Source organism: Zingiber officinale, chromosome 3A (genome assembly GCF_018446385.1).
Source record: "Zingiber officinale cultivar Zhangliang chromosome 3A, Zo_v1.1, whole genome shotgun sequence".
Lineage (NCBI taxonomy): Eukaryota > Viridiplantae > Streptophyta > Magnoliopsida > Zingiberales > Zingiberaceae > Zingiber > Zingiber officinale.
This window is the reverse complement of record NC_055990.1, coordinates 97,221,726-97,365,904: the sequence shown is the minus strand read 5'-3', so window position 1 is coordinate 97,365,904 and position 144,179 is coordinate 97,221,726. Positions and strand designations below refer to the sequence as shown.

Below are 144,179 nucleotides of genomic sequence, written 5' to 3'. Positions count from 1 at the left end.
TGACTATTTGCCAGATAGAGAAACTATGGATTATAAGAGAAGAATGCCACTAATTGCTGGGGCGAGTCGGGTAAACTTGCGTTTACGGGACTTTGAGCTGGCCAATTTTATTTCTTCCAATACTTTTGATTCACCTAGGTCCCTGCACTCGAAAGCAACTGGAAAGGTCAAATTTCAAGAGTTGTTAAAACCATAGAAACCATGGTTGAAATTGCACTTGGGAGCAAGGGAAATAGTTCTGGGTTACAAAGTTGACAGTGATGTAGAGAGAAACACTTGTTGAAGACGTCTCTTTATCTGGGATTAGTGTCAACTAACTTATGCTAGCTCCCCAACTAATGAGGTCCCTCTCAATTTCATGCAAGGTTGTCAAGGTAAAATGGGCAAAGATAACAACACTAATTAATATAATTGTGTCTCTTCTATTTTTATATGCACTTTTATGCTTTATTTGTAAACATATAATAGTTTTGACCAGTATTCAGGGGTATATGCCATTTAAAATGTCTGTAGCTTTTAAATAGGATAAAGATTAGCCAAGATCTATCCCCAAAGATTTGGTTGCAATATCATTTGGGTATTTATGAATTTTAGATAATTGTCATTTGATTTATGTCCTGAGTTGTGTTATTTGAATTGGTTCGAGGTTTAGGCTAAAGCCCCATTTGCCCAAATTTTAACAAAAAGAAAAAGCCCTGGCCTAGAAACCAAAAAAGTTGGAACATAGGGCTTGCAATTTGTTAATAGTGGTGGTGTGGCAATCATGTCGGGTTGCTTGAGAAATAATTTGAGTCATGCCTCGCTTGACCCACTAGAGGATGAGTTGTGCCATGCCGACATGGCCTTGTCCATGAGTTGGACTAAGCACGGGTCCGCAGAAACAGTCGCAAGGCAATCGAATGCGTAGTTGGAAGCTCAAAGGCAGACAGACATTCTAGAGTAATAGCAGGAAGCAAAAGCAATCGAAAGCTCAATCGAATGCGTAGTAGCTTATATGTGTGTTTTATGTTGAAGCTTTGAGTGAGCAGGCTTATAAAGAGCATGGAAGGTGCCTTCCATAGTCATTGAAGGCACCTCCAACCTGAAAAACTTGATCTTGAATAGCCCGACACTTATCCACGACAAAGTCCAAATTTCATCCTGCGGAAGGCACCTTCCATAGCCATGGAAGGTGCCTTCTATGACAGTACGAAGGCGCTTTCCATCATGGTTGAATGCGCCTTTGGACACTGTTCACCCGAAGTTAATTTTGCTCCTTTGTCCTACAAAACCACATTAGTCCAATAAACAAATAATAAACTGCAAGACAAATGTTAGCACAATAATAATGAGCAGTATGAATTTGTTCCTATCCTCCCAAGACCAAAAACTAGTCAAGGTCTCAGATTAGAGATCCAAAATGGACTTAACCTAGACCGACGCCTACTGTCTCTCAATCGGGATGCGTCCTCACAAAGTAATTCTCCTCCAGTAACTTACCTTAACTTACCAACTTGTTAGTTGTCAATCCACAAACCCAACTAGACTTCCTTGCCAGATATCAGGTCAGTCCGTCGACCTATTTGGATTTCGTACCAGCTATCCGGTCGGCCCGTCGACCTAGCTAAACTTTGCACCAGCTATCCGATCGGTCCGTTGGATTTCAGATTTATTGTCAGAGATCTTATGGTTAGGAATGTCTTTAGTACGGACATTGTGAGTTCTTGATTTTTCCATTAGAGCTTGCGAAGCTTTAGATGTTTTCAAGGACCCATATGTATCGAGATTTGAGGCGTTCCTACTGGTGGAACGGTATGAAGAAAAACATTGTGGAATTTGTAGCTAAATGTCTTGTCTGTCAACAGGTGAAGGCTGAGCACCAAAGACCTGCCGGATTACTCTAGCGGATTCCTATTCCCGAGTGGAAATGGGAACATATTACTATGGACTTTGTGGTGGGATTGCCGAGGACACAATGAGGCCATGACACGATTTGGATAATCGTTGATCGATTAACCAAATTCGCGCACTTCTTAGCGATCCGGAGGACTGATCCCCTGGATCGATTGGCAGATCTATATTGCCGGGAGATCATCATATTACATGGTGTTCCTTTGACTATCATGTCAGATAGAGACCCCCGGTTCACGTCTCATTTCTAGCAGAGTCTGCAGCAGGCCTTGGGCGCGCAACTCTGATTTAGTACAGCTTTCCATCCGCAGACAGATTGACAGTCAGAACGGACCATTCAGATTTTAGAGGACCTGCTGAGGTCGTGTGTTATGGATTTCGGAGGCAGTTGGTAGGACCACTTGCCATTGGTAGAGTTCGCCTACAACAACAACTTTCATTCGGCTATCCAGATAGCATCGTTTGAGGCGTTGTATGGTAGGCCTTGTCGGACACCCACCCTCTGGGATGAGGTTGGAGAGGCCCAGATGTTGGGACCTCATAGAGCTCAGCAGGATGCAGAGTTGGTCCGTACTATCAGACGGAAGATGTCAGAGGCGCAGGACCGTCAGAAGAGTTATGCTGATCAGAGACGTAGACCACTAGAGTTCTCTGTTGGCGACCATGTATTTCTGCGAGTTTCACCCACGAAAGGGGTGAAGAGATTTGTCCTCAGAGGTAAGCTAGCTCCGCGGTACATTGGCCCTTTCCAGATCTTGGAGAGGATCAGAGCGGTAGTTTACCGACTGGCACTACCGCCGTCCCTGTCAGACGTTCACGATGTATTCCACGTATCTATGCTGAGGAGATACATACCTAACCCGACGCATGTGCTGACAGATGTCTCAGTTCCAGTTCAGCCTGACGTCACTTATGAGGAGATTCCGGTACGGATTCTGGACCGGAAAGAGCGTCAGTTGCAGAACAAGACTATCCAGCTGGTTAAAGTCGGATGACAGCATCATTCGGATGAGGAGACTACTTGGGAGCTCGAGGATACTATTCGAGCTCGATATTTCCATCTTTTTACTTGAGGTATGTGATTTAATTTACCGTTCAGCATTTATACTTTATATCTGTTGTTAGTACTTGCTGATGGTAGATAATGAAATTTGGGGACCAAATTTTTATTAGTGGGGGAGAATGTAAAATACCGAAAATAGGCTAATATTAATAAGGAAATTTTCCGAAATTTTTGGAAATTTTTCGGAGCTCGTACGGACGAGTTAACAGTGATAAAAACGGGGCCCAGGAAAAGCCTGTTTAGGCTACCCATTTAAGCGAGGAAATGTTTATTTTTTATATTTCCTTTTTCTTTTTCCTTTTTCTTTATTTTCTCTCTTCCTCGCCGTTTCTTCTCTCCCTCGCGCACCCAAGCCGTAGCCTCTTCTCTTGCGCCCGACGGCTTGCCCTAATCGCTGGCCCCGACGGTTTTCTTCTCCTTCCCCTTTATTCCTCTTATCATTTTCTTCCTCACCGACTCTGTGCCCTAGCCAGCTCCGACGCCACTGCCGGCACTGATTCCTCTCCCCTCCTCTGGTCAGACGAGACACCGCCGACCTCACCTTCACCTCCTTCCCTCTGTGCTGCCAGAGCCAACCATCACAGCCGACCTTCGTGCCCTAGCACCGTCACCGGCTACCCCTCCGAGGAGTGCCCTAGCGCCGACCTTCCCTCCTCTGCCTCCTGATCCCTCTCCCCTCCTGCGACGCCGAAGCCACTGACGCTGTCGACAGATCGCCACAAGAGCTCGCTGGAAGAAAGGATCAGTACCACCACTTCGTCTCTGCTCGGGTTTGGTTTCGGACAGGAGCCATCAGTGCCGAGTCCTACTCGTGTTTCTGCTCGACAGTGCCGAAGAAGACACAGAGCTGTGCCCTAGCAGGATCTTGGAGGTAAGTATGGTCGGTGTTAGGTTAATAGGGATTTGATTATATGCTATGGTTGAATCCCTAAACTGATCTATGATCTCCACTCCTCTTGATTCGAACAGTGTATTGGAATCCAGGGAGATTGTGCTATGTGGGAAATTTTTGGTCTGAACCATCTTGGTATGAGGTAATCAATTGGTACTGGTGTATTTCTAATTTAAGATCCATACGTTATGTTAACTTGAGGTATTTGGGTTTGGAACGACAGCAGGTGTTCCCGGCAGCCGTTGTGATTTTCGGCCATAATTTCCAGCAACATCCTTGCTGTGAGAAGTGAGGTAAGGAATAGGGTTTGGTTATCGATGATTGATAGATAGGTTAATAACTAACGTTAACCTAGGTACATGTGTTAATTAGGGTTTTGCCCTAATTTAGGATTTGAGATTTTATTTAGCTATTTAGAAGAATGGTAGCTAAATAAGATGTATTTCTATTCGTGACACAGGACTTTGACACGAGACGAGTATCTCGACGTCGTATTTGGACCAGATTGGACTTTACGATTTAAGGTGGGTACTTTGATTTATGTCTTTTGATATGCATAATAATATGTTTAACATATAGCAATGATTGTGTTTTCCATTTGTTTAGGTTGGTCACTACATGATCTGTTACATGTTGCTTGTTTACTTATTATGCACTGCATGTTATTATTTACCTGATCATACATGCTTTAGAGGTAGTGACACAACCATATTATACATTATGTTCAGGACCTAGGGTTTATTTGATACCCTATCTGATCGGTGTACCTTCCATTTGATACATTGTCCTGTGGTACACACTTTGTATTTATTTATATGGTTATTGTTATGTTGTTCATGATATTGCCATGTTTAGTGTCATGCATCATCATGCATGATTGCATGCTGTGCGATTGTCTGCTCCATTATTGTCGAGCACATCGCCAGTTACATGTATCTGTACACACCACCACTCATGTGTTAGTGGTATATCAGACAGGTGTGTGGCAGTTCTGCTGTTTGGCTCCGTTGGTCTGGTGACTCAGCGTGGTAGCCGGCAGACAGTTCCGCTCTGTTTGGCTCCGTTGGTTTAGTGTAGCGGCGTGGTAGCCGGCAGGCAGTTGGACTCTGTTTGGCTCCGTTGGTCCGCTCATGGGTAGTGTGATGCAGTGTGGTAGCCGGCAGAGATTCCTCCCCGTCATCGTGTACCGGGAGATAAGAGCATTTCGCTCCCCCATTTATGATTTGGGGTAAGAGTATGTGTGTACTCCGACAGCATCTCGTCCACTCGGTCACTCATCAGGGGCAGTGATGTCAGAGTGCACGGTTGTCACAGCCCTACCCACTTGGACTCACCATTGTGTGTGAGATGGCTGACTGGCGTCAGGGGTGACCATGTCATTGGCATCATATGCATGATGCATTTATTGCTTGTGTTTGCTGCATTTACTTGCTGCATTTATATGAATGCATATGATTGACATACATACAGGATTATGACACCCTCGGTCTGACGACCCTGTTGCCCTTATACCTTGGTCCGGGTTAGTACAACTTTTCTTCTGCATTCCTCAGTTGCATTTTATCTTTCTTGTATCAGGAGACTGTACGCATGATTAGTGCTAGATGTTATATTCCTTATTTTGCATATCAGTTGTACCTGCTGAGTGTTGGACTCACACCCTCCTCCGTTGCTATTTCAGGTTGATGCTGTTAGGAGAGAGTTCCTGTCGCTAGTCCCCTACAGACCACGAGGATATTGTTGGTCTTTTGGTTTTCTTATTTAGATTATGCTAAACTTGTTCTGTTTGATGGTATGGACATTGTATGGATTTTGTGATGTCGATGGATTTGGTTTTGGATTTGCTTTTACTACATGCCTGCCTAGATGGAAGAAGAGGTAAGTTGGTTTTATCGTCGGATTTGAGCTTTACGAGTGTAGTGGAGTAGGAATATGGTTTGAGCTTTATGGGTGTAGTTGAGTAGGGTTGTTTTCGAGTCATCGTACTATTGTTCAGTTTGATTATTATTAAACTGCGTGGATGTGTCAGCCAGAGGCTGAAATTTATATAAACTGCATGGTTGTCTGTGTTGTTGTCTATTTATTATTGTTATTATTCCAGCCGCTTGTGGCTGAGGTATATGGTGATGTAGTAAAGTTTCAGATTGTCCGCCGTATAGGGGAGATGCTGCCGAAATTTCTTCGGACGGGGACTCCTCTGGGGCGTGACAAGCGTGATCTCGATCCAACAATTGGTATCAGAGCGGGGTGGATCTGAATTGGTACAACTACCGTTCGAGCATTTTTTTCGTCGCTTTCTCATTCGTTTAGGGTAAAAATAAAACCTTACGCCTTTCATTTTTTCCCTCCAAAACTATTTTTAAAAAATTCATTTTCATCACTTCACCGCTTATTAGTATTGATAAAATATCACATTTAGTAAAATTTAAAATAATATTTTTGTAATATTTTTAATAATATTTTATTTTATTATTTTTTCTCAAAATTCGTGAATTTCCATTTCTATATTTTTTCCGCACTACTAGTCCAGGATTAAGTCCTGGGACATTCCCTTCCATTGTTTTTCTTTATGTGCAAGATTCTGCTTTCATGGCTCTCCAAGAATGCTACAGTACAGTCCGACCCCCGCTTTTCACCAGAGACGATTTTGGCTATTGGAAGAACCGGATGGAATACCACCTCAAGACACAAGTCGAGATGTGGATCATTATCCAGACCGGTCTCGAGCTTCCACGTGACGGCACCGGAGAACTAGTTTCATGCATCAACTGGGACACCAGCATAAAGAAGAAGGTTGAAGCCAATGTCAAAGCAACCTGCATGCTACAATGTGGCTGACAAAGGAGGAACTCAACAGAGTAGGACCCTTCTCAAGTGCCAAAGAGCAATAGGAAAAGCTGATCGAGCTGCACGAGGGCACTCCCGATGCTAAGGTAAGCAAACACGACTTAATTTTAAATAAATTATTTAACATCAAAATACAGGAAAGTGAGACGGCGAGCCAGCTCCATGCACGCATCTAGGACCTTCTTAACTGCCTCCACGCAATTAGCCAAAGAATAGAAAATCGCGACGTCATAAGGTATGCGCTTAACGCTTTTCCGAGGAACACTTTGTGGGCATCCATGGTTGATGCTTACAAAGTATCCAAGGACTTATCTTCAATTAAATTAGATGAACTGTTCTCTGAATTTGAATTACATGAACAGTCTAATGCAAGCTCAATCGAGAAGGGTATTGCCTTAATTGCAGGTACAAGCAGAACCCGGGAAACTAAACCAAAGCGTAAAACCAAACTCAAGTGCAAAGACGAATCAGACACAGAAGACGACGACAAGGCTATTTCCGAACTGGTAAAGCTCGTACGAAAGATATGCAAATTGAAAAAGGTGACTCAAACAAACACGAAGGACAAGACTGGAGTCACCTGCTACGGTAGTAACCAGAAGGGGCACTATAAGCCGGACTGTCCAAATAAGAAGCAACAAAGAAAGAAAGCATTAAATGCAACTTGGTCCGAGTCGTCAAATGAATCCAAGTCAGACAAAGAAGAACTGGCAAGCTTCCTCGCGTTACCAGTGCAAGCAAACATCATCGAAACCGAGTCCGAGTTTGAGTCTGAAAGCGAGAGCGAGTCAGAAACTGAGTCCGAGCGAAGCCACGGATCCGTTTCCGAAGGACCGAACCCCACTGTAAGTTCTCTACTCGCCGAAACTCAATTAGATGATTTAAAAAATTTAGTTCCTTATTTATTAAAAAAAAGTTGGTTAAATCCAATGTCTGGGTCAAGTCACTCCAAAAGGAGGTAACATCCCTTAAAGAAGCGACTGACTCGAGTTCTTTAACTGAGCCAGTTCAAATTGGAAGTTCAACTCAAGTCCAACAACTTGAGGAAGAAAATTCTAATTTGAAAACTCAAATTAAAGAACTCAAGGAAACGTTGAAACGGTTCACCCTGGATTCCAAGAATCTTGATCTGATTCTTGGAAAACAGCGAGCTGTTTTCAACAAATCCGGACTTGGATTTAAAACCAAAAGAAAATACAAAGCATATCTATCCTTAGTTAATAGAAAAAATAGTAACATAGTCCAAGCATGGGTCCCCAAGTCGAACTTGGTTAATCAAGTTGGACTTGGACTATATTGGGTCCCTAAGGATCAGATCTACTACCTTGATAGACCATATCGAGGCTATAATCCAGGGGGAGCCAGTAGAAAGGCCATTTTTATAAATAGATAGAATTGTCTGATTTTTTTTTATACATGTTTAGTTTTAGGATAGTTTAAGGACTTAGGCATAATTTACACTTGTTCAGTTAAACCTAGGGGGTTCAAAAAGAAAACTAAATATATAATCTCCTTGAGCGGTTCTGTCTAGGAAGTGGTGGATGATCTCATACTCAAGAAGGCCAAGTGTCTCGCCATGACCTAGGAACCAATTTTTGAAATACATATTTAATTGACTAATTGGAAAACCTAAGTTTAACTCAAATGTAAATTAATCCCTAGAAATAATCTTAATTAAAGATAATCATCTCACAAAATTATTTAAGATTACTTGATTGATAACTTATAATAGGGTGAGATGGATCAATAATATTAATCAAGTAAATTCAATTTAAAACAAATTAATTCAAATTTAATCAAATTGAAATTAACTAAAATTATTTAAAAAATCCTTTAAAAATTATTTAAAAAATTCTTTAAAATTATTTAAAAAATCCTTTAAAAATTATTTGAAAAATTATTAAAAAAACTTTTAAAAATTATTTTAAAAATCCTTTAAAAATTTATTTGAAAAATTTATTTAAAAATCCTTTAAATATTATTTAAAAATCCTTTAAAAAATATTTGAAAAATCATTTTAAAACATTTGAAAAATGTTTGAAAATTTTGAAAAATTATTTTCTTAAAATATATATATATATATTGCTAAAAAGAATTATTAAAAAAAAAACTTCGCTAAGTCTTTTTCAAACTTTGCTAAAACGTTTTCAAATTTAGCTAAATATTTTTCAAAGCAATTATTTAAAGAAGCTAAGTTTTTGTTGAAAGAACTAAGTCTTTTCAAAGCACTTTCAAAATTAGCTAAGTGTTTTTTTTCAAAACATTTGTTGTTAAAATTTTAAACATTTTTTGTTCAAATTTTAGCTACCCTTCAGGGGGAGCTTAAAACTAAACGAAGTTAATATTTTTTTAACAAACCTCTCTCTACTTGGGTTCTTTTTGATTTATGTCAAAGGAGGAGAGAAAAGTCAAAGTTAATTTAAATATATTTAAATATATAACCTTTGATGTAGGGGGAGCTTTGGAGTAAGTGTTTGTAATTTAAAATTTTTTTGCTTACTTATGCTCCTATTTCTTGTTAGAAATTTTCATAATTACTGTTATATTTTACTTAACTTTGAACTGTGTTGAAAAGAAAAGTCAAAGTTAATTTAAACATATTTAAATATATAACCTTTGATCTAGGGGGAGCTTTGGAGTAAGTGTTTGTAATTTAATTTTTTTTTTTTTGCTTACTAATGCTCCTATTTCTTGTTAGAAATTTTCATAATTACTGTCATGTTTTACTTAACTTTTAACTGTGTTACCATAATCAAAAAGGGGGAGATTGTTGGTGCGGGAAGCATCCGACGATCAAACCTATGTGTTGATTATGTCAAAAGGTTCAAAGTTAAGGTGTTTTGTTTACTAATATGTTGAATAAGCGTTGCAGGAAAAGTCATAAGTGTACTTAGACAAAAGTCATACTTGCGGTTAGGTAAGTGGGAAACCCTAGGGGGCGGTAACCCTAGATCATAGGGGGTGGTAATCCTATGCGGAAAGCCTTGGCGGGTCGAGGTCTTTGGGCAAAAATCCTAGGGGGCAGTAACCCTAGTTTGAAATCCTGGTGTCGCGAACCGGGTGGAAAACTGGACGGGTCGTGGACCGGACGTCCAGCATGAAGACCAGAAGACTCAAGCGCCGAGCAAAATTCTAGTCGATCTAGAGGACCAAAATGGCAAAAGGTAAACTCTCCTGAGTGTAGTAGGTGAGGATGCCTTCCCCGGAAGAGAGAACAGTAGGCGTCGTTTCGACCTAGGGTTTCCGGTTGAAAATCCGAAGTCAAAACTGGACAGTCTGGAGATTGTCGAACAATTCATTTAATAAATTTATATGTGCTAACTTTGTTTTGCAGGATATGTTTGTGTTTTGGGGCTAACATGTCTTGCAGGTACAAAAGAACAAGATTTTCCCTCGGATGAACAGTATCCGAGGCGCCTCCATAGAGCTTGGAGGCGCCTCGGGTGCAAAGGGGTAAGCAGGCTGCGAAGTGGAGATGGAGGCGCCTCAAGGGAGTCTGAGGCGCCTTGGACACTGCCTTTGAGGCGACTCAGATGGTTGATTGAGGCGCCTCCAGGCTGGATAAGCAGCAGGTAGTGAAGGCTTATCGCAGCGCAGGAAGAGGGATAAACTTTTGTGTTTGAGGCGCCTCCATAGGGCATTGGAGGCGCCTCCAACAACCTATTTAAGACTTCTTTGACCAGCAGCTAGAGACAACAATTCTCAAGTGATCCTACTACAACGTGCTGCTAACGAGACGCTCCGACTAAGTTACGACAAGTCTCCAACAACCCGGAGCTTCATTTCTCTAAATTCTGTTGTCGGTATAGCTTTATTATTTCAGTTTTGTAATACTTAATCTGTACTTTGCGATTTGATAGTGAATTGCCCAAAGTAAATGTTCACTGAGCGTGGACCTTGGAGTAGGAGTCGCCCAAGGCTCTGAACCAAGTTAAAATTTGGGTCGTTTTGTGTGTTTGTCTCTAATTTATTCCGCTGCTTCACTCTCATCAAGTTTTCCGATTACGAAACGCGTGAAAGCCATGAGCGTTATTCACCCCCTCCCTTCTAACGCGATCTCGATCCAACACTATCTGGTTAATCTCCTGCACACTTGGTAAGATGGTTAGATCACAACAATACCTAACTTAACTTACTTGTCATTCATCAAAACCTGAGTTAGACCGTTAGTGCAAACAGCACCAACAGTAGCAATCGATTACCTCTCAGTTCACCAAGGGCAATTAGAGCTTGGATATGTACGTGGTTCTGCTATTGTATCCTAGGAAAAAAAACATCCATCATAACCTCAAAGTACAGCTAGAGGATGAAGAATCTATTTTAAGGAAATGTTAGCATGCATGTCTCAATGACTTGGGAGTCGACACTCGGTGACTCAGCGCTCCGCAGTCAATGACTCAGCACTCAACAGTCGACACTCGACAGTAGGTGACTCAGCACTTGACAGTCAGTGACTCAGCACTCAATCACTCTGCAGTCGACACTCGACAGTCAATCACATAGGGCAACCCAATTTTTCAATCAACTCAGTTATCTCAAGTAGTTCTTTCTTCTCTACTTGGCAGTTTGAGATTATCAGCTCATGTCACTCAACAGATAAGTCTAAATTTTGTATTGTAAATTCAGAATATTTCCTTTTTTCTCCGACAAGATTATCCAACACATTTTTCTACTTCCAAAACATGATTAACTTGAAAGGGTAGAAGAATATTGAAATATACTACTTGGAAGATAAGAAGAGTTTCTACCTTATATAAAATTTATAAATTAGAAGAATTAAACTTTTTTAAAAAAAAAATCCTCCATTGATCTAATTTTAAATCATTTTGATGATTTAATCTTAAAAGACTTCACTAATGACCTCATTATTGAAGATCCTTTAGTGATGATTTTTAAAGGGCCTTCTTATAAATTAATTAAGAGCAATCGATTCAACCTCAATGCCATAATTTTTGTAGCATTTAGTGACCTCTTTCCCAAGATGGATGAACTTTTAATTGTATCCTATAAGGAATCCCTTGATGATCTTTCACTAGGGGCGGAGAATAATATGGGCAAAGCTGGGCACAAGCCCAGCAGAAATTTTAAAATTTTAAGCCTAGGTATATATATTTAAAGCACATTTCATTTAGAGGTAATTATTAAATCAAACCCAATTCATTTTTAAAGCCCAATTCAAGGCCTAGGTTATTAATAGCTGATTATTAAATATTTGATAAAGCATTAAAGCCACCGACTAAAGTCACTAAACCCTAAATCATTCACAAAGAAGTTAGAAGTGGCGGCTTGGCACACAGACAAAAAAGTGGCGGCTTGGAAAAGTTTAAAGAAACTAAAATTCTCTTAGGTTTGTGTTTCGATTTTATTTATACATAATAGTATAATCAATTGCATAGTATATAGATTACGTTTTTTTTTAATATTATGTGAATATATTAAGATTTTTATTTTCTAGGGTTGAAATTGAACATTGGGGATTTTATGATTTCTAATATTTAGGATTGAAAATGTAAACATTGAACTTAGTATCTAGTTTATATTTGTTCAAAGAAGATAAATTTGTGAAAATTTTTAGGGTTGAAATTTGAAAATGTTGTGTACGGTTGAAATTTTTATCTTCATATTTGAAAATGTAGACAAATTTGTTTCATTTGTTAGCTTCCCACATATTCGAAGTGTATTTTTTAAAAAATTATTTTTGAAAAATGATTTTACTTGTTATTTTATATTTATAATTATGCTGATTCTTTTTAATTGAACTTATATTATAGGTTAAAAAAAGTAAAGAATTTGCAATTTGAATTGAATTAGCTTAAATAATTTAGACTTACAAAATTTATTTTGATTATAGGTGAAATATTACAATGAAGAATCAAAAAATCTTTGATTTCTTTAGAAAGAAGAATGATGAATCAACAAGTGATTTAAATGGGCCAAATAACATATCTCCTTGTATTTCAGAACCAACATCTGCTAAAAGACCAAGACTTGAAAATGAGACTTTTGATGAACCACTTCCGAATTCAAGTAACAATTTGCAATATGTTTCTGATCATGGAATTCGCATCCCAATTTTACAACATCCCATTGAACTTCAAGATGAGGTAAGAAGAGCATATATTGATAAAGGGCCAATTCAACCTATATATGATTATCCTTTTACTGAGAATGTAAAGGTCAAAAGCGTAGATTCCAATCTTCTTGGTTTCAAAAATATCCTTGGCTTGAATTTTCTATTGAGAAACAAAGTGCATTTTGTTTCCCTTGCTATGTTTTTGACACTAACTCAGCACAATTTGACACATTCACTGTCACGGGATTTAAAAATTGGGAACGAGTTAATTGTAAAAATTGTCCATTCAAGAGACATGAAGGAGATGGGAATTCAAGACATAGCTTTGCCATGCGAAAATGGGGAGATTTGAAAAATTTTGATCAGCATATTGATAGAAGATTAGAAAAACAATCTTCTAAGCAAATTGAGCAAAATCGGTTACTCTTAAAGGTGTCCATAGAAAGTGTGAAGTTTCTTGCAATGCAAGGTTGTTCTTTTAGGGGTCATGATGAATCAGTTGCCTCTAAAAACCGTGGAAATTATTTGGAATTGGTAGCTTTGTTGGGAAGAATGAATCCTGAAATTGGTAGTACTTTGGAAAAAGCATCTAAAAATGCAAAGTACGCATCACCAGAAATTCAAAGAGAGATTTTGAAAATTATTGCTGATATTGTGAGGGATAAAATTCGTGCAGAAATTGGAGAAGCCAAGTTTTGTATCCTCGTTGATGAAGCAATTGATGAATCAAGTAAAGAACAAATGGCTATCATTTTAAGATATGTTGATCGGGATGGGTTCATTAGAGAACGATTTTTTGAAGTTGTTCACGTTGAAAATACAAGTGCATTAACTTTGAAAAAAAAGATATGCAATGTATTCAACCAATACAATCTGTTAACTGAAAATCTAAGGGGGCAAGGCTATGATGGCGCAAGTAATATGCGTGGGGAATGGAATGGACTCCAGGCTTTATTTCTTAAAGATTCTCCACATGCTTATTATATTCATTATTTTGCTCATAGACTACAACTTGCTTTAGTTGCAGTTTCTAAAGAGGTGCATGATGTGTGGCGTTTCTTTTCAACATTAACTTCGGCTATTAATTTTGTTGGTTCATCTGCTAAATGTCAGTTTCAATTAAAATCTATCCGAAAAGATGAAATTAATGATTTGATAAAATTGGGAGAAATTGACACTGGTACTGGATCTAATCAAGATTGTTCTTTGGTACGAGCTGGAGCTACTCGTTGGAGTTCACATTTCAACTCTGTTAGGAGATTCATTGGTTTGTTTGGTTCAGTGAGTACACTTCTTCAAGATCTTGTCGACAAAGGTCCCAATAGTAACATTCGAGGAGAGGCTAAAGGTTTGTACTTGGATATAAAATCATTTGACTTCGTATTTGTATTATTTTTGATGCATGAAGTTTTGGGAATATCAGATAAGTTGTGTCAGACATTACAGAAGAATGACAGATATTTTGAATGCTATAAATTTGGTTTCTACTACTAGACTAAATCTTCAACAAATCCGAGATGATAGATGGGAAGGATTTCTTTGGAGTGTGTTGAAGTTTTGTGAAAGCAATGATATTGAGGTGCCAGACTTTGATGATTGCTACACACGAGGTACAAAACGTTCTTGCCAGCAGAAAAACAATATAACAGTTCATGATCACTATCATTTTGAAATATTTAATGCAGTAATAGATTTTCAGTTGATGGAATTGAATGAAAGATTTCCATAGGGCACAATAGAACTTCTTACTCTCAGTAATGCTTTGAGTCCCGTTGATGGATTCAAATCATTTTCTCTGCCTCACATTTGTTCTCTTGTTGATAAATTTTACTACTATGATTTCAATCTAGAAGAAAGAGGAGATTTGAAGAGAGAATTAGATCATTATAAATTTGATATACCACGTCATGTGCAGTTTCAGAATCTTAATTCTTTGCATCATTTGTGCCAAACATTGGCCAGAACGACAAAGTCAATTATCTATCCTTTGATTGATAGGTTGGTTCGATTGGTTTTGACTCTTCCAGTTTCTACAGCAACTACAGAACAAGCCTTTTCAGGGATGAAACTCATTAAGACACCACTTCGTAATAAAATGGAAAATGACCTTCTGGCCAATACCATGGTTGTTTATATAGAGAGGAATATTGCTTCAAGTATTGATACAGAATTTATCATAAACAAGTTTGATGTATTGAAAAATCGTAAAATACGGCTTAAATAAGAATTCGGTATGTTTATTTAGTTTCTTTTATTTTTATTATGTGAAGTTCAAATTAATATATAAAAACATTTTGTCCAGTGCCCACCAGACAAAATATTGCTGGCTACGACCCTGTCTTTCACTCGAGTCATCCACTAGACGTCTTGACGATCCTTTACTTGAGCCTCTTAAAAAGCTGATAGTGACCCTAATTACTCAAAGCTCTTAAAGAACCTCGATCTTATAAACTTAAAAGAATTAATTTGCTAATTTGTCCCCTTCATTAATGTCATCTCGCTTTCTACTAATTAAAACTTAGCATTAGAAATTAAAAAATGTGTTATCGTATTTTAAAGAACCAAAATACGAAACAAGACAAATAAAAAATAATAAGACAAGAATGAATGATGCCAATTCTAAAATTGATAAATCAATGAGGGCTTCATTCAATTAGTAATTATCTTTTTATAATTATTCATGACTCTAAAGAATTAATTTCTTTTCCAATTGTATCCCCTAGACTTAGAGCATTTGAGTGCACATGGCATGCCCATACTAACATAGAAATTATATATATAATACAAAGTAGTTAATTAGAGATAAGATTGATTATTCTCTTGCATGTATGCATAAACCTAAGTAGGTCTCGTGCGGCCGATAAGAGGGGAATGAATTATTCTGAAAAAAAAAACAAAAATAACTTTTCTCGAAACTTCTAACTTAAGTAAGATAAACACTTTAAAAAGATGAAACTAAATTGCATAAAAAAGAGTACGAGACACGAAGGGTTTATTTGGTTTGTAACCATGGAAGTTGTTAATCCAAGGCAAATGAAGCTCAACTAATCAATTCCTTCTTCAACATAAGTCGGAGGTGGAGAAGCCTCGTACAGAACGTTGAACACATAGACAAATGAAGAACAGAGTGAAATAATTCGAATACAGAAAGTGTTGTTCGAAATGAAGAAGACCAAGGCTCTATTTATAACCCACTGGTTGAATCTGACTGTTTGCTGACATGGCACGATCCGGGCGCCCGGATCCTCTCCGGGTGCCCCCAATGTAGCAAACTTTATCACCACGCAATAGTCTTCACAATGACTTTGTGATTGATTTTTCATCTTCGGGCGCTTGGACCATATTCGGGCGCCGAACCGGTGCTGAAGTGGACCCAAAAGTTGATCCACAGCGACGAGGCATCCTTCTGGCACCTTGGTGGTTCGGGCACTTGAACCATCTTGTCCAAGAACTTGGACCATCTTGTCCAGGAGCCCATACAGTTCGAGCGCCCATACCATTTGGTCCAAGAGCCCAGACTGGTCTACTTCGTGTTGACCGTCCGGCGCCTTCTCCAATCACTGGCTTTGTCTCCGATCGCTTAGGTGATGCTCCGACCCTCCACAGTTGAGCTCACCCAAACCTACCTTCGGCATTCTCCTCGAGCAGGCTTCCTCTCCGGCTTCTCGTCCCTCGGAAGCGCCGCGCGTGTCCTTCTTGCTCCATCGGTGCACTCTTATACAGCTTCCCGTCCTTCGAATGCACCGAGCCCGTCGACTCTATTCCCGTGCCATCGTTCTCGTCCGTCGTGTCTTCCACTCGACTTCATGCGTTCATAAGTCTTTCCACACTCAAACGCAAGGCATCAAATAACGCAAAGCCTAACTTGACTTGGTTGATTGCTTTAAAACTGACACGAGGTACTTAAAATCTCCCCCTTTTTGATATGATCAACCCAAGTTAAGTTGGGGTTAAAAAGAATAGTATAATAATTGCAATTAATAAACATTTAATGCAATTAAAACAATTAATATGCAAAAAAAAATAAATGTACCTCTCCCTAGACTTAATGTAATATTCTCCTCTTTTGATTACATCAAACATAGGGGTACTTATATAAAAAATCTGTGAAAAATTCTAAGGGCTACTAAAACAATGATCAATACTTAGAAAAATTTTGAGATTTTTTTTAAAAAAAACTGAATTTTTGTGATTTAAAAGTTTGATTTAGAAAAACATATTTTAAAATTATTTCAATCATTGAAAAATTCTATATTTTATTAACAGCTAAATATATTTATCCAAAATAGTGATAAAATTGTCATGAATTAACAAAATTAAATTAAGTAGATAATTTAATTATTCTATTCATAGAGATTTGTTATTGAAAAAATATTTAAAAATAGATTTTGAGCTTGAAAATTTTTAAAAAATTTGCTGAGAATGTAAAAATCAAAAGTATTTCTGAAAAAAATAAAGTTTTGAAAACTAAATGTTTGAGAATATATAATATTAAAAATTAGTATTTTGGCAAAAAATTATAAGAAAATTAAGTAAGTAGAAATTTTAACAAAATTTTATTTTATAGAAAACATGATGTTTTTCACAAAAAAAAATCAAATTTTTAAAAATTATTTTGTGAAATAATTTTAATTTTAAAATTATAATTTTTGTTGAAAAACTCATAAAAAATAATACAATAGTAAAAAAAAAATTATAAATTTTCCTAAATATAAGTAATAAAATCCTTTATCTCAGAAAAATTACGATCTAATTAATTTCAAAGAGAAATGATGTGAAAGAATTTATATGAATAGTTAGACAATAAAAAATATTAAATCAAATTAAAATTAACACATGCATGAAAATTTAATATAAACATGATTTTGAAACTCAATATAGATTCCGACCTACTGGATTAATTAATTATTTTCTAGGAATAAATTTTTTTATAATTTTTTTAATTTGACTCTTGTGATATTTGAAATATCAATTTAGCCCTGAATAATTCCTAGAACTATGAACCTGATTCTTTTCAGGTTGTTCTATTTAATCCCTTAATTTTTCATTTTTAATTTTTAACTTATCAAAATCTTCTAATCGACAGGATATTGCTAAAGTTATTTTTAATTCTTCATTTTCCTTTTTAAATTGTTCATTTTCCATTTCTAATTTACAAGAATTTTTAGGTAGCATTTTTATAAATTTGTATAATTTGCTAGGAGGTAGAAATCGTACATGACTTACCTTGTCGATCTCGTTATCTGATGCTCCCTCTATATTGCTATTTTGTTCCGAAGTGGCTCCTCCTTCGTCGATGATCTCCAAACTCATTTCGAATGAACTCACTTTGTCATCATCTTGGTGACTTGCCATCAGCACAAGTCCGGCATAGGCTTCAATCTCTGACTCTGATGACGACGTTTTGTCCCATGTTACCTTTAGATTCTTGTACTTTTTCTGGGTCGATTTTTTATTCTTGTCTTTGTCCTTCAGTTTTGGATAGTTATCCTTGATGTGCCCTTCTTCTTGTCAATTATAGTATCGCACTTGTCGTTTGTTTCCTGACATTTTCTTGGCCTACGACTTGTTAGACTTAAAATTTACTAAATTTTCTTACCATAAAAGTAGCTTCGTTTTCGTCAAGCGATCTGTCTGAATCTAGTTCGCCTTTCTAGTTAGCCTTCAGTGCTAGGTTTTGAGCCTTCTTTTCTTTATTCTTTATGTCTACACATCTTGATTCGTGAAGTTCAAAAGTAGAAAATAAATTTTCTAAGATACTCATCTCGAGGTCCTTAGAGATGTAGAACGAGTCGACTATCGAAGTCCACTCGGGTGTTCTCGGAAATGCATTTAAAGCATACCTTAATGAATCTTAGTTTGTTACTATTTCTCTGATATTCGTGAGTCTGGTGATTAACTCCTTGATCCTCGAGTGTAGATGTGTGACTGTTTCGCCTTCTTCCATCTGGAGGTTGATGATTTGGTTCCGAAGTAGGTCTCATCTTGCGAGTTTCGCCTCCGAGGTACCTTCGTGCAGTTCCAGGAATTTCTCTCAAAGCTCTTTGGCTGACTCGTAAGCTCCAATCTGCTTGACTTCTTGTTGTGGTAAAATACTTAGCAGATGGAATTCTGCCTTTCCATTTACCACGAAGTCAGCTTGCACCTGCTTCGTCCACAAAATATTCTTTTTTACCAGTTCCTTGCTAATCCTTAGGTGTTACAAAATTATATTTCATAATTAAAAGTAAATCAAAATCAATTTTGAAGAATACCTCCATTTTCTTTTTCAAGTGACGAACTCTCCCTCGAACTTAGGCGGGTAGATGCTTGGTCCGATCATTCTTGTGTGCTTCGGTTGGCGATTAGTCCTTCTGAAGTGTCCTCGCTCTAATACTAATTGTAGGTCTCGTGCGGTTGATAAGAGGGAGGTGAATTGCCCTAAAAAAACAAAAATAACCTTTCTCGGAGCTTCTAACTTAAGTAAGATAAACAGTAAAAAGATGAAACTAAATTGCATAAAAAACAAAGGGTTTACTTGGTTTGCAACAGGGGAGGTTGCTAATCCAAGGCAAATGAAGCTCAACTAATCTACTCCTTTGACACAAATCGGAGGCGGAGAAGCCTCGTACACAACATTAATGCATAGACAAATGAATAATCGAGTGAAATAATTTGAATACAGAAAGTGTTGTTTGAAATGAAGAATATCAGTGCTCTATTTATAGCCCACTGGTCAAATATGATCGTTTACTAACGTGGCACGATCCGAACGTCCGGACCCTCAGCAGGCACCCCAGCGTGGCAAACTTTATCGTCATGCAACGGTCTTTGCAATGGCTTTAAGATTGATTTTTCATCTTCGGGCGCCTGGACTATGTCTGGCCACCCGAATCGGTGCTAACATGGGCCCAAAAGTTGATCCGTAGGGACAAGGAGCCCTTCGAGCACCCTGGTGGTCCGAGCGGCTAGACCATCTTGTCCAGGCACCCAGACGGTCTGAGCACTCAGACCATTTGGTCCAGGCACCCGGAGAGGTCAACTTCGTGCTAGCCATCCAACGCCTTCTCTGATCGCTGGCTTCATCTCCGGTCTCTTGGATGATACTCTGACCTTCTTCTCGAGCAGACTTCCACTCCTGTTTCTTGTCCCTAGAAAGCCCCACTCGTGTCCTTCTGGCTCCACCGGTGTACTCTTCCGCTGCTTCCTATTCCTCGGATGCACCGAGCCTATCGACTCTATTCTCGTGTCATCCTTCTCGTCAGCCGCATCTTCCGCTTGACTTCTTGCATTCCAAAGTCTTTGCACACTCAGACGCAAGGCATCAAATAACGTAGAGTCTAAATTGACTTGGTTGATTACATCAAAATCGACACGGGGTACTTACAGAATATATATAGCAGTTGAATCTTTAACAATGTGTGGTCAAGGGATATTCTAGGACATATGGCCAACAGAGATGATAAGAAGGCTTATTATACATCCAAGGATTTGATGACATACTAATCAAATCCCTCCGAGCTGCTAATTTATGTACAAATATTAAGGAGACGTGCCAGACCCTGAGGAAATACGAAGTCAAGCTCAACCCCAACAAATGCTTATTGGGGGCTAAGAGGGGACACTTCTTGGTTACATTGTGACTGATCGGAGAATCGAAGACAACCCAAGCAATGTGAAGGCCCTCCAAGATATGCCCCACCACACAATCTAAAGGAATTAAGCTCAACGTCCTTCTCTGATCGTTGGCTTCATCTCCGGTCGCTTGGATGATACTCTGACCTTCTCCTCGAGCAGGCTTCCACTCCTGTTTCTCGTCCCTAGAAAGCGCCACCCGTGTCCTTCTGGCTCCACCGGTGTACTCTTCCGCTGCTTCCTATTCCTCGAATGCACCGAGCCTGTCGACTCTATTCCCGTGTCATCCTTCTCGTCCACCGCATCTTCCGCTCGACTTCTTGCATTCCAAAGTCTTTGCACACTCAGACACAAGACATCAAATAACGTAGAGTCTAACTTGACTTGGTTGATTACATCAAAATCGACACGAGGTACTTACAGAATATATATAGCAGTTGAATCTTTAACAATGTGTGGTCAAGGGATATTCTAGGACATATGGCCAACAGAGATGATAAGAAGGCTTATTATACATCCAAGGATTTGATGACATACTAATCAAATCCCTCCGAGCTGCTAATTTATGTACAAATATTAAGGAGACATGCCAGACTCTAAGGAAATACGAAGTCAAGCTCAACCCCAACAAATGTTTATTGGGGGCTAAGAGGGGACACTTCTCGGTTACATTGTGACTGATCGGAGAATTGAAGCCAACCCAAGCAATGTGAAGGCCCTCCATGATATGCCCTACCACACAATCTAAAGGAAGCTCAACGTCTAACTGGATGCATTACGGCTCTCTCCCGGTTCATCTCAAAGTCATTCGATCAGTGTTTAGAAAGTACTTCATCGAGCCATAAAATTACAATGGGACATTGAATGTGATAAAGCGCTGGCGGAGCTTAATAATTACTTATCTTCTTTACCTGTACTCAAGAAGCTCTTCGCTGGTGAGTCACTGTGGATATACTTGTCTTCCACCAAAATGGCTATCAGGTCAGCATTGGTCAACGAATAGTAGCTGGTGTATTTTTTAAGTCATTTATTGACCATGTTGAAAATTGCTACACTGCTCTCAAGAAATTGACATACGGGCTGATTTTAGCCACTCGAAGGTTACACCCTTACTTTCTCTCTCACCCCATAATTTTTTTAACTAATAACACACTAGGCCGAGTACTCATCAATTCAGAGGCATTCGAAAGATTAATCAAGTGGACTACAGAGTTAAGTGAATACGACATATAATACCAACCCTAAGTGACCATCAAAACTGAGGTCGTAGCTAATGTTGTGACGGAGATGCAAAATCCTGAGCCAGAGAAAATTTGGAAAATTTATATGGATGGATTGTCCACTCTACATGGTAGTGGAGTTCGAATCCTTTTGATACCATAGCATGAAGATAGAATGCAACTGTTTGTTTGATTAGACTATTGATCCACTAATAATGAAGTAGAGCATGAGGCAGTGATAGCTAGTCTGTAGGCAGTGAGACATGTAGGAGCTGCCCAGGTCCTAATTTACTTGGATTCTCAATTAGCAACTCAACAACTCTCGGGTAATTTAGAGATAAATAATGAACGGTTAAAGTCGTATGCTTCTACATTTGAAAAATTGAAGTTGGGGTTTCAAGAGGTGGTGTTACAGAAAATTCCTCGAGTAGAGAATATGCAGATGAGCTACCTAAGTTGGCTAGTTCCTTGAGCCCTTGGTCGATGGATAAACCAATCGAGCAAACACTATTGGTAGCTCATATCGAATGACCAGTTGTAGCAGAAATCTAAAGTGATTAGCGAGCACCATTGATTACCTTCCTCCGACAGGGAAGTTTACCAGCCGACCAAGAGCAAGCATGTATGATAAAAAAGTGAGTCAGTTAGTTCACATTTATTGGAGATCATTTATATAAGAGAGCATTTTCATGCCCGCTGCTTAAGTGTATCAAATCGGACGATGTCCAGTACATTTTGCAAGAAGTACATCAGGGTTCATGTGGAAGCCATCCGAGCAGCCAGTCACTCGCACGGAAGATTTTGTTAGCTAGATATTTTGGTCCACTTTGCAAGCGGGCTCGACTCAACTTGTATCACTTGTTTATCATGTCAAAAACATCAAAACATATCGCATTGACCCACAGAATTATTGAAGACATCAATATCGCTTGCCCATGTTGGATCTCGTAGTTATTTTGATGTGATCAACCATGTTAGATTAAGTTCTGTTTGGCTTTGATCCCTGTGTCTAAGTGTGCAGGAGCTTAGGAGCACAGGAAGTCGAGCAGAAGACGCAGCTAGCGAGAAGGATGGCACGGGAAGGGAGCTAACGGGCTCGGTGCATCCGAGGGATGAAAGGGCTGCGGAAGAGCATACTGGTCACTACAACAAAAATCCTCATAGACATCGGTTTTCCACCGGTGTCTATTTCATTTTCGACCGATGTCTATGAAGCCGATGTAAGAGGTCTGCCATTTTAGACATCGGTTTAAAACCGGTGTAGTATCACTTAACGACACCGGTCTTCGAATCGGTTATTAACCGGTGTAGAATCATTTAACGACACCGTTTCATCAATGGTGTAAAACCGATGTAATATTGTATGTTAATAACACCAGTTTTGGCAGCGGTAAATGACCGATGTAATATTAATTAATAACACCGGTTTTGCAACGGTGGAAAACCGATTTAATATGGATATTTTTTAACAATTTGATTTCCGAAACAATGAAAAACCGACAATAATAAAAAAAAATACACAAATATTCACAAATTATACAAATATTCTTCATTCAACAATATCCATAAAATACACAAATATTCACAAATTATATAAATAATCTTCTTACAACAGTATCCATAAAATACCCAAACATTCTTTTTACATCAAAAGCTAGCTAATAGATATCAAAATCAAGGTAGAACATTCTTTTAACAACACATCAAGGTAGAACCACACTTCAAATGTAATCTAACATGCATTCAGCCCACTCGAACCGCACTTCATCAATTTTAACTCTGGAGTACTTGAGATTAGTAAACTGTAAAAACACATAAATAATATATTAGTAAACCAAGATAAAAAATCATAGTTGAAAAAGCAGTAAGGGCACCCGGTAACAAGATGACTAACTGAAATACTTAAAAAAAGAAACATTCATCAATTATCACATAAATATAAGGGATTAATTTGTAACAACAACTCAACAAAATTAGCTACCTCCCTAAACTAAGGGATTGGTGTGCATTGAGATCAAGAAAGGTGAAACAAACAACTGTATATATCCACTAAAGAACTTGAGCTTTTCTGACTTGTAATTCTCTCCCCTAAACAATCCAAAACTCTTGTACGTATAAAAAGTGACAAAGAATAAATTTCCTTTAGAACCAACAGAACTATGAGATCAACTTGCTAATCAAATTACTAATATTGTGGTCAATATATAACTGTATATAATTTCCAAGGCCTATAATATATGGATGAGGATGCTCAATAATACATCAAGTAAAACAAGAAATAAGTAAAGAAGTAAAACAGTTGCTAATCAAAAGGACATACCTTGACAACTACCCATGTTGGTTGTTTTTTCCCTTTCCTTCCCGCCTCCATATTATACATTTTCAAGGCCCTTCATGCATATAATCAGTGGGAATTGTATTGCCACATCAAAATACATCCATGTTTCAACAAAGGTAAGAAAAGAAGCAAAAAAATTTACATGTTGACAACATATTTCCAATACTATCACCTATTTCCTGGCATCTATTAATTTTTGCCCCCTTGATTTTCCTCAAAGGACTGTGTAGGAATCCCATGACCAACATGAGGAGACAAAGACATGTTCTGCATATGATCCTTAAACAGTCTACACTCAATCCTGATTGGAGAATAAAAGAAGGAAAACATATAAAACACAGTTTACGTTTTAAAGAATTCATAAGATGGTGATGTCTTAAAGTTTGATTGGTGCATCAGCAAGTTGGATAAAATGTTTTAAAGTCTACAAACAGATAAGCTAGAAACCTGGTCTAATCACTGTAGGATCAATAAATTAGAAGCAGCTTGACATCTACATTTGGCAAAGTCAAGAAGGCAATAACCACTGAAAAAAGAGATTAAATTAATTGAGAATCTTAACTTGTAAAAAACCACATAGGACCACACTATATTGTAGGAGAGTGTCACGCCCCAGAGGAGTCCCTGTCCGAGAAAATTTCAGCAGCATCTCCCCTGTACGGTGGACAATCTGAAACTTTTCTACATCCTCATATACCTCAGCCACAGGCGGCTGGAATAATAACAATAAATAAAAACAATCACCACGCAGTTTATATAGATATTCAGCCTCTGGCTGTCACAACCACGCAGTTAATAATAGTAATCACGAACAATAGTACTTTGACTCGAAATCCACCCTACTCAACTACACTCGTAAATCTCAAATCCGACGAACTCACCTCTTCTGCCGTCCAGGCAGGCATGTAGTAGAATAAATCCAAATCCAAATCCATCGACATAATAAAATCCATACAATGTCCATAAGTAAAATAATCCAAAACTTAACAAGTTCAAAACAATCTAGAACAGAAAAGAAACCAAAAGAAAACCAATCATATCCTCGAGGTCTGCAGGACCAGCAACTGGAACTCTCTCCTGACAGCATCAACCTGAAAATATCAACAATGGAGGCGGGGTGAGTCCAACACTCAGCAGGTATAATTGATATGCAAAGTAAAGAAATATCACCTAACACTAATCATGCGTACAGTCTCCTGATATAAGAAAGATATAAATATGCATCTGAAGTAAACAGGAGAGAATCTGTACTAACCAGGACCTGAGTATAAGGACAAACAGTCCGAGTGGTGTAGGAATCCTGTATGCATGTCAAACATAGGTATCCAAACAATATGCACCATATAAATGCAGCAAGCACAAACACAAGCAATAAATGCATCATGCATATGATGCCAATGATGCGTCCTGGTCACCCCTGACGCCAGTCGATCATCTCACACACAATAGTGAGGCCGAGTGGATAGGGCTGTGACAACTGTGCACTCTGTCGTCACTACTCCTGATGAGTGACCGAGTGGACGGGATGCTCTCGGAGTACACCTATCCTCCTACCCCAAATCATAAATGGGGGAGCGCAATGCTCTCATCTCCCGGTACACGATAACGGGGAGGAATCCCTGCCGGATAACACGTTGTGTCACACTACCCATGAGCGGACCAAGGGTGCCTAACAGAGTGCCTGCTGCAACACACTCAACCTGAATCGACCACTAACCCATGAGTGGTGGTGTGTGCAGATCCATGTAACTGGCGATGTGCTCAACAATAATGGAGCCGACTATCGCACAGCATGCAATCATGCAAATGGTGCATAACACTAACCACAAAATATCCTGACCTAATCCACATGTATATAAAAATGCATCATAGGTCAACGAACCAAAACAATCCAAAGGTACACAGAAGGTATAAAACCTAGGTCCTGAACATGGTAAAGCATGGTATATCACTACCCCTATAAGCATGTATAAACAGGTAAAATATACATGAGATGCAAACCAATCAATCAATCAAGCATGTACCAAGATTTGGATAGTGATTAACCGAAACAGGTAAGAAACACAATTAATGCAACATGTTAATTTCATTACTAAGCATATCAAAGACAAAAAGTCAAAAGTACCCGCCTCCAATAAGAAATGTCCAATCCGACTCCGAGATACTCGTCTCGTGTCAAAATCCTGTGTCACAATATTTAATTTAGTTAATTCTATCATGCCTCCATTAACTAAACCAAATCATAATTTCATTAATCAATTAGAGTTAAACTCATTAACCCTAACCCTATCCACCCTTCTATTGATCAAGGTCTATATATATTTATATATATCCGACCTAACATAATAATTTCAAATCCAATTTCATTTTCCTAACCTTCCTTCAATTCGGTGCATACTATAGCAAAAGAAACAACTGCACTACACCTTACCTCAATTCACAGTCGTTACAAGAACCAATAGCCACCAAATGGAGTGACTACCCAACCACAGAACAACCCCACAGCAAGTTCCTGCTGCGGAATTCACCACATTGCTGCCCAACTTAGAGTTGTTGCTGCCAACAATTAATTAATTACTACCGAAATCCAGATACACTATCCTGATCAAAAACAGAAATCCAAAACCAAGAATCCAATCTTACCTCAACCGTGACCTAATTCCACCACAAAGGAAGATTGATCAGGAACAGAGGAAAGGCGGCACAGTGAGGTCCTTCAGTGATGATCGGCCGTAGCAGCACAGAGAACAGAAGGGAGAGCGTCGGCTGTGACAAATCTTCGTCCCCGAGACACTGGTCTCGAACAGCACCAGCAAAGATCGCAGCAAGACGCTCACTGGCGTTGGCAAGGTGGCTAGGGCACAAGCACAAATGAGGCAGCACAGGGAGGAGCGGCACTGACTCCGGGCGACCTAAGGTACAACGCAGTGGTGGCAGCCGGCCTTAGGGCTCGGCTGGATCAGCGTCGGTGAAGGGGAGAAGGCGTCGGCTAGGGCAACGAGGGATGCGGCGCTGCTCCGTGCATCGCCGGCGGCTAGGGCAAAGTGAAAGAGGGTCGGCGTCGGCAGTGGTGGCGGCGCGAGGTGGCTAGGCGCTAGGGCAGCGACAAGGGACCGGCGGTGTCGCACCTAGGGCTCGGCGCTGCTCGGCGTCGGGAGAAGGAGAAGATGTAAGAGGAGAGGAGGAAACCGAGAAGAGGAAGTGGAGGAAACCGCCGTGAGCGCCGGTTAGGGCTCGGCGTCGGGAATGGCTCGGGCGTGCAGGGGTTTTCGGCAAGGAGGAGAGGAAGTAAAGAAAATAAAGAAAAAGCAAAATAAATAAAGAAAAGGAATTTAGAAATTCAACTTTTCCTCATTTAAATGGGGTAGCCTAAACAGGCTTTCCCGGAACCCAAATTTTATCCCCCGTTAACTCGCCCATACAAGCTCCGAAAAATTCCCGAAAAATTTCCTAAAATTCCGTAAAATTCCCTTATTAATATTTGCCTATTTTCAGTATTTTACAGAGAGAGACTCACCTGCTGCCATAATATTTTTCCTTAATGGAGTCCATGTTGTAGTACGTTCAGAGGGGAAGCCCTTCATAGCAAGAAAAATACATGAAGGATTAATAGGTTGCCTTGTTTTTAGTATAGCTTTCTTCAAACAAAATGAAAGCATAATAGCACACTAGCTCTAAATTGGAAAAGAAAAAGAAATATTTGTTTCCACGGAGCCCATGAGAGCACTGGGCTCTATTGGGATCTAATGGAGTTGAGCAAATAGAACAGAACCAAAAAATATGCAGTGAAATGATAGAATTTTCTGAGTGAAGCTAGCCTAATTTAGGAACTGACAGCGACCAAATAAATGATTTTGATGCAGAAAAGAAAGACAATATACCAAAACATGTATTAGTGAAAGATTAATGTTGCCGACCAGAAAAAAGAAGTCTTTAGATGAAGTTTCGGAAGGATTCATATAAATGATTGTTGCTGAAAGGAGGAATCTTCTGGTAACCACAAGAGAGATTCTAGCACAAGATTTGTTTCACATTAACACTAATTTATTGAAAGGTTCATTAAACATGAGATTGAAAAGGAACATGAATTCTTCTAGAAAAAACAATGCTCCAGCTCAAAGGAGGTGCAAAATGTGGGCTAGAGAGCACCTAGAACCTTGGCCTGCATATTCCTTGACCTCTTAGATATAACTACAATCTTGATAAAAATTAAACAGAATCAAAGCAAAAGGAATAATATTTATCCAACTCCAAGAGATTAATAGAAGTGAACTGATAAGAGTTAAGACGATATGATAGTTCGATACTTGTGAAGGCGATAGTTCATTTTTTAAATCTAGCAAGTGTATTTTCGATACTTGTGAAGGCGATATGATAGTTCGGTATATCCAAGGAATGAATATTTCAAAACATACATACCCATTGGAATAGTTTCCAAAATCTTTTTCTCGATATCTTCTCCTAGTTTAGCTGTCATATCAGATGCAATGAACCCCGACACAATAGCATTCACCTGTTAATTATCAGCAAGTTAGAATTCACCTGTTAAATATCACCAATTTAGAATGCACATGATAATTACAACAAACATAATTCAGCATGCAACTTTACAAAGTTGTGGATTTTGTATTGGCTACTTCAAGTTTCATAACACATATTTCCATACAAAGTTTTTGAACTTTCATTTGCAAATATGCGTTTTATTAGAATTTGGAATACTAAATCATTTTAAACATTTTCCCAAAAAATTCTATCAGTTCCATTGTGAACCTATCTGAATTATGATTATATGAATGTAAATGTTGAATTTATTTAAGGTAGTGACGAGTTTTTAAAATGGTTCTAATAAATTATTCTAATAAATTATCAAAACTGAATATTATAAATATTGTTCTAATAAAATATTGTACAATGTCGGACAACAAGTAATGTATCCTAAGTTATTGTGTTAGTCATGTTGATAAGTATCACGCCGTATTGAAATCCAAAAATTTTGGACACACTACAAAATACTTCAAGCTGAATTAATAATGTTTGTTATCCTTTTGTACCTTGTATTCATATAATACAATGTCAATTCTGTACATGGACACAAAGTTAGAAGTTACGGACACAGATCAAAGTTAGGTATATAGTTATCTTCTCTTCTTTTTTATCTCCTTCCTCTCTAACTCTACACCAACACCACATGATGAAACAAGAAATTGTATCATTTCAGTCAAAGTCTAAAACTTTAGCACGATTCCAAATTCTGAGCCTTGATATTATCACACATGCATATTTGCTACTAACCTTAATTTGACTTATGTTTTATCGAAAACTTCATGCCATCTATTCATCCCATCCACCTAAATCATCAATGTTCCAACAATTTTGGCACCATTATTTCCAGAATTTAGGTATACCAAACACTTGATTGGTCTAGGTAGTATTTGAACCAAAGGGAACATTGATCTTAGCTAATGCTAAGGATCAACAAAATAAAAGAACAATCACATCAAATGATTTCCCGTTTTTTCTTTATCTAGAAATCACAAACTGAGAAATCTTTTTCTATCCATTTCCTCCAAATTATTTTCTAGCTCTTCTGGTAGCATTTTCCCTTCCTTGTAATAATCAATTTTCATGATAGGGTTTAATTAGAAGCAACATTTTGACAACTCAATAACAAGATTTACTTCTGGAAATCCACAATGTCTATGCTAATAACAAATGAATAATCATAAATATGGTTTTTACCAAGCCAATTGCTCATATAGATATAAATCCTTCAGGTTAAATACTATATTGAATGACTTAGCTAATTGGTAACCAACTGCTAAAAATATATATATGAAGAGAATACCTTTTTCTTCTTCATCATAATTTTTGTTGTTGCCTGCAGGAGAAATGTCATCATGGTGAAATAAGTATTCATCATAAAAGATTGCAAGATAATAAGATATGAAAATGCATGTCTGTGGGCAAAGGTAGACACTAGTATGATTCAGGTCAATGACTTCCTTCCATTGTGATTTTTTCATTCTCATCAACAGTGTGTCTCATGACAAGATGAACATAAGTATAATTCTAGACAACTGCATTGTTAACTAAAATGTCAACTGATCCCCAAGCATCTACTGCCTAAAAAAATTACACATGCAATAAAATAAGTCAAAGATGAAATTGTAAGAAGCCAGATCTATGCAATCTTCATTACTAACAGTTTTGACCATGGATTCCACATCCTCTTCTTTTGAAACATCTCCTCCATAAGTGAGAGCCTGACCTCCTGAAGCCTCAATCTGCATAAATCATTTTATAGTAAATGCGTTATAGTAAATGGGTAAATCATTAGATTTTTTTTTTTTTTTGTTACGAGAAAAAGCGTTATAGTAAATATGGGTAAAAATAGATAACAAAAGTAACATCATGAGCTGATGATAAAGTAACTTACCATCCTCGCTAGCAGTGGCATTGCCTAGATCACCAGCATGTCAGTTTTCATCTTCAGGAGCACCATGTAACTTTCCAGCAGGATTAAAATGAGGCCCTGCAGTATACAAGAGCATGAGTACATAATCAATAATTTAATCCTTTCAATCAGAAACTTACAACTCAATAGATCGCCATGAAGGAAAAGGTAAATAATTTTACCAGTTGACATGCATCCATTGGTGGTGTCTCCAAGAGCATGCACATGGAAGCCATGAAGCCCAGGCTTGAGGCCAGTGATGGATCCGGTGATGGTGGTTGGACCTATCACAGAGATTTACATCCCAAAATTAGATCGGATCACAAATTCACAGAAAAATCAAAATGGTTGAAGTTGAAACCCTAGATCTGAAAGGATTTAGCATTCCACAAGTAGTATTTCAAGAGATTTCTCACCATCTCCTTCCTGGACGAAGTAAATTGTGCCCTTAACACCCTCACTGTTACCCAAGACAGCAACAGCCTTCACCATTTCCTTAGGTGTTCTACACAGCAGACATCAAACACAAGGTTAAAGACATCATTAAATGTCTCAAAATAAGTAGCATCGCCACTAGATGAGAAATAATCGATCTCGTCTTCCAGATACAAAAAGAAAATCAACTCAACAATCGCCAGACTAAACGCTAAACAAATACCATCAAACTCGAGACGAAATCAGCTCTCGCTCCATCATAGATAGAGAACCCATCAAATCTCAGTAGAAAACTCCACTTTTTCTTCACCAAATCAAATCAAAGCAGTCGCATAAGTTAAAATCGAGAAAAAAAAAGAGATAAAACCTAAGGATCGAAAACAAAACAACAATACGATGGAAGGCAAATTTCAGATCGGAAAGTATACCTTTGATAAATGGATTAAAGGAAAAAAGAAATGAGATTTACCAGATGATCGAGCACCAAAACAACAACGGGGCAGAAATAAGAGATTCAGATTAAAGAAAACAAAAGCAAATATAAAGATAGAATTATGGAAGAAGAAAGGTGGTGAGGTTGGAAGGAAGAATAAAAAAGAAACACTGAAAAAGAGAAAGAGGTAGAAGAAGAGGTCAAAAGTGCGACCTTATTGAACCAGATCCCATGGGCGAACTGGATTGCGTGGTGGAGGTCAGAAAACGGAGAGGTGGAGGCGAGCTCCTTGGCGAAACGCTTGCTACCGCAGCACCGTAGCATATCCTCCTCCGTCCATGAAAAAGATGCCATCTTTTGTAGATCTAGGAAGGGGAAGAGGGAGATGAGGCAAGGAGGAAAGTGGTGGTGGTGTCGTGACGGTATACGATGGACGGTGCGATATAGGTTTAGGTTTGGAGGGAAGAGTGAAGTGTTGAAAAATTTGGCTAAGTATTGGTGGAAAAATTATATTATTTTATTTTGGTGCATAGACATTGGGTTTTAAAAAATCGCTGTTAAAATCGGTGTCTACTAACGAAAAAAAGGGCGCTCATAGACATCGGCTAAAAAACCGATGTCTATGAGCGAAAATCTGCGCTCATAGAGACCGGTTTTTGGAAAAACCGGTGTAAAATACTCAAAGACATCAGTTTTTGCTTAAAACTGTTGTTGTTCCACCGATGTCTATGAGAGTTTTTGTTGTAGTGGGTGGACTAGAAGAACGTACGTGACGTACGAGGGATGAGAATCCGAAGAGGAAGCATGCTCGAGGAGAAGGCTGGAAATTGAATTTGGGTGAGCCCTATTTTGTTTGGCCGCAATCACCCAGGCGATCAGAGCAGCAATGGAGCAGAGAGAGATTGTAAAGGCTGCTGAAGACGCCTTCTATGGGAATAGAAGGCGCTTCCGAGGCGTGCCAGCGCCTCCGAGGTGTGCCAGCGCATCCACCACTTTCAGGCGGAAGGTGCCTTCCATAAGAATGGAAGGCACCTTCCATACGCATGGAAGGCGCCCTCCATGAGTATGGAAGGCGCCTTCAGCTAGTCAAACTAGACATTGGCAGTGGATAAAGCTTTATCCACTGTGCCTCGCTGGAGGCCCGCCTACGGATAAGACTTTCCAAAGGCTATAAAAAGACTCCTGGACCTAGGAAATTAATAACAACTTCTGTAATCAATTTCCTAGTCTTTTCTGAGCTTTTCATAGATTGCAAGAGGCATCTCCGCCTACACAAAGGAGATATTTCTAGTAGAGTTTTGCAACCGCCTTGGATTAGCAACCACCTAGGTTGTAACCAAGTTAAATCTGTTAGCCTCTTTTAATTATATTAGTTGTTCATTTTTTAGTTTATAATTATTGTGATAGTACTACTAATCTTAGTTGGAACAAGGAAAGGTTTTGTTTTTTTTTAACAGATGTTGCGCCCTCTGGCTGGCCCCGCCACTGTGCCAACAACCCATTCACTAGTGGGAATGGATATCGTAGGGTCTTTCCCAATAGCATCCAATTAGAGGAAATTCCTCCTCATAGTAGTAGATTACTTCTCCAAGTGGGTGAAGCTGAGCCACTAGCTAAAATAACAGAGTAGATGATCATCAAGTTTCTATGGAAAAACATCGTGAGTCAGTTCGGTATTCCTTACAAGATTATCTTTGATAATGGAAGGAAGTTCTAAGGGCGGAGGATAAGAGAATGGTGCACAAGTTATGGCACTCTGCAAGTTTTAACTTTCATGGCATATCCCTAAAGCAACGACCAGGCAGAAGTTACCAACAGAGAAATTATCAAAGCATTCAAAACCCGGCTTAACCATCTCGGAGGAAGTTGGGTCGAGGAACTTCCAGTGTATTATGGACTTATCGCACTATACCTCGGGAGACCACAGGCATAACCTATTTTCATTAAATGTACGGAGGAGAGGCAGTTATACCAGTGGAAATTGACGTTGAGTCTTATAGGAGACAATTATATAATGAAGATAATTCCGATCGTCGTCTTATGGAGCTGGATCTTATAGAAGAAATCAGAGATAAGGCAATAGCTCGGCTGATGGCCTACCGACAGCGTATAAAGCAAAACTATAATAGGAGGGTCATCCTGAGATTTTTTCAGATCGGCGACCTAGTATGGAAAGGAATTAAGTCGGTCGGCGAGGTCAACAAATTGAAACCACAGTCAGGTGGGCCATATAAGGTGGTGTTGCAACTCAACTTGGGTTCCTATTACCTGCAAGATACAAATGGGAAAAACTTAGACTGACCTTGGAGTGTAAATCATCTACAGGCCTATCAAGCTTAAAAGTGCATTTGCACTAAATTTAAGTAGTTTGTAAAAGCTTATATGCTCAATGAATGTAGGCGAGTTCAAATTGATATATCCCAGTCCCAGACTCTCGCATCAATCGACCAAGTGATAAGTAAGCTTGCTCTCACGACTAAGTCCTGACTCTCGCACTGATCGACCGAGTTATAAGTAAGCTTGTTATCATAACCAAGTCCCAGACTCTTGGACCGTTCAGTCGAGTTATAAGTGAGCTTGCTCTCACAACCAAATCTCAAACTCTCGAATTATTCGACCAAGTTATAAGTGAGCTTGCTCTTACTACTAGGTCTCAGACTCTTAGACCATTTGACCGAGTTATTAGTGAGCTTACTCTCACGATCAAGTCCCAAACTCTCGCACCGAATGATCGAATTATAAATAAGTTTGCTCTCATGACCAAGTCCTAGACTTTCGGACCTTTCGACTGAGTTATAAGTGAGTTTGCTCTCACGACCAAGTCTCAGACTCTTAACGGCTGAGTTATAAGTGTGCGTACTCTTACGAGCAAGTCTTAAACTCTTGCGTCGAATGACCGAGTTATAAATGAGCCTACTCTCATGACTAAATCCCAGACTCTCTCGCCGAACGACCGAGTTATAAATGAGTCTTCTCTCATGACTAAGTCTCAGACTCTCAGATCGTTTGGTTGAGTTATAAGTCAGCTTGCTTCATGACCAAATCCCAGACTCTCGCGCCGAATGGCCGAGTTATAAGTGAGCTTGTTCTCACGACTAAGTCCCAGACTCTGGCCTCAAATGGTTGAGTTATAAGTGAGCTTGCTCTCACAACCAAGTCCCAGATTCTCGTGCCGAACAGTTGAGTTATAAGTGAGATTGCTCTCACGACCAAGTCCCAACCTCTCGCATTGAATTACTGAGTTATAAGTGAGTTGGCTCCTATAACTAAGTCTCAAATTCTTAGCATTCAAATGAACTTGACAAGTAAAAGGAAGTAAGGAGCATTGCAAAATGCTAAGGCATAAAAATGTTGAATACCCATAAAGGAGAATATACTAGCTGTTGAAGTCTTTATAGAACCACAGAAGAACTTGAAAAGAGCATTAAGTAAGTTCGACAAAAGTGTCGTTGGGAATGATCTCCAAGATCTTTTGACACTTAATGAAATTTTTGGGAACATCTATACTTAGATAGCCTCCATCCTTTAACTACTTGATGGTCCCCTTAGCGCCATAGACAAACGATTTATTGGTCTAATCGGCCAACAGTTGATTGAAGTTTCAGGAATGCAGATACTCCACTCTGAAAGCTTCACGTTGATCGGGCTCTCCCTCTTTATATTTAGCAAACTTTGCTTTTGATGCCTCTAGCTCAGCCTTTAGCGCCTCCAGCTCAGCATCTTTTTGTAGCGAGGAGTTGTTGATGTTCCTCGACCTGAAGCTTTCTAGCCACTTTCTCAGCCACTTGCCTAGATTGTTCTGTGAGAAGATTGGCCTTAGTTTCTTCTAACTTCTTGACCAAAGCTCGAGCCTCCTTGTTCTTGAGGTCTAAGTCGTCTATGGCTCTAAGCTTCTGAGTGTTGGCCGACTAGAAATGGGAATCATAAGTTTGAGCATGTTTCTGTAGCCTCTCATGCTGGATGGCATGATCATGATTTTTATTTTTTTCTACTGAGAGCACTCGCTCGGCCGTCGGTAATATCTCCACCTGGCTCTCTAATTCTTTCTTTAACTGGGTTACCTCTGTGGATAGCCGCTCGGTCGCGCTGTGTGAAGTGGTGGCTTCACCGACCGAGCCTTGGAGAGCTTTATGTTCGTGGCTCAATGTAGCCAATTTCTGGCAAAGCACTAATCCCTACACCTAGAACTATCAAAGTAAGAAGAAGGTTAAATGACGCTTACCCCAGTGATGCCTTGAAAAAAGCGGTCAACTAGTTCCTCGTTGGAATTGGTGGCCACTCAGGCTCATGCATCCACCCAAGTTTGGGCCAAGGGTGGGTGGTGTTGGTTGCTACTCGGAAAACCTAGAGGTTCCACTGTACAAAAATTTTGTACAAAGGTCTGAACCTTTTCCTAGCTACCATGTGTTCTTTTAAATTAAATTTTGGATCGCCTGCGGAACTTAACACGTTTGATCCAAAACTTAATCTATTTGTTCTTTTAGGTTTTGACTTGGGTCTCCTGCGGAACTTAACACGTTCGACCCAAATCACCTTAAGTTATTAATTCCATTAAATATTAATTTCCATAATTGGTTCCCAGTACTGACGTGGCGAGGCACACGGCCTTCTTGGATATGGGAGCAACCACCACCGACTAGACAAAACCTTTTATGGAAAGCTAATATTTAATTTCCTAAAATAACTTTAGTTTAACCGAAAAGAACAATCAAATCACAAGGATAAATAAAACAAAAGAACACAACATCGAAAAACATATTCGAAATACTAGAATCGTAAGCCTCTTGTATTTGGTATTATTTCCAAAAATAACTAGTATGATGCGGAAAGAAAAATTACTAGTTATACCTTTTAGAAAGACCTCTTGATTTTCTACCGTATTCCTCTTCTAACCTCGGACGTTGTGTGGGCAATGATCTTCCGAGATGAGAACCACCTTTCCACCTTCCTTCTTTCTTCTAGATTTCGGCCACAATAAACTCCTCCAAGGATGAAGAATTTTGGCCACCACCAATGCTCCAAGGGATGCTAGAGACGAGGCTTGCTTTCTCTCCTTCTTCTCCTTCCTTGATCCGGCCACAAACAAAAGCTCCACCAAGAGATAAGTTTCGGCCAACAAGAGGAGAGGAGAGAAATAGGGCCGGCCACCAAAACCAAAGAGGAGAGGAAAGAAAAAGAATAGAAGTTTTTTTTTTTTGAAGGCTCCTCTACCTCCTCTTTTATAATCCTTGGTTTTGGCAAATAAGGAAATTTTAATAAAAACTTCCTAATTCTTTTGCCATGAAAAGGAAAAATTTATTTAATTAAAAATAATTTTTCTTCTCACAATTATAATGGCCGGCCACACCTATTCTCCAAGCAAATAAAAATTTTAAACACAAATTAAAACTTCCGTATTTGCTTCCGGAAATTTTATAAAAAATTTCTCCAATAATTTTAATCCCTTCATGATTGGTAAAAGGAAATTTTATAAATTAAATCTTTCTTTAAACATGTGGATAATTTCCGGAAAGTTATCTCTAAAAATTAAAATCTCTTTTCAATTTACAAATAAGGAAAGATATCAAATCTTTTCTTAATCTTTTGTAGAAACTAATAAAAGAGAATTATTAATTTTTTAATTTTCTTTTAAATCATGAACATGGTTAAAAAGGAAAGTTTTTATCAAAATTAAAATCAACCTTTTAATCTACAAATAAGGAAAGAGATTTAGCTCTTCTCTTAATCTTTTGTAGAATCTTATAAAAGGAAAGATTTAAATTTTTAAACTCTCTTTTAAATCATGTTATCCACATAAGAAAAATTTTAAAAATAAAAAACCTTTTATTTTAATTTGGGCCGGCCACACCAAGCTTGAACCCAAGCTAGGGCCGACCACCTTGAAGCACCCATGAACCAAACTTTGGCCGGCCCTAGCTTGGTCTACAAGCTAGTTTGGCCAGCCCCTATGGGATGGGTAAGAAGGTAGGTATAGTACTCTATAATTAAGAGGCTACGATAGGGACCGAGAGGAGGAATTGGTTTTGGTCTCCCGATGAAATTAAGTATCCCGTGTTCGCCCCGAACACACAACTTAATTTCATCAATAATAATTCATTCCACTAAAGAACTATTATTGAACTACCGCACCAATCCCAAATTACATTTTGGGCTCCTTCTTATTATGAGTGTGTCAGTCTCCCTGTGTTTAAGATAACAAATGTCCACTAATTAAGTAAGTTACTGACAACTCACTTAATTAATATCTAGCTCCAAAAGTAGTACCACTCAACTTTATCATCATGTCGGACTAAGTCCACCTGCAGGGTTTAACATGACAATCCTTATGAGCTCCTCTTGGGGACATTCTCAACCTAGATTACTAGGACACAATTTCCTTCTATAATCAACAACACACACTATAAGTGATATCATTTCCTAACTTATCGGGCTTATTGATTCATCGAACTAAATCTCACCCATTGATAAATTAAAGAAATAAATAGCAAATATATGTGCTTGTTATTATATTAGGATTAAGAGCACACACTTCCATAATAACTGAGGTCTTTGTTCCTTTATAAAGTCAGTATAAAAGAAACGACCTCTAATGGTCCTACTCAATACACTCTTAGTGTACTAGTGTAATTATATAGTTAAGATAAACTAACACCTAATTACACTACGACCTTCCAATGGTTTGTTCCTTTCCATCATGGTCGTGAGCTACTGTTTATAATTTATAAGGTACTGATAACATGATCTTCTGTGTGTGACACTACACACCATGTTATTTACAATATAAATTAATTGAACAACTACATTTATCACAAATGTAGACATTTGACCAATGTGATCTTTATTTCTAGATAAATGTTTTATACCAAAAGTTAGGCTTTTAGTATAAATTCTAACAATCTCCCTCTTATACTAAAAGACTAAGCTGCCATATCTGCTGCCATACATCTGATTCTCATGCCTTTCAAAAAGCTCTTGCCTTAAGGACCTTAGGTTATCATCTGATGCAATCTAGGCGGCAACAACTTCTCCTCGTTATACAATTTCTCGTATTGGGTAGTACTTGCGCACTATTGTGTTTACTTGCCTTATAGACTCATGATTTCTTCGAGTTTGCTACTGCACCATTATTATTACAATAAATTGTAATAATCGTTGGACAAACTAGAAATCATATCTAAGTCTATCTTGAGGTTATTAAGTCATTCATCTTTTATGGCTACCTCAGAGGCTTGCCATATACTCAGCTTCTATGGTGGAGTCCAGAAAAACACCTATGCTTATCACTCTTCCATAGTTATGACTTTTCCTCCTAAAGTAAACACAAAACCCCGAGGTCGACTTATTATTGTCCCTATCCGATTGGAAGTCAAAATCCATGCAACCTACAGGAACAAAATTAACTGCCTTGTAAGCTAGCATATAATCTCTAGTGCCTCTAAGGTACTTTTAATATATGCTTTACTGCAGTCCAATGTCTTTGTCTAGGGTTACTTTGATATCTGCTAACTATGCCCTTGGCAAAACAGATTTATGATCTCGTGCATAGCATACATTAGGTTGTCTAACTGCTGAAGCATAAAGAACTCCCTTCATGTCCTCAATCTCCTTTGATGTCATTGGAGACATCTCTTTAGATAAAGACACTCCATGCTTAAAAGGTAAGAATCCTTTCTAGGAGTTTTGCATGCTAAAAACGAACAAGGATTTTTCCGATGTATTAAGCTTGGGATAAGTAATATATATATATATATTTTTTTTTTTTTCTTGCAATCCCTTATTACTTTGATCTCAAAAATATATACATTCTCCCAAGTCCTTTATATCAAATTATTTGGACAACCATACCCTTACTTCTGACAACATTTTGATATTGTTTCCAACTACCAAAAATGTTATCTACGTATAGTACAAGAAACACCATCACGTTTCCATCACACCTTTTGTATACACAAGACTTATCCGTTTACTCAATAAATCCATAGGTCCGGATTACTTTGATAAACTGGATGTTCCAAGACCTTGAAGCTTTGCCTCAGTCCATAGACTGATTGAGCTTGCACACAAGATGCTCTTAGCCCTTTACAATGAACCCTTCTGGTTGCTTTATATGGATGCTTTCTTCAAGACTTTCATTAAGGAATGTTGTCTTGACATCCACTTGCCAAATAGATAAAAGAATCCGGATAGACTTAAGCATGGCTACCGGTGAAAAGTTTCCTTTTTCATCTAGCCTTGCTTTTGAAAGTTTCTACCTTCCTGTCTATCCCTCTTTTCCTATTATAGACCTTTTTACACCCAAAGGCTTTTACACCATTTGGTGTTTCTACAAGCTTCCAGATTTTATTAGAATACATATATTCTAATTCTGTTATTCATTACTCTTTGCCAAGATGTTGCATCTTTATCTTGGAGTGCTTCGTCATATGTCCGGAGATCAGGTTCATGTCCTCCAGGGATCGAGTCCAAAAACTCTCCCAAAACATGAATCCTTTTAGGTTGCCTAACAACCCTCCCACTACGACAAGGCACTTTCTGCAATTGTGTATCATTTGTGATACGTGTTGCGATTTCTTGTGGTATCTCATCTTGTACAGTTGGTACTAGATTAGACATGTCTTTATTATTTTCTTAAGAACAAATTTTCTTATGGGCACATGGTTTATTACATAGTCCTTTTCTAAAAATCGGTCATTGATGCTAACAATGACCTTCTGATTTTTAAGACTATAAACCTACTTTCATTTCTCTAGGATAACCCACAAACAAGTGAATTTCTGTCCAACTATCATTGTTTAGTAAAATTTTTATTCAGCCCAGTTTTCCGCATTAGTAATTTAGCTGCAGTTAGCAAAGAAACTGTAGCGGTCCGCCTTGCAGCCTAGCAGTAGAAGGTGGGTCGTTACAGTATATCCTTAAAATGATTTTGGTAATATTCTAAATAACTCATCAATCTACTTATTTCCATAAGAGTCCTATACCTTCCTTTTTCTACACCATTCTGTTGGGGTGTACCAGGTGCAGTTAGTTGGGATTGAATCCCTACTTCTGATAAGTGACTCCTAAATTCTCCCAAGAAGTACTTGCCACTACGATTTTACCATAGTGACTTTTACTTTAACATTTCTCCGCATCAGCCTTGTACTCTTTGAATTAATCAAAGTACTTAGTCTTGCGGTACATTAAGTAAATTTATTTGTATCTTGAATAGTTGTCTATAAAATAGACAAAATATTCAATACTACCTCTTGTCTGGATAGTCATAGGATCACACAAATCAGAATGAACCAATTTCAACATATCTTTGACTCCATACCCCTTAGACTTAAAAGCTTCTTGGTTATTTTTCCTTCCAAGTAAGACTCGCAGGTTGGAAAGATTTCCACTACTAATGAACCCAAAAGTTCATCAGCTACCAATGAATCCTACTCAAGTTAATATAACCTAGCCTTAGATGTCAAAGATATAATTGGTTCATTTTCGAAGGTTACTTTCTCTTAAAGTTAGAAGATGTGTTACTAATTTCCATTTGTTGCATCATGAGAGTTATTGGATTTATAAATTTCCAACCAACGTACCAGAACAGATAACTTCCCTCTTTTTCTTAATAACAACTTTATTATTAAAAGAGACAGAACATCAAGTTCTTTGAATAGTTTAGAAACTGAAAACTAGTTCTTTCTAAACTTGGTGCGTAAAGACAATTACTCAAAAATCCATGTTTTATTCTTATCAAAAGATAAACATCTCACACTACAACAACTACCATTTTTACAGTAGTGCCCATGTGGACGGTGTTTTAATTTTCATTTAGTTGCCAGGTTTCCTGGAACCCTGCAATGAATTGCGGACATGATTAATGGCATCTGTATCTACACTCCAGGTTCTGGTAGATAACACCACTAAACATGTTTCAACTAATGAATTAAATACACCTATATTGTTCTTAATTCTAAGAAGGTAGTCTACCTTAATGTCCAAGTCCTATTTCCAATCATTACAATTGGGACTACTAAGTCTTTTCTATAGTATGACTACTAGGGGATTGACAACCATTTTAAATCCTAAGAATCACAAAAATATTTGGTCAAGATCAACTCCTTAAAATCCCCATGAATTTTGTATGCCACGATAGTGTGAACGTATACAAAATCGAAGAGGAGATTTTACTCATTAATTTTATTATCTCGTCAATTTTACTTTATGACAAATAAAATTAATAGTTGATCTGTCTTTGATCAAATATTTGGTCAAAACTTTTTGAATTTAAAATAACATTGATTCCTCAAACAATATTATTTAAATTCACCAACACCTCAAACACCGTGAATTTTGCATGCCACGATAGTGTGGACGTATACAAAATTTAAACATTTGTAAGAGGAGAGGTTTACCCATTAATTATCTTGTCAATAAATCTTTATGACAAATAAAATTACCTCAAACACCGTGAATTTTGTATGCCACGATAGTGTGGACGTATATAAAATCAAACATTTGTAAGAGGGGTTTTTAATTTTATTATCTTGTCAACCTATTTATTTGACAAATTAATAGTTGGTTTTCTTCGGTCACACAAATAATAGTAGTGACTCCGATGGGGAGGATACTATTAGACGTGCCTAAGTGTATACCATTACTTGACACTAAGTCCATTAATAAGATTATGCCCCTTCCGATGGGGAAGATCACACGCTCTTAATTAACTTCCTATAGTCATCCAAAATGGAAGTTTAATCTAGTGATCCGCAAACAAGCTCATCCGATATGGAGGAAGGCACTTAGAGCCAACGCGCAAGCTTGTTGCATCACTTATAAACCAGTAATGGAGACCGTGGAATTTATTTAAAATAAATCCCTCTCCCACTTAGTTATTTAAAGTGAGGAATTTTGACTATGCTAGTCTTCCTAACATGCATACTAACAAGCACACACAACACAGCATAAAAAGCAATAAATAGAAAAACTAATTTTCAACTATTATGGCTTTTATCTATTGCGGTCCTCCGTGTGTCGCCAACCCTAGCTGCTGCCATCTTTGGCCACCGCCACCGGGTCTAGTTGTCGCATCCATCTTGCTCCTTGTTCCGCTGCGCCTCTAGTCCTCAAAAAAAAAGTTCCACGCCTTGCAAGATTCGATCCGCGACATAAATAGAATTTTACATTTTTCGATCCTATATTCCTCGAAGGAATGTACATGTAACTAGATCAAAAAAAATAAAATCCTAATAAAACTAAATACAGCTCCTGCTGTATTTTATAATACAATCATACACACACAATAAAATGCCCTTGACATGTCCAAGGGTCCAATCACACACATAATAACTATAAGCCATAATAGTTGGATCCTGCATCCACAAAGTTAGCACATCCTACAATTATCCTGCCTAAATTATGTATGACATGTGCATAATTAAACTAATACCAAATACACAGAGGCAAAACCCTAGCTTTGATACCAATTGTTGGTTGCTACTCGGAAAACCTAGAGGTTCCACTGTACAAAAATTTTGTACAAAGGTCTGAACCTTTTCCTAGCTACCGTGTGTTCTTTTAAATTAAATTTTGGATCGCCTGCGGAACTTAACACGTTTGATCCAAAACTTAATCTACTCGTTCTTTTAGGTTTTGACTTGGGTCTCATGCGGAACTTAACACGTTCGACCCAAATCACCTTAAGTTATTAATTCCATTAAATATTAATTTCCATAATTGGTTCCCAGTACTGACGTGGCGAGGCACACGACCTTCTTGGATATGGGAGCAACCACCACCGACTAGACAAAACCTTTTATGGAAAGCTAATATTTAATTTCCTAAAATAACTTTAGGTTAACCGAAAAGAACAATCAAATCACAAGGATAAATAAAACAAAAGAACACAACATCGAAAAACATATTCGAACTACTAGAATCGTAAGCCTCTTGTATTTGGTATTATTTCCAAAAATAACTAGTATGATGCGGAAAGAAAAATTACTAGTTATACCTTTTAGAAAGACCTCTTGATCTTCTACCGTATTCCTCTTCTAACCTCGGACGTTGTGTGGGCAATGATCTTCCGAGATGAGAACCACCTTTCCACCTTCCTTCTTTCTTCTAGATTTCGGCCACAATAAACTCCTCCAAGGATGAAGAATTTCGGCCACCACCAATGCTCCAAGGGATGCTAGAGACGAGGTTTGCTTTCTCTCCTTCTTCTCCTTCCTTGATCCGGCCACAAACAAAAGCTCCACCAAGAGATAAGTTTCGGCCAACAAGAGGAGAGGAGAGAAATAGGGTCGGCCACCAAAACCAAAGAGGAGAGGAAAGAAAAAGAATAGAAGTTTTTTTTTTTTAAGGCTCCTCTACCTCCTCTTTTATAATCCTTGGTTTTGGCAAATAAGGAAATTTTAATAAAAACTTCCTTAATTATTTTGCCATGAAAAGGAAAAATTTATTTAATTAAAAATAATTTTTCTTCTCACAATTATAATGGCCGGCCACACCTATTCTCCAAGCAAATAAAAATTTTAAACACAAATTAAAACTTCCTTATTTGCTTCCGGAAATTTTATAAAAAATTTCTCCAATAATTTTAATCCCTTCATGATTGGTAAAAAGGAAATTTTATAAATTAAATCTTTCTTTAAACATGTGGATAATTTTCGGAAAGTTATCTCTAAAAATTAAAATCTCTTTTCAATGTACAAATAAGGAAAGATATCAAATCTTTTCTTAATCTTTGTAGAAACTAATAAAAGAGAATTATTAATTTTTAAACTTTCTTTTAAATCATGAACATGGTTAAAAAGGAAAGTTTTTATCAAAATTAAAATCAACCTTTTAATCTACAAATAAGGAAAGAGATTTAGCTCTTCTCTTAATCTTTTGTAGAATCTTATAAAAGGAAAGATTTAAATTTTTAAACTCTCTTTTAAATCATGTTATCCACATAAGAAAAATTTTAAAAATAAAAAACCTTTTATTTTAATTTGGGCCGGCCACACCAAGCTTGAACCCAAGCTAGGGCCGGCCACCTTGAAGCACCCATGAACCAAACTTTGGCCAGCCCTAGCTTGGTCTACAAGCTAGTTTGGCCAGCCCCTATGGGATGGGTAAGAAGGTGGGTATAGGTGGGTATAGTACTCTATAATTAAGAGGCTACGATAGGGACCGAGAGGAGGAATTGGTTTTGGTCTCCCGATGAAATTAAGTATCCCGTGTTCGCCCCGAACACACAACTTAATTTCATCAATAATAATTCATTCCACTAAAGAACTATTATTGAACTACCGCACCAATCCCAAATTACATTTTGGACTCCTTCTTATTATGAGTGTGTCAGTCTCCCTGTGTTTAAGATAACAAATGTCCACTAATTAAGTAAGTTACTGACAACTCACTTAATTAATATCTAGCTCCAAGAGTAGTACCACTCAACTTTATCATCATGTCGGACTAAGTCCACCTGCAGGGTTTAACATGACAATCCTTATGAGCTCCTCTTGGGGGCATTCTCAACCTAGATTACTAGGACACAATTTCCTTCTATAATCAACAACACACTATAAGTGATATCATTTCCCAACTTATCGGGCTTATTGATTCATCGAACTAAATCTCACCCATTGATAAATTAAAGAAATAAATAGCAAATATATGTGCTTGTTATTATATTAGGATTAAGAGCACACACTTCCATAATAACTGATGTCTTTGTTCCTTTATAAAGTCAGTATAAAAGAAACGACCTCTAATGGTCCTACTCAATACACTCTTAGTGTACTAGTGTAATTATATAGTTAAGATAAACTAACACCTAATTACACTACGACCTTCCAATGATTTGTTCCTTTCCATCATGGTCGTGAGCTACTGTTTATAATTTATAATGTACTGATAACATGATCTTCTGTGTGTGACACCACACACCATGTTATCTACAATATAAATTAATTGAACAACTACATTTATCACAAATGTAGACATTTGACCAATGTGATCTTTATTTCTAGATAAATATTTTATACCAAAAGCTAGGCTTTTAGTATACATTCTAACAGGTGACACATAGGCTGATGGACATAGATCGATAAAAACATCATAAGTTGGTTAGATTGAATATCTCCAGCTGATTAGGTAGGTTGAACTCTAAGTTGGATCCGACCCATCTGAAATTATCTATATTGAAGGGCATTGCCCCTGAACCTCCAGCAAAGGTGTGCTGCTCCTTGCAACCCCCTTGGCGAGCTCACAACGAAGTTTGACCATCGTAACTCTGTATACTATAATAAATCAGAGTTCGCTCCGGCATGCTTGTCCCCATTTGTTACACTCCATCCATACCATACTGAAAGGATGTTATTTTTAAGCCTAAAGGTGAAATTGTTGGATAATTAATTAATTATCTTTGAAGTAATTTCTAATTCTTACCAATAATTTATACACAAGTTCCGAGTCCTTTTAGATTGACAACTGGATCATTTACTCTCTCACACGTCACATCTTTACATAAATCAGAAGCTAATTGTTTTTCTTAAACTGTTATAATTTGAAAGCCAGAGTGCTATAATTATAAATATTGACTGAAGAATGTGAGCTAGATTGCTTTGTCATTGTTTTTTTGTAGGTCCCAATCGGGACACAATGATGAAAGTAATCGTCACGAATGAAGTGTCGGCCCAAAACATCATGATGGGCTGAGAGGCATGGTCAAAGGAACAACAAATACCAGAGCTAGGGGCATAGTAGTAACTGTGATGATGTGAACATGGAAATGTCCAATTCGTCTGTGATAACAAACCTTATCTATCTGGTCGAGACGATATTACTAATTTTGGAGAAAATGGGGATGGCCTAGGATACATTTTTCACGAGTTATTCTATCTTAGGTGCGCCTTACCCCTTGAAATAAAACGAGTTCTTTCTATAATTGATGGTTCGGTTATTAATTTGTTCCCATCACTAAACTGTAGCCCATATGTGGCTTCTTATTTATGTAGTTTGAAGGGAAAGTAAGACACCTACTTTAAAGCCAAAAAGTAATTACATTATTTCACTCTCCACTTTTGCCCATCTTAATTAGAAAAAGAAGCAAGTAATGCCATAATTGTTATGTTTATGAGAAATTTAAATCAAAATTGATGGATTTTGAGCTGAGTTAAATTTATTTCTTTTTCTTTTCTTCCTAGTTGTGATACATATGCCTCTATGTTTGAAGTAATTTCTAATTCTCATTAACAATTTATCCGAGTTCCTAGTTCGTTTAGAATTGCTAATGGAGTTTTACTCTCGCATACAAACTCACACCTTTACGTTTTTTTTGAGAAGCTCAAGTGTTTTGCAAATACTGATGGAAGAAAAGAAGATCTTTTGTCATTTATTTTCTGGTCAAAGGGGAACACTGGAAGGTTGGTATAATCACAAGTATTCTCAATAAGAGTTCAAAACATAGTGCTGAATTAAGTTCAATAGGGTTTCTAGAAAGCATATATGCACAAAATCTGAATCATTTTGATGGTAAATGATCCTGTCCAAAAATGGTGAAGGTGGATGGCTAGAAAGGTAGCTCTGATATTGACTAAATGAATACTCCTCGCTATTTTGCGTGTCAAAAGGAGCGTTAGCAACCGGGCCAGGGAAGAGATCTCTGGCGCAGGTTCTCCGACGCTCAAGTCAGTGATCGGTTTGAAAATAGTGAATAGTGGAATGAACAGTAGCAAATGAGCGTATGTAATCGCGTAGCATCGGAAGGCCTGCATCGGGTTCTCTTCCCTAACTTGGTTGCAAATGCTCCCTTTGACACGCAGGACATCGAGGAGTCTCCATTTAGTCAACATCAGAGTTACCTTCCCAGCCAGCCACCTTCATTGTTTTTGGACAGGATCATATTTAGCGTTGCCTGTGGAAACTTTACCTGCATTCGAAAAATGAAGATGGACGAGACTGGACGACTCACCACTATGACTCTGACGCAAGAAGATTTACACCTATTGATCACCACCCGAGCAACAAGGATGATACAACAACATCAAGTGGTAATCAAGTGCCCTTTGCTGAACGACCCCGTAGTATCTGTGACTAGCCAGTAGGTTGACTGAGGGATCTGAGTGGAAGGCTCAACGGGGTTCCAACTGATCCATCCTCCCCTTGTCGCCTTCCTTCAAGTACCTGTGCAGCCAAATGGGCGTCCACTCATGCCCCCATCACCAATTGCATATCACTGAGCGTTGTTCCGAATGCCTCTTGATAATATGAGTCTAGCGGAAAGGCCCCAAGGTTCTTCTTTTGAAGATGTGCCCGACTAGGACCGTTGTAAAGGCCAGGTGCCAATGACCAGCAACTCCCCTAAGTGGGCGAGCATGTCATTCTCCCAAGAAATCTTAGAAGATAAACCGTCGGCTCATTTTTGACTCCTGTCGATCGGGGAATACGGAGGCGCAACCGACCTCGAGGACCACTTCCTTAAATTTGAAAATGTTATCCTCCACCAATATACAAACGGAGTCAAGTGTCGAGTGTTTCTCACCACTCTGTCCAGCTCGGCGCAGTGATGATTCAACCGACTCCTAGCTGAGTCCATATGTTATTTCAAAGACTTTTGTCGGGCGTTCGTCCATCATTTTGCAAGTAGCCATCGTTATCACAAGAAGACAATAAGTCTGTTTTCGCTCAAGCAAGGGACAAAGGAGATATTGAGGGCCTACATCAAGAAATTCAATCAGGTGGTCATGAACGTCCCCTCGACCACCCAGGAGATTTTAGTGAATGTCTTCTCTTAGGGACTCATTGATAGTGATTTTTTTTTGATTCCTTACCAAGAAATCTCCGAGGGATTTTGATCTTCTCCTCAGACGAGCCACCAAATACATCAATGTTGAAGAAACTCAGTCCACTCGGAAAAAAGAGGTGGCTCCTACTGCTCCCGTCGCTGCTCCCGATCGCCGAGCGACCCCTAATGCCCTGCCTCCAAAGGGGCCCCGACTGAGCCCTCCTCCACATCATCATGAATCAAGGCCGCACGTAGTTCAACATGTAGAGGTCGATCGCATGCGCTTCCTCGAGCCCCGACAACGGACTCCTATTTTTTGTACTTACCACCACTCGGGAACTTATAATATAGAAGATTGCTACTATTATAATCAAGAGTTACACCGACCGGCTAATCAGGGATTTTGCAAATTATCCCCTTCTCCTAACCGCCAACGTCACTACCAACCGAACAGACCCCCGGGTCGGAACCCTGCAAGAGCTGACAGAAACCAGTAGCGACCCCAACAAAGAAATAACCAAGCATTGTCTCAGGCATCCATTGAGCAGTCTCTACGATGACCCACCCAGGAGAAAGAAAATCATAACAATGTCGCTCAAGGTAACATTGGTATGATAATAGGTGGCCTGACCTACGGTGATTCCAATCAGGCCAAAAAATCACATGTATGCAGGTTGGAGATCTACACGGTCGAGTGTAGCCAAGAGAAAGCGCAAGGACTAGAGATCAGTTTTGTCCCTAAAGACTTAGAGAGGGCGGAGATACCCCACGATGACGTGTTAATTATTAAAGTTGTGATCGCCAATTATAATATTCATCATACTTTTGTTAACACAGCCAACTCGGTCAACATTAATTTCAAGAAGGCATTCGAGCAACTTCAGATAGACAAAAACGAGCTCCAGCCAATTACTACACTTTTGTACGGGTTCACAGGTGTAACGACCCGCCTTCTACTACTAGGCTGTAAGGTCGAATCGCTACGATTTTGCTGTGCTATACTGTGTGGAAAGCTGGGCTAATTAAAATTTTACTAACCATCTGATTAATGTTAACTCTGACACTAACATTCCGGGTGTACTTTGGAGTTGTACACCGGCTAGGGGAGGTATTTTCAACTGGTGACCCCCCCCCTCCAGATCGATCCACAGACCGATCTGCTGATACTGGTACGTTCACAAGGCCCTGGATCGGTCGGTTGTCCGATCCCGAAGCTACATCGCTCCTGTACGCACCTGGATCGGTCTGCAGACCGATCCAGGTGTGGCCTGATCGGTCGCTACGACCGATCCAGGTATGTCTGGATCGGTCGGCTGACCGATCCAGGTATGTCTGGATAGGTCGGCTGACCGATCCAGGCACCTGGAAATCTCCTAGTGACACGGCCAGGCCCTGATCGGTCTGGAGACCGATCAGGGTCTGATTTCACCCGGGGAATCTGATTTCAGCACTTTGGCGTGCCAAAACCCCACACAACATCTAACTAATGCATCATAAACTATTCTAACAACATGTAATAACATTTTAACGACATAAACTAGAAATCTAACTTAACATAGAGCATAGTTTAGGAGTTCATGGCAACACACAACTAAAAGTGCTTAGAACATGAAACCAAAACCAATAAATAAAATGCTAAAGTAAATGCTAAAGAGTCTAATGCTCAATTTGCTACGTCCCCTAAGGATCTTTGATTCCGGTTCCATACACACCCACCATCTTTGCATTGCCCTCCAGCTTCCTCTGCTAGTCCATTTTCCTTTTACCTGTATCTGCAGTATAAGGAAAATAGTATCTGTAAGCCAAAAAGCTTAGTAAGAAACCATCTACCTCACAAAATCATGCATTCGATGCAGTATGCTTTTAAATCATGCTATTTGAAAATATGCACTGAACTTACTAAGACATGGTATACTGAAATCATAAGGCATAACATATGAGCATGGCATAAGCACTGAATCATGGCAAAGCAACCAAATGAACACTGAACTGAATATAGGCTAAACTAACTGAAACTAAATCTGTAACTGGAAACAAACTCAACTAGCATAACTGATTTTGAGTTTTGAAATCTAATACATAATAAGTGAAAATACTAACCATGCTGTTGGGCCCGGCAACTGTACATCCCTACTAGACCCGGGGTTGCAAGTCCCGAATTTAGCAGGGTTGTCTAGGCTATCTGAACCTAGGGACGACTGTGGGAGTCCAACCCAATGGATATCTAATCCAGTACAGTGCCACTGAAAATAAAATACTGATATCTATAGCTAACTGCTATAACATGTTGTTTCTAGGTTATCTGAACCTAGAGCTAGGTTGTCTGAACCTAGAGGCGACTGTGGGAGCCCACCCATTGGACCGTAGTCTCATACAACTAAAATAACCTGATTTACTGTTTTAAACGCTTCTAATGCATTTAACTGTAGTATTAAAATGCCTAAGTTGCATTTTACGGATCTAGTTATTTTATCGAACACTTAATGTGCCCCAACTCTCCTCTTTATTAGGAAGACCACTTTTAGGCACCCGACAACGTCTACAACCCCAACTGAAGAGGATAGGCGTGTCCGGCCCATCTAAAGGTGCTCAACTAATTCCTAAATCTGAGAGGAGGGTTAAAACACCCTACATGTCAACAAAATCTGCATATTACTAATCTAATGCATAGAAAATCCCAAACGGAGCTATTATACTGCAGGTGAGGGGTTTCTTACCTCTTGATCGTAATTTCTTACGATTCTATTCGCTAGAGTTCCGGTGGAGATGATCCTCTCGACGATCCGATCACGTCTTCGCGTTCCTCTCGCGGAGAAGAACCTCTTTCGTGTTGGTCGCCGGAAGATGAACCTATGGACCCTTGCCTTGGTGTGCCGTGCGTGAGAAGGAGGGAGAGGCGGCGGTGAGGTTTTGGAAGGGAAAAGTGGCGTGAGGTGAGGAGGTGCCGAACCAATCCTAAAATAAACCAACCCAACTTAAGTTCTTCTATTTATATTGAGTGGGTAACTAGGCCCAATTCTAATATAAATATAACTGATTCCTCTTTCTTTCAGCACGGCCCTGCTGGGTTCACCGGTTACTAAACTTATCCGTAAACCATAGGTCTCGGGTTCGATTCCCGCCTAAGCTATTTTACGGTTCTAATTATTTTTGCTACTTCCGCTACTCGGAAAATTCCGGAATAATATCTAAAAATCCCAGAAAAATCATACTATATTTCTAAAACAGTTTTGAGAATTTTCGGGCTTTACAACAGGTAACAAGGTGCAGTCAATCGGACAAATCTAGTTGTTTATCTCTCTGGGAGAAGAGCCAGCTGCTCATGAGAACTCGCTGGTCGAACTTCATCTTGGTGGATGCACCGTCGGCATATAACGCAATCTTAGGCCAATTGTTGCTAAATGAATTCAGAGCTGTCGTCTCCATATTCTATTAGGAATAAAATTCCCAGTGGATATCTCGGTCGGCGAGGTTAAAGGAGATCAGCTGGTAGCACGTAAGTGCTATATAGAAGTAGTAAAGACCGAGGCTCACGCCGCTCGAGAGATTCAACGAGTGGAGGTTAATGAAATTCATGAAACTCCTTCGACCTTAGTTTATGAAGAGAATGAGGAAGTACAAATCCACCCTAGCCTACCGGAGGCAATCACACAAATAGTTGTCGATATGAGCCTAGAGAATAAAGAAAAGTTGATCTCCTGCTTAATATGCAATAACAACATCTTCGCCTGCATCACCCATGAGCTCCCGGGTATCTCACCGACAGTAATAGAACACTTGCTACACGTTTGACCAAACACATGACCCATTAAGCAAAGAAAGAGGAATTTCATAGCAAAACCGAATCATCCAAGAAGAGCTGGACAAATTACTCGAGGCCAGACATATTCCTTAAGTGTAGTTCCTGGGTTAGCTAGCAAATGTAATACTGGTGTCTAAACCCAAGAATAAGTGGCGAATCTGTGTTGATTTTAGAGATTTGAACAAGGTGTACCCAACAAACTATTACCCATTGTTATGCATTTGATCAAGTGGTAGATTCGATTGTTGGCTGTAAGTTGATATGCATGCTGGATGCATATCAAGGTTACCACCAGGTCTCATTCGCCAAAGAAGATCAAGAGAAAGTTAGCTTCATCACCACAGAGGGAACATACTGTTATAATGTCATGTCATTCGGACTGAATAACGCAGGAGCAACATACCAGTGACTTATGAACAAGGTGTTTCAAAAATAGATCGGTAAAAATATGGAAGTATATGTTGATGATATACTAATCAAATCCCTCCGAGCTGCTAATTATATGCAAATATTGAAGAGACGTGCCAGACCCTGAGGAAATACGAAGTCAAGCTCAACCCCAACAAATGCTTATTGGGGCTAAGAGTGGACACTTTTCGGTTACATTATGACATGAGCCGAGAATCGAAGCCATCCCAAGCAACGTGAAGGCCCTCCAAGATATCCCCGCCACGCAATCTAAAGGATGCTCAACATCTAACTAGACGGATTACGGCTCTCTCCCTGTTCATCTCGAAGTCATTCAATCGGAGTTGGCATTTCTTCAAAGTACTTCGCCGAGCCATAAAATTCCAATGGGACGTTGAATGTGATAAAGCATTAGAGGAGCTTAATAATTACTTATCTTCTTTATCTGTACTCAAGAAGCTCTTCACCGGTGAGCCATTGTGGATATACTTGTCTTCCACCAAAATGGTTGTCGGGTCGGCATTGGTGCTGCGACAGCAATGAATAGTAGTCGGTGTATTTTTAAGTCATTTATTAAAGGTGCTGAATACTGCTACACTACTCTCAAGAAATTGGCATATGGGTTGATCTTAGCTGCTCGAAAGTTATGCCCTTACTTTCTCTCTCACCCCATAATTATTTTAACTAACAGCATGCTAAGCCGAATATTCATCAATCCAGAGGTATCTGAAAGATTAATCAAGTGGACCACAGAGTTAAGTGAATTTGATATACAATACCAATCCCGAGCAGCCATTAAAGCTCAGGTCGTAGCTAATTTTGTGACGGAGATGCAAAATCTTGAACCAGAGAAAATTTGAAAAATTTATATGGACGGATCATCCATTCGACAGGGTAGTATTGTTCGAAACCTTTTGATATCACAGCATGAAGATAGAATGCAATTGTTTGTTCGACTGGACTATCGATTCACAGCAGAGCATGAGACACTAATAGTCGATCTGTAGGCGGTGAGACATATGGGAGCTGCCCAGATCCTAATTACTCGGATTCTCAACTAGCAGTTCAACAACTCTCGGGTAATTTCGAGATAAATAATGAATGGTTAAAGTCGTATGCTTCTACATTTGAAAAATTAAAGTTGGGGTTTCAAGAGGTGGTGTTACAAAAAATTCTATAACAGAGAATCAATATGCGAATGAGCTAGCTAAGTTAACTAGTTCCTTAAGCCCTTAGTCAATGGATAAACCAATCGAGCAAACACTATTGGTAGCTCATATCGAACGACCAGTTGTAGCAGAAATATAAAGTGATTAGCGAGCACCATTGATTACGTTCCTCCAACAGGGAAGTTTACCAGTCCACCGGGAGCAATCATGTATGATAAAAAAAAGAGTCGATCAATTCACATTTATTGAGATCATTTATATAAGAGAGCATTTTCAAGACCACTACTTAAAGTGTATCGAATCGGACGATATCCAGTACATTTTGCAAGAAGTACATAAGAATTCATGTGGAAGCCATCTAAGCAGCCGGTCACTCGCTCAGAAGATTTTGTTAGCTAGATATTTTTGACCCACTCTACAAACGGACTCAACTCGGCTTCTATCACTTGTTTATCATGACAAAAGCATCAAAACGTACCGCACTAACCCACTGAATTATTGAAGACATCAATTGTCTCTTGCCCATTCGCTAGTGGGGCATGGACATCGTAAGGTCTTTCCCGATGACATTTGGTCGGAGGAAATTCCTCCTCATAGTAGTGGATTACTTCTCCAAGTGGATGAAAGTTGAGCCGCTAGCTAAAATAACAGAGTAAATGATCATCAAGTTTCTATGGTAAAACATCTTGTGCCGGTTCAGTATTCCTTACAAGATTATCTCTGATAATGGAAGGCGGTTCTAAGGGCAAAGGATAAGAGAATAGTGCGCAAATTATGTCACTCTGCAAGCTTCAACTTCTGTGGCTTATCCATAAAGCAATGGTCAGGCGGAAGTCACTAATAGAGAAATTATTAGAGCACTCAAAACTCGACTTGACTATCTCGGAGGAAGTTGGGTCGAGGAACTTCCAGTGTATTATAGACTTATTGCACTACACCTCGGGAGGCCACGGGCATGACCCATTTTCATTTAGTGTATGGAGGAGAGGCAGTTGTACCAGTGGAAATTGACGTTGAGTTTTATATGGAGACAATTATATAATGAAGACAATTCTGATCGTCACCTTATGGAGCTGGATCTTATAGAAAAAAACAGAGACAAGGCAGTCGCTCTGCTGATGGCCTATTGACAGCGTATGAAGCAAAACTACAGTGGGATGGGTCACATAAGGTGGTGCAGAAGCTCAACTTGGGTTCCTATTACCTGCAAGATACAAACAGGAAAAACTTAGACTGACCTTGGAGTGAAAATCATCTACAGCCCTATCAGGCTTAAAGGTACATTTGTACTAAATTTAAGTAGTTTGTAAAAGCTTATATGCTCAATGAATGTAGGTGAGTTCAAATTGATATATCTAAGTCCCAGAGTCTCGCATCGATCGGCCAAGTGATAAGTGAGCTTGCTCTCATGACTAAGTCCTAAACTATCGTGTTGATCGACCGAGTTATAAGTAAGTTTGTTCTCACAACCAAGTCCCAAACTCTTGGACCGTTCAATCGAGTTATAAATGAGCTTGCTCTCACGACCAAATCTCAGACTCTCGAACTATTCGACCAAGTTATAAGTGAGCTTGCTCTTACTACTAAGTCCTAAACTCCCAGACCATTCGACCGAGTTATTGAGCTTACTCTCACGATCAAGTCTCAAACTCTCGCACTGAACGATTGAGTTATGAATAAGCTTACTCTCACAACCAAGTCCCAGACTCTCAGACCGTTAGGCCAAGTTATAAGTGAGTTTGCTCTCACGACCAAGTCTCAGACTCTCAGACCATTTGGCAGAGTTATAAGTGAGCTTTCTCTCACGACCAAGTCCCAGACTCTTGCGCCGAACGGCCGAATTATAAGTGTGCGTGCTCTTACGACCTAATCTTAAACTCTTGCGTTGAAGGACCAAGTTGTAAGTGAGCCTACTCTCACGACTAAATCCCAAACTCTCTTTCCAAATGACTGAGTTATAAATGAGTCTGCTCTCATGACTAAGTCGCAGATTCTCGGACTATTCAGCCGAGTTATAAGTGAGGTTGTTCTCACGACCAAGTCCCAGACTCTTGCGTCGAATGGCCGAATTATAAGTGAGCTTGCTCTCATGACCAAGTCCTGGACTCTCGCACCGAACGGATGAGTTATAAATGAGCTTGCTCTCGCAACCAAGTGTCAGACTCTTTTGCCGAAGAGTTGAGTTATAAGTGAGCTTACTTTCACGACCAAGTCCTAGACTCTCACATTGAATTACTGAGTTATAAGTAAGTTGACTCCCACGACTAAGTCTCAAATTCTCAGCATTCAAATGAACTTGACAAGTAGGGATGTAAATGAACCAAACGGTTCGCGAGCTATTCGGAGCTCGATTCGGTAAAAAACTCGTTTGAGTTCGTTCGTTTATCTTATCGAGCCGAGCTCGAGCTCGATTTCGAGCTCAACAGTTTTATCGAGCCGAGCTTGAGCTTAAGGATATTCGGCTCGTGAGTTCGCGAACATGTTCGTTTATAGGTTTGCGAGCTAAAAAAATGAGCCTTAAATCGAGCCAAAAAACGAGCTTTAAATCGAGCCAAAAAACGAGCCAAAAAAACGAGCCTTAAAATGAGCTTTAAAATGAGCCAAAAAAACGAGCTCTAAACGAGCCCAAAAACGAGCCCAGCTCGCTTAACGAGTTAGGCTCGTTAACTTTGATAATCGAGCTAATAACGAGCCGAATTCGAACTGTTCGCGAGCTTGATAATTCTAAAACGAGCCGAGCTCGAGCCTTGTGATAAAAGCTCGATTCAAGCTCGAGCCGAGCTCGAGCCCGAATATAACTTAAACGAGCCGAGCTCGAGCCTAATACTGTTCGGATCGGTTCGGCTCGTTTACATCCCTATTGACAAGTAAAAGGAAGTGAGGAGCATTGCAAAATGCTAAGGCATAAAAATGTTGAATACCCCAAAACAAAGGGGAATATATACTAACTGTTGAAGTCTTTATAGAACCATAGAAGAACTTGAAAAGAGCGTTAAGCAAGGTTGGCAAAAGCGTCGTCAAGAATGATCTCCAAAATCTTTTAACGCTTGATGAAATTTTTGGGAACATCTATACTTAGATAGCCTCCATCCTTCAGCTGCTTGATGATCCCCTCAGCGCCATAGCCGAACATTTTATTGGTCCGATTGGCCAACATTTGATTGAAGTTCCGTGAATGCAGATACTCCTCTCTAAAAGCTTCACGCTGATCGGGCTCTCCCTCTTTGTATTTAGCAAACTTTCCTTTTGAGGACTCTAGTTCGGCCTTTAGCGCCTCCAACTCAACATCTTTTGCAGCGAGGAGTTGTTGATGCTCCTCGACCTGAAGCTCCCTGGCCACTTGATCAACCGCTTGGCTAGCTTGTTCTGTGAGAAGATTGGCCTCAGTTTCTTCTAACTTCTTGGCCAAAGCTCGAGCCTCCTTTTGTTCTTGAGGTCTAAGTCATCTATGTCTCTAAGCTTCCGAGCGTTGGTCGACTGGAGGCGGGAATCATAAATTTGAGCTTGCTTCTGTAGCCTCTCTAGCTGGATGGTCTGATCATGATTTTTATCTTTTTTCTACTGAAAGCGCTCGCTCGGCCGTTGGTAATATCTTCGCCTGACTCTCTAATTCTTTCTTTAACTAGGTTACCTCTTTGGATAGCCGCTCGACCGCGCCATGTGAAGTGTCGACTTCACCGACTGAAGCCTGGAGAGCTTTATGTTCATGGCTCAATCTAGACAATTTCTAGCAATGAACTAAGCCCTCCACCTAGTACTATCAAAGTATGAAGAAGGTTAAATGAAGCGCGTGAGATAAACAAATATACGGGGATAAAATAAGCTTACCCCAGTGAGTCCTTGACAAAAGTAGTCAACTAGTTCCTCGGAGAAATTGGTGGTCGCTCGGGCTCGTGCATCCGCCCAAGTTTGGGCCAAGGAACCCTGTATAGTTATTTTGTGCTCCGGGGTCAGGGACTCGGCTGAGTGTGTAGATAGAAGATCATGACTGGGCAGCCAAATGATCGCCTGAACTCGTCTCTGCTTGCGTGGCTCACTCGGGTTGGTGGAATTGGACTTAGATTTGCACTTGGACTTGGAGAGGGAGGCAGAATGTATGGTTGAGAGGGATTGCACCGACTCGATCGACGACGACATCAGAAAAGATATTGGCCATGTGGGGATAATGTCGGACGGTAACTCAAATAGTGAAGGAATTTATTCGAACGAAGTTGGAGTAGGCCAATCGGCTGCGACCTCAGGGACCGCGGAGGTAGAGCTTTCTCCCCGTTTAGATGGCGGTCGTACACCCGGCGCAGCAACGGATGTTTGTGGAGCCGAGGTCGCCGATCTGACAGTGGTTGTTGACCGGTGTCTCTTGCGTCAGAGTAGATTCAGCGGATGTTGTGGACTCGGAGGGAACTACGACGGGGAGCAAGGAGGGCTGCTCCGTGGGGGGAGCTTTTTAGTGTTTGTGGCTGCATCACTTTCAACAACTTGGCTTGCTTCCCCTTCGCCGATCAGCTCCTCAGACGGGTCGATCGATGGCATCCCATGACTCTCCAGCTCGGCCTCCCCCCGAGCTTTAATCTCTTCATCGGTCAATTTGGTGGACTCACTTAGCAGGGCTTTCCACATTGTTTTAGCTACAAAATAGAAAAAAAAAAACAATTAGATCCAACAATAGAGGAAAGAATTTCTCACCAAAGGAGTCGGGCGGTCAAGCACGAATGAGACTCAACCCAAACATATACAGCATGCCCTTGAGCAATATCTTGTGCATGTGGCATTTTTAACCAATTAGCTGAGCAGAGGCTTCGAGGTAGACTGACTCCCATTGATGTTTGCCTCACTCTGGAGGGTTGGGCAGTTTCATTTGCCACTCAGTCGGGAATGTTACCGGATGGGGCAATCGGAGATAAAAGTAGTGGGATTTCCAACCCTTATTTGAACTAAGTCTACTTGCTTGGAATTTTTCTTGAGGAAACTTTTTTTGAAATTCTGGTTAACTGGCATTTATAATTGTGTTATGGTGTTGAAGCTTGAATTCTGTATCCGAAAGACTTTTTATTTTAATTTGTTGCTACTGTAATGAATGAATTACTGTTAGTGGAAACTTGTGGGCTCTTTATGAAATTGGTATGATGTGTTGTTTAGAGCAAGATTTTGGTATGGTGTTTCTCTGGATTTGGTTCTGGTGGCTACGGTTTGTTTCTCGTGTATATAAAGTTCGATTGTTGGCATTTTTGGTCATTGGATTTTTCTTTATATGTTGCACTTTGGTTGTATTCTAGCAAGTTTTTTTAAGGTTGATGACTTAAATTTGAATTCTGTGTCCTGATACCTACAAGCCATATATATATATATATATATATATATATATATATAATGTACCTTACTCTTCAATCCAGAAGTTGTTTCTTAACTCTATTCTCTGTACATTATGATAATATGACTAGTATATGTCGCACAAGGGATGAGAAGCAACATTTGAATGTGACATTATTAAGTATTTACTCTTCTTTGCAAGGTGTAATGTCATGCTTGCCTGATATGCACCCTTCTTGCAAAAATAGAGAAGCCAAAGTAGTTGATTTTGATAGTTTTGTATTACTGGGGCTGTTGGACCAAATATTCCATTCCTGTTGGTCAAGTCACAATCAGGAATGGAAATTGGAGTCAACTGCTACAATTGAGCCTCCATGTAACTTCATTATCTTCTCACACTAGAAGGAAAAAATGGTACTTGCTCTTATGTATTCTTATCTTTTTGGAATATTGAAGTCAATATTATTGAGACTTATACTATAGCATTCTTGTAGGCCAAGATGGACACATATTGACAAAGCATGCATGAATAACACATGGAGATCATCGCAATCATCATATCATCGATTTTGCACGGATGACATATATCTCCATCCAAGTACTTGCTATTAATTAAAAAATCTTTTTTATATTTTTTATCTTCGCCTAAACTTAATACTGTGTACTTATAGTTGTTGAGAAATTAAAAAAATGAAAATAAGGCGAGAGAATCACTCTAACAGCCTATATGTCAGAATAATCATGACAATGATATTGATGGTTAGAAATTGACCGTTGATAGAGTTGGAACCATTTAGTTTTTATTAACAGTCAAGGAGTGTGAAATTATTATCATTGAGCTTACCACCCGGTGGCTATGTTACTTGGACTCCGATACTAGTGTTTGATACAAACGTGGATCCAATTGCTCTACACAATTATTTCTTAAAATTCTTAAACATGATCAATAGTGATATCAAGTATCCACTTGGAGTCTTTGTTTGAGTGTTGTCATTGAACACGAGTATGATAGTGGGTAGATGAAGAAGAGGACAATGTAAAGTAAACCCTTACTAGTTGAAGTGCTTAAGGGGGCGTTTGGTTTAGGGTAATAGGAGTGGGGAATGGGAATGAGAATCATTGATTGTCATTGTTAATGTTTGGATTATAGGAATAGGAATACAAATAAGGGAATAAATCCGTGAAATTGGGTAATAACTCATTTCCATGTATCTCCCCTTCAATGAGTCATTACCCTATTTTCATCAATCAAAATATTCTCTTATTCCAAAAATACCCTTGACTTAAAACTAAAATTTTCTCCATTAATATCGAATATCAAAATATATATTTCTTTTCTTTCATATCACTTCTCTCTCCTTGTTCTCTCTCATCATATTTTCTCTCATCATTTTATCACACACTTTCTCTCTCCTTAATCTCTCCAATCACACTCTCTTTCCCCTTTTTTTCTCATTACATTTTCTCTCACCTCAATCTCTTCCATCGCACTCTCTTCCTTTTTTTTCTCATCACACTCTCTCTCATCACACTTTCTCTCTCCTCAATCTCTCCCATCATACTCATTTTTCTCTTTTTTTCTCATCACACTTTCTCTCTCATCATATTTTCTCTCTCCTCAATCTCTCTTGTCACACTCCCTCCTTTTTTCCTCAACACACTTTCTCTCTCCTCAATCTCTCTCATCATACTCACTGTTCTCTTTTTTTCTCATCATACTTTCTCTCTCATCATACTTTTTCACTCACCATACTTTCTCGCTCCTCAATCTCTCTCATCACACTCTCTCTCCTCATTTTTTCTCATTATATTTTCTCTCTTCATCTTCTCCCATCATACTCTCTCACATCATATTTTCTCTCTCATCTTCTCTCATCATGCTCTCTCCAATCACACTCTCTTTTCTCATTTTTCTCTCATCACACTTTCTCTCTCTTCATTCTCTCTTATCACAATTGCTTTCTCATCACATTTTCTCCCTCTTCATTCTTTCTCATCACACTTTCTCTCTCATCATTCTCTTTAATCATATTTGTCTCTCACATTCATCTTTCTCTCACATCTAATTTTTTTCTCTTATTTTTCTTTAAGGGTAAAAGAGGAAATTTTGATTTATTCTGATAGAAGATATGCAACTAACCAAACATTGCTTTTAAGAGTGATATCCATGCTCATACCCATTCTCATTCCACAATATAATGATTCTCATTCTGATTCCTATTCCTAGGAAAGAACCAAACGCCCCCTAAGTTTATTAGTTCATTAATTTCTGTTCAGACTATTTTATTTGTTGCGTTTTGGCACTTCAAAAATTTAGCAGGAGAATGTGATTTCTTATTTTTCTGACAATCTTGTTGATGTTAAGATAAAACAAACAATTCAACTAATTTTTTCATTGTTTTCTAATCTTTAGTCTTGCATGAAGATCTCTTTAAAAAATGTAGAAGCGATGGTCGTCATTTGTTTCCAAGTGTGTCCTCACTCCGAGTGCAAAATTGCAGGATTCAAAAGATCCAAAACATTCAGTTCTTTCAATTAAAATTGTTTCCTGGCATTCTTCTATTATCTTGTTTTTGTTGTTTTTCTTAAATACATTGCTTAGGGTGCAGTTTCATTCACAACATTTATCATTGGTCTTCTAACTAAATGAGTTTTTAATATTATATCTTCCCCATGTTATGACTTTAACTTCTTCAGTATTTGAATCTCACCTACAATGATTGGCAACTCATAAGTTAATGCATTTATATTTTCTCTCAAATTCAAGTTTTGCATTCTATCAGTTGTTAAATACAACAATTATTTCTATGGAATATTGAGAAGTTTTTTCATAGCTTCAGGTGTTGAATCAGGTGACTTAGAAATTATTAAGTTAATATCCCAATCCATTCCTTGGGCTTTGAGAACATAGGCTTGCATTGGAGGTAATGACTATGTTTCTTTACAAATTTATTTGATGGGCAATTTTTGTGCTATGAATTATGATTGCGATGGTTTTGTTGCCTCAAAAATTGTGTTTTGATTTGATTACTCATGTTGTCATTTATTTCTTAGAAAATCTTGATCTTATTCTCATTTTCTTTTCATTGTTGTATGTATGCTAAATGTTTCAAGTATACAGAGTATTGCTTATGCTTGCTTTATCTTCTAGCGGTGATTGACATCTACTTTTAAAAATTTTAGGGGAAATTGCAGGTTAGTAATTGGAAACTTAGTTTGCTAACATTGATATGGTACCCTCATGAATATTATTTACTTAGTATAATTTGAACACCTGTGCCTAATATATTTTGCACTTGAAATTCACTACAGGTCATTTTCTCATAAATTTGAAAAGTAAACTTCCTCAGTCAAGAATACTTGGAGTATCTGCCTTAAACACTATATTGCAAGTCCAACCTCAGAAAATCCCAAGTTTTAAGAGTTGCTATGAACTACTGGGGGAGTATTGACTGAAATACTAATGGAGGATGGATTTTTCCATGACATAATTAGCAACCTTTCTCATGCCCATATAGCTTCTGATGAGATGATGAACAGAGGGAGCCAAGGATAGTCATCCTTTCAAAGCATTGTTGATAAAGATATCAATGTTTTCTATTTTGATTTCATAGCATCATTTCCCCATGAACCCCAAATTGGATATCATTTTATTGAGGAGATAGTTTCTATTCAACGATACAGGAGTGTGGGATGCTAGCTCTGAAGGCCTTCTAACAAACTTTAGATGAATTTTCTAGTGCAAAAGAGAGACCAAAGCAGTGTGTCGCTGCTGAAGGGATGGCTGGTATTCTTCATTCTGATGTTAATGCCTTTCAGAGGCATGGAATGAGTGGCTGATGGATCAACTTCACAACATTATAGTGGCCCCCTCGATAGAGACAATACCTGATTGGGAAGCTTATATATGCTATGTGGAAAAGAGGGCATGGCAAAAGAATTCCCCTATTGAGAAAGCAAATATCAGACTGTCTAATAGCACCTTTATCCCAAACGACATCTACTAGTGTAGTTTCAAAAAGGTATGCTTTGCAGTTGTCGAAATATCTCCACCCACAATGCCTATTGGTGAATTTCACTTCCATTGTCAACTTTTGGAATAATTATTGGAGAATATGAGCCATCCATTTGCCCAAGTATGTTATAGTTAACAGTAATACAGGGTTTTGCACCATTAATTTGTTTTTATGTGCTTTTAGCAATAGTTGTGTTTTTAATAAATGTTACCTGGTTATCTTTATTTGTTTTTCTAGCAAAACATCAATTTTTATTGTATTTTTCTAGTCGCACTATTTCTGAATATTACTAATAATATGTCATTGCATGGATTCAATGGAAAAATAAGATCTATAGAGCTGACCACAAATGTGGCTTTATGATGTTTATCAATGCAGAAACAGATGCGTTTATATAAAAACAAACACGCTTTTTTCAAATCTATTAATATAGATATCTTCTTTCCTAATGTTTTTCAAGGATCTTGGCGACATTTTTGCATGCATCTTTCCAATTATCATAAGACTAGCATCTGTGTTGTCCAGGTCAGTACAAAGTTGACACCGCATGTGTTGGTAACAGGCTATTCTATATACACCTATGTTATTCTTTATACAAGGACAAATTAAACTAAACCTAAATAGTTGTTCCAAAAAATATGCTTTAAGATCTATGTCATACCTCTTTTTCTGCCATGCCATCATGCCATCTTTCAGAAGTTGGAGCATCCACATCTAGTATTGAGTAGACGGAGTTACCAGAATTCTAGTCAAAAATTAATAATGCTACTTAGCATGGGGCATGTTTTACTGTTAGTTGTTTGTCAGTATTTTCTAGCTTGATACAAGTTAATTTTACTGATACAAAGATTCCTAATTAACCTAGAATGATATATAATGATGTTTCTTTTTGAGATGTTATCTGTTGTAAGATTATCTTTTGTTTTGGCATAACTAATCTAAATTAATATTTCATCTTTGAATATCTCCTAAAGACGGTTAATTTTCTTTTAGATAGTATAGTTGCTGAGAATAATCTTATAAATTATATGACTGAGGTCGATGAGGAAAGCTGTAGGTGTAACACTTTCAGTCTTGTGTTCATAATTAAGGCTAAATGCAACCTCAATGGATCCTTTCTTTAATAAGGTTGGCTATGTAGGGGCGATTGAATTACCACAAAAAGAAGCTTGGATAAATGTTCTAATTGAAGGGGTTTCTGAGTTGGCTGTGAATATCCTAAGCATTAATCATTTGGAAAGCATTGAGATCAATGGAGAAGAAACTTTTGAGAATGCCACAATTAAAACTTTTGAGATCAATGGAGACGGTATGTAAATTTATTTTATTTTTAGAATTGTTGTTAATCTGCTTAGTTTATGCAAGTTATTTTCTTTGGAACTTTGTGGGTGTTCCATTTTCTTATGTCATCTTTGAAATCTGAAAGATCATCTTATATGTTAGGCATAATTCTCAAGCTCCTCTACACAGTTATTTCATTACAGGTATGAGATTGAATGTGTCACATCCATGGATTCAATTGTCATCCCATTGCTTTAAGATTTCAGAACACTCTCTTTAGAATTTCAAGATCCTATTGAATAGGATTATGTTAGACAAATTATTATCCTGTTATAATCTAGGATGCTTCTAGTTATATTCATTTGAAATATTTTAATTGATTCGGCCAATGGGTCTCGAGGAAGAATTGAATGTACTCACCTTACTCAGCTTTGCAAGAGGCTTTTTCTAGGACTCAAACTCGCGACCTCTAGGCAACACATCAACAACTTTATCATTGTGTCATGGCTCCCTTTCAAATATTAACCAAAATAATTTTTAAATTAATATATACTTATATTTAAAAAGAATAAAGTATCAAAATAGTATCGACACAACATAATACGATATTAAAGCCATATTGTGTTTGGGAACAAAAATAACGGCATTGCTTTAAATTTTAAACTTGGGATGTTAGTTCACTCTTCTAATGTTATTGATGTATACTATTGGTGGAATGACATGTGAAGTAGTGCACGAATCTCACACATTGCCCCCTTCATACTAAATCAACTAAAAAGCAAATATTGGAGCTAATTTTCTGCTAATTGTAGGCAACCTTCACTACGACATCCTAATGTGGGTAGTCAAGTACTTTGGTAGAATTCGAGACAAGAATTAAAGTAGCAGCCCTTGACTTGTAGAGGGTTATAACCAAAAGAGAAAGAAGTTACTCAATTATCTTGACTACAAAATCTCTACTGCTAAGTGGAGTGATGAAGATTCTAGTGTTGTGGCTTTCTTGGTGTTGTAATAGATGTAATACTTGAGTTGGTTTTAGCAATGTTTTTTGAGTTTCCCTGTGTAACTTCTCTTTAAGGACTAGATGAGTTGACACAAGTGATGATTCTTCCTTTATGTTTTAGCTAGTTTCTCATTGCTCATTTAGAAATCTTTTAATAGTCTAAAATGATGTTTATAACATTTCTACATACCATGCCCCATCACAAAATTATCCATTTTATTCAACAAAATAAATCATCATTTGACCCCCTTTGTGGCGGTTGATTGAAGATCCTTGATGGTTTTTACTCTACTTAGCAGAACAATTACATTAGTTTTCAACATTGATTTAACTATAGAGATATTGGTATTGATTCTAGTGGATGCATACATGGAGCTGTCTTCATGATGCTATTGGAGCTTTTAGGTGTAATTTCCTGCCTGACCTTTCTTGATTTGGGAGCTTCTTTTTTTTTTTAAATCTAAGATTTTTAGTATTACTTTAGGTAACAATTTAATTGATATATGTGATGGTACTCCTCTTTGGGCTTCACTTAAATGGTTTTAAGGATACATTGGATTTTCTTTTGTATTTTGGATTGTATTCCATAGGAAGCTCCAAATCTTGATTGACTAGGTAGAATCTGTATTGTTTCAACCTGCTATTGTGCATTTTGTGTTCTAGAACCAGCCACTTTCACTATTTTTTTATAGAATTTGAGAAATGATGAATTAGCAAATTCAACGGTATTGTGATATTCACTCCTTTATATCTTTTGTAATGCTCATATTCCGGAATTGCAAGCTCCGCACTGAATTAATATGTCACACAAAGCTAGTTTTTCATGTTGATTTCTATATATTCTGCTTAGCTTTCTTGGGTGTTGTAGTTTGCTTAAGTTGGTTTTTTGCAAAGTTTTTGAGTTTTCCTTGGCTGTTGAATTGTAAGAGATGAAAACTCTGTGCTGAATATTGATGTAGTGTATCTAATTGTGGTACTCTTGGAATGTGATCATCTAGTGGATGCATGCATGGAGTTGTTTTTATGCTATGATGAGAATTTTAATTCTGTCATTGCTTGCAGGCCTTATGGCTAGGCCTTTTATTTTTGGAAATTTTCTTTTGGTATCTTAGTTTTTTGTAACTGTTGGAGGTAACAATTTGATTGATATTTGTGATATGATTTTTCTGGATATGCACTAGATTTCTTTTGCTTGGAATTGAACTCAGTCTACTTGCTTGGAATTTTTCTGGAGGAAACGTTTTTTGAAATTTTGGTTAACTGGCATTTAACTCATCCTACTATGCTCAATTGTTATGGTGTCGAAGTTTGAGTTCTGTATCTGAAAGACTTTTTATTTTAATTTTTTACTTCCGTAATGGATGAATTATTGTTTGGTTAATGGAAACTGGTGGGCTCTCTATGAAATTGGTATGATGTGTTGTTTAGAGCAAGATTTTGGTATGGTGTTTCTCTGGATTTGGTTCTGGTGGCTGCGGTCTGTTTCTCGTGTATATAAAGTTCGATTGTTGGCATTTTGGTCATTGGAATTTGCTTTATATGTTGCATTTTGACCATATTCGCGCAAGTTTTTTTAAGGTTGATGACTTAAATTTGGCCTTAAATTTGAATTCCGTATCCTGATCCCTACAAGCCATATATATATATCTAATGTACCTTACTCTTCAGTCCGGAAGTTGTTTCTTGACTCTATTCTTTGAACATTATAATAATATGGCTAGTATATGTTGCAAGGGGATGAGAAGCAACATTTGAATGTGACATTATTACGTATTTACTCCTTTGCAAGGTGTAATGATGTCGTGCTTGCCTGTTATGCACCCTTCTTGCGAAAATAGAGAAGCCAAAGTAGTTGATTGTGATAGTTTTGTATTACTGGGTTGTCGGACAAAATATTGGTAGTGTTGAAGTGAGGGAGAAGGCTGTAGCAGATATGTGTATCTATCTTGACCTAATTTTCTGCTGTAATTTTGACAGTTATTTTATGAAAGAACGGTATGAAGATAGTGTACTTCTAATACTTATCATTAATATAATAGACTCTTTAGGAAATTTTGGTAAATGGTCAACACTATAGATAGATATCTAACAATTCCTTAATGAGAATGATATCCTATTGATATAAATAGTTTACCATTTGTTGTCGTTTCCTTTTCATAATAGTAGGAAGCTTGGAATATGACAAATGGTCAAGTTACAATTAGGCATAGAAATTGGAGTCAACTGCTACAATTTAGCCTCCGTGTAACTTCATTATATCTTCTCATGCTAGAAGGAAAAAAAGGTACTTGCTCATATGTATTCTTGTCTTTTTGGAATACAAAACTCAATATTATTGAGACTTATACTATAGCATTCTCGGAGGCCAAGATGGGCACTTATTGACAAGGCATACATGCAAAATACGTGGAGATTATTGCAATCATCATATCGCGGTTTTGCACGGATGACAATATATCTCAATTAGAATACTTGCTATTAATTAATACATTTTTTTTATATTTTTTATCTTCACCTAAACTTACTACTGTGTATTTATAGTTTTTGAGAAACTAAAAAAATGATAATAAGGTGAGAGAATTACTTTAACACCCCCTTTACCCATATGTCAGAATAATTGGTTTGAGACTGACGGTTAACAAAGTAAGAACCATTTATTTTTTATTAATAGTCAAGGAGTGTGAAATTATTATCATTGAGCTTACCATCCAATGGCTATGTTACATGGACTCAGGTACTATGTTTGATACAAACATGGAATAATCATGGCAATAATATTGATGGTTTGAGACTGAACGTTAACATGATAAGAACCATTTATTTTTTATTAATAATCAAGGAGTGTGAAATTATTATCATTGAGCTTACCGCCTGGTGGCTATGTTACATGGACTCAGGTACTATGTTTAATACAAACGTGGATCCAATTGTTCTACACAATTATTTCTTAAAATTCTTAAACATGATCAATAGTGATATCAAGTATCCACTTGGAGTCTCTGTTTGAGTGTTCGCATTGAACACGAGTATGATAGTGGGTAGATGAAGAGTACAATGTAAAGTAAACCCTTATTAGTTGAAGTGCTTATGTTTATTAGTTCATTAATTTCTGTTCAGACTATTTTATTTATTGTGTCTTGGCACTTCTAAAATTTAGCAGGAGAATGTGATTTTCTCATTTGACCGATGATCTAATTTTTTTCATTGTTTTCTAATTTTTAGGCTTGCTAGAAGACCTCTTTCAAAAATGTTGAAGCGATAGCCATCATTAGTTTCCAAGCTTGTCCTCACTCCGACTGCAAAATTGCAGGATTCAAAAGATCCAAAACATTTAGTACTAGGTTGTTGCTCAGTTCTTTCAACTGAAACTGTTTCCAGGCATTTGGCAGTGATTGTGTATTCTTCTATTATCTTGTTTATGTTGTTTGTCTTAAATACATTGCTTTAACCATGCACATTCATTACTTCACTTATGTTTGTATATTCAGTTTCGTTCACAACATTTATCATTGGTCTACTAACTAGGTTAGTTTTTAATATTATATCTTCCCCAAGTTATGACTTTAACTATTGCAGTATTTGAATCTCACCTACACTGCATATCTATGCAGCTCCCACCACGAGTCATTGAAAGCTCAAAAAGCTATTATTGAGGTATAGGCCGATTGGGCATCTCATAAGTTAATGCATTTATATTTTCCCCCAAATTCAAGTTTTACATTCTTTCAGTTGTTTGCTAACTACAACAATCATTCTCTGGAATATCGAGAAGTTTTGTCAAGGTTTCAGGTGCTGAATCATGCGAGTTAGAAATTATTAAGTTAATATCCCAAATCCATTCCTTGGGCTTTGAGAACACAGGCTTGCATTGGAGGTAATGGCTATGTTTCTCTTTACAAATTTATTTGATGAGCATTTTTTGTGCTATGAATTATGATTGTCTCAAAAATTATGATTTTGTTACCTCAAAAATTGTGTTTTCATGTTGTCATTTATTTCTTAGAAAATCTTAATCATATTCTCATTTCCTTTTCATTGCTGTATGTATGCTAAATGTTTCAAGTATACAGAGTATTCCTTATGCCTGCTTTGTCTTCTAGAAGTGATTTACATCTACTTTTAAAAATCTTAGGGGAAATTGCAGGTCAGTAATTGGAAACTTTGTTTGCTAAAATTAATATGGTATCCTGATGAATATTATTTACTTGGTATAATTTGAACATTTGTGCCTAATATATTTTGCACTTGAAATCTGTGTATATGTAAAATATCATCACTACAGGTTATTTTCTCAGAAATTTGAAAAGTCCAAACTTCTTCAGTTAAGAATACTTGGAGTATCTGCCTTAAAACACTTTATTGCAAGGCTCACCTCAAAAAATCCCAATTCATGAGCTGCTATGAACTACTGGAGGAGTATTGACTGAAATACTAATGGAGGATGGATTTTGATGAGATGATGAACACAGAGAGCCCAGGAGAGTCATCCTTTCAAAGCATTGTTGATAAAGATATCACTGTTTTCTATTTTGATTTCTTAGCATCATGGCAACGAACAACAAATTGGATATCATCTTATGCAGGAGATAGTTTTTACTCATACTTTGCAATAATTTTTAAACGACTGATACAGGAGTGTGGGATGAGGGTCTTCTAACAAACTTTAGATGAATTTTCTAATGCAAAAGAGAGACCAAAGTAGTGTGTTGCTGCTGAAGTGATGGCTGGTATTCTTCATTCTGAAGTTAATGGCCTTTCCGAGGAATGGAATGAGTGGCTGATGGATCAACTTCACAAGATTATGGTGGCCTCCTATAGAGACAATACCCGATTGGGAAGCTTAAATATGCTATGTGGAAAAGGGGACATGGCAAAAGAATTCCCCTATTGAGAAAGCAAATATTAGACTGCCTAATAGCACCTTTACCCCAAACGACATCTACTAGTGTAGTTTCAAAAAGGTATGCTTTGCAGTTGCTGAAATATCTCCACCCACAATGCCCATTGGTGAATTTCACTTCCATTGCTAACTTTTGGAATAATTATTGGATCATATGAGCCATCCATCTGCCCAAGTATGTTATAGTAGGTTTTGCTCCATTAATTTGTTTTTTATGTGCTTTTTAGCAATAGTTGTGTTGTTAATAAACTGTCACCTGGTTATCTTTATTTTTTTCCTAGCAAAGCATCAACTTTTATTGTATCCTTCTAGTCGCACTATTTCTGAATATGACTAATACTATGTCAATTCATGGAGTTCAATGGAGAAATAAGATCTGTAGAGCTGACCACAAATGTGGCTTGATGATGTTTATCAATGGAGAAACAGATGTGTTTATATAAAAACAATCCTTTTTTTCAAATCTATTAATATAGATATCTGCTTTCCTATTGTTTTTCAAGGATCTTGGCGACAACATTTCCAATTATCATAAGACTAGCATCTGTGTTGTCCAGCTCAGTACAAAGTTGACACTATATGTGTTGACCAGGCTATTCTTTGTATACCTATGTTATTCTTTATACAAGGGCAAATTAGACTAAACCTAAATAGTAGTTCCAAAAAATATACTTTAAGATCTATTCATATGCCATACATCTTTTACTGCCATGCCTATGTCATCTTTCAGAAGTTGGAGCATCCACATCTAGTAATTCCAGTCAAAAATTAATAATGCTACTTAAGGCATGGGGCATGTTTTACTGTTAGTTATTTGTCAGTATTTTCTAGCTTGATACAAGTTAATTTTACTGATACAAAGATTCTTAATTACGCTAGAATGATATAATGATAGTTCTTTTTGAGATGTTATCTGTTGTAAGATTATCTATTGTTTTGACATAATTAATCTAACTTAATATTTCATCTTTAAATGTCTCCTAAAGACAGTTAATTTTCTTTTAGATAGTAAAGTTGCTGAGAATAATCTTATAAATGATATGACCGAGGCCGGTGAGGAAAGTCGTAGGTGCAACACTTTCAGTCCTGTGTTCATATTTAAGGCTTAATGCAACCTTAATGGATCCTTTCTTTAATAAGGTTGGCTATGTAGGGGTGATTGAATTACCACAAAAAGAAGCTTGGGTAAAGGTTGGCTAACTGAAGGGGTTTTTGAGTTGGCTGTGAATATCCTAAACATAAATCGTTTGGAAAGCATTGAGATCAATGGAGAAGAAACTTGTGAGAATTCCTCAATTAGTAAGGAAGCTAAGGAAGATGTCAGACAAATGGAGACAGTATGTAAATTTATTTTATTTTTTGAATTGTTGCTAATCTGCTTTGTTTGTGCAAGTTATTTTCTTTGGAACTTTGCAGGTGTTTCATTTTCTTATTTCATCTTTGAAATCTAAAAGATAATCTTTATATGTTAGACATAATTGTCAAGCTCCTTTAACCAGTTATTTCATCTTTGAAATCTGAATGATAATCTTATATGTTAGACATAATTGTCAAGCTCCTCTAACGAGTTATTTCATCTTTGAAATCTGAATGATAATCTTATATGTTAGACATAATTGTCAAGCTCCTCTAACCAGTTATTTCATTACCGGTATAAGGTTGAATGTGTCACAATCCATGGATTCAATTGTCATCTTGTTACTTCAAGATTTTAGAACTCTCTCTTTATTTTTCTAGGATCCTATTTCAAAGGATTGAAGGGGAGTCTTAGCGCAACGATAAAATTATTGCTTTGTGACCTAAAGGTCACGGGTTCGAATTCTGGAAACGGCCTCTTATAAAAAGCAGGGTAAGGCTATGTACAATGGATACTTCCCCGAGACCCCGCATGGCAAGAACTTCGTGCACTTGGCTATCCTTTATCATATTTCAAAGGATTATGTTAGACAAATGATTATGCTGTTATAATCTAGGATTCTTCTAGTTATATAATCATTTGAAAAAATTTAATTGCTCCCGTCTATGCAGGCCTCAAGGAAGGGAATCTATTATACACAGCCTTATCCAACTTTGCAAGAGGCTATTTCTGGGACTCAAACCCACGACCTCTAGGTCACGCAACAACTTTACTATTATGCCATGACTCCCTTTTCAAATATTAACCAAAATATTTTTTAAATTAATATATACTTATATTTAAAAAGAAAAAAGTATCAAAATAGTATTGACACAACATAATATGATATTGAAGCCATATTGTTTAAGTTCGGGACCAAAATAACGGTACGACTTTAAATTTTAAACTTGGGTTGTTAGTTCTCTCTTCTAATGTCATAGATGTCTACTATTGGTGGAATGATTTGTGAGGCAGTACATGAAGCTCCCATTAATGCGGGCCCCAGGGAATTGTCGGACAACTTTACTATTGCCCCTTCATACTAAAAAATCAACTAAAAAGAAAGTATTGGAGCTAATTTTCTGTTAACCATAGGCAACCTTTCACTACAACATCCAATGTGGGTAGTCAAGTAGTTTGGTAGGATTTGAGACCAGAATTAAAGTTGCAGCCCTTGACTACAAAATCTCTACTGCGAAGTGGAGTGATGAGGATTCTTGTGTTGTGGCTTTCTTGGTGTTGTAATAGATGTAATGCTTGAGTTGGTTTTAGCAATGTTTCTGGAGTTGCCCTGTGTGGCTTTTCTTTAAGGACTAGATGAGTTGACACAAGTGATGATTCTTCCAATATGTTTTAGCTAGTTTCTCATAGTTCATTTAGAAATCTTTTAATAGTTGAAAATGATGTTTATAACATTTCCAAATACCATGCCCCATCACAAAATTATCAATTTTATTCAACAAAATAAATCATCATTTGGCCCCCTTTGCGGTGGTGGTTGATTGAAGATCCTTGATGGTTTTTACTCTGCTCAGCATAACAATTACATTAGTTTTCAACATTGATTAACTATAGAGATATTTTTAGGGCTGGAAATTATGGTATTGATTCTAGTGGATGCATACATGGAGCTATTGGAGCTTTTAGGTGTAATTTCATGCCTGACCTTTTGTGATTTGGCAGCTTGCTTTTTTTGAAATCTAAGATTTTTAGAATTGCTTTAGGTAACAATTTAATCGATATATGTGATGGTACTCCTCTTTGGGCTTCACTTAAATGGTTTTAAGGATACATATATGGATTTTCTTTTGTATTTTGGATCGTATTCCATCGGAAGCTCCAAATCATGATTGACTAGGTAGAATTGGTATTCTGTGTAACAATTTGGTGCTTCAATAAATGCCTTGCTAGGAAAGAAGAATTATGGAGTAAATTTTGATTTCTAATTAAATAAATTATCCAAAATAAAGGACAGGTTCCTCATATAAGGGATCTAATAATCCCATATTCTGAGACATAGCGCAACATAAACTAAATTATCTGGAAACAATAAAATAAAATTAACAATTTAAAATTTATTTTATGGGACCCGTGTACTTCAATTGGTCTATATTTATTTGCATTATCCTTCTTTACCTAGGTGAACTTGACTCTTAAACAAGTTGTTGTCATCTTCACTTTAGTTGTTTTATCCTGAGAAACAATTTCATCTTCATCTTCATGTTCTTTGTGTGCGTCTTTTGTTTTTCTTTGTTCTCTTGAATTCCCCAATGAAACTTTCAGTTAGGTTGAGATTAAATTAGAAAAATTAGTATTTAGATTGACAAACTTTAGACTCATAACTAACTACAAGGTTAATTTGTTATAGGAAATGAGTTTTTTTCTTTCTAGTACTCTTTCACTATAGTAAGCCTGAGTCTCAGCATGAAGTATGCCCATACCTAGCTACACGTATCTATGTTGACCTAATTTTTTGCTATAATTTTGACAGATATTTACTAAAAGAATGGTTTGAAGATAGTGTACTTCTAATACTCAGCATTAATATAATAGACGCTTTAAGAAATTTTGGTAAGTGGTCAGCACTATAGATAGATATTTCCTTAATGTGAATGATATCCTACTATATAAATGGTTTGTCATTTGTCATCCTTTCCTTTTCATAATGTAGGAAGCTTGGAATATGACAAATGATCAAGTCACATTCAGGCATGGAAATTGGAGTAAACTACTACAATTGAGCCTCTATATCTTCTCATACTAGAAGGGAAAAAGAAAGGTCCTTGCTCTTATGTATTCTTGTCTTTTTGGAATAGTGAACTCAGTATTATTGCATTCTTGTAGGCTAAGGATGGGCAGTTATTGACAAGGCATGCATGCATAACACGTGGAGATCATCGCAATCATCATGTCAACGGTTTTGCATAGATGGCAATATATCTTCATCAGAGTACTTGCTCCTATTATGGAGGATCTTCTAGATCCCCCTTTGCACAACTATGAAACTATTCTCATAAATTGTCTCATAGATTTTCTGTCGGTTATAATTTCTCTATCTATAAAGATTTGAATGTATATTTCCGTCACTAGATACCATAATCATTTCTCTATTTATAAAGTTTCATTGACTCCACCTATACCATTGTCTCACTATTGCTAGCTTGCATCATACACTAATGAAGGGGATAATAACAAAGGTAGTTTGCTTCATCCATGTACTTCCTTGGTTATATGAGTAGATATATAGAAAGATATTAAACAATGTTGGATATCATAGCGCATTTATATTTCTCAGACATTGGTTTTTTTTTTTGTTAGTCATTGTTCTTATTTTTTGTAATTTCTTATAATTTCTTTAATGAAGGGAAGTCTTAGCGCAATGATAAAATTCCTATCGTATGATCTGGATGTCATGAGTTTGAGTCTCGAAAATTCTCTCTTACAAAAACTAAAACGATTGCTCGCAAATCTTCATTAAAACTAAAATGAGTGCTCACAAAATCTGCATTAAACTAAGATGATTGCACATGAAAACTGCATAAAAAAACCAAGATGATTGCCAACAAAATCTGCATTTAAAACTAAAACGATTACTTACAAAATCTACATTAAAACTAAAGAGTACTCATAAGAAAAATCTGCATTAAAACCAAAACGATTGCTCACAAAATCTGCATTAAAACAAAACGAGTGCTTACACATCTGCATTAACTAAGATAACTGCACATAAAAACTGCATTAAAAACCAAGATAATTGCTCACAAAACTTGCATTAAAAACTAAAACGATTGCTTACAAATCTACATTAAAACATAGATGACTGCACATGAAAACTACATTAAAACTAAAACGAGTGCTCACAAGAAAAATCTGGAATTTAACCCCATAGTATCTGAAATCTACACCAAACCATAGAACTAACTAAAGCAAATTCACAAGTAGAGAACATGCACATGAAATATAGAAACCTAAATTTGCTCTACATGAAAACTTAAATAAAACTTATTTCATTCAATCCCATTTGTGTGTCCTTTAAATTACTGAGTAGATCGCCTAGGATGTTACCTATACTTAACCCATAGTTCTACATGTCATAGGAAGAATTAAAGCATCAAGAAAGTAAGGAACATGCCTTCGACTCCTTGCTACTATACCTCTTTTCTTCTTCTCCCCTTATAGCTTGGAATGGTGGTGGCCGGAGCGAAGGTAGAGCGGCAACGATCGGATATACTGGCCACGGGGCGGAGGCGTTAGGGTGATGGCCCCTCAGTCCGGAATAGGGACTCCAAGGCTGGGTGGTGTGGCAGCGCGATGGTGACGGGTCAACGCTAGGGCACGGATCCAGCGTCGCGTGGAAAGAAAGGGAGACGACGCTGGCTCTAGTTGCTTGCAAGGAGGGGGCGACATCCATGTCGGTCCGACAGCGTAGGGGGATCGACGTGGTAGTGTCGATCGATCGAGAGAAGCAAGGGTCGACGACGATCTTGAGACAACGACTTCAGCGAATCGGGTGGCGACGTAAGTCGGGAGCAGAGGGGAAGAACTAGGAGACATGGGGATGACTCGAGCGGCTGACGGCCGGCACCCGACTAGCGCCGATCTGCTGCGTCGAGTGGTGGTGCGAAGAGGTGAAGAGGAGAAGAGGAAGATAGTCGGCGTTAGGTGGAGGCGGAGGAGAGGGATTAGGGTTATAAACTTAGAGTGTGTTTGGTGAATAAAATATAATAAATGTTGTTTGGTTCAATATAAATAATACAATAAAAAAAATTATTTGAAGATTTTAATAAATAATTTATTTTAATATTTTATTACATTATCCTTAATTACAAAATTAACTATAAATAATAATAATAATAATAATAAATATAATAATAATATTATTATTATTATTATTATTTTATCTTTTTATTTTTTTTATTTTTTAATATTATTATTGATAGTGATATATATAAATAAAAAAATTGGATAAAATTTTAATTTATTATTATTATTTTAGAAAATTTTATATAATTTGGTTAGATTTTAATTAAATCTATTTAATTTATCTTAATTTAATAAGATTTTACTTAAAATAATAAAGTTGGGAAAAAAAATCTCCGCATCTCCCTCTTCCTCCAAATGTGCTCGCACCGCCTATCCCTCTTCCTCCAGATTTGCTCGCGCCGCCTGCTCCAACTCACGACACATGCTCTCACTCCCACCGCACGCTACAGCTCTAGCCGCCTGCCGCTACCCCCCACTCCCGCCCCCTGCTGCCACCTCTGAACGTCATGCCTGCTCCGCCAGCTGCTCTCGCTCCCACCGCCTGCTCCCGTTCCCGCTCCCGTCGTCCCCTCCCCCCGCCCGCTCCTGCTCCCACCGCCTGCTCCCCCTCCTGCTCCTCGACACTGCCTCTTTGTTGATCCGACACCGTCGAGCTTGACAACTGCTCCTCGGCTCGCTCCGATCTCGCTCCGATTATGCTCTGTTTAGAGGGTAATTGTGGAATGGGGAATGATTTATGCCGCGACTTCTCTCCGCGACCCACCCTCCGCGACCCAGTTGGCAGCTCACGTGTCCAACTCCACGTCCTCCGTGACCCACCTCGGCCTCGGCCTCTCTCTCCGCTTCATACGCGGTTAAACTCTTCTCCTCGGCGTGCCCTAACTCCCTTCCCCTTGGAATCTCTCGCTGCCTCCTTCCTCTTCTCTCCGCAACGGCGTGCCCTAACTCTCTTCCCCTAAGCAGGCAGCCTCCTTCCTCTTCTCTCCGCGACGGCGTGCCCTAACTCTCTTCCCCTCAGCAGGCAGCCTCCTTCCTCTTCTCTCAGCGACGGCGTGCCCCTAACTCTCTTCCCCTCGGAATCTCTCCGCGACGAAGAAGCAGCAGCCTCCTCCTTCCTCATCTCTCCGCGACCAAGCAGCAGCTCTGACAAAGACGAGTGAGTTTTTGTCTAACCTAATCAGATTAGGGGTGCTGCTAATTTCTGAATCTTCGCTTGGGTGCTGCTAATTTCTGAATCTTGGCTTGTAGTTGTGCATTGCAACCCTCATCTCTTCCGTTCACAGCCAAGCAGCAACGAGGGCAGACCAGGTGAGAGCTATTGGGTTACAGTTTAGTCGATGAAAGTTTCCTATGTTTGTGTTTTATGATACCCCATCTTTGAGTTGTCTCTTCGAGCAAGTAGGCATGTAGGGTTGAGTGAAATCATATAAGAATGGACATGAAAAATTCATTACATACTAGATATTGAATTTTAATGGCATTGGAAACATTTTGCAAGATGATGGCATTGGATAGTACATTTAACTTTTTGCTAGCATTGGAAACTTTTTACAAAGTCATTTTGGGAACTCAATTCTAGATTCACTCATTCTATGAACTGATCTTGCTGCCTACATTATGTCGTGGAGGAATTTTTTCCTTTGACCTACTTGTTTGTTTGTATTCTGAAACAATATATTAGGGTTCTTGGTGGATGCTTGTTTACAATTACTATATTGTAAAATACCGAAAATAGGCAAATATTAATAAGGGAATTTTCTGGAATTTTTGGAAAATTTTCGAGAATTTTTCGGAGCTCGTATGGACGAGTTAACGGGGACAAAAATGGGACCCGGAAAAACCTGTTTTGGCTACCCTATTTAAATGAGGAAAAGTTGAATTTCTTAATTCCTTTTTCTTTATTTATTTTCTTTTTCCTCGTTTTTTTGTTGTCGCCGTTCACTTCTTCTCCCCCGACGCCGCCCGCGCCCTCTCCTTGCCCTAACTGCCTCGGTGGTTCCTTTCTCCCCCTCCCACGCAACAAAAACCCCTCGACAAGGATTCTTCTTCTTCTCCTCTTCTTCCCTCTCCTCTGTCGCCGAGGAACCTCCTGTTCCTCGCTGTCTTAGTGTCGGCGGTCGCTCTCTTCGCCTCTGGCAAGTGTCGCCGACCACAGGGAACTTAGCATCGAGCACCCAAGCCGGTGACGGGGACACACTGGTGGTTTCCCTAAGGTATTTCTCGATCTAGGGTTTCCGACGACACCCATCTCCTCGGCGCCACCAGTCCAATTTGTTGAGTTCTGTTCGACAGTTGCCCCTTTCACTGATCTTTCCGGCACCGTGTGTCCAAGCCTGCCTAGCCTCTGTTTCCTACGCTGGTAAGGGCTTTGCCACACTAATCTCTGATAGAGCAATCCGAGACCAGCACTCGGTGACCACAGATCCACCACCCGACGCCACTGCCTTTTCCCCACAGCGAGGTTCTTCCATCTCCGGCAAAGGCAAATTGTCCGACAGTGGAACACTGCTGAGGCTTCGGATTTAGGTAAGGTTGTAGTGTTTTGGGGTTTAATAATAGTAAGAATTGATTGTGCTAATTGGGATTGTTTATGGTAACTTCACAGCAGCCATTGGTTCCTCGACAGCAATACCCTGATCGAAGTTGGGTTGAATTTGGTATGAGTTGGATTGTGGATTATGTTTATGTTATTGCTGATTAGGGTAAATCGTAACTAAATTTGATTGTTGTGATTGATCTAGGATTTGCTGCTAACTTAGGGATATTTGGTTTGGTGGACAACATTTTTCGATAAGAGCCGAGAAGTAGATTCCGGCAGCGTTTCCTTTCCGGCAACAACCTTTTTGGGCCGTGGATTAAGGTAAGAAGTAAGGTAGTTGGTTTGTATTATTGATGAATTAGATATGTGTTGAATTGGAGATGATATGGATTTCTAGATGGTTAGTATATCACTAGTTGATACATGATTAGTGTGATTGATTAGTTTAATGTAGGTTTTGATCTTGGATGTAGATCATGACTGGATTTGATTATTTTAGATGATTATGCATGCTGTAGAAGGTTGATCAATAATTAGGGTTTTCCTAATTGAATTAGGTATATTGGTGATTATTATTTAGGGTTTTTGCCCTAAATAGTTTTAAGGATTTATTTAGCAATTCATTTGAATTTTAACTAAATAAAAGTATATCTATTGGTATTACAGGACTTTGACGCGAGACGAGTATCTCGATGTCGGATTTGGACATTCCTATTGGAGGCGGGTACTTTTGACTTATGTCATTTGATATACATAGTAGTGAATTTAACAAGTTGCATTAATTATGTCCTTTATTTGTTTCGGTTAGTCACTACCCAATATCTGATACATGATTGATTGATTGCTTGATTTGCATCCCATGTATACTTTATTTGTTTATACATGCTTATAGGGGGTAGTGATATACCATGCTTCACCATGTTCAGGACCTAGGTTTTTATACCTTCTGTGTACCTTTGATTCGATATGATTCGTTGACCTAGGGTGCACTTTTCTATATATATGGATTAGGTCAGGATGTTTTTATGGTTATTGCCATGCACCATTTGCATGATTGCATGCTGTGCGATAGTCCGCTCCATTATTGTTGAGCACATCGCCAGTTACATGGATCTGCACACACCACCACTCATGGGTTAGTGGTCGATTCAGGCAGAGTGTGTTGCAGCAGGGACTCTGTTAGGCACCGTTGGTCCGCTCATGGGTAGTGTGACACAACGTGTTATCCGGCAGGGATTCCTCCCCGTCACTGTGTACCAGGAGATGAGAGCATTGCGCTCCCCCATTTATGATTTGGGGTAGGAGGATAGGTGTACTCCGACAGCATCCCGTCCACTCGGTCACTCAGTGAGTAGTGACGACAGAGTGCACGGTTGTCACAGCCCTACCCACTCGGCCTCACTATTGTGTGAGATGATCGATTGGCGTCAGGGTGACGCATGTCATTTGCATCATATGCATGATGCATTTATTGCTTGTGTTTGTGTTTGCTGCATTTATATGCTGCATATTATTTGGATACCTATGTTTGACATGCATACAGGATTCCTATACCACTCGGACTGTTTGACCTTATAGTCAGGTCCTGGTTAGTACAGTTTCTCTCCTGTTTACTTCAGATGCATATCTTTATCTTTCTTATATCAGGAGACTGTACGCATGATTAGTGCTAGGTGTTATTTCCCTACCTTGTATATCAATTGTACCTGCTGAGTGTTGGACTCACCCCGCCTCTATTGTTGTTATTTTCAGGTTGATGCTGTCCGGAGGGAGTTCCAGTCGCTAGTCCTCACTGCACGTAGTGCTAGATCCCTGCAAACCTCGAGGATTTATTTACCATTTGGTTTGGTTTTTATTTTGCTTATGTGTGTACTTGGTTATTTGGATACTTGGACATCGTATGTTTTTCTTTTGATATTGATGGATGTTCTATTCGATATGTTTTTACTACATGCCTGCCTGGACGGCAGAAGAGGTGAGTTTCGTCGGATTTGAGTTTTACGAGTGTAGTGGAGTAGGGTGGATTTCGAGTCAGTGTAGTATTGTGATGTTACTATTATAAACTGTGTGGTGAATATTTTTATTTATTGTTATTATTCCAGCCGCCTGTGGCTGAGGTATATGAGGTGTAGAAAAGTTTCAGATTGTCCACCGTATAGGGGAGATGCTGCCGAAATTTTTCTCGGACAAGGACTCCTCTGGGGCGTGACAATATTGTCTGTACTTTTGGATCTGTTGCTTTTGGTGGAAGGAATTCTTTAAGTGATTAAATTGAGGATTTTGTTTTTCCCTTTCTTGATACCTACTTTTTCCTTTATAATTCAAATTGCCTAGTTATAAGTGTGTTAATTCATATAATTTAGCTCCCAGCTCCTTACAAGAGTGTTGATTCATATAATTTAGCTCCCAGCACTACAAGAGTGTTGATTCAAATTGTCTAGTAAATGTAGGATTTATCATGTTTTTTTAATATGTCTATGTTTTTTGTCTAATTTCCGGCCCTGTTATCTGTTTTGGTCTATCTTTGTTTTGTATTTTCTTCTCTAGTATTTTTTGTTTTATTTTTGCTCAAATTGTTTCATTACTTGTCCCTTTTCCTGTTTATTTCAAAGGCTCTGTTATTTGTATTTTTCAGGGTCTGATTTCTGATTTTTTTCATGGCATCATCAAGTTTTAGTAGCATCGATAATACGAGATTTCAACCTATAACATGTAGAGACTGCGGACGAAATACATTGGTGTGTATTTCTAAATCAACTAAGAATCATGGGAGACAGTATTACAGATGTGTGCAACATGGATGGCAACAGTGGGTGCCGACTGATAATAGTTCAGCTGACAAAAGTGAAATTGAATGCATTGCTTCTCATGGACATAATCTGAGGATAATCAATATACCAAAATTCATCTGGATATTAGTGGGCTTGAACTTAATTCTATTAGCCATAATTTTGATTTTGGTGTTAAGTTTATTTAGATAGGTTGTTTTAAATTGTGTTGATGTTGTAATGTAACTGTTGTACGTTTGGATTTAAAGACATAATGTTAGTGTTGAAATTATCATTCCCCTTTTATTATTGATTAAATATTATTATTGAATTTATTTTGTTAATTCATCTTGTTAATCCGCATATAGCTTGCAGTGTGGACACAACAACAGGTGCCCGAGCTTTAAATTCAGTTGAATTATATGTGTAGTTTAATCTTCAATTGGATGATAAATTGCATCAACTTGTAGATATTTGTTTAGTTTATCAAAGTATGACCTTGTATTTCGATTATGAAAAATTATGGATAAATGAGATGCCTAAGATTCATCAATGAATAGAAGGCTAACTCATGGTAAAAAATATCTTCAATTAGCCGAAAACTATGAAAGAATATATGTCACACTAGAGGTCTATACATTGTTTGTACATGGAGCATGGCCACATCAAAGTTGGTCCACATCTCATAACTACTTGGCACCAAAATGATTAGGACCTTATGATCAAACACCAATCAAACAATTCATAAACTCTAATGTGCAATGTTGGAAGGACTCTGTATTCTAGCTTCTTCCTTCCACAGTGAACCACTAGTGCCAAGATGGCGAACCAGCAAGCGAAGCCCATTATCCACACTACTCGTCCATATGCAAAACGCCAGTCCCAGTCTCCATCCTAAAAAATGTCGATACGTATCGTGACGAAAACCAGCCAACAACACTTCAACAAGCAACCGTCGGCGGCGCCGAAAAATTCCGACAAACACCTCCCCGACTTTTTTGCATTCTCAAATCTCCAAGCATTGGCATTTCTCGAAGCTGAACTATTTTTACTTTCTCAAATCTCGAGGCATCCTTTTTGTTAGTTTTGAGTCCAATTATCTCATAGGTAATTGGCCATTATTAATAGTTCTAAAATATATATATAAATATAGATTCAGTTAAAATTAACTAATATAAAATTTAAAAAATTAAACAATAAAATCTATGAACAATTCACAAATAGCCATGCCAGATTTCCCAAACAAAAAAACAAAGAAGATCATATGAAACAAACAAAACAGAACAAAACTTCCACAGCCATCATCATGCATGGATATGAACAAGATTAGATATTTTGTTAGGCCACCTGTCCTCCATCTCCACTTTCCACCAACACTCACCGCAAGGCACCTTATGAGAAAACAGGATCAGCATATTGCAGTAACAAATCCAACCTACATCGATGCATCAAAATTTGATATCTTAACTCTCTAGAAAAGAATCATATTAAAACCAGTTAAAACTATGTTACTGCAGGATGTTCTTGATATCAGAAAATAGACTGAAGATACAAGTTTGATATCATTTCAGTGTTTGAGAGGAGAACAAACCTCAAGAAGCTTTTTCTGTCGCCCCTTCGATTCAGTAGGGAAACGCCTCAGAAGGCAAAATAGGCCAGAGTATTCCATCTAGAAACACTAAATGTCACAACAAACACTTGAAAAAGGAGGAAAGCAAATGGAAGGTTAAAGGCCAAGAAACCTGGAATGGATCTGTAGAAAGCATCATGAACATGGTCTTTGTTATGGCATTAGAAAAAAAGAAACTCAACTGATGTAGCCTAGCTATAACTATTACAGAATACTCTAATAAAAACTCAAGGTTGCAGAATTACCATCGCTCATCTTTGGATGGTTAACCTTTATGCCACCTGACGCAGAAAGAACTGCAAAAAATATCAACCATGTAGTCATAAAAGGAAGATGCAGAAAACCGTTGCAAAGAATAAATAGATAAAATGAACTATCTAAACACTTCAACAAATAAGACAGACAACTACACCACTAACATTACCCCCCAACAATCAGGATCAGTCACAACTCCAACAGACCAAAAAATGGCTAGAGAGAAATATTCTAACACTACAAATATGATAGAGGAGTGTCACCTGAGATGACCGGAGTGAGAATCATGTTGGTTGCTACTCGGAAAACCTAGAGATTCCACTGTACAAAAATTTTGTACAAAGGTCTGAACCTTTTCCTAGCTACCATGTGTTTTTTTAAATTAAATTTTGGATCGCCTGCGGAACTTAACACGTTTGATCCAAAACTTAATCTATTCGTTCTTTTAGGTTTTGACTTGGGTCTCCTGCGGAACTTAACACGTTCGACCCAAATCACCTTAAGTTATTAATTCCATTAAATATTAATTTCCATAATTGGTTCCCAGTACTGACGTGGCGAGGCACATGACCTTCTTGGATATGGGAGCAACCACCACCGACTAGACAAAACCTTTTATAGAAAGTTAATATTTAATTTCCTAAAATAACTTTAGGTTAACGTAAAAGAACAATCAAATCACAAGGAAAAATAAAACAAAAGAACACAACTTCGAAAAATATATTCGCAACACTAGAATCGTAAGCCTCTTGTATTTGGTATTATTTCCATAAATAACTAGCATGATGCGGAAAGAAAAATTACTAGTTATACCTTCTAGAAAGACCTCTTGATCTTCTACCGTATTCCTCTTCTAACCTCGGACGTTGTGTGGGCAACGATCTTCCGAGATGAGAAACCACCAAGCACCTTCTTCTCCTCCTAGCTAGGTTCGGCCAACACAAAGAAGCTTCACCAAGGACGAAGAACAAAACACCAACCAAGCTCCAAGGGATACAAGTTTTCTCTCCTTCTTCTTCTCCAAGTAGTATCCGGCCACCACAAGAACTCCAAGCAAGAGATAAGTTTCGGCCACCACAAAAGAGGAAGAAAGGAAGAGGATGGCCGGCCACAATAATTTTCTTCAAGGATGAATAATTTCGACCACCACCAATGCTCCAAGGGATGCTAGAGATGAGACTTGCTTTCTCTCCTTCTTCTCCTTCCTTGATCCGGCCACAAACAAAAGCTCCACCAAGAAGATAGGTTTCGGCCAACAAGAGGAGAAGAGAGAAAGGGAAGGGTCGGCCACCACACCAAGGAAAAGAGGGAGAAAAATAATAGAGGTTGTTCCCCATGAAGGCACCCCTACCCCTTCTTTTATATTCCTTGGCTTTGGCAAATAAGGAAATTTATTTATAATAAAATTTCTTTAACTTTCCTTGACAACAATTAGTTAAGAAAAAATAAATAAATAAAATTTTCTAATTAATTGTATGTGGTCAGCCACCTCATGTAGAGCAAATAGGATAATTTTAATCAACAATTAAAACTTCCTTTTTTGTCTTTGGAAATTTTAAAAAATAAAATTTCCTTTTAAAATCCCTTCATGGTTGATAAAAAGAAATTTCTATAATTTTAATTTTCAACATGTGAATAATTTTTCAGAGAGAAAAAATAAAACATCTTTCCAATCTACAAATAAGGAAAGAGATCTAATCTCTTTCTTTTAATCTTTTTGTAGATCTTTTTAAAGAGAGATATTTTAATTTTAATTCTCTGTAATAAATTATATCTTCCACATAATAAAAATTAAAATTAAAATTCTTTTAATTTAATGGGGGTCGGCCACCTAAGCTTGGGTTCAAGCTAGGGCCGGCCACCCATGAACCAAGGCTTGGCCGGCCCTAGCTTGAACCACAAGCTAGCTTGGCCGGCCCCTTTCTCATGGGTATGAAGGTGGGTATAAGTGTGTATAGTACTCTATAAATAAGAAACTACGATAGGGACCGAGAGGAGGAATTGGTTTTGGTCTCCCGATAAAATTAAGCATGTTTGCCCCGAACACACAACTTAATTTTATCAATAATTCATTCCACTAGAGAACTATTATTGAACTACCGCACCAATCCCAAATTACATTTTGGGCTCCTTCTTATTATGAGTGTGTTAGTCTCCCTGTGTTTAAGATATCGAATGTCCACTAATTAAGTGAGTTACTGACAACTCATTTAATTAATATCTTAGTCCAAGAGTAGTACCACTCAACCTTATTATCATGTCGGACTAAGTCCACCTGCAGGGTTTAACATGACAATCCTTATGAGCTCCTCTTGAGGACATTATCAACCTAGTATCTCTAGGACACAGTTTCCTTTTATAATCAACAACACACACTATAAGTGATACCATTTCCCAACTTATCGGGCTTATTGATTTATCGAACTAAATCTCACCCATTGATAAATTAAAGAAATAAATATCAAATATATGTGCTTGTTATTATATTAGGATTAAGAGCACACACTTCCATAATAACCAAGATCTTTGTTTCTTTATAAAGTCAGTATAAAAGAAACGACCTCAAATGGTCCTACTCAATAACGACCCGCCTTCTACTACTAGGCTGTAAGGCCGATCGCTACAGTTATGCTGCGCTAAATGACTAATGTGGAAAACTGGATTGATGAAAATCTTACTAAACTGATTTCTATAAAATCTAAACTTAACATTCTAGGTGTACCTAAGGGTTGTACACCTGTTAGGGATGACAATCTATGCCTCTCAGATGACCTACTAGCTGTAATCAGGCATTTCAATCGATCCCTAGATCGATTGGGCTGTCGGATCGATCCCGTGATCGACCCAGCTGATACTGGCACGGAAGAAAACTCTCTGGATCGGTCGGCTGACCGATCCAGCCTGAATTGGTTTGTCTTCCCATCCAAATTCTGCCACCTAGGATGAGTCTTCATTCGGTTGATCGATCCATCATTGCTCCTCAGCTTATCTGGTGTGATCAACTTGGCCTGATCGGTCCGCTTCCGATCCACGATTGGCAGATACCAACCTTCTGTTTGCATCTGGATCGGTCGGCTGACCGATCCAGTGGCACAACACAGACTCTGATCGGTCTGTAGACCGGTCAGAGTTCTGATTTCGCTCCTGGAACTCTGATTTCAGCACTTGTTCGTGCTAAAACATCACACAACAGTTATAGAATGCATGTAAAACGTTCTAATATCTATTAACTAGCATTCTAACATGATCTAGTGCAAAACTTATTAATTCATAGCATTTAAAACCACTAGAACTGCATAAAAGTATCTTAAAACAAAAACTAAGTTCTTAATCTGCTAACTCCCTAAGGATCTTTTATTCCAGTTCCTGCCACACACATCCTGATCTGCATTGACCTCCAACCTCCACTGCTAGTCCATCTTTCCTCTACCTTTATCTGCAGTATAAGGAAAAATAGTATCTGTAAGCTTAAAGCTTAGTAAGAAACCATCTACCTCACAAAAACATGCAACGATGCAAATATGATTTTAAATCATGCTGTTTGAAACATATGCTGGATATACTGAATAAACTAGCATGGCATGGCATATAAGCATACAATCATGGCATATCTAAACCTGAACATAAAGCATGTATAACAACTGCACATAAAGTTATCATGCATATTCACAGGGAAAAACTAAACTGGAGCATGATACTGAACTGAAACTGAACTGCGCTGAAACTGATCTTAAACTATAATCACTGGATTAGATTAAGAGTTTGAAAGCTAATATCATAATAAGTGAAAATAGTAATCATGCTGTTTGGGCCCGACAACTGTACTTGCTATGCGCGCATCCCTAACTAGACCCGGGTTTGCAAGTCCCGAATTTAGTAGGGTTAACTAGGTTATCTAAACCTAGAACTAGGTTATCTAAACCTAGGGACCGACTATGGGAGCCCAACCCAATGGATATCTAATCCAGTACAGTGCCACTGAAAATAAAATACTGAATATAGCTACTAATTGCTTATTTTGCTGTTTCTAGGTTATCTGAACCTAGAGCTAGGTTATCTAAACCTAGAGGTGACTGTGGGAGCCCACCCATTGGACCGTAGTCCCATGTAAGCTGAAACTAGACTAACATACTGATTTAAATGCTACTAATGCATTTAACTGAGCTGTTAAATATAACTGAGGTGGTATTTAGCTACACTAACATTTTACCGAACACTTGGTGTGCTCCAACTCTCTCCTCTAATAGGGAGATCACCTCTAGGCACCCGACAATGTCTAGAATCTCCAACTAAAGGAGACCAACGTGTCCGGCCTGTCTAGAGGTGCTCAACTAGATCCCTAATCCTCGAGGAGGGTTTAAACACACCCTATGTGCCGAAAAAACCTGCATATAGCTAAAACTAATGCGTAGAAAACCAAACGGAGCTATTATACTGCAGGCGAGGGGTTTCTTACCTCCTATTCGTAATTTCTTACGATTCTATTCGCTAGAATTCCGATGGAGATGATCTTCTCGACGATCCGCTCACGTCTTCGCGTTCCTCTCGCGGAGAAGAATCTTTTTCGTGTTGGAGTCGTCGCCGGAAGATGATCCCTTGAGCCTTGGCTTGGTGCGCCGAGAGGAGGAGGAGGAGAGGGAATCGGCGTGAGTTAGGGTGAGGAGAAGGAAGTTGCCGAACCAAATAGAAAATAACCCAAACCAACTTATGTTTTCCTATTTATACTAAATAATTAATTCGGCCAAACCAATTATAAATATAATTGATTCCCTTTCCTTTCAGCACGGCCCTGCTGGGTTCACCGGTTACTAAACTTATCCGTAAACCATAGGTCTCGGGTTCGATTCCTGCCTAAGCTATTTTACGGTTCCAATTATTTTTGCTACTTCCGCTACTCGGAAAATTCCGAAAAAATATCTAAAAATTTCAGAAAAATCATAGAATATTTCTAAAATAATTTGAGAATTTTCGGGCGTTACAACTCAATACACTCTGAGTGTACTAGTGTAATTATACAGTCAAGATAAACTGATACCTAATTACACTACGACCTCCAATGGTTTGTTCCTTTCCATTATGGTCGTGAGCTACTGTTTATAATTTATAAGATACTGATAACATGATCCTCTGTGTGTGACACCACACACCATGTTATCTACAATATAAATTAATTGAACAACTACATTTATCATAAATGTAGACATTTGACCAATGTGATTCTTATTTCTAGATAAATGTTTATACCAAAAGCTAGGCTTTTAGTATACACTCTAACAATCTCCCACTTATACTAAAAGACTAAGCTGCTATATCTGCTGTCATACATCTGATTCCTAACCCTTCAACATGTCCATCAAAAGCTCTTGCCTTAAGGACCTCGGTGGAAGGATCTATAGGTCATCACCTGATGCAATCTAGGCAGCAACAACTTCTCCTCGTTTATACGATTTCTCGTATTGGGTGGTACTTGCGCTCTATTGTGTTTACTTGCCTTTATAGACTTATGGTTTCTTCGAGTTTGCTACTGCACCAATATTATTACAATAAATTGTAATAATCTTTGGACAAACCAAAAATCATATCTAAGTCTATCTTGAGATTATTGAGTCATTCAGCTTTTATAGCTACCTCAGAGGCTTGCCATATACTAAGCTTCTATGGTGGAGTCCAGAAAAACATCTATGCTTATCACTCTTCCATAGTTATGACTTTACCTCCTAAAGTAAACACAAAACCCCAAGGTTGACTTATTATTGTCCCTATCCGATTGGAAGTCAAAATCCATGCAACCCACAAGGACCAAATTAACTGCCTTGTAAGCTAGCATATAATCTCTAGTGCCTCTAAGGTACTTCAATATATGCTTTACTGCAGTCCACTGTCCTTGTCCAGAGTTATTTTGATATCTGCCAACTATGCCCTTGGCAAAACAGATTTCTTATCTCGTGCATAGCATTCATTAGGCTTCCGACAGCCGAAGCATAAAGAACTGCCTTTATTTCCTTTATCTCCTTTGATGTCTACAGAGACATATCTTTAGATAAAGTTACTCCATCCTGAAAAGGTAAGAAACCTTTCTTGGAGTTTTGCATGCTTTAAAACGAGTAAGGATTTTTCCGATGTATGAAGCTTGGGATAAGTAAAATATTCTTTTCTTGCGATCCCTTATTACTTTGATCTCAAGAATATATTCATTCTCTCAAGTCCTTTATATCGAATTGTTTGGACAACCATACCCTTACTTCTGACAACATTTTGATATTGTTTCCAACTACCAAAAATGCTATCTACGTATAATACAAGAAATACCACCACGCTTCCATCACACCTTTTGTATACACAAGACTTACCCGGTTACTAAATAAATCCATAGGTCTGAATTACTTTGATAAACCGGATGTTCCAAGACCTTGAAGCTTTGCCTCAGTCCATAGACTGATTGAGCTTTACACAAGATGCTCTTAGCCCTTTGCAGTGAACCCTTCTGGTTGCTTTATATGGATGCTTTCTTCAAGACTTCCATTAAGGAATGCTGTTTTGACATCCACTTGCCAAATAGATAAAAGAATCCGGATAGACTTAAGCATGGCTACCAGTGAAAAAAGTTTCCTTTTTCATCAAGCCTTGCTTTGAAGGTTTCTACCTCCCTGTCTATCCCTCTTTTTTCCTATTATAGACCTTTTACACCCAAAGGCTTTTACACTACTTGGTGGTTCTACAAGCTTCCAGATTTTATTAGAATACATATATTCTAATTCTATTATTCATTACTCTTTGCCAAGATGCTGCATATTTATCTTGGAGTGCTTCGTCATATGTCCGGAGATCAGGTTCATGTCCTTCAGGGATCGAGTTCAAAAACTCTCCCAAAACATGAATCTTTTAAGGTTGCTTAACAACCCTCCCACTACGACAAGGCATTTTCTGCAATTGTGTATCATTTGTGATACGTGTTGCAGTTTTCTTGTGGTATCTCATCTTGTACAGTTGGTACTAGATTAGACATGTCTTTTATTATTTCCTTAAGAACAAATTTACTTATGAGCACGTGGTTCATTATATAGTCCTTTTAAAATCAGTCATTGATGCTAACAATGACCTTCTGATTTTAAGACTATAAACCTACTTTTGTTTATCTAGGATAACTTACAAACAAGGGAACTCCTATCCAACTTATTATTATCTCTCTTTAACATATGTGCTGGATTACCCGAATCCGAATATGCTTCAAAATAGGCTTACGCCTATTCAGCAATTCTATATGAGTAAAGAGTTCTAACTTGGAAGGTACTATGTTCACTTTCGTTTTCAGAGTTTTATCCTTAAAACAAATTTGGTAATTTTCTGAATAACTCATCATCTATCTAATTATTCCATAAGAGTCCTTTACCTTATTTCTACTACACTATTCTGTTGGGGTGTACCAGATGCAGTTAGTTGGGATTGAAATCCAACTACTGATAAGTGACTCCTAAAATCTCTCAAGAGGTACTTGCCACTATGATCTTCCATAGTGACTTTTTACTTTAACATTTCTCCGCATCAACCTTGTACTCTTTGAACTAATCAAAGTACTTAGTCTTGCGGTACATTAAGTAAATTTATTTGTATCTTGAATAGTTGTCTATAAAATAGACAAAATATTCAATACTACCTCTTGTCTGGATAGTCATAGGATCACACAAATCAGAATGAACCGATTTCAACATATCTTTGACTCCATACCCCTTGGACTTAAAAACTTCTTGGTTATTTTCCTTCCAAGTAAGACTCGCAGGTTGGAAATATTTCCACTACCAATGAACCCAAAAGTTCATTAGCTACCAATGAATCCTACTCAAGTATAACCTAGCTTTTAGATGTCAAAGATATAATTGGTTCATTTCCGAAGGTTGCTTTCTCTTAAAATTAGAAGATGTGTTACTAATTTTCATTTGTTGCATCGTGGGAGTTATTGGATTATAAATTGTCAACCATCATACCAGAATAGATAACTTCCCTATTTTTCTTGATAACAACTTTGTTATCAAAATAGACACAATATCTATAATAGTTTAGAAACTGAAATCAGGTTCTTTCTAAACTTGGTACGTAAAGACAATTACTTAAAATCCATATTTTATTCTTATCAAAGGATAAGCATCTCCCACTGCAATAGCTACCACTTTTACAGTAGTGCCCATGTGGACGGTGATTTACCTTTCATTTAGTTGTCGGGTTTCCTGGAACCCTGCAATGAATTGCAGACATGATTAATGGCATCTTGTATCTACACTCCAGGTTCTGGTAGATAACACCACTAGACATGTTTCAACTAATGAATTAAATATATCTAAATTGTTCTTAGTTTTAAGAAGACAGTCTACCTTAATGTCCAAGTCTTATTTCCAATCATTACAATTGGGACTACTAAGTCTTTTTCTATAGTATGACTACTAGGGATTAACAAACATCCTAAGAATCACAAAAATATTTGGTCAAGATCAACTCCTTAAAATCTCCATAAATTTTGCGTATACAAAATCGAAGAGGAGATTTTATTCATTAATTTTATTATCTCGTCAACTTTACTTTATGACGAATAAAATTAATAGTTGATCTGTCTTTGATCAAATATTTAGTCAAAACTCTTTGAATTTAAAATAACATTGATTCCTTAAACAATATTATTTAAATTCACCAACACCTCAAACACCGTGAATTTTGCATGCCACGTTAGTGTGGACGTATACAAATTCATCATTTGTAAGAGGAGGGTTTTACCCATTGACTATCTTGTCAATATAACCTTTTGACAAATAAAATTACCTCAAACACCATGAATCTTGTATGCCACGTTAGTGTGGACGTATACAAATTCAAACATTTGTAAGAGGGGTTTATTAATTTTATTATATTGCCAATCTAGTTTTATGACAAATCAATAGTTGGTTTCCCTTTGGTCACACAAGTGATAGTAGTGACTCCGTTGGAGAGGATACTATTAAATGTGTCTAAGTGTATACCATTACTTGACACTAAGTCCATTAATAAGATTATGCCCCTTCCGTTGGGGAAGATCACACGCTCTTAATTAACTTCCTATAGTCATCCAAAAATGGAAGTCTGTTCTAGTGATCCACAAACAAGCTCATCCGTTATGGAGGAAGGCACTCAGAGCCAACGCGCAAGCTTGTTTGCATCACTTACAAACCAGTAATAGAGACCATGGGATTTACTTAAAAATCCCTCTCCCACTTAGTTATTTATAAATGAGGAATTTTAACTATGCTAGCCTACTAAATATGTAAACCAACATGCATACACAGCACAATATAAAAGCAATAAATAGAAAATTTAATTTTCAACTATTATGACTTTTATCTCTAGTTGTCCTCCGTGTGTTGTCATCCCAAGCTGCTGTCATATTTGGCCACCGCCACCAGGACTAGCTGTCGCATCCATCTTGCTCCTAGTTCCGCTGCGCCTCTGGTCCTTAGAAGGTTCCACGCTTTGCAAGATTCGATCCGCGACATAAATAGAATTTTACATTTTTGATCCTATATTCCATAAAAAGAATGTACATGTATCTAGATCAAAAATAAAATTCTAATAAAACTAAATACAGCTCCTGCTGTATTTTATAATACAATCATGCACACACATATAAATGCCCTTGACATGTCCAAGGGTCCAATCACACACATAATAACTAAAAGCCATAATAGTTGGATCCTGCATCCACAAAGTTAGCACATCCTACTATTAACCTGCCTAAATTATGTATGACATGTGCATAATTAAACTAATACCAAATACACAGAGGCAAAACCCTAGCTCTGATACCAATTGTTGGTTGCTACTCGGAAAACCTAGAGGTTCCACTGTACAAAAATTTTGTACAAACGTCTGAACCTTTTCCTAGCTACCATGTGTTCTTTTAAATTAAATTTTGGATCGCCTGCGGAACTTAACACGTTTGATCCAAAACTTAATCTATTCGTTCTTTTAGGTTTTGACTTGGGTCTCCTGCGGAACTTAACACGTTCGACCCAAATCACCTTAAGTTATTAATTCCATTAAATATTAATTTTCATAATTGGTTCCCAGTACTGACGTGGCGAGGCACATGACCTTCTTGGATATGGGAGCAACCACCACCGACTAGACAAAACCTTTTATAGAAAGTTAATATTTAATTTCCTAAAATAACTTTAAGTTAATGTAAAATAACAATCAAATCACAAGGAAAAATAAAACAAAAGAACATAACTTCGAAAAACATATTCGAAACACTAGAATCGTAAGCCTCTTGTATTTGGTATTATTTCCATAAATAACTAGCATGATGCGGAAAGAAAAATTACTAGTTATACCTTCTAGAAAGACCTCTTGATCTTCTACCGTATTCCTCTTCTAACCTCGGACGTTGTGTGGGCAACGATCTTCCGAGATGAGAAACCACCAAGCACCTTCTTCTCCTCCTAGCTAGGTTCGGCCAACACAAAGAAGCTTCACCAAGGACGAAGAACAAAACACCAACCTAGCTCCAAGGGATACAAGTTTTCTCTCCTTCTTCTTCTTCTTCTCCAAGTAGTATCCGGTCACCACAAAAACTCCAAGCAAGAGATAAGTTTCGGCCACCACAAAAGAGGAAGAAAGGAAGAGGATGGCTGACCACAATAATTTTCTTCAAGGATGAATAATTTCGGCCACCACCAATGCTCCGAGGGATGCTAGAGATGAGACTTGCTTTCTCTCCTTCTTCTCCTTCCTTGATCCGGCCACAAACAAAAGCTCCACCAAGAAGATAGGTTTCGGCCAACAAGAGGAGAAGAGAGAAAGGGAAGGGCCGGCCACCACACCAAGGAAAAGAGGGAGAAAAATAATAGAGGTTGTTCCCCATGAAGGCACCCCTACCCCTTCTTTTATATTCCTTGGCTTTGGCAAATAAGGAAATTTATTTATAATAAAATTTCCTTAACTTTCCTTGATAACAATTAATTAAGAAAAAAAATAAATAAATTTTCCTAATTAATTGTATGTGGTCAGCCACCTCATGTAGAGCAAATAGGATAATTTTAATCAACAATTAAAACTTCCTTTTTTTGTCTTTGGAAATTTTAAAAAATAAAATTTCCTTTTAAAATCCCTTCATGGTTGATAAAAAGAAATTTCTATAATTTTAATTTTCAACATGTGAATAATTTTTCAGAGAGAAAAAATAAAATATCTTTCCAATCTATAAATAAGGAAAGAGATCTAATCTCTTTCTTTTAATCTTTTTGTAGATCTTTTTAAAGAGAGATATTTTAATTTTAATTCTCTGTAATAAATTATATCTTCCACATAATAAAAATTAAAATTAAAATTCTTTTTAATTTAATGGGGCCCGACCACCTAAGCTTGGGTTCAAGCTCGGGCCGGCCACCCATGAACCAAGGCTTGGCCGGCCCTAGCTTGAACCACAAGCTAGCTTGGCTGGCCCCTTTCTCATGGGTATGAAGGTGGGTATAGGTGGGTATAGTACTCTATAAATAAGAAGCTACGATAGGGACCGAGAGGAGGAATTGGTTTTGGTCTCCCGATAAAATTAAGCATCCCGTGTTCGCCCCGAACACACAACTTAATTTTATCAATAATAATTCATTCCACTAGAGAACTATTATTGAACTACCGCACCAATCCCAAATTATATTTTTGGGCTCCTTCTTATTATGAGTGTGTTAGTCTCCCTGTGTTTAAGATATCGAATGTCCACTAATTAAGTGAGTTACTGACAACTTATTTAATTAATATCTTAGTCCAAGAGTAGTACCACTCAACCTTATTATCATGTCGGACTAAGTCCACCTGCAGGGTTTAACATGACAATCCTTATGAGCTCCTCTTGAGGACATTATCAACCTAGTATCTCTAGGACACAGTTTCCTTTTATAATCAACAACACACACTATAAGTGATACCATTTCCCAACTTATCGGGCTTATTGATTTATCGAACTAAATCTCACCCATTGATAAATTAAAGAAATAAATATCAAATATATGTGCTTGTTATTATATTAGGATTAAGAGCACACACTTCCATAATAACCGAGGTCTTTGTTTCTTTATAAAGTCAGTATAAAAGAAACGACCTCAAATGGTCCTACTCAATACACTCTGAGTGTACTAGTGTAATTATACAGTCAAGATAAACTGATACCTAATTACACTACGGCCTTCCAATGATTTGTTCCTTTCCATTATAGTCGTGAGCTACTGTTTATAATTTATAAGATACTGATAACATGATCCTCTGTGTGTGACACCACACACCATGTTATCTACAATATAAATTAATTGAACAACTACATTTATCATAAATGTAGACATTTGACCAATGTGATTCTTATTTCTAGATAAATGTTTATACCAAAAGCTAGGCTTTTAGTATACACTCTAACAAATCCCATCACCGATCACCATACAAGTGCCAACAAGAACAAGAATGAGCAGAGAATAAAGAGCAAAGGTACCACCTGAATGAGGGAATAAAGATTTTATATTTAATACACAATAGAGCACTAAAATTACAATAGAACCAAAATATCCTAAGACTACATTAATTCCCACATTTTTTTGATGTGATAAAGCAGTAGTTTTGTACTGGATTGTTCTAAATCATTGATGGACAATACTAGCAATAAGTGAACTTTACACATGTACCTGCTACAAAGATGTCCTCCAAAACGCTTTGCATTTGCAGTTCTCTTCGTAACAATTTACAAAATCAACAGTACTTGGTCACAGTTTACAAAATCAAAACCTTTAGTGTCGCAGTTTACAGACAACACATATTAATCAACCCCAGTTTGATAAATTGGATACAAAATCAACAGTACTTCAACAATTAGTTTCTTGCTTCACAAACATACAAAACTCCCAGCTAACATAGGATAAATTCAAATATCAAAAAGAAACAGGCAACTTTAGAAGCAGAATCCATATTCTTCCAAACCAGCACTTAACAAAATTTCATGTTCTTCCTCGCATTGAAAACTGCCTTATTCAATTCTCCCTGCACCAAGCCTTATAAAATTCTACTTGCGTGGAAATAGAAAACAAACCCAATGATATAAAGCATTTTCATTAACTAACCTGAATTTTCATTCCATCTTGAACCAAAAAATAGTACCAAAAGAAAAGTTGTACTCATAGCTACAAGATAGATTATAAATAAACTTTAAACTAGCTAAAACAATAAAAAGAGCGAGGTACAAAACAATAACACACAATTACTTTAAGTATCTATTATATGCATCACATACCTTCTTTCGGCCCTTTGCAATTAATTTATTCATAATTTGTTCAACCTTAGATTGCTTCCTCTTTGTGGGTGGACGACCTTTGGTTCTTACTTTCAATGGAGAGTGTATCACTTTTACCTCAGATGTAGATGCTTCTTCAAATTGTCCAGCCCTTGATTGCCCATTCTCCATAGCAATAATAAGTTTTTCCTTAGTGTCTTTCATGATTTCCACCAGAACAGAACAAATCTCATCACTTTCGGCTCCAAGTTGTTGAACCTCTTGCATCAATCGGGTGAGAGTATTATACCGAAGTCTTTTTTCACTACAACCATATCCATCATATATGTTACTGATGCTTTGATACCCACGCTTAATATCTTTGCGCCATAGGTCCATAATATAACTCATAGGAACCTCAATAACCTTCATTCTCATCAACACTTTAATCACATGCCTACATAAAATTCCCCGGAATTCAAACAAACGGCACATACACTTCAATTGACAATCTAACTCGGTATAATGTACCATAAAGGAAACTTCTCTTCCAGGTTTTCCATTATTTCCCAACATATTTTCTACTACTTCAAATATTAAAGTTGTCCCTTCTTCCCTCAACAAAGAGGCATCGCAAAACATCAACCCTCTTATTTCATCTTGGAACAACTTAAATATATTGTTAGTGTAGGCATTTTGGAATTGTCTTTCAATAGAATGACCAAGAATAACTGGCATGATAGAATTAAAAGAAACAAAATCCATTTTTTTTCATTCTCAATATTCTTCTTCAATGCACTATCATACTGCTCAACAAATTGCTTCAAAGATGTTTTAGAATGAACATAGTCATCAAAAAATGCATTCATACTTTCACTTCTTTGAGTTGTGGACATACCAGCCCAAAAGTGATCTTTAACATACACAGGTATCCATCTATTTCGTTCATCATATAAAGATTTCAACCAATCATTGTTCTCCAACTTAAACTCCTCAATCATTTTTAACCAATTCACATCACATTCATCAACAGTAAGAGAGTTATAAACAATGTTCTTTAATTGTTTCTTTATCAGTTTGTATTGAGCATGACCACCTAGCTTCACTGGTAGTTTTTTCATAATATGCCAAAGACATAGACGATGATGAGAATTCGGAAATACCTCTTCAATTGCGATTGTCATTGCACAACATTGGTCTGTGATTATAGCCTTTGGAGCACATCCGTGCATACATGTCAACCATGAGTTGAACAACCATGTCAATGTTGCTGAGTTTTCACTTGATATTAATCCACATCCCAACAGAATAGATTGCCCATGATGATTCACCCCAACAAATGGAGCAAAAGGCATGTCATAACTATTAGTCAAATAAGTTGTATCAAAAGTCACGACATCACAAAAGTAATCATACGCAGCCCTACATCTTGCATCTGCCAAAAAAATATTCTTTATTCGAGATTCACCATCTAAATCCAACACATAAAAAAAATTTGGGTTCCTACTTTGCATGCGGCAAAAATAATTACTCAAAGCTTCAGCATCTCCTTCCCCTAACCTCAACCTTCTAGCTTCTGAAATATAATTTCTACATTTTCTCTCATCAAATGATAAATTCTCATAACCTCCAGCCTCAACTACACAAGAGTGAAAACTTTTGTTTAAAGTTATTCCAGCTTGATCATTTAATTCTAATTTTCTCTTCGTAGCTGAATCCAATACTTTATTACATCTAAAATGTCGTGACTTTCAAGGGCTCAAGAGATGATTATGTTCAAGGTATACACTAGTTATCACAAAGTTCCCATCATTTTGAACAGCTACATTAATCTTAGCTTTGCAATTTGTCTTACTAGAAGGTCGAGGGTGTAAAGCATTTTTTGCTTGAGATACTTTTTTACACTTTTTGGCACATCCAATAGAAAAATATTTTTGTTTTCCATCATCTCCATTCCTACCACCTAACTTCGAAATACCAAAACCAACACTGGTAGCATAGGAATTATAAAACGTACGAATTTCTTCTTCAGAGGAAAATACCATTCCAATCTCAGGTAGCTTCACTTCTTCGACGGTAGATGGAGATAGGTCTTGATCCGCATGATCGGTGTTATCTTTCATCTCATTTGAATCAAATTTTCCTTCTTCCATAATAGTTTCTTCACCTACATTTAGTAAGAGAAAAGTTAATAACATAAATCATAAAAAAAACAGAGAACATGCCCTAAAAAGTTAACCCCATAACATAAACCAGAAATGAAACATAGAACGGAAGAGATGAGGGTTGCAATGCATAACTACAAGCCAAGATTCAGAAATTAGCAGCACCCAAGCGAAGATTCAGAAATTAGCAGCACCCCTAATCTGATTAGGTTAGGCAAAAACTCACTCGTCTTTGTCAGATCTGCTGCTTGGTCGCGGAGAGATGAGGAAGGAGGAGGCTGCTGCTTCTTCGTCGCGGAGAGATTATGAGGGGAAGAGAGTTAGGGGCACGCCGTCGCGGAGAGAAAAGGAAGGAGGCTGCCTGCTATGGGGAAGAGAGTTAGGGGCACGCCGTCGCGGAGAGAAGAGGAAGGAGACTGCCTGCTGAGGGGAAGAGAGTTAGGGGCACGCCGTCGCGGAGAGAAGAGGAAGGAGGCTGCCTGCTGAGGGGAAGAGAGTTAGGGCACACCGTCGCGGAGAGAAGAGGAAGGAGGCTGCCTGCTGAGGGGAAGAGAGTTAGGGCACGCCGTCGCGGAGAGAAGAGGAAGGAGGCTGCCTGCTTAGGGGAAGAGAGTTAGGGCACGCCGTCGCGGAGAGAAGAGGAAGGAGGCAGCGAGAGATTCCAAGGGGAAGGGAGTTAGGGCATGCCGAGGAGAAGAGTTTAACCACGTATGAAGCGGAGAGAGAGGCCGAGGCCGAGGTGGGTCGTGGAGGACGTGGAGTTGGACACGTGAGCTACCAACTGGGTCGCGGAGGGTGGGTCGCGGAGAGAAGTCGCGGCATAAATCATTCCCCTTGTGGAATAGTTTTTTACTTAACCTCAGGAATCGAGAAAAACCAAGGTAGATGGAGGTTTTCTGATTCCTGGTAAGATGCCCAAATTGATGACCTTTGATGACGTGTAGGAATTGAGAAAAACTTTGGAATCCAAAAAAATCTTGAACCAAACATGGTTATCAAGGATAACCATACACGGATAACCATACACGGATAACCAAGGTTATCCATGATAACCCTGAACCAAACACGCCCTTAGGGTTTAATTTATATACCTAGGTTAATGAAATAAACCATAAATAGACTTTCTCTAAGCTCAATCGATTCATCCCCTTTAAACGTATCATACGGACTCCGTTTAAATCCAAAAAAAATCTCATAAGATTATTTCTCCAATTCTTCCTTAGCCAAGCCTTCTAGATTAGGCATCTTATATTTGGCATCAAATAACTTTATGTATATATATGTATTCTGCGGCTCCCAATCGATTGGGTTTCGTCCCAATCGATTGTCATGTCACATCCCAGCCATCGCAGTCGTCCATCGCCTACATCCTGCGTAATGGTCAAATCTCAATTGATCAACCAATCGATTAAGGAGGCTTGAATCGATTGACTGATCGATTCAGAGCACCTCTGTGTTCTATTGGAAACTACCTGCATCGATCGATCGATCAATTCAGGCTTTCTCACGATCGCGCGAGAAAACCAATTCCCAATCGATCGACCGATCGATTGGCGATGCCTAATCGATCAGCTGATCGATTGGGGAGGCTTCTGTGCATGCGATATAAGCTCCCAATCAATCGACCGATCGATTGAGCTACTGTTTATTGAACCACTCTCCCAATCGATTGGGCTTCAATTCAATCGATCGGCTGATCGATTGACCACCCATGACTTGCTTAACTCAAGCTCAAGGGCCCCCAATTCTAATATCCAGTCAATCGTGACCTGTTGAACTCCTCATGTCTAGCATCTGGTCAACCTTGACCAGTCGAGACTTCTCTACCAAGTGTCCGGTCAATCCTTTGACCCACTTGGACTTTTCTTCTCGTGCCAAGTGTTCGATTAACCTTGACCCACTTGGACTTACCATCTTGTGCCAAGTGTCCAGTCCTCCATTACCCACTTGGACTTACTTCCACCAGATGTCGGGTCATCCTTAACCCATCTGGATTTCCATGTGCCTAGCTTCACTCACCAGGTATTTCCATCTTCCTGCCTTCACTCACCAGGACTTTCACCTAGTTTCACTCACTAGGATTTTTACACTGCCCGGTTTCACTTACCGGAACTTTCACCTGTCTAGCTTCACTCACTAGGTCTTTCACCTGGTTTCACTTACAAGGATTTCCCAACTGCCTAGCTTCACTCACTAGGTATTTCACCTGGCTTCACTTACCAGAATTTCCAACCGCCTAGCTTCACTCACTAGGTGTTTCAACTGCCTAATTTCACTCACCAGGACTTCCAACTGTCTGACTTCACTCACCAGGACTTTCAATCTGCCTGGCTTCACTCACCATGACTTTCAACTGTCTGTCTTCACTCACTAGGTATTCTAATCTGCCTGGCTTCACTCATCAGGACTTTCTAGTCAAGTATCCGGTCAAACTTTTGACCTACTTTACTCTTCTTCACATTAACCTGGTCAAACTTTGAATAGAGGGGAATTGCTCCAACAATCTCTCCAATCGGACGATTATACCTGCAATCTCTATATATTGTCAAACATTGAAACTCAAACATCAAGACTCAAGCTTAGTTAATTTGGTCAACCTTGACCTAGGGATAGTGCACCAACAGTAATAAATCTGCCTCGGCGGGGCAAGTTTAAACCCGTCTAAACAAGTCTCAAGGTGGATCTGGGACGGGTCACGAGTTTAACCGGACTTGTCCCATATAATATTTTTTTATTAATTATTATTTGAATAAAAATTGATAATTAATTTTTAATTGACCCAAACCCGTTGCCATATCTAGGCAGGACATCCAAATTGTTACCTAGGTACTCGTGGTTCGATCTCTAACTATGACGTATTTATAGGAATTTTTTTCTAAATGGGGGGGGGCACAACTAAAAGATACTGGGCTTCTAAGCTGATCGCTGCCTGTGTTTTAAAATTTACCTTGATAGCCAATATAAAACTTCTATAGAGTCGAGTCGATCTGGGATATTTTTAATCATAAATTAATGCACGTATCGATATTTTTAAAATAATATTAAATCAAAGTTCAATTTTGGATGAATTATGTGTCATGGATAAAATTATAGTATATAGACCAGTATTAAGTGCTCTATTATTATTATTATTTGATCGAACACAAAGTATTTTTTTTATATAAAAATCAAAAGAGCATTTCAAATTAGAAGACATCATATCAACGTATGTTTTTCTTAGGAAAAGAAAATCATATGGACCTATGTTTTTCTTAGGAAAAGAAAATCATATGAACTCCTTTATCCTAAAATACCTCTACATTTAATTCTATTATAAAAGTTACACTTAAGCTTCTACTATCAACTATTTTCTACAAATTGTAATTAAAAGCTATATACTAATTTATATGCGCATGATTTTATTCATTTCAAATATAATAAATGTCATATAATCGGCTAGTTAAAATATTATTTAATTAGGTTAAAATCACAGATGATAATATATTATATAAGTTAGATATTAGGTTTTACAAATTTTTGGATAATAACACTAATTTTACACTTAGTAGGATAATAACATTTTATTTATGGTAACTAGATTTGTTTTATTATTTAAACAACTCATTTTTTAAATATCTTAAATTTTATAATTAAATATCCCATAAATTAAATATTGACATAACCACCTATTAAATACCCCAAATTTCATATAAATATAAAGTTTTTTATTTTTTATTTTTTAAAAACAAAGATACGTTCAAATCTCCTCTATAATATTTTCATTTCAATAGGGATATTTAAATTTGAAAAATATTTAGGAAAGTATCACCTTCCAAAAAGAATATTTAATATTAGGAAATATTTTAAAAAATATCCCTTGTCACCCAGGATATTTAAAATTAGAAAATATTTAGAAATATATCTCTCCCAAATATCTCATGGGATACTCTGATGAATGGAATGTCACATGCTAAATTAAGTCAAAATTATGCCCTATTAAAGAATCTCTTCGTCATCCTCTGCGAAATTGGTATTGCTTCCTCCCGAACAGATCCCTCCACCTCTGTTTTTGCGAAATACCTGTGCATGATCGAAGTGTAAAAGCTGCGGAGAAGCAGCAGATCGAACTAGGCGTTCTAGGGTTCCTACATTGGATATCTTCCGGCGGAATGGTTTGGTCTTCGGATTTCGGCAAGCGCCGAGCTAATTCCACCCGCACTCGGCTCCGCCTCCTCCGGCAGTGAAGTTGGAAGTGGAGGAACCCTTGGACGAGAAGCACGTACGTCTCCACAAGAGGGCCAGGGGCGCGAGCACTTCGTGTGAGCAGGTAGATCCCTCACTTTCTCTTCTCATTATGTTTGTCTCGTTGAGCCCCATGAAGAGTCTGTCTCTAGCTGATATGATTCAGATGATGCTTTCTCAAGCAAAGGCAGGTAAAACTTTATGCTTCACTAGCTCGAAGGGCTCGGAAGTTGGTGAACAATCAAACTTCTCAGCTTCTTCGAGCTTATTGAGCAAGATCAAAACTTCAAATTTTCTTGCGTCATTATTGAGGATTGGGACATGGGAGGTGAGGATTTTATAAGGAAATATTTGGTGGTTTACGTAAATGATACATCTCTCCTTCCTATTATTATTTGTATGTTCTTGTGGAAGTTTTTGTCTATGCATTATTCTGATATTCAATTCTTGTATTTTCAATTTATTCAATCTTTCTATTTTGCGCCGAATTTTTCTGCTCATTCTTTTCCTCCTATTTGTGTTTGTAACTTTCTGTGATACGGTCCACCAAAAAGAAAATGATGAGTAGTTTTACTTGCCTTTATTGCTAAGTTTCACTTACAATTATCAACGAAGGATCTGCCATTGGAACATAATTTATTTCCAGTCACGGTCTTTTCTCCTTGAAGGTGGATTTCATGATTTCTTTATGGGTGATCTAGTGCATTCTAATTCTCATATGTTTTTGTCAAGTAATCTCCTTTACCAGATTGGTTAAGTTTGTAGAGAAGTTCACTATGTTTTATTGGCAAATAGTGAGTGTCTAGATATGAAGGTGATTTAGTGGCAAAATGTTACTTCGCCAAACGTAAACTTGTATGGGAAGTTCTCGAAGGTGGCTTGAAGAGCAAGGTTGAGTTCAACTGGTCCAACTTTACTGCAATTAAGGCAGTATTTTTTGAAGGTGACCATGGGACTTTGGATATTGTGGTAGGATTTATTTTTTCTCAATTTGTGTTGGTATATATTGGTCATATCTTATGGGTAACGTGTTGGTAATTATTTATTAGTTGGCAAGACCACCTCTTTTCTTCCGAGCGACTGATCCTCAACCAAAGAAGCATACACTGTGGCAAGCAACTCGAGATTTTACCAATGGCCAAGAATACATACACAGGTAGATGTAAATTATATTTTTCCCTCATATACTAAAATTCACCTTTTTTGTTGCAAGTTGGCGCAAAATCTAAGCTTTGGTAGTGATATTATCATTTAATCTGTGGTTCTTGTTATTGGTACTTCAGTAAAAAATAATCAGGTTTTATCTTCAGTATATATTTTTTGGAGTCTATTGTAAGCCTTTCCCTTTTGAATATTGTAGTTGCTTCCTTGTCAATTGTTTAAATTTGATTAAATTAGTTAAACTATACCTTTTTTATGAATATTATTAATATTAAGTTTTATATGATGATCTACAATGTAAAGCATATCCTTTGTGGCATGTTGCCTTCCTTGACTCTTTCGGTTTGTGCATCAAATGTCATATTATTATTTGATCAAACCTATTTAAACTAAGCTTGATGTGATATAACAAATTTTGCCTGAAGATATATATGTTTGTTGCCTATCTCAAATTTTTCGAAACATAGCTAAATCAGAATTTTACGTGTTCGATTGTGTCTATATTATAACTTTCACCAAATGGATGTTGCAGGAGGCATCTACTTCAATGTCCTCAGATCTTGTTGAGCAAGAATTTTGAGAAATTGATCGACTGTGATTCTCATTTGAAGCTACTTAGTGAGTAAACTGATATTATATTTGAATCGCCTTACTTTAATACTCAGTACTCAGTTTTGGAAGATCGAAGTGATTCTAAAATCCATATTAATGATGTTATTAAGGATGATTCTAGAACCACTTTCTCCAACTTTTACGAATAGGGTCCCCCTTTTGCAACATCATCAATCTCCAATAAGACGGGAACACAGGATTCTTTCGGGAGGGCACCTCATTTTGATTCACAAGACACTCCTTCACCATACTCATGTAATAATATTAGCTCCAACTGCATCACCTTTCGATAATTCATCTATCCTGAAAGTGTTGGGACTAAAGTTTATCTACAAATAAAGTTGAGGAGCTGGCTTCATGAAACACATCATTGCCTTACGACGCTCTATTCGACAAAGAGATAACGGACTTTATAGCACAATTCTTTAACAATGATTCCCAGTCTTCTGCACAAGCTGGTGTTGGATCCGACGATGAACCTTATTCAACACTAGAGGTCGAGCTATCATTCTTGGAATTTCTGATAGTTCCTCATTGCGACAAGTTCTGAAAACTAGTGTTTTGCTTTCTGTAGGCCCTTAGAGCTTCAACTTTAGTGAATATGAATATATATATATATATATATATATATATATATATATATATTTATTCTATTAGATTCTCTTGCAACTCGAAAGATATTTTTATACATTTCTATCCATATGATGATCAACTTGAAAGCATCAAAATAACATCTCTCCATATGATTGAAAATTGTGATTATAATAAATTGGCTATAAGATAATCATTTTCATAATCTTTAGTGTGCATTCTAAAGAATTGTTATTGCCTATCGAATACGGCACGTGATCTCTCCCCTTTTGCATAATTAAAAAGAAAAAAAACATTTTCCAATGATTTTGGAACGGTTCATGCTCAGAAAGGGCCAAACTTTACTTCAAACAAGAAGAAGCAATCAATGCCACGGCTGGCAGACCCAGTGCAGGATGGCCAATAAGTCGGAGTGCATCCTTCCTTTCATGGCGCCCTTCCTCTGCCGGAGCTCCTCCAGCAGATCATATGCCACCTCCGATCGCCCCTCCCTGCACATCTCCTCCAACGCGAGTACCTTTATCAAAAAAGATGTCTCCTAAAACATCAAAGGAAATAGAGGACATGAAGGCAGTTCCTTATGTTTCGGCTGTAGGAAGTCTAATATATGTGATACTATGTACGAGACCGGATATCTGTTTTGCTATGGGCATGGTTAGCAGATATCAAAGTAACCTAGGACAAGGACATTGGACTGTCGTAAAGTATATATTGAAGTATCTGAAAATGACTAGAGATTATATGATAATTTATCAAGCAGATGATTTGCTCTCTGTGGGTTACGCGAATTCAGACTTCCAATCAGATAGGGACAATAGTAAGTCAATCTTAGGGTATGTGTTTACTTTGGGAGGTGGAGCCAAAGCATGGAGGAGTGTTAAGCATAAATACCTTTCGGACACCACCATGGAAGCTGAGTATGTGGTAGCCTCTGAGGCGGCCAAAGAAGCTGTATGACTCAGAAACTTCTTGATGGACTTAGATGTGATTCCTGGTTGCCCAAAATTATCACAATTTATTGTGATAATAGTGGTGCAGTAGCAAACTCGAAGGAACCACGAGCCCATAAGGCAAGTAAACATATGGAGCACAAGTACCACCTGATATGAGACATCGTAAAGCGAGGGAAGTTGTTGTCGCCAAGATTACATCAGAAGATAACCTGACAGATCCTTTCACTAAGGCCCTTCCGACGAGAGCTTTTTATGGGCATGTTGAGGGGATGGGGATCAGATGTATAGCAGCAAATATGACAGCATAGTCTTTTAGTATAAGTGGGAGATTGTTAGAATGTATACTAAAACCAAGCTTTTTGTATAAACATTTATTTTGAAATCAGAATCACATTGGTTAAATATCTACATTTAGTTAAATGTGTTGGTGCGGTTAGCACTAACGATTTAACCCAGTTTTTGATGAATGACAAATCAGGTTAAGTTAGTTTGTTGTTGTCTGACACTTTGATCGAGTGTGCAGGAGAAGTCCAGACAGGTCGACGGGCTGACCGGATGTCTGGCACAAAGCCCAGCTAGGTCGACGAACTGACCGGATAGCTGGCACGAAGTCCAAGAGGGTCGACGGGCTGACCGGACGCTTAGGCACGAAGTCCAGCTAGGTCGACGGACTGACCGGATAGCTGGCACGAAGTCCAGATGGGTCGATGGGCTGACCGGACGTCTGGCAGGTAAGTGAGGTAAGTCACTGGAGGGGAGTGACTGCGAGGACGCGTTCCTGGGAAGGGAACATTAGGCGTCGATCCGGCTTAGATCCATTTCGGATATCTAAGTCGAGATCGTGACTAGATTCCGTTCTCGGAAAGACGGAATCTAAGTCATACTCTTTTCTATTACTTTGTTGAACTTTAATTGTGCTAACAATCTGTTTTACAGGATATATATTTGTCTCGGACTAACTCTATTTTGCAGGAGAAGGAATTTCTGGAAATAGGAGGTCCGGGCGCCCGAAAGGGATCCGAGCGCCCGGAGGTGAATTTTATCCAAACCAAGTCGTCGTCACGTGGAGTTCACTGATTAGACCTGCCACGTCGCACCAGGGTGCCCGGAAGGGATCTAGGCACCCGGAGCAGCATATAAAAGAAGCCCCAGGGGTGGAGCTTCAACATCAATTCATCAACTCAGAACTCTTAGACTGCTTGCTCTGCTGCTCTACGCTCCAACGACGCTAACGAAGCTCCGACAACGTGCTCTTGTCCTTGTGGTTTTCTTTCTGTCGGTATAGCTTTGTTTTAATTTTTATTAGCATTTCTTGTACTGTCTTTGTAATCATTATTTCGAATTGCTAGTGAATTGCCCAACGAAAATACTCACGGAGTACGGGCCTTCGAGTAGGAGTCGTCACAGGCTCTGAACGAAGTAAAAATTACTGTGTCTATTGTTTTTAAATTCCGCTGCGCTTAACTCTTTTTAACGCTGTTTTTCGAATCGATATTCACCCCCCCTCTATCGACGTTTCACGATCCAACAAGTGGTATCAGAGCAGGTACCGCTCTGATTTGGTGCAACCACCAATCAGACAGGGGGTGAAAAATTAACCTTTATTTTTTGTTTCATTTTTTTTATGCTTAATTCCAATTTGGTATTATTACCTGATTTGGAAATTTTTTCGTTGCAATTAAGTCTAAATTGGTGCAACACCAATTTAGATACATCTATTATTTCTTCCCGCACTACTAATCCAAGACCAAGTCTTAGGATTTTTTTTCTCGTTGTTTACTTGTGTACAGGATGTCTCAACTAGAAGGATTCAGCACAGTACGTCCTCCCCTATTCAACGGGGATGACTTCTCGTACTGGAAGAAAAGAATGGAGGTGTACCTAAAATGGATTACGATCAATGGTTCAGTGTTATAAAGGCCTACCGAGCTCCAACCGACAACTCCGGAAATTCACTAGACACGAAACAGTGGACTCCGGACATAAGGAAAAAGGCGTCGACGGAAAACAAAGCAATCAATACGCTACACTGCGGCCTAACACGAGAAGAGCTGAACCGGGTCGGACCGCATCATAATGCTAAAGAATTATGGGACAAATTGATTGAGCTGCACGAAGGAATGAGCGACGCAAAGGTAACAAAAAGAGATTTACTTTTAAATAAAATATTTAATATAAAAATACAGGAAGTGGAAACGGCAAGTCAACTGCACGCGAGGATCAAGGACATCCTCAACGGACTCCACACGATAGGTCACCAGATGGAAAACAGAGATTTAATCAGGTACGCACTAAATGCTTTTCCACGTAATAGTTTGTGGGCATCGATCGTAGATGCCTACAAAATTTCGAAAAATCTATCTAAGTTAAAATTAGACGAGCTTTTTTGTGAGTTAGAATTACATGAACAAACTAATGCTGGAGCTGAGAAAGGTATTGCTTTATTTGCAGGTTCATCCAAAGAAAAGAAGAGCAAGTCTGAATCTGAAGAAGATTCCGGTCAAGATTCCGAAGATGAAGAATACCTGGTGAACTTGGTAAGAAAAATGTTCACCAGGAGAAAAAGGAGCTTCAGCAAGAAGGACCTTCAAAAGATCAGTTCTCCCACGGAACAAAAGAATGTGACTTGTTTCGGATGCAACAAAAAGGGGCACTACAAGAACGAATGCCCAAGACTGAAATTCGACAAACCAAAGTCAACCAAAAAGAAGGCCCTCAAAGCAACTTGGGACGACTCCTCCTCGGATGAATCGGAGGTAGAAGAGCAGAAGCACCAGAGCCATCTCGCGCTGATGGCCCGCGAAGCTTAAATGGAGGACGAATCGGAAGACGGGTCCGAACCCGAATCAAGCCACGAGTCCGTACTCGTTTCCGAAGGCCCGGATGAGGTATATTTTAATTTAAAAAAAAAGTTTTTTAAAATTATTTCCTGCTTAAATAGTAAATTAGTTAAAATAGAAAATGAAAACAAGTCACTCCTTGAGGAAAATCAAAACCTCAAGGAACAAATCAAAAATTCAAATCTAACTCAAGATCTAACACTTGAAGAGAATTCATCATTAAAATTAGAAATTAATAAGTTAAAAGAAATGCTAGAAAAATTCACAACAAGATCAAAAAATCTAGACTTAATCCTGAATAATCAAAAGGCGTGTTATAATAAAACCGGATTCGGATACAAGTCAAACTCAAATAAAACTTTTAAATCATTAATAACCCAATATAAATCAACTAATCAGGCTTGGGTTCCGAAAGCGTGTTTGACCACGCAAGTAGGACTTAATCAATATTATATACCCAAAGAAAAAATATATTATATAAACTCGAATAAACCAAATCAAAAACCAAAATATAAATCTAAATCAAAAAATTCAAAGTTTAAACATTTTACTCAACAAAATATAAATTATCACCAAGTTAATTATAACTATAAAAGAAAAAGACACAAACCTAAAACTAAAATTTAAATAAAAAGCCAATAATTCAAGGGGAGGCTCCAGAATAGCTGGCACCTCCAAAACTAACTTACCCGACAGGGTAACCCAAATAAACTAACCCGGCAGGGTAATTAGGATTAGTCAAAAAGGGACCCAGTATAACTTGAATCACGGTATTGGTGAAGTTTTTGGATGATAGTACGTTAGGGAAGCTTGGGCATCGCATGTCTAGAAAGATATGACTTTGATCTGGTGCATTTGGCCAAGTGGAACTGACCGAAGCTACCCTTAAACAGATCCTAACTAGTTAGACCAAGGTTTGTACTAAGCTCCGTGGATAGGACTATTCGGAAAACCTCGAAAGGTTTGTTACTTCTAATGACGTCCAAGTGACTCACCAAGCTTAGAAGTTTATCCGAAGAATGCCTATTTGTTGAGACCAAAGCTAAACCTGAATCTAACATAAGTTAAACCAAACTCTATAATTAAATCTAATTTATCTCACAAAATTATAGGATACCCTTGATTGATAATCTAAATCGGGTGAGATGAATAAGGATTAGATTAATTAATTATCAAATTAAAATTAATTAAAATTAAATTTCAAATTTCAAATTAAAATTAAATTTCAAACTTCAAGTTAAGTTAAAATTAATTAAAATTAAATTAACTTTAAAATTATTTTAAATTAACTTTAAAAATTATTTTAACTTTTTAAAAGAAAAATTATTTTAAATTAACTTTAAAAATTATTTTAAATTAACTTTAAAAATCATTTTAACTTTTTAAAAGAAAAATTATTTTAAATTAACTTTAAAAATTATTTTAAATTAACTTTAAAAATTATTTTAACTTTTTTTAAAAAAAAATTATTTTAACTTTAAAAATTATTTTAACTTTTTTAAAAAATTATTTTAACTTTAAAAATTATTTTAACTTTTTTAAAAAATTCTTTTAACTTTAAAAATTAAATTAACTTTAAAAATTATTTTAAATTAACTTATTTTAACTTTAAAAATTATTTTAACTTTAAAACTTTTTTAAAATTAAATTAACTTTAAAATTTATTTTAACTTTAAAAATTATTTTAACTTTCAAAATTATTTTAACTTTAAAACTTTTTTAAAATTAAATTAACTTTAAAAATTATTTTAACTTTTTTTAAAAAATTATTTTAAAAAATTATTTTAACTTTAAAACTTTTTTAAAATTAAATTAACTTTAAAATTATTTTAACTTTTTTAAAAAAAATTATTTTAACTTTAAAAATTATTTTTAAAAATTATTTTAACTTTAAAATTATCTTAAAATTAAATTAACTTTAAAAATTATTTTAACTTTAAAAATTATTTTAAAATTAAATTAACTTTAAATATTATTTTAAATTAACTTTAAAAATTATTTTAGAAATTATTTTATCTTTAAAAATTATTTTAAAATTAAATTAACTTTAAAAATCATTTTAAAATTATTTTAACTTTAAAAATTATTTTAAAAATTAAATTAACTTTAAAAATTATTTTAAAATTAAATTAACTTTAAAAAATTATTTTAAAAAAAATTAATAATCTTAAGAGACTAACCTTAATTCCTACTCATTGTAGGAAACCAAGTGGATTTTGGACAGTGGTTGCTCCAAACACATGACTGGAGATCACACCAATTTCACTCAACTCACTTACAAAAGCTTAGGAACAGTTGTCTTTGGAAACAACGGCAAACTCAAGGTAATTGGGATAGGTAATATTGAATTAAAAATAGATTTCATAATTACAAATGTTCTACTTGTCGAGAATTTTAAATACAATCTCCTGAGTATAAGTCAATTGTGTGATACTAGATATAAGGTTAAATTTCTATCCACAGAGTGTTTAATCAAACATCTGGATAATCCTACTATAAGCCTAAAAGGTTTTAGAAAAGACAACATCTATGCTATCAACTTAACCACCTCTTCAATTAAGTGTTATTTAACACAAAAAGAAGAAACTTGGTTATGGCATAGGAGAATGTCTCACACCAACTTTAGAAATATAAGCAAATTAAATGGACTAGTGAGAGGCTTACCAAAATTACCTAACCTAGATTCAACCATATGTAATGTTTGTCAACAAATTAAACAAACAAATGAAGGAAATTACATTTATCAACATAAATACACTAAAGAATTACTTAAAAAAATCGGAATGGAAAATACAAAAGAAATAAAAACACCTATGGCAGTAAACACAATCTTAGACAATGACCTAAATGGAAAACCAGTGGATCTAAAGTATTGTAGAAGTGCAATAGGTAATCTACTTTACTTAACTGCAAGCCGACCTGATATCTTATTTACAGTTAGTATGTGTGCTAGATACCAAACCTGTGCTAAAGAATCCCATTTGACTCAAGTCAAAAGAATTTTTAGATATCTTAAGGGAACAACAAATATAGGAATTTGGTATCCTAGGACCGATAACTTTGAATTAATAAGATATTCTGACTCAGATTATGCTGGATGCAAATTAGACCACAAAAGCACAAGTGGTGGATGCCAACTACTAGGTCCATCACTTGTCAGCTGGTTCAGTAGAAAGCAACACTGTGTTGCACTATCTACAACTGAGTCAGAATACATAGCCATAGGAGAATGTGTTGCCCAATTATTATGGATGATGCATACCTTAAAAGATTTCAACTTAAAAATCACAAATGTAAAAGTTTTAATTGACAATATTAGCTCGATCAATTTAACAAAAAATCCAATGCATCATTCAAGAACCAAACACATTGAAATCAGGCACCACTTTATCAGGGATCATGTTACTAAGGGTGACATTGAGTTCAAATACATTGAGTCCAAGTCAAACTTAGCTGACATATTCACCAAACCACTCCCTGAAAGTGAGTTTAGCAATTTGCGTAGAAAACTAGGAATGTGCCTAATAGACTAGGAGTTTCAAATTTCAAAAATGTTTTCAAAATGATTATTCTCAAATTACAGGTTAAACATGTATCATTTTCAAAACTTTCCTATTTTTAGATTTTTTTTAAAAAAATATTTTTTAGCCTTAGACTAGTTCAAAATCCTTAGAAAGCATGTACCCATAAGACTAGTTTTTGAGCATCTCACCAAAACCCTAGGCTTACCTTGCTTGTGCTTGACGAACATAGAAAGGGGTGAGATGTATAGGTCACTTGCCTAAGACTTAAGATGCTTATTTCAGTGCATCAATATAAGTCTGGGCGTTAAATACAAAATATACATTAATCAAGTTAAGGTTGAACTTAACTTGACTAACCAAGTGAACGCTGCTATCTTTTGATAATCAGTCAGTAAATACCTGGTTAGACATTTGATTTAATGTCAGGTTCAGGGGGAGAAATAAAACTAATTCAGTTTTTCAAATTGAATTTTAAACTTAATTTTGAAAATCAAAGTTTAAAAGCAACTTGTCTAAAATTGTGAAATTTTTTTTTTAAAAAAAACTTTTTATCCTTTTTACTTAGTCTGTCAAAACTAACTCTTATAAAACTAAGTTATTTTTAAGAATTGGGTTTTACTTTTTATTTAAAATTTATTTTTAGATTTAACTTAGTTTTGAAAATTGATTTTAAAAATCTAGTTCTTAAAATTTGATTTTAATTAATTTTAACAATTTGATTTGAAAGTTAAATTTTACAAAAATTAGTTTAAAATTACGTTATTGTGGAAATTTTTTTTCTTAAGCTTACAAACTTAGTGTTGAAAAATAAATTTCAATCAGTTTTGAAAAATAGATTTTTTTTCAAACTTAGTTTTGGAATTTTTCTTGAAAACTTATGTTTCAAAAACTTGAATTTTTAACTTTGACCTTAAAACTATACTTGAAAAATTAGCTATTTTTCAAAGTTACTAAGTTATAAATCAGCTATTTTTCAAGACTTAGTTTTTTTAAAAAAGTAAAGCTAAAACTATCTTTTAAACTCCCCTAGGTTACTTGACATTTTTTGACCTTGTCTGTATCTATGATTACTTAACATTGGTTCTTTTGATGAATGACAAAGGGGGAGGGTTACGTGGTTAAGTTAGCTAAACCAAACTGAAAATACAAACTAACTTAAAAACCACATAAATGCATGTTGTTTCTTGCATAGGTTTTCACTAACTTAGCCAGGTTGTCATTCCATCAAAAAGGGGGAGATTGTTGGTGCGGTTAGCACTAACGATTTAACCCAGGTTTTGATGAATGACAAATCAGGTTAAGTTAGTTTGTTGTTGTCTGACACTTTGATCGAGTGTGCAGGAGAAGTCCAGATAGGTCGACGGGCTGACCGGATGTCTGGCACGAAGCCCAGCTAGGTCGATGGACTGACCGGATAGCTGGCACGAAATCCAAGCGGGTTGACGGGCTGACCGGACGCTTAGGCACGAAGTCCAGCTAGGTCGATGGTGTAACGCCCGAAAATTCTCAAACTTGCATTAGAATTATTCTATGATTTTTCTGGAATTTTTTTAGATATTTTTCCAGAATTTTCCGAGTAGCGGAAGTAGCAAAAATAATTAGAAGAATAAAAAGGCTTAAGCGGGAATCGAACCCGGGACCTCTCGGGTCCGCTAAACCTTTAGTTAGCCTTAGTAACCGGTGAACCCAGCAGGGCCGTGCTGAAAGAAAGAGGAACCAATTATATTTATATTAGAGTTTGGTTCAATAATCCACTTAATATAAATAGGAAACTTAAAGAGGGTTTGGTTTATTTTATTTTGGTTCGGCACATCCTTCCCCACCGAAACCCTCTCATGCCACCTCTCCCTTTTCTTCCTCCTTCTTTCGGCGCCACACCAAGGAAGACCTAGGGTTCTTTCTCTAGGGCCCCAAGGACACTTTCCGGCGACGATTTCGACACAAGGGCGCACTCCTTCGCGAGAGGAACGCATAGACGCGAGAAGTCTCTCGAAAGGGGCACCTCCACCGGAATTTCTAGCGATTAGATTTGTAAGAAATCTAGCACACAAGGTAAGAAACCCCTCACCTGCAGTATAATTGCTCTCGCTTGTTAGTTTTGGCATTAGTTCAGTAGTTCTACAGTTTTCAGTCTTAGGGTGTGCTTTTAGTGCACACCAAGCATCCGGTAGAATGCCCAGTTCAGAAGGATGCACCAGTAGGCGTCCTAACAGCATGTAAAATGTATTAGAAACATTTTATTCAGCTTATTATCAGTTATTACAGCTAAATGGATCAGATATCCATTGTGTGGGCTCCCACAAGTAGCCTCTAGGTTCAGATAACCTAACTCTAGGTTCAGATAACCTAGAACGAGCAAAATAAAATAAATCAGATTATTTTACTTTTATTCAGTTGGCATTGTACTTGGATCAGATATCCATGGGCTGGACAGTCGTCCTTAGGTTCAGATAACCTAGTAACCCCTATTCGGAACTTGCAATCCCGGGTCTCGTAGGGATGCGCGCACAGTACAGTTGCTGGGCCCAAAGCATGTTTAGTATTTTCATCTATTATTATATATAGTTTTACAAATATGTAATCGATGATGGAAACACTAACTTAGTTTCAGTTTCTGATTAATTACCTCAGTTAAGTTTCATGATTTGAGTTCATGACCAGTTAGATGTATATGCATGACCAGTTCAGTATTCATGCTTAGTTTCAGATACAGTATGCTATGCTCAGCTTGTTTGTATGCCATGATCAGTTTAGTACATGTTTGTATGTCATGCCATGTTGCCATGCTCAGTTCAGTTTTCAAACCGCATGTTTTAAAAACATAATCGCATCGTTTCATGTTTTTGTGAGGTAGATGGTTTCTTACTAAGCTTCTTAGCTTACAGATGCTACTTTTCTTATACTGCAGATACCGGTAAAAGAAAAGTGGACTAGCGGAGGCTGGAAGGCGATGCTACGATGATGTGTGTGTGCAAGGGGTCTGGAATAAAGATCCTTGGGATCTATACGCTTTTATTTCAATTTTAGTACTTAACATGTCTAGTTTTATGACTTAGTCTTGTTACTAGGTATTATAGCTTAGTAAACTATGTCTTGTTTAGTTTATCATGTTTAGAACATTAGTATTTACATGCTAGAGTGTTTTTCATGTATCTAGAGCTTGTGTATGTGATTTTTGGCACGAATCGGTCTTGGAAATCAGAAATTCAGTTTGAATATCGGAACTGGATCGGTCCGGATCGATCAGTGCCATTCCTTTTCTCGGATCGGTCACCGACCGATCCGAGATGGATCTGATAGCCTACTAGTAGTATCTCCCTGGATCGGCCACCGACCGATCCAAAGATCAACGAAGGCATCCAGTCTCCGGTGCTGGATCGGTCTGCACCGATCCAGACACACTGGATCGGTCTTCGACCGATCCGACCTCTGCCTGGATCGGTCCGCATCGATCCAACAGGCACGGAATCGCGGCAAGTTTGATCGATCCGTGGATCGAGCTAGCAGGGAAGTTAGTTTTGAGTTCTAGCTCGGATGGGAGGTCAAGTATCCTCCTCGGCACATATACCTCAACCGGAAAGGGTCTTGAACCCTTCCTTATAACAGCATGGGTGTACCAGTTGTCAGTTTAATAGAGTCGGTTAGTGAAATTTTGTTTTACCCAGTTTCCGCACAGTACAGCCCAGTAGCTTCAGTAGTTAATGTAGCGTTCCGGCTCACAGCTTAGTACTTAGGAGTTGGGTCGTTACAGAGTGGTATCAGAGCAAGTTCCTTACTTCCTACACACACATCAGCATTGTGCCTACAGCTTCCAAGTAAGAACATCTCTCACTCAGTTTTGTTTTCAGCTTTCATATCAGTTATATGTGCTTTCATGTTTGCTCTCATGTTGGTAGTTAATTAATTCATGTTTACAGTGATAGTATTTAACATGTTACCAGTAGTTAACTATAACATGATAGCCTAGTTATATATATGTGTTCTCTGCTATTTAGAAAATGGTACGAGGACGTCCAGCTAAGAAAGCATCAGCGATTGAGCCCCAGCATGAGGCAGACAGTTCAGTACCTCCCCCAGACCTTACAGCACTAGTGGCTCAGCTACAGCAGCAGTTAGCTGAACAGCAGCAGGAGATAGCCTCCTTAAAGGCTAACCAATAGACTACTCCCCAGTCACTCCAGTACCGAACCTCACGACTCCAGTAATCACAGAGGTTGTACCAGCTCAGCCTGCAGTACCAGTCCCAGTAGTCCCAGTAGCAGGGGCTAAGAGAGAAGCTTACCTTATCCAGTGGCAGAGAATTAAGCCTGAGAACTTCTCAGGCACCAGCGAACCATGGGATGCTCAGGCATGGTTAAAAACACTGGAAAGCACGATGGAGCTTCTAGACTGGCCAGAGCACGAAAAGGTGAAGTGTGCCTCCTTACATTAATGAGGACGCGTGTGGTGAGAACGGATTAAGCGAAGTGGCGCAAGAAACCGGATGACATGGGCTAACTCGAGAAAGAATTCTTCGAGGAATTCTTTCACATGCAAGTCACGAACCGACACTATGACGAGTTTACAGAATTTCGTCGGGGCAACCTATCAGTTCAGGAAGCCGTGAAGAAATTCAATAGGTTGGCCCGTCTGTGTCCGGAACTAGTCAGCACAGAAATCGATGCTGAAGATGCTCGGACCGGAGATTGCAATGAATGTGGCTGGTGGCGTGCATAGGCCACAAACCACAGAGGAGCTAGTGAGTAGTGCTCTGATCACCGAGCACTATCAGCACAACATCACCCAGCAGAAGCAGGTTTCCACAGAGCCCAAGGGACAAGCTGGCTCAGGTACTCAGCAGAAACAACAGGGACATAGCTCCAACTGGAAGGGGAAACGCAAGGCAAGCAGTGACCCAAAAGGAGGGCCAGCTGGAAAACATTCCAGACATCCCAAGTGTGCTACTTGTGGGAAACATCATCCAGGAGTTTGCCGCAAGGGTACGCGAGGTTGTTTTGAATGTGGACAGGAAGGGCACATGGCTAAGCAGTGCCCGAACAAGAACAGTCTTCCTCATCCTCAGCCGATAGCCAGCGCAGCTACACCAGATGTATGCTGCCTTAGATGGTCCACAGATCAGTCAGGGCAGATTGGAAGCCCCCACAGCTATCACGAATGCCAGGATTTTCTCACTGACCAGAGAGAACGTAGCAAATGCCTCGACAGTTGTCACAGGTCAGATCAGTATTTTACAGCATAATGCAACTGTCTTATTCGATACTGGGGCAACCCACTCTTATGTATCCAGGGCATTTGCCGAGAAATTAGCAACACCCCCAGAGTTACTCAATAGTCAGTTTCTGATAACACTACCCTCAGGAGACATTATGGCATCTACGCACTGGCTCAGAGCAGTGCCAGTCATTATAGCAGACAAAGAACTTTTTGGTGATCTGATAGTGCTAGAAATGACTGACTACGATGTCATCTTTGGAATGGATTTTCTGATCAGATATGGCGCTTCTATAGAGTGCCGTAAACAGAAGGTCATATTCCAACCTGAAGCAGGAGTACAGTTTGAGTACATAGGAAAACCAAAGAGAAAAGCCAAGAAGTTTCTCTCAGCATTGAAAGCACAGCAGCTATTGGATTCAGGATGCATGGGATTTTTAGCAAATGTAGTCAACACCAGTCAGGACAAGAACCAACAGCTATCAGAGGTTCGAGTCGTTTGTGACTACCCAGCAGTCTTCCCTGAAGAGCTACCAGGCTTAGCACCAGACAGGGAGATTGAATTTGAGATAGAGCTCATTCCCGGCACAAATCCAATTTCCAAGGCACCGTACCGCATGGCTCCAACGAATCGAAGGAACTTCAGGAGCAATTACAAGAGCTTCTTGACAAGGGTTTCATACGCCTAGTCACTCACCATGGGAGCACCTGTGTTGTTCGTGAAGAAGAAGGATGGAAGCATGCGCTGTCATGAGACTACAGTGCCTTGAACAGTCACAATTAAGCAGTACCCTCTTCCGGGATAGATGACTGTTTGACCAGCTAAAGGAGCCACGTGTTCTCTAAAATTGATCTCAGATCGGGATATCACCAGTTAGAGTCAAGAAAGGTGATATACCTAAAACGACTTTCGGGACCAGATACGGACATTATGAGTTCGTAGTCATGCCTTCGGCGAATGCTCCAGCTACTTTCATGGACCTCATGAACAGAGTATTCAGGGAATACTTAGACAAGTTTGTCATCGTGTTCATCGATGACATTCTTATCTATTCAGGCACTCAGGAGGACCATGCAGAGCATTTGAAGACAGTTTTGCAGATCCTTCAGCAGAACCAGCTATACGCCAAATTCACGAAATGTGAATTTTGGCTAGACCAGGTAGCCTTTTTAGGTCACATCATCTCCAAGGATGGTGTTATGGTAGATCCCAGCAAGATAGAAGCAGTAAGTAACTGGAAGAGACCCAGGAACGCCAGTGAAATCAGAAGCTTTATGGGATTAGCAGGCTACTACAGGAAATTCGTAGAAGACTTCTCTAGGATAGCCTCCCCACTGACAGCTCTCACCAGGAAGAACAAGAAATTTCAGTGGACCGAGGACTGTGAGAATAGCTTCAGCGAACTAAAACGGAGATTGACCAGTGCTCCTATTTTAGCTATACCAGAAAACACAGACAGCTTCGACATCGACAGTGACGCCTCTAAATTGGGATTAGGAGCAGTACTGATGCAGCAGGGCAAGGTGATCGCCTATGCCTCCAGACAACTCAAGGATTATGAGAGGAACTATCCTACTCACGACCTTGAGCTTGCAGCAGTGGTGTTCGCTCTCAAGATTTGGAGACATTATTGTACGGAGCTCAGTGTAGAGTGTATACAGATCATCAAAGTCTGAAGTATTTCTTTACTCAGAAGGATCTGAATATGCGACAGCGCAGATGATTAGAGCTGGTCAAGGATTATGACATAGATATCCTCTACCATCTAGGGAAAGCTAATAAGGTGGCAATCTTCGAAGTCAAGTGCTACCTTATTATTAGCAACTATGTCACCACCCCTAAGGAAGGAGATTACGACTTTTAGTCTCGAGCTTATAGTCGAGCAACTTTCCACTATGTCCTTAGCATCTACCTTACTTGATGATATCCAGACAGCTGAGGAGCAGAAATCCAGAAAATCAAGCAAGGGTTAGCAGAATCAGAAAGTGGAGAGTTTAGAGTGTCCGCCAGTGGGGTAGTGTACTGTGGTGACAGACTTTGTGTTCCAGATCAAGAGGAACTACGAAAACAGATTCTAGACGAGGCTCATAGGACTCCCTATGCGATGCATCCTGGTTCCACCAAAATGTATCAGGATCTAAAGAAATGATTTTGGTGGCCTGGGATGAAGCGAGATATCGCCAGATACGTCAGCATCTGTCTAACCTGTCAGAGGGTTAAAGCAGAACATCAGCGACCAGGAGGAGTTCTGCAGCCGATCCAGATTCCAGAATGGAAGTGGGAGGATATCTCTATGGACTTCATAGTGGGATTACCCAGAACCACGAATGGTTTTGATGCCATCTGGGTAATAGTCGACAGGTTGACTAAATCAGCCCACTTCTTAGCTATCAGAATATCCTATTCCATGGAGCAGCTAGCTCAATTGTATCTCAAGGAGATTGTCAGGCTGCATGGAGTCCCACGAACCATTATATCATACAGAGACAGCAGATTTACATCACACTTCTAAAAGTGTGTACAGTCAGCTATGGGCACCCAGTTAAAATTTAGCACAGCCTTCCATCCTCAGACAGATGGTCAGACGGAGCGAGTAAACCAGGTACTCGAAGATATGCTCCGGGCTTGTGCTCTAGATTTCAAGGGAAGTTGGTGCAAATATCTGAGTCTAGCAGAATTTGCATACAACAACAGTTATCAGGCCACTATCGGCATGACACCTTATGAGGCACTCTATGGGCGGAGGTGCAGATCACCAATCTGCTGGTATGAGAGTGGTGAACAGAAGGAACTAGAGCTTCAGACAGATCTAGTAGCAGATACCACAGCAGCCATACAGCAGATTCGCCAGAGGATAGAGACAGCACAGAGCCGTCAGAAGAGCTATGCTGATACACGACGCAGACCCCTAGAGTTTTCAGTTGGGGATACAGTTTTCCTCAGAGTAGCTCCCATGAAGGGAGTCATGCGTTTTGGGATGAAGGGCAAGTTAGCTCCCAGATATGTGGGACCATACCTTATCACGAAGAGAGTGGGCAAGGTAGCATATGAGCTAGAACTACCTCAGGAGATGTCGGCTGTCCACAACGTATTTCATGTCTCCATGCTGAAGAAATATTCCAGGCCACCCAGTGATTGAGCCCCAGTTAGTGCAGATCCGGATGATCTTAGCTACGAGAGCAGTAAAGAAATTACGGAACAAGGAAGTACCATTAGTCAAAGTCAGCTGGCAAAATCACACAGCAGCAGAGGCGACTTGGGAGACAGAGGCCAGCATGAGACAGAAGTACCCAGAATTGTTTTAAGTTCGAGGACGAACTTTTTATAAGGTATGGGGGATTGTAACGCCCGAAAATTCTCAAACTTGCATTAGAATTATTCTATGATTTTTCTGGAATTTTTTTAGATATTTTTCCAGAATTTTCCGAGTAGCGGAAGTAGCAAAAATAATTAGAAGAATAAAAAGGCTTAAGCGGGAATCGAACCCGGGACCTCTCGGGTCCGCTAAACCTTTAGTTAGCCTTAGTAACCGGTGAACCCAGCAGGGCCGTGCTGAAAGAAAGAGGAACCAATTATATTTATATTAGAGTTTGGTTCAATAATCCACTTAATATAAATAGGAAACTTAAAGAGGGTTTGGTTTATTTTATTTTGGTTCGGCACATCCTTCCCCACCGAAACCCTCTCATGCCACCTCTCCCTTTTCTTCCTCCTTCTTTCGGCGCCACACCAAGGAAGACCTAGGGTTCTTTCTCTAGGGCCCCAAGGACACTTTCCGGCGACGATTTCGACACAAGGGCGCACTCCTTCGCGAGAGGAACGCATAGACGCGAGAAGTCTCTCGAAAGGGGCACCTCCACCGAAATTTCTAGCGATTAGATTTGTAAGAAATCTAGCACACAAGGTAAGAAACCCCTCACTGCAGTATAATTGCTCTCGTTTGTTTGCATTAGTTTTAGTTCTACAGTTTTCAGTCTTAGGGTGTGCTTTTAGTGCACACCAAGCATCCGGTAGAATGCCCAGTTCAGAAGGATGCACCAGTAGGCGTCCTAACAGCATGAAAAATGTATTAGAAACATTTTATTCAGCTTATTATCAGTTATTACAGCTAAATGGATCAGATATCCATTGGGTGGGCTCCCACAGTAGCCTCTAGGTTCAGATAACCTAACTCTAGGTTCAGATAACCTAGAACAGCAAAGTAAAATAAAACAGTATTCAGTATTTTACTTTTATTCAGTTGGCACTGTACTTGGATCAGATATCCATGGGCTGGACTCCCACAGTCGTCCTTAGGTTCAGATAACCTAGTAACCCTGCTGGATTCGGAACTTGCAATCCCGGGTCTCGTAGGGATGCGCGCACAGTAGGTACAGTTGCCAGGGCCCAGCAGCATGTTTAGTATTTTCATCTATTATTATATATAGTTTTCCAAATATGTAATCAGTGATGGAAACACTAACTTAGTTACAGTTAATTACCTCAGTTAAGTTTCATGATTTGAGTTCATGACCAGTTAGATGTATATGCATGACCAGTTCAGTATTCATGCTTAGTTTCAGATACAGTATGCTATGCTCAGCTTGTTTGTATGCCATGATCAGTTTAGTACATGTTTGTATGCCATGCCATGTTGCCATGCTCAGTTCAGTTTTCAAACCGCATGTTTTAAAAACATAATCGCATCGTTTCATGTTTTTGTGAGGTAGATGGTTTCTTACTAAGCTTCTTAGCTTACAGATGCTACTTTTCTTATACTGCAGATACCGGTAAAGAAAAGTGGACTAGCGGAGGCTGGAGGGCGATGCTACGATGATGTGTGTGTGCAAGGGGTCTGGAATAAAGATCCTTGGGATCTATACGCTTTTATTTCAGTTTTAGTACTTAACATGTCTAGTTTTATGACTTAGTCTTGTTACTAGGTATTATAGCTTAGTAAACTATGTCTTGTTTAGTTTATCATGTTTAGAACGTTAGTATTTACATGCTAGAGTGTTTTTCATGTATCTAGAGCTTGTGTATGTGATTTTTGGCACGAATCAGTGCTGGAAATCAGAAATTCTGATTTCGTTTCAGACTATCAGAACCTGGATCGGTCAGCAGATCGATCCAGTGCCATTCCTTTTCCTGGATCGGTCAGCCGACCGATCCAGATGGATACAGTAGCCTACTGTATCTCCCTGGATCGGTCAGCCGACCGATCCAGTATCGAACAGAAGGCATCCCAGCGTCTCCAGGTGCCTGGATCGGTCTGCAGACCGATCCAGACACACCTGGATCGGTCTTACCGACCGATCCAGCAGGGCACGGAATTGCGGCAAGTTTGATCGATCCGTGGATCGAACAGCAGCTAGCTGGGAAGTTAGTTTTGAGTTCTAGCTCAGATGGGAGGTCAAGTATCCTCCTCAGCACATATACCTCAACCGGAAAGGGTCTTGAACCCTTCCTTATAACAGCATGGGTGTACCAGTTGTCAGTTTAATAGAGTCGGTTAGTGAAATTTTGTTTTACCCAGTTTCCGCACAGTACAGCCCAGTAGCTTCAGTAGTTAATGTAGCGTTCCGGCTCACAGCTTAGTACTTAGGAGTTGGGTCGTTACAGATGGGCTGACCGGATAGCTGGCACGAAGTCCAAACGGGTCGACGGGCTGACCGGACGTCTGGCAGGTAAGTGAGGTAAGTCACTGGAGGGGAGTGACTATGAGGACGCGTTCCCAGGAAGGGAACATTAGGCGTCGATCCGGCTTAGATCCATTTCGGATATCTAAGTCGAGATCGTGACTAGATTCCGGTCTCAGAAAGACGAAATCTAAGTCATACTCTTTTCTATTACTTTGTTGAACTTTAATTGTGCTAACAATCTGTTTTACAGGATATATATTTGCCTCGGACTAACTCTATTTTGCAGGAGAAGGAATTTCTGGAAATAGGAGGTCCGGGCGCCCGGAAGGGATCCGAGCGCTCGGAGGTGAATTTTATCCAAACCAAGTCGTCGTCACGTGGAGTTCACTGATTAGACCTGCCACGTCGCACCAGGGCGCCCGGAAGGGATCTAGGCGCCCGGAGCAGCATATAAAAGAAGCCCCAGGGGTGGAGCTTCAACATCAATTCATCAACTCAGAACTCTTAGACTGCTTGCTCTGTTGCTCTACGCTCCAACGACGCTAACGAAGCTCCGACAACGTGCTCTTGTCCTTGTGGTTTTCTTTCTATCGGTATAGCTTTGTTTTAATTTTTATTAGCATTTATTGTATTGTCTTTGTAATCATTATTTCGAATTGCTAGTGAATTGCCCAACGAAAGTATTCACGGAGTACGGGCCTTCGAGTAGGAGTCGTCACAGACTCCGAACGAAGTAAAAATTACTGTGTCTATTGTTTTTAAATTCCGCTGCGCTTAACTCTTTTTAACGCTATTTTTCGAATCGATATTCACCCCCCCCCCTCTATCGACGTTTCACGATCCAACAAAATGCAGTTGTCCATTTAATTTATATTGTAGATAACATGGTGTGTGGTGTCACATAGAAGATCATGTCATCAGTTTCTTATAAATTATAAATAGAAGCTCACAACCAAGATGGATTGGGACAAACCATTGGAATGATTGTAGTGTAATTTGGTATTAGTTTATCTTGACTATAAAATTACACTAGTACACTATGTGTATATAGAGCATGACCATTTGAGGTTGTTCCTTTTATACTGACTGCATAAAAGAACAAAACTTCTGTTATTATGGATGTACGTACTCTTAATCCAGATATAATAACAAGCACATGTACTTAGTATTTATTTCTTTAATTTATCAAAGGGTGAGATTTATTCGTTAAATCAATAGGCCCGATAAATTGGAAAAATAATATTATTTATATGGTGTGTTGTTGATTATATAAGAAAACTATGTCTTATTTATTAGGATGATAATGCCCCCTTAAGAAGCTCATAAAGATTGTCATGTAAAGCCTGCAGGTGGACTTAGTTCCGACATGACAATGAAGTTGAGTGGTACTACTCTTGGAGCTAGATGTTAATTAAGTGAGTTATCAGTAACTCATTTAATTAATGGACATTCGATATCTTAAACACAGGGAGATTAACGCACTCATGATAAGAAGGAGCTTATAATATAATATGGGATTGGTGCGGTAGTTCAATAATAACTCTTTAGTGGTATGAGTTATTATTGATGAACTTGAATTGGGTGTTCGGGTCGAACACAGGAAGCTCAAGCTCATCAGGAGGCCAAAACCAATTCCTCCTCTAGGTCCCTGTTGTAGCCTCTATGTATAAAGCCTCGCATCCACTGAAGTTATCCTTATGGCCGATCACATCCTTGCTTAGTACCCAAGCAAGGGGTCGGCTACCCCTTGCTTGGTGCCAAGCAAGGGGTCGGCCAAGAAGGGTTTAAAAGTGGATTTTTAATTTTTTTAAATCTTTCTTTTTGTAGTCATCTACAATGTTTTAAAAGAGAGATTTTAAATTTTAAAAATTTTCCTTTTTAGAAGCCATCCACATGGTTTTAAAAAAGAGTTTTAAATTTAAAAAATCTTTCCTTTTGTAACCATCTACAATGGTTTAAAAGAAAAATTTTATTTTTGTTAAAACTTTCCTTTTTTGTAACCATGATTTAAAAGAGAGGTTTTAATTTTAAAAATCTTTCCTTTTGTAGCCATCTACAATGTTTAAAAGAGGAATTTTTAATTTTAAAACTTTCCTTTTGTAGCTATCTACAAAAGGAAATTTAAAAGAGAGATTTTAATTGTTATTAAAATCTTTCCTTTTTAGCCATTACCAAGGATTATAAAAGAGGATAGATGGTGCCTTAGAGGACATAATCATCTACATAATTTTTATTCCTCTTCTATTCTCCTTGTGGCTGGCCCCCTCATATTCTTATTCTCCCCTTGCTTTCTCACCTAAGGCCAGCGACATCAAGAGGCTTCAACCATCTTGTCACCGGCGGGTTGCAAGGAAGAAAGAAGAACAAGTTCCTAGCTTTGATCCCTTGGCGGCCGAAAGTCTTGGAAGAAAGAAAGACTTGGGTGGTTTTTGTGTCTTGGTAGATCATCGCTCACACAACGTCCAAAAGGAGGAGAGGAATACAGCAGAAGATCAAGAGGTCTTTAAACTACAAAGAAAGGTATAACTAGTTAATTGTTTCCGCTGTGTACTAGTTTATTTTTCCTTTGTATGGACCCTGAAATACCAACACAAGAGGCTAGCGATCTTGTGCTTTGATTGAGGTATCTGTAGTTTAACCTAGAGTTTACTGTAAGGAGTTTAAATATTCAATTTTTTTGAAAGGCTTTGACTAGGAAGTGGTAGAGATCCCATACCTAAGAAGGTCGAGTGCCTCGCCAACGACCTGGAAGCCAATCCTTGAAATAGATATTTAATCAACTTCTGTAATATGGTTTAACTTCTGATGAACACATGGGTTGAACTTAGATTAATAATGTTAAGTTTAATTTGCAATCCAAGTTTAACTTCTGAAAAGCACATGGGTTGCTAGGAAAAATTTTGTGCTTGTACAAATTTTTGTACAGGGAAAACAGAACAAAATTCTGAGTAGCGCCAACATGCTTAACATCCGAGGAGGAGAAGGAATATGAGACATCATATACATCCTCACGAATTGAAGAAGAATCCAAGACAAGTGAAGAAGAAGAAGAAGTCTTGGAAACCAACTTTGTGAGCATCTCTACCGAAGTGAAGTCACGGGACCACATAATATAGTTCGGGTGTAATGAGAAGGGACACTACAAGAGTAGATGTCCATTGAGTAAGGAAGAGGTAAATCTTAAACTCATTCAAGTTAATTTAAACATTAATAAGGGTTGTAGGAATGAAGAAATCCGAAGAAGGAGAATGTGCATCGTATGCTTCACATGTGGGGAGAAGGGGCACTACCACACAAAATGCACCAAGAAGAGGGAGATCAAGAAGCTTGCGTGTTTAAAAAAGTGGGAGAAGAAGAAGAGGAGCTCAAATCAAGGGGGAGCTTTAAGGGTAAGGGTGGTATATCCTAACTTGAAATTTAATTCAAATTTAAACTCCTCCATGCATGCTAGAAATAACTATTATTATTTACCCATTCATAACTTTGATTTTAAATATCATGATAGGAGGTTAGTAAATGTAGATCATAACCCTAGGAAACTCATTCATGATAACTGAAGAAATGGTAGACCTAAGGAGAACCAAGGTATTAATCCCAAGAAGGGGAGACACAACCTGGTCAACCTTGACCTAGGGATATTGCACCAACAATAATAAATCTACCTCAGTGGGGCAAGTTTAAACTCGTCTAAACGGGTCTCAAGGTGGATCTGGGACGGGTCACGGGTTAATCGGACCTACCCCAGACCCACCCCATATAATATTTTTTTATTAATTATTAATTGAATAAAAATTGATAATTTATTTTTAATTGGCCCGAACCCATTGTCATCCCTAGGCAGGACATCCAAATTGTTACCTAGGTACTCGTGGTTCAATCTCTAGCTATGATGTATTTATAGGAATTTTTTTCTAAATGGGGGGCACAACTAAAGAATACTGGGATTATGAGCTGGTTGTTGCCTGTGTTTTTAAATTTACCTTAATAGTCGATGTAAAACTTCTATAGAATTGAGCCAATCATCCCAGAGATAGTACATTAACCGAGATTATTATTATTTTTTAATCATAAATTAATGCACGTATCGATATTTTTAAAATAATATTAAATCAAAGTTCAATTTTGGATGAATTATGTGTCATGGATAAAATTATAGTATATAGACAAGTATTAAGTGCTCTTTTTATTATTTGATCGAACCCAAAGTATTTTTTTTATATATAAATCAAAAGAGCATTTCAAATTAGGAGACATCATATGAACGTATGTTTTTCTTAGAAAAAAATCATATTAATTCTATTATAAAAGTTACCCTTTAGCTTCTACTATCAACTATTTTCTACAAATTGTAATTAAAAGCTATATACTAATTTATACGCGCATGATTTTATTCATTTCAAATATAATAAATGTCATATAGCATGCTAGTTAAAATATTATTTAATTAGGTTAAAATCACATGTGATAATATATTATATAAGTTAGATATTAGGTTTTACATATTGTAGGATAATAACACTAATTTTACACGTCGTAGGATAATAACATTTTATTTATGGTAACTACAATTGCATTATTAATTAAATATCTCATTTTTTAAATATCTTAAATTTTATAATTAAATATCCCATAAATTAAATATTGATATAACCACCTATTAAATATCCCAAATTTAATATAAATATAAAGTTTTTTATTTTTTATTTTTTAAAACTAGAGATACGTTCAAATCTCCTCTATAATATTTTCATTTCAACAGGGATATTTAAATTTGAAAAATATTTAGGAAAGTATCACCTTCCAAAAAGAATATTTGATATTAGGAAATATTTTAAAAAATATCCCTTTTCACCCGGGATATTTAAAAGTAAAAAATATTTAGAAATATATCTCTCCCAAATATCCCATGGGATACTTTGATGAATGGATTGCCACGTGGGCAAAACTTACTAAATTAGGTCAAAATTATGCCCTATTAAAGAATCCCTTCATCGTCCTCTGCGAAATTGGTCCTCCTTCCTCACGAACAGATCCCTCCACCTCTGTTTCTGTGAAATTCCTCTACACGATCGAAGCGTAAAAGTTGCGGATAAGCAGCGGAACTGGGCGTTCTAGGGTTCCTACTTTGGATATCTTCTGGCGGAATGGTTTGGTGTTCGGATTCTGGCAAACACTGAGCTAATTCCACCCCGCACTCGACTCCGCCTCCTCCGACGGTGAAGTTAGAAGTGGAGGAACCCTTGGACGAGAAGCGTGTACGTCTCCACAAGAGGGCCAGGGACGTCAGCACTTCGTGTGAGCAGGTAGATCCCTCACTTTCTCTTCTCATTATGTTTGTCTCATTGAGCCACAGGAAGAGTCTGTCTCTAGCTGATATGATTTAGATGATGCTTTCTCAAGCAAAGGTAGGTAAAACTTTATGCTTCACTAGCTCGAAGGGCTCGAAAGTTGGTGAACAATCAGACTTCTCAGCTTCTTCGAGCTCACTGAGCAAGATCAAAACTTCAAATTTTCTTGCGTCATTATTGAGGATTGGGACATGGGAGGTGAGGATTTTATAAGGAAACATTTGGTGGTTTACGTAAATGATACATCTCTCCTTCCTGTTATTATTTGTATGTTCTTGTGGAAGTTTTTGTCTATGCATTATTCTGGTATTCTATTCTTGTATTTGCAATCTATTCAATCTTTCTATTTTGCGCAGAATTGTTCTGCTCATTCTTTTCCTCCTATTTGTGTTTGTAACTTTCTGTGATACGGTCCACCAAAAAGAAAATGATGAACAGTTTTACTTGCCTTTATTGCTGAGTTTCACTTACAATTATCAACGAAGGAGCTGCCATTGGAACATAGTTTATTTCCAGTCACTGTCTTTTCTCCTTGAAGGTGGATTTCATGAATTCTTTATGGGTGATCTAGTGCATTCTAATTCTCATATGTTTTTGTCAACTAATCTCCTTTACCAGATTGGTTAAGTTTGTGGAGAAGTTCACTATGTTTTATTGGCAAATAGTGAGTGTCTAGATATGAAGGTGATTTAGTGGCAAAATGTTACTTCGCCAAACGTAAACTTGTATGGGAAGTTCTCGAAGGTGGCTTGAAGAGCAAGGTTGAGTTCAACTGGTCCAACTTTACTGCAATTAAGGCAGTATTTTTTGAAGGTGGCCATGGGACTTTCGATATTGTGGTAGGATTTATTTTTTCTCAATTTATGTTGGTATATATTGGTCATTTCTTATGGGTAACGTGTTGGTAATTATTTATTAGTTGGCAAGACCACCTCTTTCTTCCGAGCGACTGATCCTCAACCAAGGAAGCATACACTGTGGCAAGCAACTCGAGATTTTACCAATGGCCAAGAATACATACACAGGTAGATGTAAATTATATTTTTTTCCCCCATATACTAAAATTCACCTTTTTTGTTGCAAGTTGGCGCAAAATCTAAGCTTTGGTAGTGATATTATCATTTAATCTGTGGTTCTTGTTATTGGTACTTCAGTAAAAAATAATCAGGTTTTATCTTTAGTATATATTTTTTTGGAGTCTATTGTAAGCCTTTCCCTTTTGAATATTGTAGTTGCTTCCTTGTCAATTGTTTAAATTTGATTAAATTAGTTAAAATATACCTTTTTTATGAATATTATTAATATTAAGTTTTATATGATGATCTACAATGTAAAGCATATCCTTTGTGGCATGTTGCCTTCCTTGACTCTTTCGGTTTGTGCTTCAAATGTCATATTATTATTTGATCAAACCTATTTAAACTAAGCTTGATGTGATATAACAAATTTTGCCTGAAGATATATATGTTTGTTGCCTATCTCAAATTTTTCGAAACATAGCTAAATCAGAATTTTACGTGTTCGATTGTGTCTATATTATAACTTTCACCAAATGGATGTTGCAGGAGGCATCTACTTCAATGTCCCCATATCTTGTTGAGCAAGAATTTTGAGAAATTGATCGACTGTGATCCTCATTTGAAGCTACTTAGTGAGTAAACTGATATTATATTAGAATCACCTTACTTTAATACTCAGTACTCAGTTTTGGAAGATCAAAGTGATTCTAAAATCCATATTAATGATGTTATTAAGGATAATTCTAGAACCACTTTCTCCAACTTTTACGAATAGGGTCCCCCTTTTGCAACATCATCAATCTCCAATAAGACGGAAACACAGGATTCTTTCGGGAGGGCACCTCATTTTGATTCACAAGACACTCCTTCACCATACTCATGTAATAATATTAGCTCCAACTGCATCACCTTTCGATAATTCATCTATCCTGAAAGTGTTGGGACTAAAGTTTATCTACGAATAAAGTTGAGGAGCTGGCTTCATGAAACACATCATTGCCTTGTGACACTCTATTTGACAAAGAGATAACGGATTTTATAGCACAATTCTTTGTCAATGATTCCCAGTCTTTTGCACAAGCTGGTGTTGGATCCGACGATGAACCTTATTCAACACTAGAGGTCGAGCTATCATTCTTGGAATTTCTGATAGTTCCTTGTTTCGACAAGTCCTGAAAACTATTGTTTTACTTTCTGTAGGCCCTGAGAGCTTCAACTTATATATATATATATATGAGATTCTCTTGCAACTCGAATGATATTTTTATACCTTTCTATCCATATGATGATCAACTTGAAAGCATCAAAATAATATCTCTCCAAATGATTGAAAATTGTGATTGTAATAAACTGGCTATAAGATAATCATTTCCATAATCTTTAGTGTGCATTCTAAAGAACTGTTATTGCCGATCGAATGCAGTGTGTGATCTCTCCCCATTTGCATAATTAAAAAAAGGGCCAAACTTTACTTCAAACAAGAGTAAGCAATCAATGTCGTGGCTGGTAGACCCAGTGCAAGCTGGCTAAGAAGTCAGATTGCATCCTTCCTTTCATGGCACCCTTCCTCTGCCGGAGCTCCTCCAGCAGATCATATGCCACCTTCAATCGCCCCTCCCTACACATCTCCTCCAGCAAGGTCCGGTAGGTCAGAATGTCAGGTGCCTTGCAGTTCTCCAACATGTCGTATACCACCTCGACCGCTGCCTCTAGCCGCCGCTCCAATGACAGGCTGCAAATCATCGCCATGTATATAGTCGTCGTGGGCACTAGTGCCTTCGACCTCATCTCCTTGAAGTAGTTCATTGCCTTCTCCAACCACCCCTTCTGGCAAAAGCCCTTGCATGATGTAACCGTAGGAGTACTCGTTGGGCTCGCACCCGTAGAGCCCCATCTCCCTGAACACTTGGATGGCCTCCTCCATCTCCAGGCACCGTGCATAGGCCTTGATGATGAGGTTGAGCGTAAAGGTGTTCAGGATCATGCCCGAAGACTTCATCTGCCGCACCAGCGAGCGAATGGAGTGGAGATACACATATGAGACCGGTGGCTTGCTGATCCGGCGGAGCACCACAGCCAGGAGCATCGAATAGGTCTCTATGGATGGCCGACACGTCGGGGTGTTGTTGCTGTTGTTGCTGCTACCCCGGCGCTACTGCATCTGCTTGTATAGATCGAAGGCGTGGGAGAAAAGGGGGCGGCGAGAGCAGCACTGATAGGAACCCCGGGGCCTATCACGTTGAAAAATCGAAAGGGAAAATGAGAAGGAGGATAGGATGATCACTTCGAGGGGATCGACCTCTAATAATCAAATGAAATTGATTAACTAAAAGGAAAATTACTTGTCTTCCAAAATTACATAACGTCTCTTTAAATAGACACCTAAATGACCTTTTCAAATGAAAAGGTCTAAAACAAAAATAAAAAAAAATAAAAATATATTTTCAAGAGAAAATGTTTTATCTAAAACTTGTCTTATAAAAGGAAAAGGTCTAAAATGTTGGGTCTTTTGGGCCGCGAAAATCGCTTTTTCGCGTCGCGGAAACCCCGAAACCCTCGCCACCGGATCCGTGCGAAGGAAAATTAAAACAAAATACGAGTACGAGTTTCTAAAGTCTAGATCTACACTAGATAAGAGTGTTACCCTCGATGCGATGTCCTTCGCTATCCCGCTAGTCCAACGATTTGCCGGATCTCAAGATTGTCAAAGTAGACAACCTCTAGAAGTATCCACACGAACAAAATTAGGTGGAGAGGACCAAACAAAGGTGTGCTATCACCTATGGTGTTCGGCCAAGAAAGGAGAGGGAGAGCTTGAGGAAGAAGATGATGGAATGAATGAGAATTACTCACAAAATGAAACTCATCTTGCAATTGATGTGGCCGACCACATTAAGAGGAGTTGTAACCTCCATGGAATGCCAAGAGTCATAACTCTTGGTAACTCCCATGAGGTGTCATCCCACTTAAGCAACCATGATGATGTGGAGCATCATCATTGGCCCACTCAATGCCAACTCACCAATGAGGTGGCATAAAATCAAGTCAAACTTGACTCTTCATCTTCCTCTCTAGTCAAGTCAAACTTGACTTAATCTCTCTCATGGTTGATCTAATCCAACCATTTAATTCAAGCCAATTTAATATAATGAATCTAATTTATTTAATTAAATTAATTCAATGAATCATAATCTAAATTAGACTCATTGAACACATGAATCAACTTGAGTCCAACTCAATTAGCCCAATTAAGATTACTCTTAATCCAATTTGATTTATCACATGAATCTAATTCTCTTGGTTCATCATATGAACCTAATCTCCATCTAATTGTCCTTAGTGTGTGACCCTATAGGTTCTTGTAACGTTGGCAATGCCCCTAAACCCATTTAGGAGCATAAGTAATGAGCGGTATCTAGCAACACATCATTACTACCCAAGTTACAAGAATGTTGAGATCCAACATCACCTTGTGACTACTAATTGTGACTCCTCACAATATATAACAAGTGTCCTTCTATCCTAGACATCTAGATTGATCAATGTGAGGCATAAACCGTGTCATCCTCTAATCAATCTAAATCTTGAACTCCAAGTAGACTTACTAAATCAAATGAGCTCAATATCTCATATTGACTCATTTGGGCATGGTCATGCACTTCGTGGTCTCACTCTATCAAGAATATCGATGTCGCTCCCGTGATATAGGAGAGATAGATCCCATCTACATCACTCACATCCCTCTACATAATTCGTTACATACCCAGTAACCTCCTTTATAGTCCACCCAGTTACGGGTGACGTTTGACGAAACCAAAGTACATAACTCCTTATGTAGGGAACCATGGTGACTTCACGTCTAAGGACTAGTAGTCATACTAATAGCCACATGAGAAAGTATATGACACTCATATAACGATCCATGATACTTTCTCATGGCGGGTCATTCAGTATACATTCTCCAATGCATACCCATGTGTCAACTTGATATCTCTATATCCATGACTTGTGAGATTAAGTCATCGAGTTGACCTACATGCTAGTCTTATTGCGTTAACATTGTCCCTGAATGTTAACACTCGACTAGGAATGAATAAGAGTAGTGTTCCCTATATCATCTCACTATCGGTTCAACTAACCGATTGATATAGGTGAGAACCTTCTACTCAAGGACGCTATTATACTTAGTTTATTTGGCACCAATACAAGTAAGTATAATAACCAAAAAATAAATGCCTTTATTTATATAAGAATATGATACAACAAGTCCATAATACAATCATCAAATGATTGACTCTAGGGCTCTAACTAACATAAAACTTATCTTAGAAAAGAAAATAAGTTAAAGGATTTATTTGAATAGATTCATTAAAGGATCCTATCATTCCACCGCCCTTCAAAACAATTTTGTCCTCAAGGTTGTTTAGCAATAAACTCTGGAATATTTTCTTGAATGACATCATATAATTCATAAGTATTGCTCCGATTCTATCTTCGGATACATTGAGTTCAATGACAAATTGCTTACTAGGTAGTGCAAGAACTAGTGTTGTCATCATAGCTTCCTTTAAATTTTGGAATACCTTTTTTGCTTCAAGGCATCATCTAAATGCATCTGTGAGACCTAGAAAATCATGTAATGCCTTGATATTGTTACGCTTCCGCAAGTGCATGGATACGTCATCAGTAATAAAAGATTATCGATCTCACGAGGATTGGTTATAAGCACTAGCGATTGTTCATGTTGAATTAGCTAAACTACTGATGGTTGTAGGTGAACTATTTCTCAAGAAGAAAAGAACTTGGGAAGTATATATGAGAACTAGTGAGAGTGAGAGAGAGAGAGTTTTACTTGGCTTGGGAAGAGATCTAGGAGTTTGATTTTGTTGTGGTAGTAGTTGATGTATTATGCTCTATCCTTTCCTCATTGTCAATCAACATGTACTCATCGAAAGTTCAAGTTACTATCCTTAAGCACTAAACAGAGAAGATTCTTGTAAAATCCTGTTACGATTAACTCCTGTCACTAGGGCGCCTCGGTAGATCACAAGAATGCGAATCTGATCGGTATCATTAAAGATAGAGATAGGGGTTTGGTTTAGTTTCCTACTTCCTTATTAAGAATTGCCTCTCCTTTCAAGATAGTATCTTAGATGTCCGTGAACGGGTTACCCCTGTCATTAGAGCCCATCGGGTATACGATCTAAGATCCTCTCTTTACAAAATTAACAATTCCTACACAATCAATTAATACGACATGGTAATCTGAAGCAAGTTTCATGCATATCAAATAGAAACAAGACAAGCGAAATCATTCAATGAGAAAAAGGCATAAACATGAGTCTTACATCAATACCTATCCACAACAACTCCCTGATCCTATAACAAGGAATCTACTCCATAAACATAGGAGAAAAATCTGAAGACATGGTATAATTAAACATACAATCCCCAAATAAGAAGAGAGAGGGAAAAAAGATGCTTATTCAATGTCGTCCAGTGATCTTCGGATCCAATCCTTTGCTTCTGGAGTTGATGTGATGATGGAGCTAATCTCGGATCGTCGAACAGAGGTCCGGGACGGCGTGGATCGACACCAAGGTATATCTCTCTCTGATGACTCCCCCCCCCCCCCCCCCCCCTGAAGAAGGGTTAAAGGCCCTTTTTATAGGCTAGGGCACGGGCGTGCGCACGACCCATGCCACGGCCGTGCGAGATCCGCACGGGTAGCTCCTCCCTCTCTTTGGGTAGAGTGGCATGGTCATGCGAGATCCGCATGACCAACTTCCTCTTCCCTTCGGGTTGAGTGGCACGGCCTTGCGAGATCCGCATGTCCGTGTCTTCCTTCAGCTCGGGTCTACATTGTACGGTCGTGTGAAGCTCACACGGCCATGTGCTTCTTGGCTACTGGTCGTGAGGCACGGTCATGCGAGGTTGCACGGTCGTGTGATGCTCTCTCTCGGGAATGGCCACATAGTTGTGCAAGGTTGCACGACCGATGTCAAGTGGCTCCCTGCTTTACTCTAGTGCATCGACAATCTTTGTTTTCACTCCAAAAGTTATTCCTGTCAACATAAAACCAAACAAAGAGCATATCTCTGACAAAAGAGTAATTAATGCAGATTAAACAATATGAGAGATGATTATTAAAAAATATATGCAAATAAAGCAAGTGAATGTGCATTAAAATATGCATAAACAATCATAATATGTACGCACATCAATACTCTTTGGGGTGGGCCACTCCATCATAACTAGAACTTTTGAGGGATAAGTAGCTACTCCTTTTTGACTTACAATATGACCAAGATAGTCCACCTTAGTTGCCCCAAAGCTGTACTTAGCTCTTTTCACATAAAGAGAATGCTCATGCAAAAGAGTGAGTACTTTATAAAGGTGATGCACATGATCTTCGAACGATGAACGCAAAGAAATTCAAAACAAACTTACAAAGGTAAGGCCTGAAGATATCATTCATCAAACTTTGGAATGTAGTGTGCATTAGTTAAATTGAAAGACATGATTAAAAATTCATAATGACCATCATGAGTCTGAAAGGCTGTTCTTGGAATATCTGGCTGATGGATTCTTATATGATGGAAGTCTGAGCGAAGATCTAACTTTGAGAAGAATGAGGAACCTCCTAATTCATCAAGTAATTCATCAATGATGGGGATGGGGTACTTGTCTTTCACTGTAATTTTATTGAGTGTCCGGTAATCTACACACATTCGCGAATTTCCATCTTTCTTTCGTACAAACAGTATTGAAGAAGAATATGGAATTACACTTAGGCAAACGATACCAGCCTGAAGCATCTCTTGTACACTCTTCTCAATTTCCTGTATGTAAGGGTAGCGATAAGTCCTAACATTTGCTTTAGGATCTTTTTTGGTGGAGAGTTACATGAGAAAAATGGAGTAATCTTTCTTTAATAATTACTCTGTCTGATGACTACTGATTGATGTGATAGTATTTTGTCTCTTACCTCTGATACAAACTTCTTTTCCTTGATCTTGGAAGCACATTGTTAGTTTAGAGAAATTCCATATTGTGTCTCCTAATATTCTCAACCATTGTGCTCCAAGTACAACATTATATCCATCTAGGGGTAAAAGAAAGAGATATGTGATTAATTCATAATTTGATAAGAAAATTTTAATACTATCGCATTTTCCTAACTTGTAAGTGATCTTCCATCTGCCATCTTAACATTAAATGTAGATGCTCGCTTTATTTTTTGTTTAAGCCTCCTTGCTAAGGTTAAGTCTAGAAAATTGTTGGTGCTTCCTGAATCTATAAGTATCATTACTGGTTGATTTTTAATGAATCCTTTTACCTTCATTGTTTGCGGAGTTTGTAGTCCTTCTAAGGCATGTATAATGTATCGATATTGCCATAGAGTCATCTTGTACTTCGTTGATATTATCTTGTGTTTCACCTTCATCAAAATCATCTTCTTCCTCAAAGTTCTCTATTGGTTTAATAATCAATATCTTCTTTTGCTTGCATTGATGACCACGATGCCACTTTTCATCGCAATGCCAACATAATCCCTTTACCATCCTTTCCTTGATCTCTTCTTTTGTCAATCTACGGGTGTCGAATAATGTGATAGGTTTTCATGAATTACCTTGTTATTTCTTCTTCCTTCCTCATTGATCTTCTCTTCTTGTAGTCATGCAAAGGTAAGGCAGCCTTCATGGTGCGGGGTTGATTAATTTTTACTTCTCGTCGTATATCAAGGCGATGTTGTACTTATCCCAAGCTTCATACATTGATACTATTCAAGCTCATTTTAGCATGCAAAACTCCAAGAAAGGTTTTCTACCTTTTCAGCATGGAGTACCTTTATCTAAAGAGATCTGTCCTAAAATATCAAAGGAGATAGAGTAGATGAAGGCATCTCCTTATGTTTTGGCTGTAGGAAGCCTAATGTATGTAATGCTATGTACAAGATCATATATCTGTTTTGCCATGGGCATGGTTAGCAGATATCAAAGTAACCCAGGACAAGAACATTGGACTGTCGTAAAGTATATATTAAAGTACTTGAGAAGGACTAGAGATTATATGATGATTTACCAGGCATATGATTTGCTCCCTGTAGGTTACACGGATTCGGACTTCTAATCAGATAGGGACAGCAGTAAATCAACCTCAGGGTATGTGTTTACTTTGGGAGGTGGAGTCATAGCATGGAGGAGTGTTAAGCAGAAATGCGTTTCAGACTCCACCATGAAAGCTGAGTATGTGGCAGCCTCTGAGGCAGCCAAAGAAGTAGTATGACTCAGAAACTTCTTGATGGACTTAGATGTGATTTCTAGTTTGTCCAAAATTATCATAATTTATTATGATAATAGTGGTGCAGTACCAAACTTGAATCAATCACGAGCTCATAAGACAAGTAAACACATTGAGCACAAGTACCACCAGATACGAGATATCGTAAAGTGAGGAGAAGTTGTTGTCGCCAAGATTACATTAGGAGATAACCTGGCAGATCCTTTCACTAAGGTTCTTCCGGCGAGAGCTTTTGATGGGCATGTTAAGGAGATGGGAATTAGATGTATGACAACATAGTTTTTTAGTATAAGTGAGATATTGTTAGGATGTATACTAAAAATCTAGCTTTTTGTATGAACATTTATTTTGAAATGAGAATCGCATTGGTTAAATGTTTGCATTTAGTTAAATGCAGTTGTTCATTTAATTTATATTGTAGATAACATGGTGTGTGGTGCCACACAGAAGATCATGTTATCAGTTCCTTATAAGTTATAAATACTAGCTCACGACCGAGATGGATAGAGATAAACCATTGGAATGGTTGTAGTGTAATTTGGTAATAGTTTATCTTGACTATAAAATTATACTAGTACACTATGTGTGTATTGAGTAGGACCATTTGAGGTTGTTTCTTTTTATACTGACTACATAAAAGAACAAAATCTCTATTATTTTGGATGTGCGTACTCTTAATCCCGATATAATAACAAACATATATACTTAGTATTTATTTTTTTTAATTTATCAAATGGTGAGATTTATTCAGTTAAATCAATAGACCCCAATAAGTTGAGAAATAATATTATTTATATGGTATGTCGTTGATTATAAAAGGAAACTGTGTCCTAGTAATCTAGGTTGATGATGCCCCCTTGAGAAGCTCATAAGGATTATCATGTAAACCCTGCAGGTGGACTTAGTCCGACATGATAATAAGGTTGAGTGATACTACTCTTAGAGCTAGATGTTAATTAAAGTGAGATGTCAGTAACTCATTTAATTAACGACATACGATATCTTAAATACAGGGAGACTAACGCACTCATGATAAGAAGGAGCTCATATTGTAATATGAGATTGGTGTGGTAGTTCAATAATAACTCTTTAGTGGTATGAGTTATTATTGATGAACTTGAGTTGGGTGTTCAGGTCGAACACAGGAAGCTCAAGTCCATCAGGAGGTCAAAACTAATTTCTTCTCTCAGTCCCTGTTGTAACCTCTATAAAGCCTCGCATTCATCCGTTTTGATTTTGCTTCCTGCCCAAGAAAGGGGTCGGCCACATCCTTGCTTGGTGCCCAAGCAAGGGGTCGGCCAAGCCTTGCTTCCTACCTAAGAAAGGGGTCGGCCAAGCCTTGCTTGGTACCCAAGCAAGGGGCCGGCCAAACCAAAAGAAAAGGAAAGAAAAAGGAAAAAAAAAGGGAGGAGATTTTTTCTCAACAGAATTAAAGATTTTTCTAAAAAGAATTACGTTGATTCTTTCTTAGAAATTTTCTAAAAAAAAATTATATTAATTCTTTCCTAAGAAATTTTTCTAAAAAGAATTATGTTAATTCTTTCCTAGAGATTTTTGTAAAAAGAATTATGTTGATTCTTTCTTAGAAATTTTCTAAAAAGAATTATATTAATTCTTTCTTAAGAATTTTTTCTAAAAAGAATTATGTTAATTCTTTTCTAGAGATTTTTTCTAAACAAAAATCTATTATTTTTTCTCCTTTTTTATCTGGGGCAAAGGGTTATAAAAGGAAAGGAGGTTATGCTACAAAAATTAATCAATTAAAAATTGATAAGTTTTTCTCTACAACCAAAAACCCTCTCCTTTCCCTTAAGGCCGACGTCCATTCTTTCTTTTCTTTCCTCTAGGGTCATCACCCCACTTCTTTTCTCGGTGGTCGGAGCTTGGAGAAAAAGAAAACGAAGAGACGAAGCATCTTGGTGGCCGACAGTTTGGAGGAGAAGAAGAAGGAGGAGGTGTTCCTTTCTTTGCATCCTTTGGTGGTAGACGACTTGGAAACAAAAAGGGTTTAGGTGTTTTTGTCTTGGTAGATCGTCGCCCACACGACGTCATAGAAGAGAAGAGGAATATGACAGAAGATCAAGAGAACTTTGTCTACGAAGAAAGGTACAACTAGTTATTTATTCCGTAGCACAACTAGTTTTGTTTTCTTTGTATGGATCCTGAAATACCAACACAAGAGGCTAGCGATTTCGTGTTTTTGTCCTTTGATTTTGAGTTTCGATCTTATGCTTTGATTGAGGTCTCTGTAGTTAAACCTAAGGTTACTGTAAAAAGTTTAAATATTCAATTTCTTTGAAAAGTTTTGTCTAGGAAGTGGTGGATGATCACATAACCAAGAAGGCCTAGTGCCTCGTCAACGACCTGGAAGTCAATTCTTGAAATAAATGTTTAATCAACTTCTGTAATATGGTTTAACTTCTGAAGAACACAAGGGTTGAACTTGAAGTAAAAATGTTAAGTTTTGTTTCCAATCCAAGTTTAACTTCTGAAGAGCACATGAGTTGGTAGGAAAAGTTCTGTGCTTGTATAAATTTATTTTCAGGGGAAACAGAATGGTATTCCAAGTAGCACCCAACACACTATATATAGGATTGGTTCCCAAGGGTTTAAGTATCTTGACTTAACTTCTTATTCCCTAACTTCTTATTCTTGGAAGATGTTTTCTCTTTGCTTTCGCTACTTCTTCTTCCTTAAGGATTTTTGGATTGCTGGGACAACGCTAAAGACAATGATAACTCTTCAATCAAGTTTTATGCTTCATGTTATTATACTATGTTTTCGATGTAACTAAATCCATGTTTTCTCTGTATGAATTCCTTTTGCTCCTAGAATTCATGCAGTTAGGAGAAAAAAATCCTTTCAAATTGTCCTTCATCTAAGATATTATCCCTAGGACTAAATTTTTATTTTAAAATGGTTGACACTAAACAAAATGAAATCTTCTATGCTATAATAGAGATAATGAGATAACTTTGGATCTTATATGATCACTATCATAGAATATCAAAACCTCACTCACTGTCTATTTTACTGAAATCTAAGGAAATTATAAAATAATCATTAAATTTTTATCTAAAATTTAGAAACTCATGGACATCTTATCCATTCTGTTGTGCTTTTGTGACTAATACTCGGTGTTTTATCCATATCCATTACTTTCTAATTTATATTTTAAAATATAATTTTGAAAATACCATATAAATTATGTTTAATATTTTGTAAAATAAAAGCCAAATCAGGAAAAATAAGAATCTTTAAATGATATTAAATCATCATAATATATAACTAACTTTTCATGTAAAATATCTAATTTAAGTAAATGAAACTAAATAAATGTTAAGATGGTAATAAAAATATTTTTCTTATTTTACTTTCATTGCTAACATACTACAATATAAAAAATCATTAGTGCTACAATCATTTAAAATTTAAATTATATTATAAAAATTCATTACAACTAAATAAGAAGTAGGATAATAACTAAAACTTTTAAAATGTCATAAATATTATTACATATGTTCCATTTGTACAAGAATAAATGTACATTTATATTATTAGCATTTTCTAAAAAAAAAATACAAGTATATATATTGAATGAATCTTATAATAATATATATGTATTTATACATCATTTGAAAATTTTTAGGTCTTATTTGTTAGAGCATCCACACCAACTTCTCTATCTAAAATACATAATTTAGAGTAAAAAAGTTATTTTATTAAATTTAGATATCTACTTTTCAATACACCATATATCAGCTTCTCTATTTTTTCTCTCTCTTCTATGATATTTAGGGAATGAATAGAGTAGCTGATGTAAAGATTTTTTAGCTAGCATATCTAAATTTAAGGTAAAATTTTTGAATAGAGTATTTGATATAGATATTCTTAAGTTCATAATATCTACCTATTGTTTCAACATACTAAAATTGACCATACATAAAAAAAATAACAATTTTAACTATTTAATTTGATTTTTTAATATTTTTAATCCATTTGCATGCATAAATTTAAGCATGGCGTACACATCAAATGCTAAAATATAAATTATAGTTGTAGATTGGTATACAAATTTAAATTCTTCAATACTTACACTATTAAAAATTAATATTATGGAATAATATTGAAAATATTTTAGAGATAAATACATCAATTGATATCGTATGAATGAGTTTGTCAATAGTAGCTCTAAATATTAGAAGATAGATAATTTATTATTTAATTTATCAAAAATTATAATTCTATATTTTTTACCTTATCTTATTAATTTTTTAATTATATAAGTCTGATTAAAGAACACATTTAACAACTAGATTAAATGATTCTAGATAAAAACTCCTCAAATATACATTTAAAATTAAAACTAGAAGAAAGATATTCCATATAAATAAATATAACTAATAATTCTCTTAATTCAATATTAAAATATTACAATAAATTAGAATAGGTACATCTATATTTTTGATAAAAATCTAAATAATTATTTTTGAAATTGGTTTACTGCAAACTTAATATAGGATGTTTAGTTTTGTCGCTTTAATGATTCATACACTCATTTAAAATTTGCAAGATACATTATAAATTTATATTTTACAAGTATCTCTAAACAAAAGAGTATTTTTTCTCAAATATTTAATATAAATAGATGATTTTAAAAGGGAGAGTATCTTGAACCTGGAAATTTTTTTTATATTTTCTCGCATCTTAAATATTGGAAATGAAACTATAACACATTATTGTTAAATTCAATAATCAAGGTTTAATTTTAAAATTACCTTCACCTTACGACCTTACCTTTTTAAGATTAAGATGAGCTTCTATCACTTGAAATAAAGACGAGAAGTTGAAAATAATTGAGCTTTGAGAATTGAGAGATAAGAATAAAGTATTTGTTTTAAAAATAATGAATAGAGTAGTTTATTTATAGAGTTTGGAGAACAACGATCAATTAAATATAGTTACTGATTGAAAAATGATCAAATAATTTTGATCATTAAAATAATCACTCAAACAATCCAACAATTATTTTTTAAAAAAATCTCTTAGTCGATAATTTAAACCATTAGTTCATGTTTAAATTTGAGTTAAAATCATAAATCGTCTATCCTAGCCCATCTCTAGATGGGCTGATTAACCCCATCCAATTAGGTCAACGATTAACCAATCTGTCAACAATGGCTAGCACATGAGGTGTTCCATCATGAGGTTTCGAATCTCGGCAAAGCCGAGGTAAATGTCTCCCTTATGTGCTAGTCATTATTCCAAAGGCTAGTAGCCGTTTGTGATTTACCTCCTCCGTGTTGACCCTGGGACGGGTTGACGGTGGCGCTGGAGGTGAACATATTCACCTTTTACGATCAAATTGAGATGATTCAACCTCAACCAGTGGAGGCCTAATGTAACATAGTTATATTATTTTATTATATAGTATGAGCTCACAATGATTGTGTGTTAAAAATTTAATTTCTTTATTTTTTTTATCATTACAAAGAATTCAGATTTTGAAATAATTTTTTATTAAATAAGTTAACATTTATATAAAAAAAATCTCAAATTGTTCAAAATAAATTTAACTAAATTGTTTTAAATATTGTTTCACTCTTATATACTTTTTACAATAAAAAAAAGAAAATAACAACATAGTATAATAAATAATATTAAATGTATTGATTGAGTTTAGTGAATATATTTTTGATTGATTAGGGTTACTTTGGCGATGTATAAGGGTTGATTTTGATAAAATCAAACTCTAAGGTTGAATTTGATTTAGCCATTAAGATTATTATAAACCAAATTGATTGAATCGAGTTTAAGAATTATAGCCCTAATTTTAGTCATCCTGATGCTCTTTTCTCTCTGTGTCGTCCCAAGCGACCCTCTAGATGGGTTAATTACAATTCTAACTCGTCCAATTGAATTAACGGTTAACTAATTTGTTGACTTACTTACTGTTAATGTGGGGGCTAATTCAATCCTAACTCATGAGGGTCGAATATAATCTATATCTATTTTATTATATGATATGTATTCATAATGATTGTGTGCTAAAAAAAAAAATATTTTTATTATAAATTTTGAGATAATT

General features: G+C 37.7%; 2 protein-coding genes and 1 pseudogene across 2 annotated transcripts; all 3 read right to left on the bottom strand.

Moving 5' to 3' along the window:
- Positions 1 to 30,383: 30,383 nt before the first annotated feature.
- On the bottom strand, positions 30,384 to 31,613 carry LOC122053436 (superoxide dismutase [Cu-Zn]-like). The gene is made up of 4 exons (XM_042615491.1): positions 31,429 to 31,613; positions 30,808 to 30,896; positions 30,574 to 30,675; positions 30,384 to 30,469 (listed from the first exon to the last, which is right to left on the bottom strand). The coding sequence occupies exons 1-4, from the start codon at positions 31,611 to 31,613 to the stop codon at positions 30,414 to 30,416; spliced, it is 432 nt and encodes a 143-aa protein (XP_042471425.1). The 3' UTR covers positions 30,384 to 30,413.
- Positions 31,614 to 95,685: 64,072 nt separating this feature from the next.
- LOC122050530 (protein FAR-RED IMPAIRED RESPONSE 1-like) lies at positions 95,686 to 99,514 on the bottom strand. The gene is made up of 8 exons (XM_042611423.1): positions 99,391 to 99,514; positions 98,499 to 98,687; positions 98,052 to 98,159; positions 97,328 to 97,955; positions 97,052 to 97,226; positions 96,659 to 96,946; positions 95,940 to 95,983; positions 95,686 to 95,752 (listed from the first exon to the last, which is right to left on the bottom strand). Exons 1-8 carry the CDS (start codon positions 99,512 to 99,514, stop codon positions 95,686 to 95,688), a joined length of 1,623 nt encoding a protein of 540 aa, XP_042467357.1.
- Positions 99,515 to 131,278: 31,764 nt separating this feature from the next.
- On the bottom strand, positions 131,279 to 137,352 carry LOC122050905 (annotated as a pseudogene).
- Positions 137,353 to 144,179: the final 6,827 nt, after the last annotated feature.

Coding starts and splice junctions, on each gene's coding strand:
- LOC122053436 (XM_042615491.1), bottom strand. CDS start 31,613: ATGGCATCTTTTTCATGGACGGAGGAGGATATGCTACGGTGCTGCGGT. Junction 30,897..31,428: donor ACCTCTTTCTCTTTTTCAGT/GTTTCTTTTTTA, acceptor TCTGCTGTGTAG/AACACCTAAGGAAATGGTGA. Junction 30,470..30,573: donor CAATGGATGCATGTCAACTG/GTAAAATTATTT, acceptor TGTATACTGCAG/GGCCTCATTTTAATCCTGCT.
- LOC122050530 (XM_042611423.1), bottom strand. CDS start 99,514: ATGATTTATGCCGCGACTTCTCTCCGCGACCCACCCTCCGCGACCCAG. Junction 97,956..98,051: donor AGGAGATGCTGAAGCTTTGA/GTAATTATTTTT, acceptor TTTTTTTGGCAG/ATGCAAGATGTAGGGCTGCG. Junction 95,984..96,658: donor AAGAAGCATCTACATCTGAG/GTAAAAGTGATA, acceptor ATTGTTACGAAG/AGAACTGCAAATGCAAAGCG.